General features: G+C 45.1%; 1 protein-coding gene across 1 annotated transcript; it reads left to right on the forward strand.

Moving 5' to 3' along the window:
- The first annotated feature begins 29,610 nt into the window (after positions 1-29,610).
- Positions 29,611-80,607, forward strand: EEF1E1 (eukaryotic translation elongation factor 1 epsilon 1). The gene is made up of 4 exons (XM_085607244.1): positions 29,611-29,834; positions 51,446-51,646; positions 75,108-75,203; positions 79,972-80,607. The coding sequence occupies exons 1-4, from the start codon at positions 29,748-29,750 to the stop codon at positions 80,110-80,112; spliced, it is 525 nt and encodes a 174-aa protein (XP_085463370.1). The 5' UTR covers positions 29,611-29,747; the 3' UTR covers positions 80,113-80,607.
- The last annotated feature ends 63,572 nt before the right edge of the window (positions 80,608-144,179 follow it).

The following is a 144,179-nucleotide window of genomic DNA, read 5'->3' on the forward strand; positions in this document are numbered from 1 at the left end:
GAAAGATAAACAAAATTGTTGTGTCATGCTGTCCCATTGTACCGAATCCATCTGTAATTTTTATCAGATTCCCCATGATGCAGAATGGTATACAGTGATTGATCTATGCCATGCTTTCTTTTCCATCCCCTTGCACCATGACAGTTAGCAAATTTTTGCATTTCGTTTCAGTGAGCGTATTTTGGCTTGGTGCCGAATCCCACAGGGGTATACCGAAAGCCCCTCAATATTTAATCAGCTATTGAAGAAGTCTTTGGAAAGTCTAGAAATGCTCGAAAATTCTGTACTAGTTCAATACATCGATGACCTACTTGTGGCATCGAAAACCTGTGAAGCTTGTGAGGTAGACACGGTAGTCTTGCTGAATCATTTGGCAGATGGAGGACTAAAAGTGTCACCATCGAAATTACAATTTTATAAGAAGGAAGTACAATATTTAGGATATAACATTGAAAAAGGACTGAGAAGGATAACCATAGACAGAATCAGGATCATAAAGAGAATGAGTCCACCTATGAGCCAAAGAGAAGTGAGAATGTTTCTGGCAATGGTTGGATATTGTCGTCAATGGATTAGCAATTTTTCGTTGATCGCAAAACCTTTGGTACGACTGACAAGAAGTGATGTGAAAGATCCCATTGATTTGAACAAAGAGGAACTGGCAGCATTCAAAAGATTGAGAGATGGGTTGTGTGAAGCACCTGCATTGGGTATGCCTGATTATGAAAAAGAATTTGAGTTGTATTGTAGTGAGAGAAATGGATGTGCACTCTCTGTTCTAGTACAGAAGCATGGAAAACTGAGGAGACCAATTGCATATTTTTCATCAATGTTGGACCCAGTAGCTGTAGCCCTACCTGGGTGTTTGAAAGCAGTAGCTGCTACATTTTGGAGTTTGGAACAGAGTGAGGGAATTGTGATGGGATATCCTGTGAAAGTGTTTGAACCTCATGATGTGGCGATCCTTTTGACAAGGAGTCGTACTCAGTATATGACACATAGTCGGCTGACTAAGTATGAAAAGGTCATATTAGGTGCAACAAATGTAAGTCTTGTGAGATGCTTGAATGTGAATCCTTCAACATTGTTGCCTGATGCAGAGAATGTGGAAGTAAGAGATGAAGCAGATCATGACTGTATGGATGTACTTGATTTCTGTACTAAACCACGACCTGACATAAAAGATGAACCCTTGCCAGAAAGTGATTTTGTTTTGTTTGTCGATGGATCTTGTTTGAGGACAGATGATGGAGTGTTGAGTGCAGCATATGCGGTATGTACAGTTGCAGCAGTAATGGAAGCATCCTATTTGAAAGGAGTAATATCGGCCCAAGTAGCTGAACTTGTTGCCTTGATGAGAGCATGCAAGATTGGGAAAGGTGTGAGAGTGACTGTGATAACTGATAGCCAGTATGGCTATGGAGTTGTCCACGACTTCGGCCAGATATGGCTGCAGAGAGGATTCTTAACCTCAAGTGGAACTCCCATTAAGAATGCTGAAGTAGTTGGAAAGTTGCTTGAGGCGATACAGCTGCCTAGGCAATTGGCTGTTGTAAAATGTGTTTCCCAAAGTCGCAGTGGTGATTATATCGCCACTGGAAATAAATTTGCAAATGACATGGCGCAATACTGTGCACGAAATCAGAATTAAATCAATCGGGCTAAGGAAAAAGAGGTGATTTCTTGCTTTTCGATGTTTACTAACACGGTGGGAACATGGGGAAGAAGTAAGACAATTGCAGGAAGAAGCAGGAGAGGAGGAAATAAAACAGTGGGTAAAAGCAGGATGTGCACCAAGAGAGAAAGATCATGTGTGGGTCTATCGAGATGGAAGACCAGTCATGCCTGATAGCATGATGTCTGCCATGGCACGGATGTATCATGGACAGGGACACATAGGGAGAGACGCTATGATCAGGTCCTTTAAGCAAACCTGGTATAATGCAAAGTTCAGACCTGTAGCAGAAAGTCTTTGTCAGAGATGCCTAATATGTCAGCAATACAATCCAGGAAGAAAGACAGTAGTGAGTCTAGGAACAATAGGTCGAGAAGGAGGGCCTTTTACCAGAATGTAAGTGGATTTCATTGAAATGCCTCCCTGTAACAGGTTGAGATATGTTTTGGTTATGGTCTGTTTATTTTCTAGATGGGTGGAGGCATTTCCAACAAGAAGAAATGATGGGATGACAGTGGCAAAATTACTTTAGAAGGAATTTATCCCTAGATTTGGGTTCCAAGTGACAATTGAATCAGACCGAGGAGGACATTTTCATAATGAGATCATAAAATTGATTTGTGAAGTATTGAATGTACGAAAAAAACTACATTGTGCCTACCAACCAGAGGCTTCTGGTGTGGTGGAACAGATGAATGGTACTATCAAAAACAGAATAGGGAAAATGTGTTTAGCCACCGGTATGAAATGGCCTGATGTCTTGCCTCTAGTACTCATGACTATTAGATCAATTCCAGACACAACTACAGGGTTGAGTCCACATGAAATCATCATGGGACGAGCCATGAGCCAAGTGTTCATACCAGTCAACAAGCTGATGACTATAACTGATGACATGGTATTGGAATACTGTAAAAGCCTGGCTGACGCAGTTCATTCTGTGTTTCGTCAGGTTGGAGCGGATGCCGCCACCCTTGAAAAGAAGCCAGCCCATGATCTAAGCCCAGGGGACTGGGCAAGGATAAAAGTCCACAGAAGAAGAAACTGTTTGGTTCCCAGGTGGGGAAAACCAAGACAAGTCATCTTGACCACAACAACAGCTGTGAAGTCTGCTGGATTGAAGAACTGGATCCATGCAAGTCATACTTTGAGAATTCCAAATCCAGTAGACAGCACAGAAAAGGAGTATTTTAATTAATCAGAATCCAGTACTGAGTCAGATGACGGAGAGCCAAAAGACAAAGAAAACCCTGAAAGGGGGGAAACAGAACCGAGTTTAACTTTTGTCCCCAGAAGTAATTGCCTGAGGAGAAGGTTACAGATTTCTGATACCAGTTCAGACTCAGAGACAGAACAAAGAGCACAATCTTCCAGGAAAGAACAAGGAAAGAACAAAGAAAAGGACAGTGGAGAGACGATAAAAGAGATTCATGAGAAGGAAGTGCCAGATGAAAGATTGAGAGAAATTCCACCTGAAACAACACCTTTAGATGGACAGGTGCCAGATACAGAGAGAGAGGGAAAGATTATTGCGGAAGAACCCCGAGGAGGTGTAGGGAACTCCAACATCCAGTTAGAAGCAAGGACAAGTAGTAAGCAGGAAGATTGCGTGTCGGAGATTCGAGGAGGGACAGAAGTAGGGAAAACAAAAGAAGTGGTGGAAAACGAAACTGTTGAGAGTAAAAAGCAAGTTGAAACAGAGTCAGAGGAAAGCGGAGATGAGATACCTGAAGGTCGAGTTCTAAGAAAGAGAGCTTGGAGAACTGAAAAGAACGATAAAGGGAGTCAATTGAAAAGAGCTGCAAAGGACGAAGTTTGGCCGAATAAGATAAAAAGATTGAGATATCGGCTGACATGAGTAAATTCACCAAGAGCTGAACAGGTGAATGAAGTGACGAGTCAGGAGAAATCAAAAGAGGAAGAAACAATTGTAGTTAAAGAAAGCAGAAGAACAAGGAAACCTAACCAGAAGTATAAATCACCAGAATGGACGTATGTGGCCCTGCCTGAAGTAAAAGAAGAGGCGGATAGCCAAGGAAATCCAGAGGTGGTTGTAACGGAAGCTGTTGAGGAAGACGAAGAATCGGAAATCCTGAGAGTTATCTTGTCCGATATTGGAGAAGAAGCGGATGTTCAGGACATTTTGTATACCGAAAACGAAGGAAAAGTGAAAGATGATGAAATGCCAAACTGAATGAGACAAGAAAACTATTGATGGAAAGACAATAAAATACTGAAAAAGACAAAAACTGGTAGAACCAAGTAGGTGCTTAGAGCCTTGGGTTAGAAAAACTAGTTGTGAAGTAGAAGCTGGAGCGAGGTTTTCCCTAAGAATTGTATACTTCCTCCATTTCATCATTTTGAATTAACATGAATAATTGATTAACATTAATAGTAATAATTGTTTGCTGTGTTTTATTAATCAACATTACTAATTAGAAAATACACGTGGGAATCCCATTTGCATGGCCTAATTGATACATAAACTAATTTTCTACGCATACTAATGTCAGATATTTAGAATTTGCATGTTATATGTTGCTTTTGTTATGTGATTTGTGAATCGTGCTTTAAATTGTGAGTATAAACTGCAATGCGTGTTGCTTTTGCTAGATAAATACACACACATAGAGGGGTTAGTGAGGGAATAACATTTTGATAGTCATTTCCATGTATTAATTACATTTTATGTTTCTTTGCTTAAGTTGACCTTTCTGGAGTGGCCACAAAATGGCTGCCATCCCTATTTTGACGCACAGACAAGACACAGAAGTCACTGAGTGAAGTGCGCCTGCGCTAAAAGATGAGCAACAATAACCTCGTCCTGAACCCAGGCAGACTGTACTCGTGAAGGACATCCTGTGAGGAGTGCCAAGCCTCAAACAAAGGACTTTCTTAAACTATGAACTGTTATAATTGATGACACTAAGGACACAACCCCGCATGGGAATCAACATGCCCTGAATGGACTAGAAACTGTTGCTACTTTATTAATAAATTGAGAGCTGCATCTAATGCAACATCTAATGCATGGGAATCAGGAAGAATGATCCTGGTTTAACCAATCAAATTTGTTCTAAAACATGTATTGAAACATTTGTTGTCAAAATTTCCCTATAAAAGTAGACTAGAGAGAGTAGGATATTAGCTTCCATTGCGAGCACACCTTCACTTTACCAGATTGCCCGACGTTATGCTGACGGAGAGGACGGTGACACTGCTGGACAGCTGCTTACCAGAGACTCTGATGGACTGATCAGATGCCCAATTAACTTACAAACTGATTCTTTGATTTATGGGCATAGAGACGAAAGATCTGAATTTGACATAGAGGACGCCATTTAGCCAGATTAGGTAAATATGCGAGCCAAACATATTGAATGCTATATGATTTCCTTATGCTTTAATTAGATAAACATATTATTTCATTTAAAGAACTGTGTTGGGTTATTATTTGAAGTATTTCAATGTATATTGTTTAGAAGAATTAAGTGTTGCTATTCCCAGCAACTGGCTGATCCATGGCCAATAGTATGGGAGGAACTGCTAGGTTATAATGTATTGAGATCCTGGTGAGGTAGGGAGGTATAGGTAAACTTGTTGTTACTCATCAGGTGATTGGTGCAATCTTCCTCCCATTTCCAGCGCATGGAAGAGAGAAAGGACTCCCCTCTCTCGAGGACCATTGATCTGAAAGTAGAATGAATGATTGGTGTTATGGGCCCCACCAGTGAACAAGTGAATGAAATGTGGTTGTAGAAGAAGATCTGTGGTCTGGTCTGTAGCGAGGGGATTTGTGGTATTCAGCGCTGGAGCAGTTTTCTTGGTAGCAGAGTGATGGTTAGCTATTGTTTTGGGTTTAGCGACGATTGCTTGTAAATACCTTACTGATTATTGATTGGTATTGATTTATGTACTAACACTCTATGTTGAGTCGCGTCGAGTCATATGTTGTTTGCACGGCTTCTGGCATGTAGGAAGTCGGAAGTTTAACAGTTCCGTAGTAGAGCAGAGGCAGATGCTGCTCTCGGGAAAGACGGGATTGTTGTAGCCCTGTAGGTACACAGGGGAAACGTGTGACAAGTGAAGTTGCAAGGCGCATTGTCTAGGTTCAATTTGGTGACATCGTCGTGTGTTGCCAATAGAGACATTTTCTGTATGAGAGAAGTGTGTATGATAGCGAAGGTTACCTGTGAAATTTTGGTCTTTAAGTACCAGGAAACCAGTTGGCATACCGATAACGCTTATCACTGAAAAGGTAGCAGGTGTTCTCTGAGCTTATTAGAAGGACAAAGCAGAGGTAAGCGCTGCTTTGTTAACGAGTGTGATAATTCTGTAGTAGGACAGACTGTTAGCTGTTCTCAGGAAAGACAGGATTCTGTGTGTATGTACTACATTTTCATGTATGAACGAGTGTGAATGAAAAGGCATTCGGGTTGATTGCGAAACTCTAGGTTATTTCTAAATTACCAGAAAAACAATTAGCTAATGCTTGCTAGAAGGGTGAAGTAGAGGGATGTGCTACTTTATCAACGGAAGTAACGATTCCGTAGTAGGGCAGAGGTAAGCGCTGCTCTCAGGACAGACGGAATTCTTGTGAGAAAGGTCTTTTACTGTTCATTGGTTAGTGAAGCAGACAATGGAGATGTTTTAGTGTTGTTACTAATCGAATCGTAAAAGTTACAGTAAGAGTTCACGGAGCGGTCTTGTAAAGGAGGGGTAGACGAGAGCAGAGTAGAGTGAGCTGCCGCAGCGGCTGCTGCCGTCAGAACGACCGCGCTGGGATTGGACAGTAGATTGGAGGCGTAAAACGCTCCGGATTGGTGCGCTAGTGTAAAGCCGCGCTAGGAGTGGAAGAATACAGAGTGACGTAAACGCTCCCTGATTGGTGCGTTAGTGTGAGTCGCGCTGAGACTGGAGGATTGTGATAGTGACGTAGACACTCCTGATTGGTGCGTTAGTAAGAGTCGTGCTGTGAGTGGACAGAATAGCGGTACCATTGTAAGAGGACTAAACGGTATACGGAAGACAAGAAAATGTATTACCAACCACCAGAAAAGAAGAAATCGTGGTTTGGGAAAATTAAAAGATGGTTCAAGAAAGATAAAGTAGTTGAGACTAGGTAAGGACAGTTACTTCCTCCACTGAAAACACCCGCATCTGCAATGATTGCAAAATATGGGTATCATACCTGTATTTGGTTAGATAATTGGGTAAAATACACCAAGGATGATGGAGTCCTGGCGTTTCCAGAACATGGTTCCTTTAATTTGGCTGTCTTGAGAAACCTCCGAGACAAAATGATGAACTTAGAACCAAGACCCAGACCGACGCAGTTTGAGGCATTGACGGAATGGGAAGACGAAATGCATGAACGAGAAAAACAGAGAAGTGGCAGGGGTTATCGATACATGTTTGGTAGATCATACGGACATGAGACACATGAAGACAGGATGAAAAGGTGGCAGAATGCTAGTATGACTGATGGTATGTATCCTGTGAGAATGGTAGGAGAGAATGAAGGGAGAAAATGCACTGAGAAAAGGCGGAATATGGATTCGAGTGGGTATGAAGTGAATGAATCAGAAGATGATGTTCTTGATGAAGTGTTTTACAAAAACCCACTACCGTATCGACCAGAACCAGAGGCATTGACACCAAGTGCCCCAATGAGAGAAACATTACGAATAATTAAAACAGAGACCATGTCACCAGAACTAGGGAAAAGTAACTCTGCAAGAGAGATAGAAAAACAGAAAGGAAGTAGGGTAAATGATGAGAATTCAGTAGAACTGGACAAAACTACCCTAGAATTAACTGAGAAAATAAGAGAATTGACCAAGAATCTAGAAGCTGTAACCGTTCCAGTAACGATAGGTCAAGTAATGCCCATATTTGAGAAACAAAAAGATACTGAACATTGTTTGACAGTGCCATACAGAAGCCAAAACACAATTGAAAATACTGAACGGATTCAAATTGACAATCCGTGGGGACCGACAATGAATATGTTTGAACCGAATGTTTCAAATAATCCATTTGTAAATCAGATTTATGCTGAAAAGAGCAGAATGACAATGGAAACATTATTAGAACCACAAAAGGCCCCAGAACAAAATAATGTAAACAATCCAGTGGGACCTTCCGTAGATGAGTTAAACGAATTGATCAGAGAGTTACAGAAAAAGGATCAAGAATCCCGTTCAATAGATGTGGCAAAATTACGAATGGTATTGGAAGAATTAATAGTAGGAACCATCCCTACTGAAAAATTGACAAATTACCAGGATGAGGAATTGTTGTTCCTTTGTAAGAGTGCAACCTGGAGAGCGAAAAACCTGCAGAAAGATTAGAGAAATTGCGAATGAAATGGGAATAGATTTTGACAGAGTAAAAGCACTGCAAAAATCCTATCGAGTTGATTTCACTGAGAAGGATATAGAGAACATGAATACCACAGGAAGGATAGGTGAAATTAAGGACATAATTGGTTTGTTGAGAAAATGGGTAATGTTGACAGATGGAGAAGCAAGTGGTGTAGAAGACGTGATAATATCACAGAAAAGACAGTTTCAGCATTTCCTGTTAGAGAGAAAGAAAAGGTAACAACAGAATACCCCATGAGAGAGATTCCAGGGGGAGGGTATATCCATGTTCCATGGACAAGACAGGACATTTTGTCTTTCACAAATGATTTTCCTCGACTACGTGAAAAACCCGTCGAGTGGTACCGGCAGGTAGACAGATTTGTAAAATTAGCAAAGGTATTATGGATAGATTTGAATAGTCTATTCGATATAATAGTACCAGCAGATTTGTGCACAGAGTGCAAGCTGATGATAAATTGGCCCACTCAAGAGTATCCCAGGGACCCTAAGACAGGAGCTCCTGACCCAGAGGTAATGAAGAAATATGAGCAGGTTATGGCATTTCTGAAAAATAAGGTACCCCCTAAAGAGACTGATTGGGTAAAAATTGACAGAACCCAACAAGAAAGCAAGGAGTCAGTACATGCATATTATGAAAGACTAATTCAGGCTTTTAAACAGTTCAGTGGAGATGAGAACCTGAGTGATAAAGACTTGAGCCATTTCGTATACAGGTTTGTATATGGTTTACGCCCAGAAATTGGTGATATGATAAAGCAGCATACAGTTGATTGGCAAAATAAGAAAATAGATGAAGTTTTGAGACATGCAAAATATTTCAGTGATGAGATTGAGGCAAAACAACGAAAGCTGAAAGAAAAGGCAATGTGGGCACAGGTAAAGGTAGCCGAACGACAGGAAGCTCAATTGGTAGAACAAGCGAACAATCCAGGAGTAAGACCCCGATTTGGTACAGGGAAAGGGAAAGGTAATATAGAGGAAGCCAAAAAGAAATTCCCATGTCACAATTGCGGTGAGTTAGGGCATTGGAAATCCGAGTGTAAGAACCCTCCAAATACTAATATTGAAAATCGATCGTTGAATCCACAGGTGCGGAAAGAGGTGGGTGGTCAACTGCAGCAACAGCAGCAGGTGGTTACTTCCCAGAACCAGGTGCCAAAACCACCTTTTCCACAGAACAGAAACTCACAGAAGTATAGTAAAGAATAGGGATTCTACAATGAAGAACAGGTAAATAAACCATCACGCGCTCGCACTGTTTTGCAGTACTGGCTGCAACATGATGAGAGTGATTCGGAAATGGATTATTGACGGTGCCGAAGGGAGGAAGAAGAGTGCGTACTTGGCGCAACTCTAAAAGTAGACCAGACAGGACCATTTGTAGATGGGAAGATTAATGATGATAACATTATTTTCCTAGTGGACACTGGCGCTACTCGATCTACTGTTAGATCAGCAGATGTTAAGAATCTTCCTCCTTCGGATGAAACAATCCAAGTAGTTGGTGTATCTAACCAACAGTTGAAAACGTACCTTACAGAACCCGTAAAGGTTAGTATAGGGACATTTTCTGACATGCACCGATTTGTGGTGTGTGACACCAGTCCTGTGAATTTGCTAGGTAGGGACCTGCTGTGCAAGATGAACTGCACTATATTTTGTACTCCAGATGGAATAGCTTTTGAAACACCAGATGAGGATGTATTGTACAAAATGACCATAGCTAACAGAGAATGTGAAACTATTGGAACATATGCAATATTTAATCCAGATGAACTGCCCAGAGAATTGAAACTGTCTGTAAAAGCAGAGGTTTGGGATTTTACCGGAGAAGATGTAGGGCTAATGAGAAATGTAGACCCAGTAAAAATTACTGTCAAAGATGGAGTTAGTTATCCAAACATTCCTCAGTATAGATTGACACCTGAAATAATTGAAGGAGTAACTCCAATAATTGAGAACATGATCAAGCAAGGAATTCTGAGGGAAATATTGAGCAGTCCATGTAATTCACCCATAATGGGCCTGAAAAAGCCAAATGGAAAATTCAGAATAGTGCAAGACCTGAGAAAGGTAAACAAAATAGTTGTACCATGCTGTCCCATTGTGCCAAATCCATCAGTGATTTTGTATCAGATTCCCCATGCTGCAGAATGGTACACAGTAATTGATTTGTGCCATGCGTTCTTTTCCATTCCATTGCATCACGACAGTCAGCAAATTTTTGCATTTCGGTTTGGAGACCGTATTTTGGCATGGTGCCGAATCCCACAGGGGTATACAGAAAGCCCCTCAATATTTAATCAATTGTTGAAAAAGTCATTGGAGAGTCTGCAAATGCCCGAGAGTTCAGTACTAGTGCAGTACATCGACGAACCTCCTTGTGGCGTCGAAAACTCGTGAAGCTTGTGAAGTAGACACTATAGCTTTACTAAATCACCTGGCAGATGGAGGATTGAAAGTGTCCCCAGCCAAACTGCAGTATTGTAAAAAGGAAGTACAGTATTTGGGACATAACATTGAAAAAGGATTGAGGAAAATAACAATAGACAGAATCAGAATCATAAAAGGAATGAGAGCCCCCATGACTCAAAGAGAAGTGAGAATGTTTCTGGGAATGGTAGGATACTGCCGCCAGTGGATCAGCAACTTTTCGCTGATTGCAAAACCTCTGGTGCGGCTAACAAGGAGTGATGTAAAAGATCCCCTTGAATTGAACAAGGAAGAATTGGCAGCATTCAAACGATTGAAAGATGGGTTGTGTGAAGCCCCAGCATTGGGTATGCCTGATTATGAAAAAGAATTTGAGTTATATTGCAGTGAAAGGAATGGATGCGCACTTTCTGTGTTAATCCAGAAGCATGGAAGATTAAGGAGACCGATTGCATATTACTCATCGATGCTTGACCCAGTAGCTGTAGACTTACCTGGATGTCTGAAAGCAGTGGCTGCAACATGTCGAAGTTTGGAGCAGAGTGAAGGAATCGTGATGGGATATCCTTTGAAAGTGTTTGTACCTCATGATGTGGCGATTCCTTTAACAAGGAGTCGTACTCAGTATATGACACATAGTCGGCTGACTAAGTATGAGAAAGTCATATTAGGTGCAACGAATGTGAGCCTTGCAAGATGTGTGAATGTGAATCCAGCAACGTTGTTACCTGATGGTGAGAATGTGGAAGTGAGAGATGAAGCAGATCATGATTGTTTGGATGTGCTTGAGTATTGTACGAAACCACGACCAGACATAAAAGATGTACCTTTGGCAGAAAATGATTATGTAATGTTTGTTGATGGGTCATGTTTGAGAACAGAAGAAGGAGTGTTGAGTGCAGCATATGCAGTGTGTACGGTTTCCACAGTGATGTAACATCCTATCTGAAAGGAGTAAAATCTGCCCAAGTAGCAGAGTTAGTGGCTCTGACTCGAGCATGCAAAATTGGGAAAGGTGTGAGAGTGACCGTGATAACTGACAGCCAGTATGGCTTCGGAGTTGTTCATGATTTTGGCCAGTTGTGGCTGCAAAGAGGTTTCCTGACCTCAAGTGGAACTCCTATAAAGAATGCTGAAGTGGTTGGAAAGTTGATTGAGGCGATACAGCTGCCTAAACAATTGGCTGTGGTGAAATGTGCTGCCCATAACCAAGGGGAGGATTATGTTACTGTTGGCAATCGTTATGCCAATGACATGGCACAGTACTGTGCCAGAAATCATTATTCAGTCAATTGGGCAAAGGAGAAAGAAATGACTTCATATTTCTTAATGTTCACTAACGTTGTAGGGACATGGGAAGAAGTGAGGCAATTGTAGGAGGAAGCAAGAGATGACAAAACAAGGCAGTAGGTAAAAGCAAGGGAAAAGGATCATGTGTGGGTCTATCGAGATAGAAGACCAGTCATGCCTGATAGCATGTTGTCTACCATGGCACTGATGTATCGTGGCCAGGGACACATAGGGAGAGATGCCATGATCAGGTCATTTAAGCAGACCTGGTACAACCCAAAATTCAGAATCATATCAGAGAGCCTATGTCAGAGATGTTTAATTTGTCAGCAGTACAATCCTGGGAGAAAGACAGTGGTGAGCCTGGGAACTATAGGCCGAGAAGGAGGGCCTTTTACCAAAATGCAAATAGATTTAATTGAGATGCCAACATGTAACAGATTGAGGTACGTTCTGGTCGTAGTCTGCCTATTCTCCAGGTGGGTAGAAGCATACACGACGAGGAGAAATGATGGATTGACAGTAGCAAGCTACTTTTGAGGGAATTCATCCCCAGGTTTGGGTTCCCAGTGACCCTTGAATCAGACAGAGGAGGGCATTTCTATAATGAGATTGTGAAATTGGTCAGTGAAGCATTAAATGTACAACAGAAACTGCAGTGTGCCTACCGACCAGAGGCTTCTGGTGTGGTTGAGCAAATGAATGGTACAATCAAGAACAGAATTGGGAAAATGTGTTTAGCCACAGGAATGAAATGGCCTGATGTCTTGCCTCTAGTTTTGATGACCATACGTGCAACCCCAGATAGAACTACAGGGCTAAGTCCTCATGAAATAATCATGGGACGTGCGATGAGGCATGCTTACATACCAGTCAACAAACTGATGACGATTTCTGATGACATGGTGTTGGAGTACTGTAAAGGCCTGGCTGACGCAGTTCATTCTGTGTTTCATCAGGTTGGAGTGGATGCCACCACCCTTGAAAAGAAGCAAGCCCATGATCTAAGCCCAGGAGATTGGGTGAGGATAAAGGTCCACAGAAGATGAAACTGTTTGGTTCCCAGGTGGGGAAAACCAAGACAAGTCATTCTGACCACGACGACAGCTGTGAAGTGGGCTGGACTGAAAAACTGGATCCATGCCAGCCATACCTTGAGAATACCAAATCCAGTGGATTGCAAGGAGAAAGAGTACTATGATGAATCAGAGTCAAGTACTGAATCAGATCACGAAGAACCAAAAACACGTGAAGATCCTGAAAGGGGGGAAAACGAACCAAAGCAGATTCTGGTCCCCAGAAGTGTCTCTCTGGGAAGAAGATTGCAGATTTCTGACAACTCAGATTCTGAAGACGAGCAGAGAAAAAAAGGTCCCAATAAAGAACCTAAAAAGAAAGAAGGAAAAGACAAAGAGGAAGCAGTAAAAGAAAGTCAAAGGGAACAAATCCCAGATGAAAATTTAAGAGAAATTCCACCTGAACAAATAGATCTGAGTGAAGAAGGGACAGTTACAGAGAGAGAGTGACAGATTGCGGAAGACCCCCGCGGAGGTGTAGGGAACTGCAACATCCAGCTAGGTGAAGGGACAAGTAGTCAGCAGGAAGATTGCGTGCCGGAGATCCGAGGAGGGAAAGAAGTAGGGAAACCAGAACAAGTGGTGGATAAAGAAACCGGTGAAAAGGAAAAGCAAGTTGGGACAGAATCAGAAGAGAGTGGGAACGAAATACCTGAAGGTCGAGTTCTAAGAAAGAGAGCTTGGAGAGAAGAAAAGAATGAAAAGAAGGTCAAAGAAAGTAAATTGGGAAGAACTGTAAAACCAGAAGTTTGGCCGAACAAGATAAAAAGACTAAGATATCGACTGTCTCGAGTGAAATCACCAAGAGCTGAACAGGTGAATGAAGTCACGAGTCAGGAAAAATCAAAGGAAAAAGAAAAAGTTGTAACAAAAAAATCTGGAAGAACAAGAAAACCTAACCAGAAGTATAAGTCGCCGGAATGGACGTATGTGGCCCTGCCTGAAGAATCCCAAGAGGCAGATAGTCAAGGAAATCCAGAGGAGGCTTTACTGAAAGTGGTTAAAGAAGAAGAATCAGAAATCCTGAGAGTTCTCTTGTCCGACATTGGAGAAGAAGAAGCGGAGATTCAGGAAATTTTGTATCCTGATTGGGTGAAGGAGGCAAAGGGCGATGAGATGCCAAACTGAATAATCAAAGAAGCTGATGATGTGGAGAACGATAATAAAAGAGAAAAAGTAGAAAACTAGTAGAACCAAGTAGAAGCTTAGAAGCTTTGGGGTAGAAACTGGTCACAAAGTAGAAGAGGCTAAGTCAAAAGACACAGTCTATTTTAGAAAAATGGCTAACACAGATGGTAGTAAAAGTAGATGTACATTCATGAAGAGATGGTGTAAAACATGTTGCTGTTGTACAGGATTATTAATGCTTTTATGGAGCATCCTTGCTCTTGTAATATCATTTAAAGTCACAATAGATACAATAGAAGGAAATGGTCAAAACAAAACTAACATAGGTAAAATCTCAAAGGTAATACCGACTGTAGAAACAAACATTCATTTGCATAAAGATAGGTCTATTAACGATTTCTCTAATAATGTATTTTCAAAATTATTGTATGAATATGTAAAGACTATGGATGTAAGGGACTGCTACGTCTTCATGCAGTTACCTGCTTCTGTGGCAGAGGGAGTGACTTATCATCACCTTCCAGTTACTTATGGAATAACATGTAGTGTAATAGCTAGTTTGTTTTATGAGATAGGGAAATTAGAGTATTATTTTTCAGATGTAGATAACATTTTTGCATTAGTGCCTGCTAATAATAAGTTAAATAAGGTAAGACCTGCAAAGGTTTTAGGTGAATTTTTCCTAGAGACTAGTGAACTAACATTAGAAGCTGTGTTTAAATATAATTTGACATGCAGTTTGCAGAAAGAAGAAAATACATTTTTGAATATGATTGAGGAAAGAAGGCATAAGATGCACAAAAAGGCATCAGAAGGAAAGGTTGAGAAAACAGCTTGGGACATAGAAATGGAGAAACATCTGACAAAAGGAGAGTCAACACCAACAATAGCTTTAGACAGGCCTCAGAAAGGAAAACTTTGTATAAAAAGGAATCAAACTGCATATGATAACCTGTTTGTAGGTAATAGTGAGTGCCATGATACATACCGAATCATGGGTGGATGGGGATTCAAAGGTGGAAGAGATCCAGTATTTCCTGGAATATATTTTATCTGTGGGAACAGGGCATATTATCGTTTGCCAGACCATTGGTATGGCACATGTTATGTAGGCCTGGTATTTCCAAAAATCTTTCACATGGACAGAGAAGAAGGTGTAAATAGTTTAAATAATCATTTAGTGCGAAGAAAGAGAGAATCTTGGGCAGAAATTGTGGGTGACATATTTCGTGCATTGATACCGGCAGTGGGAATAACTCTGAATGCAAATAAAATTACAAGATTATCTACAGTAGTGGAACGCTTGTCAACAAGCACTGCTCATGGATTTTTATTGGTTAATACTGAAATGGTTGCCATGCGTGCTATGGTGATGCAAAATCAACTTGCCCTTGACATTCTTTTGGCAAAAGAGGGTGGAGTCTGTGGAATGCTGAAAGTTCAACATTGTTGCACTTACATTCCAGATGAAAGTAAAGATCTAAAAGTTTACATTAAAAATATTACTGAACTGCACGATAAACTTGTACCACTGGAGGTTGAAGATGTATGGACAAGAATGGGAAAGAAAATAGCTGCTATTAAAAATTTCTTAGCTAAAATAGGTAGTACTGTTAAAGGTAAAATTCTGTTTCCATTAACATGTGTGAAAGTTGCAGTATTAGTGATAAGATTAGGGTGTATGTGTTGCAGGAAAAAGAAAACAAATAATAAAATAAAAAGAGATAAACTTAAGAGAAAAGGAAAAGATCCAGAAAAGGATTTTGAAGAGATAGCCTTAGATGAGTGGAAAGACAAAATGTATAAGAAAGTAAAAAGAGATGAATATGAAGAAACTGAATTTTGAGCTATGAGTAAAAAGTCATTTCAAGTTTCCGTAAAAGGGTACTAAAATTTGGGTGTTTGTGGTGATAAAATCACCAAAGGGGGGATTGCTGGAGCGAGGTTTTCCCTAAGAATTGTATACCTTCTCCATTTCATCATTTTGAATTAACATGAATAATTGATTAACATTAATAGTAATAATTGTTTGCTGTGTTTTATTAATCAACATTACTGATTAGAAAATACACGTGGGAATCGCATTTGCATGGCCTAATTGATACATAAACTAATTTCGTACACATACTAATGTCAGATATTTAGAATTTGCATGTTATATGTTGCTTTTGTGATGTGATTTGTGAATCGTGCTTTAAATTGTGAGTATAAACTGCAATGCATGTTGCTTTTGCTAGATAAATACACACACATAGAGGGGTTAGTGAGGGAATAAAATTTTGATAGTAATTTCCATGTATTAATTACGTTTTATGTTTCTTTGCTTAAGTTGAGCTTTCTGGAGTGGCCACAAAATGGCTGCCATCCCTATTTTGACGCACAGACAAGACACAGAAGTCACTGAGTGAAGTGCGCCTGCGCTAAAAGATGAGCAACAATAACCTCGTCCTGAACCCAGGCAGACTGTACTCGTGAAGGACATCCAGGGAGGAGTGCCAAGCCTCAAACAAAGGACTTTCTTAAACTATGAACTAGGTTGCCATGCATGCTATGGTAATGCAAAATCGACTTGCCCTTGATATATTATTGGCAAAAGAGGGTGGAGTCTGTGGAATGCTGAAAGTTCAACATTGTTGTACTTACATTCCTGACGAAAGTAAAGATTTGAAAACTTATATTAAAAATATTACAGAATTGCATGACGAAATTGCACCACTGGAGGTTGAAGGTGTTTGGGAAAAGATTGGAAAGAAAATATCAGCTATTAAAGATTTCTTAGTAAAACTAGGTAGTACATTTTTAGGTAAGATATAATTTCCATTAATATGTGTGATTTTCATAGTATTAATAATTAGATTAGGATGTATTTGTCGTAAAAAGGATAAAAATCAGACAAGGTTAAAAAGAGAAAATTTAAGGAGAAGAGATAAGAAACAAGAAAGAGAATTTGAAGAAATAGAATTGGAGGAAATCAAGGAGAGCATGTATAAGTCAGCAAAAAGAGAAGAAACAGGGGAAACTGAAATATGAATAAAAACAAGATATAACTTTGAAATTCCGTAAAAGGGATACAAAATTTTGGTTGGTGTGGTGATATAATCACCAAAGGGGGGATTGCTGGAGCGGGTAGTACAAAATGTTGTATACCCCCCCCCCATTCTGCATGTTTATATTAATCTGAATAATCAACTAATAGTAATATTATTAATTCATTTGAAGTGAAAACTCACCAATTATATTAACAAAAGAATTACACGTGGAATTTGCAATTTGCATGGCTAAACTAATTGTATACTAATATATGTACGCATACTAATGGTAGAAAATTTTAATATTGCATGATATATGTTGCTTTTGTGATGTAATTGTAAGTTGCACATCACTGGGGGAATATAAACGCTTTGAATGTTGCTATTATGCTAGATAATTACTTACACATAGGGGAATTAGTGAGGGTTTAACATTTTATTAGCCATTTCAATGTTTTAATTACGTTTTTGTGGTTGTTTTGCTTAAGTTGACCATTTGGGCCTTCTTAAAGATGGCTGACTGAAACGTACGACGTGACTGCTGCTGTCTCATGAGGTTTTGGGTGAAGTGCGCATGTGCCACCGCCAGCAACAATGGCCTCGTCCTGACCTCAGGAGAAGATGTTCCCACCAAGGACACCCTGGGAGCTTCGCCAGGACCTCAACAATAGACTGTCTTTAAAACCGGAACCAGCAAGTGCGATGACTTAATCTTTCGGACTATGTGAGAACTTTACCGGATGTATGTCGTTACAACGCACACTTTTACAACGCATGCACTTACAACGCATTTTTTACAACGCAACATCCACTACAACGCATTCCATTACAACGCAGGACACTACAACGCATTTTTAAAAACTACCTTTACAACGCTTTCCATTACAACGCATACTACCTTTACAACGCATACCATTACAACGCATAATATTACATTGGATTTAAGGTAAGTATTAGATAGTATAGGGGTAAAAATTACTATTCTTACTCCAGGGGGTGCAACAGTAGGGTAAGTGTTGGATAGTATAGGGGTAAAAATTACTATTCTAACTCCAGGGGGTGCAACAGTAGGGTAAGTGTTGGATAGCATAGGGGTAAAAATTACTATTCTAACTCCAGGGGGTGCAACAGTAGGGCAAGTGTTGGATAGTATAGGGGTAAAAATTACTATTCTAACTCCAGGGGGTGCAACAGTAGGGCAAGTGTTGGATAGTATAGGGGTAAAAATTACTATTCTAACTCCAGGGGGTGCAACAGTAGGGTAAGTGTTGGATAGTGTAGGGGTTTTAATGTAATATTATGCGTTGTAATGGTATGCGTTGTAAAGGTAGTATGCGTTGTAATGGAATGCGTTGTAAAGGTAGTTTTTAAAAATGCGTTGTAGTGTCCTGCGTTGTAATGGAATGCGTTGTAGTGGATGTTGCGTTGTAAAAAATGCGTTGTAAGTGTAGTGCGTTGTAAAAGTTGCGTTGTAAAGGTTGTATACCAACTTTACCGAATGACCCCAAATCCACCAATGAGGACTGTCTAAAACTGATTTTTGTTACATTTTGACGTTAGTTTCATTATAAAAGTAGGTTGACAAAGCGAATTAAAAAAGTCCTTCTTTTGAACGAACTTTCATTTAGTGACGTTATGCTGACGGAGAGGACGGTGACACTGCTGGACAGCTGTTATCCTGAATCCTTGTGAGACTGAATTGTGGCCTGACTTTGATGAATTTAAAGATTTTCCACGACTTGACTGACTTAGAGGACGACTATTAGCCAGATTAGGTAAATATAATGTTCTGCGGTTTGGACGATGATTTCCTAACAATTTGCAATTTAATTAGATAAACGATGTTTGATTAATTGAAAACCGTGTTGTGTCAATTATTTGAAGAAATTAGAATAAGAAACGAGTATAGATAAATGAATTGCATCACTAAATCATATATACAACTAACTGATTCATCACCAATTGAGGGGAATATCACGAGGTTAAAAGTTAATAAAGTATTCAATGTGCACTAGGGTTTTAGGTAGAAAGATATTCCTTTCATGGCAGCGTTTGGAAAATTATTCCTCTAGGGAAACAGATCAATGAAGTGAAAGTAGTTGGTGTTATGGGCCCCACCAATGATTGTATTTGAGTGAATGTGTTATTGCGATGTTTGGTCTGTGACGAAGGGGGAATTTGACTTTCCACGCTGCAACAGTTAACCTGCAGCTGGACAGACGTGGAGATTAAGAGGTACAACGCCATTAAAAGTAGCCTTGCAGGTGGTCATGTACGACAACTTGTATTTTTCTGCATCTGTCATTGCATACAGACATATAATACTGATACAGCAAGTAATATTACACCTACAGCAAGCTAGGGCTATTGGCTTTGCCAATGGTTGTTGTTTGTGTAAGATAAATCAGCAACAACTACGGCTTCCTTGTATATAACATTGAAAATGCTTCCGTTCTGAAATGATGAGACTGAAAGAACTATAACGAGTCTCCTTGAAGTTACCTCAAAAGCAGTGATGAGTGGCACTGCTGCAGAGGTAAGATTTTTTTTTTCACCCCGAGGGCAACAAATGCATCCGATTGTTATTTCAACACATTACACGAATGGGGAAAAAAGTGCCTAGCTAATAATTAAAGGGGTGTGTGTACTGCCCCCAGTAAAAGATCCAGTCCCGGTGGGCGGGGCCAAAAGTGGACAGGGCGGCAACAAGGAGGGACTAAAAAGCCTCCTTAACAATAGAATGCCAGCGTTTAGCCTAAGCTATGACACGAGCCAATGGGAAGAGGGGACGGGGCTTCAAGTCCCCTTCCTCAACCGTATTGATTTCAAGAAGCTCTCAAATGCCAAGAACAGCGCATGCGCGTTGCTATCGCCACCCGAGACCTACAAAGAGTAAGTATACTGCATAGCTTCGCTCTCTTTTTCATGCCACCCCTTGAAACCCCCCATTAAAAGATTGGGTTCCATAAATTCATACTACCAGGGCACAATCTTTCCAGTTTTTGGTTTTCATTCTATAAAATCGTTAACGTCAGATATGTTACTCTAATTGGTTTGTTGGAAGAAAACAAAGACTACAACTCCTCAATACATTAGTTTGTGTAATAGAAAGACGAGGAAGGAAAACAGAATGCCAGGTGACTACCCTCGTGCATACCAACTTCCTCAGCCTGGATAAATGCGGCTGGGAATTGGAGTTCACTCATTTCAATTTAACAGATTCAGTACCAATGGGCATACACACATCCATTTCCTGCAGGAGGCATGAACGAAAGGAAAAACGGACTAAACGAAGTGCTGGCTGTGAGCGAATAAACTTCAAAATTTAGGCGAGGATTATGCTTTCTCATTTCTTTATTAGAAATGATCAGCAGCCAATAAAAACACACAGTAAATAAAGAGAAAAACTACAGTACCCATAAACACCAGGGTATCACGTGACCAACCATAGAGACCATAGTATAAAAGGTCATGTATCACGTCCTCTTTCTTTGTTGAGTAAAACAGTTCAATTAAAACAAGAAGTCCAAGAACAACGTTGAACATCCGGAATAGGAAACCATCAGTAGCTGCAGAAAGTCCACCTTGAAGAACCCGGGACTCGACGGCAGTAGAACCTTGGAAGCAGAAGAGCATCGAAAGCAGGATAAACCAGATGGAGCAGCAACCCCGTTACTTCGGGTCAGAACCTAAAAAGATACAGACTGCCGTGATACACATCCAATATAGGTAGTATGAAATCACAATAGGGGGGGTTAGAGAAATAATTAAGCACACAAAACATAATGCATATGTAAAAACAACAGTATAAATGCATAATATGTGCAGAAAACAATAGGGTGGGATAATCCTCGCCTCCTTGTCCTTAATAGAATTGAAAATTCTTGTCACGTATGTTCGCAAATTTTGAATTCTATGTCAGGACAGGAGGCTCCGATTATGCTTGTTCAAAGCTTATCCACCACCACAGAAGCAATATGATCAATTGGTTTATAATAAAAAAGTTTTAAACACAGAATCAGACGACCAATCTGCGGCCTTCATGATATCAAACAAAGTAACACCCATCGAGAATGCCTTAGAAGCCATAGCCCCACGTGCGGAATGAGCACCAAAAATAGAGACATCAATGCCGGCCTCAGACATGAGCCATCTAAGCCAGCGAGCCAATGTAGCTGGGGTAACAGGCCGAAAAGGCTTCTGTAAAGCAATCAACAGTTGACCATGCATATCTGAACGAAAAGGAGCAGTACATACCTCATAATCCTTGACGCATTGGACAACGCAAAGGTTGGGATGATTAGGAAAGGAAGGATATGTAATCAAGGAAGTATTTGTTTTGGTACGTTTGGAAAGACGAAAAGTAACACCCTCAGGTGTAAAACTGCGACCTGCCAAGTTCAAAGCCCGAACATCAGACACCCGTTTGCAAGAAACCAGGCATAACAACATGGTCAGTTTGGCTGATAGTTGTTTACGGGAAAGCAAAGAATTGGAAGGCCAGGCTTCCAAGAACCTTAAAACAATGGATACATCCCATAAAGACACATACTTAGGACCTAGGGGAGCTGTCAGACGGAGACCCTTAAGTAATTTAGAAATCAAAGGATTTTCACCCACGGGTTTACCATCAATGGGAACGTGACCTGCCGAAATGGCGGAGCGGAAATTATTAACCGTCCGATAAGCCAAACCGGAGGAAGCAAGAGACGCTAAAAAGTTAATGATCAGAGATACATCCGCCGCAGCGGGATCTTTTTCCCGTTGAACACACCAAGCACACCATCGTTTCCAGGAGCCTGAGTAGCGTTTATGAGTGTTGGGTGCCCAAGATCCACTGATAAACTTGAAAGCGTCTCGTAAAAAGGCCTGGAACCATCCAACGGTCCCCGAAAGTCGCCATGCCAGAAGACGGAGAGAGCCTGACTGAATCAGGGGATGCGGATTGCCGAGAGGGTCCAGCAAGAGATTCCACTTCACGGGAAGAAGGTGCGGCACTGCTCAACACATTTCCAGGAGAACTGGGAACCAAGCTTGAGCCCTCCACAGAGGAGCAATCAGAATCAGTTCCGACTGATAATGCTTTGTGCAAGCCAGGACTCTGGGAATCATCATGAACAGGGGAAAGGCGTAGCACAGAAGGGGAGGCCAGGTCTGAAGAAATGCGTCCGTGGCCAGGGCTTCCGGGTCCGGCCTCCAACTGAAGAACCGGGGAAGTTGAGTGTTGAGGCGGGAAGCAAACAGGTCGATGTGACACTGGCCCCAAACCCGACGAAGAGAGCGGAAAATGCGAGGCTGAAGCCTCCAATCGCTGAAATCCCGAAGGTGACGCGCATTCCAGTCCGCAATCTGATTATTGCGGCCGGGAAGGTATTCGGCAATAACAGTGATCTTCTTTTGCAGACAAAAATGCCAAAAGTCTTTGGTGATCTCCGCTAATATCTTGGATTTCGTGCCGCCCAACTTGTTGACATAACGAACCGCGGACACATTGTCCATGCGGAGAAGAATGCAACAGTTGGATTGAAGGGGAGTGAAACAAAGGATCGCAAAGGACCCCTCCAGGAGTTCCAGGCAATTTATGTGGAGAGTCAATTCGTGAGGAGACCACCGACCCCCCGTCGATATTGAACCCCACCGGGCTCCCCAGCCCCACAGGCTGGATCGGACTCTATCATTATTTCCGGAGAAGAGCCGAAACAGGGCTCGCCCATTCCAGGCTTCCATATGGTCTAACCACCATTGCATCTCCCACCGTGCTTCCTCTGAGAGAGGAATTAGATCGGAATAGCGAAGGCCGTTCTGTAGATTACGGATCTTCAACCTTTGAAACGCCCTGTAATGCAGAGGGTCCGGGAAAATCGCCTGAATCGAAGCACCTCGAGCACGCAAACATTCCACAACGGGCTTCAGAAGCTTCGTGAAGCACCATGGAGCTGACGAGAGGCTGAACGGGAGAACCTTGTATTCGAACCAGTCCCCCTGCCATTGGAATTGAAGAAACCGACGATGGGGGCCGAAGATTGGAATCGACAAATACGCATCTTTGAGATCTAGGCGAACCATCCAATCCCCTTCCCGAAGAAGATCTTACAACAGATGTATCCCCTCCATTTTTAAATGGCGGTAAACTACCCCTCCGTTGAATTCCTTTAAATTGAGAACTAAACGGGATCCGCCCCCTCGTTTCTGAACCAGAAACACCCTGCTCACAAAACCTTGTGGATGACGGGTCGTTTGAAGGATTGCCCCTTTTTCGAGAAGGGAATCTATTTCTGCTGAAATGAACTCCTGATCCTGAAGGGAGAAAAACAACGGGGTTGGGGAGAAGATTTGAGGCTGGGGCTGGTAAAACTCTACTTTGTAACCCTGAACCGTTTCCAGCACCCAAGCATCGTTGGAGATTAGATGCCAATTGTGGAGAAAAAATTGGATCCTGCCCCCCCAAAACCACCTCGGAAGCAGGAATTAACCTCACCTGAAGTGTTGGAGTCCTGATGACCTCTTTGGTGTCCTCCGAATCGACCTTTTCTAAACTGTCCTCTCCCTTTGCGAGAGGGATAGAAGTTGGAACGGGTATTGAAACCGGAGTCCTGACCACCCCCTCTGTGGGACTGGAATCCTCTCTGGGAATTCTGTTGAGAGCCACGGCTGAACGAGCGCCCCCTATGTCATCCGGCCTTTGCAAAAACCGGCCGAAACGCTCGTCGCAGCGAGGCTTGAGCCTTGTCAAGGCCACTGAAGGTGGCCACAAAATGTGTAAGCTCCTTCAGGAACGGCTGACCAAACAACAGTCCTTGAGCCAAGGGGCCGGACTCAGACGATGAGAGCTCTGCCAGCTTCGGATCGAGTTTAAGGAGAATGGAACGGCGTCGCTCGCTAGAAATTGCGCAGTTGGCATTGCCCAACTGGCAAATAGCCCTCTGGGACCATTCAATGAGCTCATCCGGATCAACAAGGGCTGTAGACTCCTTGGCGAGAACACCAAGATCCAGGATCTTTGTAAGCGGACCCAACAAGTCCAAGACTTTGTCTTGGCAGGAACGTCAGGACCTGTCAAGACCTTTCTTGGGGTCTTTGGCGTACCTTTTTAGATAAGTGACCATTGTAGGATCCACTTCTGGGGTTTCGGCCAAATGGTCAGCCAAATCTGGGCATGGACACTCGGATTTCAGGCGAGCCCTGACATTCTTTTCAAAAGGTTGGCGAATATGAGCTTGAACATATTCTGCCACTGCAGGAGATGGCAACCAAGAAGAGGAGTTTGGATGAACAATATCCGAGGGTTCAAAAGTAAGTATAGGGGGATGTGAGGGAGCGTCCACGAAGTGGTCCTTACGAGCCTCTTTCCGTGGAGGAGGATCCAGTTCAGAGGAAGTGGAGGAATGAGTGTCATCAGCATCAGTATCAGGGTAGGCGGAAAACGAAGTCCCAGCTGTCGCCTTAGGAGACGACCTGTCTGAAGACCAACTTTTTGCCAACTTTTTAAAGTCAGATTTGTGTGGATTTTTAGGAGACTTAGAGGATGCACGACCAGGTGGTAACCAGCCTTGTTGTCGAGCATAGAGAGACAAGTGACGCTTTAAGGGGTTAATAGCACGAACAAGCACCTTATTGACCGACTGTTGTACTCCCTGGTCCAAAGCCTCAACCAAATCGTGCTCCAGAGAGCCAGAGGCATCATCGTCATAGTAATAGTCATCTTCATAATAGTCCTCCATTATGACACCGAAGTGCAGTAAAATTGTAATGCCCACAGAGATGACAAATATCAATAATGGCCAAAGGCACAATGCAGGGGGAGTAAAAAAAAACACAGCAAGCCAAAAGTGCAGGCAGAAGCCTGAACACAGTACAAGAAATTAAACGTGGAGGGAGGGCTTGCTGTCACAGAAAAAACTGTCACTCTAGGCAAAGCCTATGATAATTGTACAGCCCAAAAGATTTAAATAACAAATGGGCGTATGTGCGGCAAAAATACACAGGCTATGGGCAATGGGCGCAAAATGCGACCTTCCTCTGACGAAGAATCGTCCGATTTTGAAACAATATGGCCGCCGCGCATGCGCGGAACGGCCGCCCGGTATTCAAAACAAACGGAGTGCTCGCAGGCAAAGCGCGAGCCTCCAAGCCCCCTTTCTCCCTCTCCACAAAAATGAAAGCCGCGGGCGCAAGGCGCCCGGCTCTGGGAAGGTGGAAACCTCACGCTCCCCGCAACAAAGGAAAGCGGCGAGCGGAGCAATACGCTACGGGAGAAAATACGCTACGGGGCATAACCATGGAAACAGAAATAACAACAACGCGGCAACGCGCTGACATAAAGCGCCCGAGGGGCATATAACAGGCATTAAAAAACCCAGTCTTAGAACAAAGCAATATACACATTCATAAATAAAGAAAATACACTTAACTGGCTGCGGAGCAGCAAAGAAAGAGGACGTGATCAATGTTTCCAGATTTTTAGACCCATCCCAAGCCCAATGCAGCTCAAATACAAGCCCAAAATAAGCCCAATCAGACCAGTTCCAGCCCAAAAACCAGCCCAAATTAGCAAGTGTCCAATTAAGCGCAAATCGACATCAGAACCAATTTTAACGACAAATATACATTCTATTCAATATACAGATGGTGGGAGGGTGTTAACTGGGCACCTGCCTTAATGCTACTCATTTTTAAGACCAGTTCTCCCTGTGACTTTGTCATGTGAAATATTGAAAAATGCACTTTGCAACCAATTCTGCATAACAGATGTAGTACCATGCTTCTCCGTATTGCCACTTTCATTTCTGCTACTTTAAACTGCCTTAAATGAAATGTGTTCCAAGTGAGGAAAGGTGCACAGAAAACCTCACTCTCTTTTGCTTCTAGGAAACAAACAACCCGTACATTTAAATATGGGGATCTAAGTTGGCGGGCATGAATATAGCGCAGAACTTTCAAGCAAGTGGAGGAGACCCGTTTACACGTTCTCGCGGTGGGGGTTAAAGATTATGCACCCTATTTTGAACAAGCATTGGCATAGCCAATAGGTCTCGCTTTTGGGACCTTATAAGTGTTTAGTCATGCAACAGTTGATGTTGCACCAAGGATATTGTGCTGCATAACTAAATACTTATAATGTCCCAAAAGCGAGACCTATTGGCTATGCCAATGCTTGTTTACTTGTGGTATTCTATATCTGGATACAGTGACAGAAGCAGCAAAATACCAGTCAGGTGACACACTATGCTATGCATAGATTTTCAGTTTACGTGTTTCTGTGACACAAACAAATACATGATCAAATGTCTTTAAAGTTAAAAGAATGCATTTCTGTAACATGTAGGTGCATTTCAGAGCTTTCCGAACTCGTGCATTGTGTTCAGGCCCGGTTCTAGAGGGTGGGGCAGGCCCACCCAAACATGAGCCTGGCCCACCCAAACATGAGCCTTGGCCCTCGCATGAGGACATGAAGGGCAATATAAAATGGGTGTTATTGGGCCTGGGCTCAGGTGGTCCATGGCAAGTACAATAGGGGCATGGCGAAGGGAACAAATTCTTTATTTGACACCGAGTAACTTTTGCCTACCGTCCTGTGCTGCGTGGATATTTCCATTTCTGTTCAGCATTTGAGAACAGAAGTTTGTTTATTCTCATTCACCTTTCCTGACTACTGCAACTGCTTATCAGATCAGGCGGTCACACAAGGAGTAGGTAATCGAATGTATTACTATTTGTTTTTAATTCAAAAATCTGCACAAGCCCAGCAAGGCACATACTTTGCATATGCTTCATTTAAATTGTTTTTATCATTAACATGGCCATGGATGCAAGGCAACAATAAAAAATGTCCAGCGAACTGGTGATTAATGATCCTGCTGGAGAGCAGCCCTTTGCCTGTTTGTAGTTTTGAAATGCAGATAGGCTGTATTTTATTTGGATAGCTCATTGGGTTACTGCCTTTGTCACAGAGATTCTTGTGTAACTTGCAGTTCAGAAATTACAATCCTAACATAGGACAGTGACCTAGGAACTGTCATCAAAGAGCTGCATACAAACATGGATGGTATAGTTAGAACTTTTTTTTGTGTTACTATATAGTTAGAAATTCCCCAGTCTTTCATTGTTTTAATGTTGCTCAAATGAGTTTGGGCCGATATACATTTTTATTAGTAAAGCCAACCCCCAACCACTGGGTATGCTTTAAATCACGAGTTTGTGCTTTCCCAGCCCAAACCCTCTTAAAATATACTGCCCAACAGTATGGATGACATTTAATTCCTACACCTTGTAATCCTCATTGACTAATGTGACATTCCCTATAGACTGAATGACATACTTGTATGATTCATTGTCTCTGTATATTGTGTGTGTGATGTAAAGTACTGTGAGTGACACCCTACACTGATATGAATAGCGCTATACAACAAATGAAATGCATATGATAGGGGGCTACACACAGAGACATGAAGGCACTGTTGGAGGTTGGTAGCAATGGTATCTGCTGAAAAAGAGGTCATTGATGAGGCGCCAAAAAAGACTTTCGCACTAGCGCGCCGTTAAACACGATTGTGTCATGATGTCTCACTGTCACTTACCTGGTCGCTGGTGAGTCACGCGGTCACCGGTGGTGGGTGGCTGGCAGACTGGACTGGAAACTAATGCTGCCTGGCAGGCTGGCAGCAGGCACGGTGGCAGTGGCTGGGCCTGGGCGCTGGCGGGCCTGGGTGCTGGACTCTGAGTGACTGGGGCTGGAGTGACTGGGGGGGGGGCTGGAGTGACTGGGGCTGGAGCGAGGTGGGTCTGGGACCTGGGCCTGGGCCCGGGCGGCTGGGCCTGGGCCTGGGGGGCCTGCTGATGAGTGCAGTGGTCTCTCGTGTCGTTACTCGTTGTCGTCTCTCTCTCCTCAGTCTCACACAGACGTGACGTCACGTCTTCACTGCCTGCGCGCTGCACACTGACTGACTGCTGCCTGTGCAGTGCTGCACGCTGCACCAGCACTCACTGACTCCGCACAGTCAGTCACTCATCGTCGTCGTCATCAAGCAAGCAGACACTCTGTCAGACTGTCACTCGAGTGAGTCCTCTCGAGTCAAGTAGATCGCCGCCGCCGCCGAAAGACCGTGCTCAGCTCACGTCACGTCAGCCCCCGCATTATATGGGAACCGCGGGGGCTGACCTAAAATTAATTCCCAGGGCCGTCATTGGTAGCGTTTTCGCGCGCTACAACATGACTGCCCTGGAGACCCCCCACATTGGCTAATTATTTGCCACGGCCACCACGATGGGTACGGTAAAAGTTAGGTGGTGCCTGAAGCCTGCGTGGTCCAGGGGGCTCTTCTCGGTGTGACGTCACGTCCGTAGAGTGTGTGTGCACTGTGCTGCTATGCAGAAGACTCAGACAATCAGACTTGGTGGCACGTGACATGGTGGCAGGCGCAGGCCCGGCAGGCAGCACCAGCAACAATGTAACAACAACTAGTAGTAGTCAAGTCAACTTAGCCAATGGCAATGGCAACTGCAACATTGACCAATGACTGTTGCGTTGCCGACCGTTGCCTGGCTTGGTTCGTTGTTGCTTCTGAGTTGCTATGCTACCTGCTGTGTGTGTGTGGGTGCCCTGAAGAAGACGTGACGTCACGTGCAGTGCTGCCTCTCTCTGGGTAGGGGCCTAGGGGGGTGGGTGGGCTAATGCTTGCTGACTGCTGTGCTGCTGGCCTGGGGCTGGGCCGCTGGGCGGGGCTAAACAACTTTGATTGATGACCGCGCCGCCGGCGCGACCGCGCGGCACGCAGTTTAGGCAGAGGCAGGCCGGCCAGGCACTGGCAGGCGCAGGCCCCCAGCCCCAATGCGATCTCATGCATAGTGGACGTGGGCGCCCGCCCCAGGCCAGTATTTCCCGCACAACTACACAAATCCAGCCCAAAAAGTAGCCCCCCGCCAGGCATGGGTTTTTCCCGCACAACTGGGGAAAAAGTCGCCCAATTGTGCGGGAAATATCCCAATCTGGCAAACTTGGATGTGATACTCTCTACATGACCTTTTATACTATGGTCTCTATGGTTGGTCACGTGATACCCTGGTGTTTATGGGTACTGTAGTTTTTCTCTTTATTTACTGTGTGTTTTTATTGGCTGCTGAGCATTTCTAATAAAGAAATGAGAAAGCATAATCGGAGCCTCCTGTCCTGACATGTAGAATTGCAATGCGCCTGCGAACACGTACTGCAAGCATTTCCACTCTAGAGCTACGCCTGGATGCGAGTACTGTGTTCTAGTGGTGATAGCTGTCGTTACATTAAAAACGGCGGCCATTATGGAGTGGATAGTTTTCTCTGCAGGAGACATAAACTAGAACCCAGCTCAAGTAATTAGATGGAAAAACCTCAAAAGGTCCAGACATCATATCGGAAGTAAACGTATTTTCATTTGAAGAACATTGTCATTAACGTAAAAAATAAAATTTATGGATTATCTACTAAAAAATAAAGATTACATATTAAAGATAAATGCTTTCTAAAAAAAAAGTATGCGCTTTAGAGGAAAAAGCGACTGCAAACAATATAAATGTATGAAAGCTACGCACACGACGGCCGTTCGAAGATGGACGCCAGGCTAACGAACACTGAAGGGGAGGGACTCCCTTGCCATGCTGACGGGTTACAATGCTCTAGCACCGGTTTCTGTACAGCTGCTGCCTTGCCGACGCTGTCTGCTGTTTCTGGTTTCTTCCAGTGTAGGGGCTCAACATGGCAGTGTTAGAACTGTGCGCTCTGGAGAAATCTTTGGGGCTGAGGCAGGGGCACAAGTACAGCTCTCAAGGAGACAATGGCACGGTAAGATTGTTCATAGGCTTCTGTCTTGGGTGGTTTGGTCCAGAAGGAAGGGCTCCCAAACCACAGTCATTCATTCAGGCGTGTTCTTCTCTGGCAGGATGAGAAAACGCAACATTGAGAGCTGTAGTGTAGGCGCAGCGAGCGCACCCCCCCCCCCCCCCCCCCACACACACACACGTGTGATGTGTGTTACCTTGCTATGTTTTGATGTTTTGGAATGTTTTTCATGTGGGCCATAGCATGTTGTTTTTCTGGAGCCCCATTTGATGTGTTTCATTTCCATCGATTTGGGTATAATTTCCTGATTGTGTAAGGTTAGTAGAGCAATGCTAAACTTATAGTTCCAGGATGACTCATGTTGGTTAATTTGAATGTAAAACAAGATCGATCCTGCTAATGTGCTGTGTGTATGGATGAGTATGGTGAAAGACTACGATTTTATTTGAGGTGGATGATTGGTTCTTCGTTACCCAGCTCAGTAACTTTGCAGATTATTTTCTAGGCTCTGTTGCCAATCTATTAAAAAGCTAAAATACAAACTTGAGGGTGCGTGTTATTCTGCGAACCAAACATCTGTATTCCAAGATGGTTGTGCGGCAGGGGGAATGCTGTTGTCAAGTAATGGCTATGGTGGCATGTTATGTGCATGAGGGTGTTGGGGAGCAGGGTCTGTTGTGTTCTGTTTTAGAGATGTGATCTATGATTGTAGTTGGAAAAGTGTTGTGTAATGACTATATTTTTGGTTGGAATATGCTACCTGGAGTGCTAGTGGTAGGTTATTATCATGACATATCAGAAATGTGTTTAGAGTATGACTTTACAGGCTTTTACCCTCTCACACTGGGGAAGCTGCAAAGATATGAAAAGAAATGGGCCAAGATCTACCCCACAAACATACAAAAGGCAAACAGAACAAAATACCTCAGTCATTTACCATTCAAAAGCATCCTATAGCATTTTATTCACTCTCAGAAATGCCATTATCTATTGCTCCCAAATTTAAAAAAAACATTACTTTCTAAAACTCTGTTCTTTTCACTGTGCACATTAAGCTTGACTTAAGTATGTTAAGGAAAACATAAGACGGGCATATGTGAACAGTTCTCCATTGAGCTAGTTTGGGAATTAACAGTATTGGTCATGGCTTTGTTGCGGGGTGACAAAAACGCCCAGTAACGGAATAAACACACAGATCCTTCTTGGCAATGCAGAGACAGTATTTATTAACTGTCGCGACAGGGAGAAAAACACAACGGATTGCACCTCAGTCCTCCTCAGACTATCTCTGAAGGGTTTTCTCGAATACCTGTTTGTAGACAGGCCTTTTTATACAATTCAGTACAATACTTTATTAAACATAGTAAATAATAGTTGACTTGCAAGTTACAGATTTAAGATGGAAAAACACTCGGACATGTGACCTCATAACCCGGAATTTCGGAATGAAACCATTACACTTTCTTAATTATACTTCTGAGAATGCTTAATGACAGAGCATTCTTTGGCCTATGAATGTGTGTGTGTTTAATGGTAGATGCAATTTACTTGAAGTGTGTGCTGGTAGCATTGTGTGCCTAAGACCTTTGTGTGCTCAGAACTTAGTTTCTTCCTTGCACCCATTGTTTAATCAAGCACCTGTGAGCTTTGGGCTAATTCGATTATGAACCCATTGTCTAATAAGGCTGCAATCTATTTGAAGTTGCGGTGTGTGCCGATGTCGTAAATGCTTTCAAGTATTTTAGATATAATGGGGATCCTAAATATATGGGAACCCACCGACCTAACAGAAGTGGAGCAGCAATGGGTGGCACTGGGATACTTATTGGTGAAACTAGCTGTGGCAATGCTCTGGGGTTCCAACAAATTACCGCTGACGGTCGGTTGGGTGGCAGAAATGGATACATGTATGGTTGCAGAGAAAGAGGTCTACGAACAAAGAGGCTGACCTAAGAAGTGGGATAAAAAATGGGGAGGTTGGAATGCCTTTAGGGGGGGGGGGAAATATGTACCTCTCCCGCAGAAGATATGGCAATGAGACGGACTAGAATTGACGACCCCTTACATCCTTAACATCTGTTGTGAATAACGCCAATTCACTGTACTGTATGACTGTTGTACCTCATGATGATAATGTAACAATGATTCTGTGCTTTAACTTTAATAAAAAGTCCCCCACCCCCCCCCCCCCCAAAAAAGTATGTTCGATATGAGTTGTCCTTTAACTGAAAACCCTATCAGAAGAGGGTGTTGGACCCTGCTCAATTATAAAATCCCAAGTTCCTCTCTACATTGAAAAGAAAACCAGCACTTCAGAGGGATTTATGTCAAGTTATTTATTGCTCCATACAGTGACGCACTTTGGCAAACTACAGTTCCTAAGTCCACTTTAAACATTTGTAGAAGCAAAAACACAAAGAAAACACTGTGGGCCAGATTACGAGTCTCGTGGTCTGATGACCGCTAGATGCGTGGTGGTGGCGGATCCAGCCACCGGTGGTCTGACTAACCAATTGCAACTCGGTCAGTCATACCACACTAGGACTGCCGGCTCCGCCAGGAAACTGCCGTTCCCTGGCGTTGGTGCAGCAGTCAGAGGCTGCAATATCTTTGGTGGGACCGCCGTGGTCTTCCAAGCATATTACGAGTTTCCTCTCCACCAGGCTTTTCATGGTAGTTTCGCCCCCATGTTTAGCCGCACACAGCAGGGGTGTGCAAATTCTTTCAAATATGCCACTTGTCCAAGGGACAAACTGCAACTGAAATCTACTTGTCCAGTAGTTAAATCTAGTTGTCCATCTATTGCCTAATTCAATTACAGAATCTGGAATATACAGGGTGCTTGCTCATTTTGTTTTATTGAAAGTGCCAAACAAAATGAATGTTATACAATAAATAGGCTGAGATAAGCATCTTCCTTTTACTGAAAATATATATTGAAAGTGCCAAACAAAATGAATGTTATACAATAAATAGGCTGAGATAAGCATCTTCCTTTTACTGAAAATATATATCTGTGGTAAAGTGGGCCACTTTGTTTCATATTAGGAGTAGGTATTTTATGTTTTTACTTAGAATACCCTTTAATTCTGCTGGCACATAGTAGAGTTATTCCTATTGATGCACTAATTATAAGGATCTTTTTATTAGAATTTGATACCTGTGAAAACTAGGTTACACATAGACCATTGCAGTAGGTTCATTAACCCACTGATCTATAACTGCGATTGCAGCCTGTAACTGATAACGTACACAAATCTCTTTTGCTCGTTCTTTCTGGAAATACAGTCTGAGGGCTTGTAGGAGTACATTTTTGGTATTCATTTATTTGCAGTTTTTTATAGCGCAAACCAGACCCCAATGGGTGTTAGATCATTGATATCTGCAGTAGGTGAAGGAACCCACGTTTTCCTGACAAGAAATCCAACCTTGAGACCTGAAAGCTTAATGGGCATCTCTTGAGTGGTTCCTTAACCTCAAATATGTCAATTAGTACTGGCAAACTGCAGATTACAGGTGTAATTCTGCAACTTGCACTTTCCATGTGGCATGCCAATCACATAATACCTTATAACTTAGAGAACGTATTTACAATTCTGTACGTATTAAATATGTCAGTTATTTTTCCTTTGTCTCTGCTGTGCTAGGCCAGTAGGGTTCTCAAAAAGCACACTACCTTGTACTAGATTTCTTCATACTAGAATGTAGGGACACCTAGTCTCTCATTTTTCATAGTCGTAAACTATAGAGAACAAACATTTTTTAATAGTTTGCTAAATGTGCCTGCCTCATTTCCTAAACCGGCAGTCTCTTTTCATATCTTTCCTCCTGTTCTTTTTATTTCAGCTAATATATTTATGCTTTATTTACATTTACCGCTCTCTATTTTTATGCTCGGAGTAGGAGGAGGAATTACCATCATCCACAGGAACACTCTCTGAGTCTCGACCAACACCGACGACACCCTCAGCACTGCTGAACACCTGCACTTCCAGACCCACACCGACCCCAACACCACCCTCAAAGGTACCCTCGTCTACAGAACCCCCGGACCCCGACCACAGTTCAGCGACTCCATCGCCGACTTCGTCAGTACACACGCCCTCGCATCCACAGACTACATCCTTCTCACGGACCTGAACTTCCACCTCGAGAACAGCGACAACACCAACTCCACCACCCTGATCGCCAACCTCGGACTCAGGTAACTCGTCACAACACCCACCCACTCTGCCGGCCACACGCTTAAACCCATCATCTCCGCAAGCTCACGCGTCTCCTTCAACCACACCACCGAACTCCACTGGACCGACCATCGCTGCATCCACTTCACCTTCCGGAAACCCACCACGCACCACCGCACACAACAGATCCCCACCGCTGCTGGAGCAAAGTCACCGAAGACCAGCTAACCACCACCCTCGCCCGGAGCCCACCCACCGACACCGCCGCCCGCAACCTCAGACATTGGATCGACGACTGCGCCAACACCCTTGCCCCGATCAAGAAACCCTCCAACAGACACACCAGCAAGAAAGCCTGCTGGTTCACTGAGGACCTCCAGGCCTCCAAGCAAACCTGCCGAAAGCTAGAGAAGAAATGGCACAGTGAACAGACACTGGACAGCTACGCAGCCCACAAGAACGCCACCTGCAGACACCATCACCTCATCAGATCCGCCAAAAGGGCCTCCTTCAAAGACCGCCTAGACAGCAACGCACACAACAGCAAAGAGCTCTTCAACATCGTGAAGGAACTCTCCAACCCCAGCTCTAACACCAACGATATCCCACCTTCGCAAGACCTGTGCGACTCCCTTGCCACCTTCTTCCACCGCAAGATCGCAGACATCCACGACAGCTTCAGGATCATAACCACCCCAACAACCACTGAGACCTCCGTCCCCCCGCCCACCATCCACTCCGGATCCCCGTCAGACCCTTGCCCACAGCACATCTTCAACAAAGCCAGCACCACCATCGCACCCCATTTCCAGAAAGCCATCAACATCTCCTTCGAGACAGCGACCTTCCGGTAGAGCTGGAAGCACACAAAGAACAACGCCTTACTCAAAAAACTCAAGGCGGACCTCAGGGACCTCAAGAACTTCCGGCCCTGCTCCTGTTCCCGGCAAAGGTCATCGAGAAGACCGTCAACAGACAACTGACCCGCTACCTCGAGGAGAACAGCATCCTGGACCCATCCCAGTCCGGGTTCCACAGCAATGAAACTTCCTCATTGCCGCCACGATGACCTCAGGGCCCTGCTGGACAATGGAGAAACCGCGGCCCTCATCCTCCTGGACCGGTCAGCCGCCTTCGACACTGTCTGCCACTGCACCCTACGCACACGCCTCCACGTCGCTGGGATTCGAGACAAGGCTCTGGACCACCTCCTTCCTCTCCGGCAGAACCCACAGCGTCCGCCTCCCCCCTTTCTGCTCTGAAGCCACCGAGATCATCTGCGACGTACCCTAGGGCTCATCCCGACATTGTTCAACATCTACATGGCACCGCTCGCCCACGTTGGCCCACTGCATGACCTCAACATCATCTCCTACGCCGACGACACCCAGCTGATCCTCTCCCTCACCAAGGACCCCCTCACTGCCAAAACCAACCTCCACGAAGGAATGAAAGCCGTCGCCGAGTGGATGAAGAACAGCCGACTGAAGCTAAACTCGAACAAGATCGAAGTCCTCATCCTCGGCCCCACCCCCTCGGCCTGGGGCGACTCCTGGTGGCCGACCGCACTGGGAACAGCTCCAACACCCACCGACCACGCACGCAACCTGGGGTTCATCCTCGACTCTACCCTCTCCATGACAAGGCAGGTCAACGCTGTGTCGTCGTCCTGCTTCAACACCCTCCGCATGTTCCACAAGATCTACTGGTGGATCCACACCAAAACAAGAAGAACGGTCACCCAGGCCCTCATCAGCAGCGGGTTGGACTACGGAAACGCCCTCTATGCAGGAGCCTCGGCCAAACTCCTGAAACTACTTCGCAAGCCTGATCCTCGACATCCCTCGCCGCAGCCACATCACACCCCACCTAAGAGACCTGCACATGCTCCCGTCAACAAGAGGATCACCTTCAAGCTCCTAACACACGCTCACAAGGCACTCCACAACACCGGACCAGCATACCTCAACAGATGACTCTGCTTCTACACTCCCAACCGCCAGCTCTGCTCTGCCGACCTTGCCACCGTCCCCTCTCATCCGAAGAGCAACCTCCGGCGGCAGATCGTTCTCCCACCTTGCCGCCAAGACCTGGAACACCCTCCCCATCCCCCTACGGCAGACCCAGGACCTGCTAACCTACAGAAGACTCCTCAAGACCCCCCCCCACCCCTCCCACCCCAGCGCCTTGAGACACTAACGGGTGAGTAGTGCGCTTTACAAATGATCTGATTTGATTGATTGCTCATGTCCTGGCTTCTTTGTTTCCTTTTTGTTTTGTCCTCTTTCTATTTTCAGGTTTAGCCTTCGCAGTGCCTGTGCTGTCTCTTTGAGACATGCTGTGGGATCATTGCTTTTTCCTTTCTTCCTTCAATTGTCTTTTAAAAAATGCTTGCTTGCTATTAGTTAATCCTTGCTCTTTGTCCCTCCTTTTTAGGTCTCGCCTAGACAGCGCTTGCGCTGTCGCAAGACCTATAGTAAACACAAATATGGAGGGTAATTTCTCCTGTTGCTTACCATTGGTTGATTCTGGCATTGGTCCGGCTTATGTTTGGCTTTTGATTTGATAAGTCACTTCCGTTTTGCAGAAAGCAGCACCGACCAACTACAGTTTAGTTCCGCTGCTGGCTGTTATCTTTTCATCTAGGGCCTACTTCCTTGTTTACCAAGTGCCCTGTTGTGCGCTTTCATGTAATGGCGGACGCGCCACTTTGTTTTTTAACAAGCGCCCGTCAGCTTTTGTGTAATGCGCAACTTTGTTTACAAACGCGGGTCCTCGAAAGAAAAGTGCTGGCCGCTATTAAAATGCTGGACCCATGCATAATTCCATGGCACCCTTGGACCTCGGATCCTCATGCACCTTTGGATCTTAAATAACGCTGTGAAAGGCCTCACCCCTAGCACGGTGCCCGGTTTCATGGTATTCTTTCAATTAATGTGCTCGGGCACCACACTGCCGGTGTCCGCTTTCTTGGGTTTTCTTTTCATTAATTTGCTCCTGCGCTACCTAGCTAGCACTGTGCCCGGTTTCCTTTTTTAGGTCTCGCCTGACCCAGCGCATGCACTGGTCTGGCGAGACTTTTTGTGAGGGCTCAATAAATGCTACCATAGCCAGCCTAGAGCTACAGTGCATGTGCGCGCGCTTAGGAGCAGAGGCTGGCAAACCTCGTCATGATCATTAAGCGCCCGCGATCACTTTCACTTTCGCCCGCAATCACTTTCGCGGCGCCCCTTTGATGTTCTTGTTCAAAGAACATCAAAGAACATGTTGTTGTGTTAATGTTTTGCTGCGCCCGTTTGACTTACAATGTGCTTTCTCTTTCCACAAACTCGATGTTTCTGTTCCTTTATTGTGAGATGCTTTTAGTATTACTGTTTTGTGACTTAAAGAAAAATAAGGAAATGTTACTGTGAAACTGGACAACGTTCACAGTGTTTATTTCTGATCCCAGCGGCTGCTTCATGTCCGTTGCACCATTCAGGGAATCCTTTCGTTGGCGCTTTCATGAGGACATGAAGAGGAAGCTGGAAACTTTTGGCACATTCTCTTTAAAAGCTCAGCATGTTGGCGACTGGTTAATTTGACTTATGTAGCGCTTTAGATCTCAAAGCACTATGGTGGGTGCAGCAGTTACAACTCATGAAATATGGGGTGCAACTCACAAGGAGGGGGCAGGTTTGAGTGCACATTGGCTGCAATCGAACTCTTAAGATGATGGGCTGTGTATCCATTATCAGCACTCAGTCTTCGCCAAGTGATCTTGTTTGTTTTGTTGTTGTGTTAATGCTTTGCTGCGCCCGTTTGACTTACAACGTGCTTTCTCTTTCTACAAACTCGATGTTTGTGTTCCTTTATTTTGAGGTGCTTTTAGTATTACTGTCACACACACACAACCACACACACACACAAACAACCACTCCCCCAACCACACACAACCATACACACACCCAACCCCAACTGCACACCCCCAACTGCACACCCCCAACTGCACACCCCCAACTGCACACACACACACACACACACAACCGCACATCCACACACACACCTACAACCACAACCACACACACACACCACACACAACCATACACACCACACACACACAACCACACCCAACTGCGCGCACACAAGCACACATACAGCCACACACACACCACACCCAACCACACTCCCACAACTGCACCCGCACCCACACACAAGCACACACGCAGGCACACACAACCACACACACGCAACCACAACCATACACACAACCACACCCAACCGCACACACCCAACCACACATACAACCACACACACACAACCACACCCAACCCCACACAACCACACACAACCACACATACACACACACACACAACTACACACACACAACCACGCACACACACAACCATGCACACACACAACCATGCACACACACAACCATGCACACACACAACCATGCACACAACCACACACACAACCACACACACAACCACACACAACCACACACACACCAAGCATGGACATAGCCAATAGGTCTCGCCTTTGGGACCTTATAAGTGTTTAGCCACACAACAGTTGATGTGGTTGCATCAAGCATATTGTGCTGCATAACTAAATACTTAGAAGGTCCCAAAAGCGAGACCTATTGGCTATGCCAATGCTTGTTTTATTTGTAAATCTTTCCTGCCTTTCGCGTCCTTTTGCCACTTTGCCTTTTCCTTCTGACTCAGAAGATCTTTTCTACCTGCTGATGCTTTGTCAGCCTATTTCCTTTTCTAGCCACTTATTGCGACTTGCCTCTTCAATAACCTGCATGCCTCTCGGATTAACTGCTTCCCCTGCCAATGCCTCCTCTTCCTCACTGGTGCCATTGTATCTGCCCCACCTCTCCCCCCTGCTAGCAGGTTCTCTCTTCTCCTTCTCTCTATCCAGATCTCACCACAATCCATAATGACTCTCATCCATCCCCTATAAACACGTTCATCTCTCTCTGTTTGCTCTCCCTTTTTGCCCCTGCCACCCTCCTGCGTCCTCAATACTTTTCACGCTTGGCAGAGCCCTTTGACTCCCGCAGCGCAGCATTAGTTTTAGACACAGCTGTACATATTGAGTGCATTGCTGTCTTTAAAGGCTGCAAATCCCCAGGTTTCACATCCGCTTTCCTTTTCAGCATCACCTCACTAAAACTGTCCAGTTCACAATCATCTCCACATCTCACCAGGTTTTCCATTGCACTACATCAGTCAAATGCCACGAGGGCTTTACTTTTCACAGCATTCCTAATCTGACATCACCAGGGTTTGCCTTTTCATTATCACTCATCAGCAGAACTCACCAAGCTTTGCAGTTCACAATCAGTCATCACCACATCTCACTAAGGTTTTCAAGTTCACAATCAATCATTATCACATCTCTCCAGGTTTTCCATTTACACAATCATTCACTATCACCTCACCACGGCTTTCCTTTTCACCATTCACTCACCACGGCTTTCCAGGTTACAATCAATCATTATTACATCTCACCAGTGCTTCCTTTCCACCAAGCGCCATGCTTTATATTTAAGCATAATTTTTTAATTACTGTGCACGGGCGCCGGGCTTTGTGTTAGCACGGCACCCGTTTTTAGATCTTGCCTGCGCGCATGCGCTGCTATGCCAGGCTTCTAGTCAGGACTTCCATCTCACACATCTTTACCTCATGTTATTTTTTTTTTTCCGGCCTCGCAAATGGCCAAAGGCTCAGGTATGTCCCGCCTTATCTTTAAATGTTCCCTCCCATAGCCTATGTGTCATGGGAGCGAGCAGGGGCGCCATCTGTTTCCAATTATCGCTCTCGTGTTAATTGGAAACAGATGGCGGTCACGCTGGTTCTGGTGCACTTTTGCTCCAAACGCGACGCTTTTGCTCGGGACACACTGAGGACGGGCTACAGGCGAGACACACAAAAATAATGAACAGGAACCCAAAAAATCAAAGTCTGGGGCTGGGAAACTACAGAATATTTGATAGCGGTTAAGGAGCTCACCTTAAGCATGGTCTGTGCGCGAGGGTGTCTTACAAAACACCCTACGGTGACTCATTATATGGAAGGGGCAGGTGCGCTCACCTTGAACACATATGGACTCTGCGCGCTGTGTTTGGACACTTCTTGCATAATTAATTAATACACACTACACAATAAAACTAGGCACCCCAGGGGTTTATTGAAACTTGTGTACAAAATGAAGGCCAAATGTTGGAGGGCTGAAGGGGACAACTCAGCGATTCATCCTTCAGAACCCGATTGCATGCGTTCGAGAGCGCCATCGCCTGGGGAGTGACAGGCCTCTTTCGTGGAGACGGCGAAATGCGTGTGTTTTTACACTTTGAATAAACACCGCTTCTCGCCGGACGTAGATAATTAAGTGGCGTTTACTGGCAGTGGAGGGCAAACAATAAACGTCGCTGGGGTGCAATTACTGCCCAGTAATGGCCCGCCAGCCGTCGCCTCTCTGTGTGTTCCTCTGACGGCCCACGCTGCTTTTATTGCCCACTTCCTCTCAACGGCACCTCTTCCAGGGACCCACCTACAATCTCCTCCCTCCTCAGCCCGGAGCGGGCTCCGGGGCAGCCCTGTTGAGTGCTCAGTGGGGCTCTCCTCCGTGGCCTTCTGGACGCTCTTGATACTGAGCACCAGCAGCCTGCTTCCAGCAGTGAACTGACGAATACAACATGCGATATACATGTATGTACAGGCACGCAACACCCATTGGGCTCAAAGGGCTTTAGCCCCCCCATTATGTGTGTCATCCCAGACTGAGACAGCTTCCCGGGCACACACACAGCCGCACCGGAGTACTTCACAGGTCTTTAAAAGACCATTTACTTGCTAACAAGGCTTTGTTGTGTTTTCACTCCTTCCTAGAGCCCCTGCATCTCCACTCTGCATATTGCTGGGAGAGTCACCCCCGCCCCCACAAAATGTTTGCTAGCCCCCCCCCCTGAAATTTGGCTCTAGTTGCACCTCTGTGTATGTATGTACACGTACGTGCCGTGTGAATGCCATGGGGTGGCACGATCATACGACCATCGAGCCCATGGGTGGGGGGTTTGTGAATAGCACCAGAATCCAGAGAATGCATTACTGGGCCATAATACGCAAGCGTATGTATGTTTATTTTACAGCTGGGCCCGTGAAAGCCCTCCGCCATAGATACTGTCAACACAGCTTCTAGGCTAAGCTTCCTTATCCCCTCCAGTATGGATGCGCCCCTGTGCCTGAAACTTTAAGCGGTAACAAATAGTGAGGATTGTTAGAAATGTTCAGTGGCTTCGCCCAAGGGAGGGGTGAAGGGGTAGTTACCTCCATAAGGGTGCCACGATGCACGTAGGTGGCAAAGTTAGCAGTGTTTTGGGGAGAGGGAGGGGAGTATCCGTCAGCGTCTTTCCCCATAGCACTTTATGATATGTTTTCATGCAGCGCTTTAAATCATGATGCGGACTCCTAAGCGCTGTGGACTGCAGCGGCCATTACATGTGCGCCTGGCGTAGGGCCAAGAGATGCCGGGCTCTCTGTGCTTCCAGCACTCAGATGGCAGAGGTGGGGTACGGCTCTATCCAGTGGAGTCAACAGACCACTGTACCCCCCAGGGTTCCCTTTGACGCATGTGTGTCCCCCAGCAGCGGCGGAAAAATAACACTTCAGAAGGCACATAATGTTCGTCCTTCTCGCCCCTCAAGACCCCCAGGCTCCCGGTTCAATCATTCGTCCTATTAAATGGGGGCACCCCAGGAGGGACTGGCTGCCCCTCTCTTCTTGTGAAAACCAGCATTGGCATAGCCAATAGGTCTCGCCTTTGGGACCTTATAAGTGTTTAGCCATGCAACAGTTGATGTTGTTGCTCCAAGGATATTGTGCTGGATAACTAAACACTTATAAGGTCCCGTAGGTGAGATCTATTGGCTATGCCAATGCTTGTTTATATTTACAACGTGGGCGGAGCGCTTTATATATAATCACGGCCCCTGCTTCTATGTTTTAAAAAAGCAATAGCTTTAAGTCTCGCAAATGCAACAGGTCTCGCATTTACCTGAGCTTGAGCTATTAGCATTGGAAATGACATAGCATTTTATTTATGTTTTGATTTTTGAAACGTTAATAAAACGCATTGTCATTTACAACGCCAGTTGCTTAAACTCCCGTAATTGTGAGACCTATTGCTTTGCAAATGCTTGTTGTGTTTTGTTTCCTCCCACGGAGTCCCGCCCAATAACCGGTATGTTTACGCTTCTGTGTTGGTTTCGGGTACAATTTCTTTATCCGTTTCCTGCTCATGGTTGTTTGTGTCTGCACCCGGCCCCGCCTCACGTCAGTCCTTCTTTGTGTTTGTTAATCCCTCACAGCCAATGGGCAGGATGGAGCTTGAAAGCGTTATTTTTTACTCTATACAGAGCGAACCTTGCGCCTCTGTTATTATCGTGAGCGCTTCCCCTGTGGGCTTTACTCAACGTGATTAAACACTGTACCGCATTAATTCTGCCACCAAAATGTTTAAAATGACACTAAATGCCTGATAAATGATCAAAAGCACTGCAATAGACAAATGCACCCTGGAAAGAAAATATTCAGCAACCTGTGGCATCACAGATATCGTTCAGGAAGCATGGCTTGTATGCTTTGAGTAGGATGGTGTAGCAGATCTGTAACAGGTCAGTGGACTGATACATACATGGCCAGAGCTGCCGACTTTGGAACTGGAACCAAGTTCGAGCCTCGATGTCTGCCCAACATCATGTGATTCTGGCCATATCACTTAATCTTCCTGTGCATTAAAAAAAACATGAATGTGTAATGTAACTGGTGCTCATATAAAGCGCTCCAATACTTTTGGATCAAGTTCGCGCTATATAAAACTGCAAAATATAAATGCAGATACGGGGGCCTCTCCCCACTAGTTTCACCACCTGCCATTTGCGAATAACATCCTCCCAGACTTGCTGTAGGCTGCTTAATCCTCAGCTCTGTTTTTGATCATTTATTAGAATTGCTCCCGATATCTGCTTCAGGAATTTATGAATTTCAATTTTTTTTAATGCGACCAGTCTGACGTCCTGGTCTTCCCTAACTTGAAGCAATCTCCATCTTTGCCCACAGTTCGCTCGTCACAGTCAACCGTGCAACACGTTTTACTCATTTACACAAGGCGCCTCAGTGCAGATTGCGCAGCAGTAGCATGTTTACATTTTGTTGTTGCAGCTTGTCAGTTCCTCGGAGGGGCATAAGCATTCCACTGCATGAGAGCATGTCTTAGTTTTTTTTTTTTAAATATCTTTTTATTAGATATAAACAAAGACAATAACATTCGGCAAGCAGCATGTACGGGATGTTCATAATAACACATATGGCGATTGCATTTAGGCAACATTAAAGATTTGGTCGATATCAGTTATTCATTGAGGGGACATCAAGGAGACAATGGTTCATCATCCGAGGGTTGCACAGGGGCCACATAGATCCCTCCCCGGTAGTTGTTCCACTCACACCACACTGCTGACCACTTCCTGGGGCATCCTCGTGCCACATAGACCGTTTTCTCCCTGAACATACACCAATCCAAGTTCCTTTTCCAGTAGGCCAGAGTTGGCGGGGCATCCGCCCCTCACATTTGGGCTATGTCTCTTTTGGCCACCACTACACCCAGCTTAGCCCAAAACCTCTCCACACTCAAGTCGGTGGGTCCCCACATATTAAGGAGGCATCTTTTAGCCTCTGGACGGATGTTCTTATGCAGCACTTCCCCCATCACCTCCTGTATCTCCCGCCAATACTTCTGTATCTGTTCACATTCCCAGAGTATGTGGAGGAAGGTACCTACGTGACCACAGCGGCGACTGCAATCCTCCTCCTCCCCATGTGAACCAGTTTGGGCCCAGTGATGTATGTTCTGTGTAATATTTTGAGTTGGACCAGCCTTAGTCGTGCTGAAATCGCCACCTCTCAGGGCGAGGCGACCGCCACTCCTCATCATCAAACTCAAGTCCATATCTTCCTCAACACTCGTGCAATCGTTCAAGGGGATCCGCGGTGTTGTTGATCAATTTTTTTATACGTTAACGAGATTCCTTTCTGTGGAAGATAGCCATCGAGGAAACTATCTTCAAGCGGTGGGGACTCAGGGTGGACTGTGCCCTTCTGCAGGGTAGCGGCGTTAGCATGGCGAATCTGCAAGTAGCGGAAAAATTCGGAGTAAGAGAGCTCGAATTGCTGCTGGAGAGTGGCAAAAGTGACCATATCTCCCTTCACCCAATAAGATCCCATTTATCGAATCCTTTTGAGGTACGGAGGTTACTCAGCCGGTCCGAATCCCACAGAGGTGTTGCCAGCGTGCGCTTCCAGTCCCAACCTAAGCTTTTGTTAACAGTGTGCCAAATCAGAACAGAGTGTTTGGTTGGGCTGGTTAGGGGGAGTTTCCTGGGATTTGAATACAGGGCTCTATTGTAGTTCCCGCCAGGCAGCAGCCATCTATCCACGGTAAAACCCGGGTCCTCGGGCTGTCGGTAGGTGCCCTGGTTGATAGTCGCCAAGTGGGAAGCCCAATAATATTTCCGGATATCGTGGAGACTGATACCTCCGTCGTACCAGTTCAGGACTAATTTGTTAATTGCGATTCGGGGCCTCCCATCCCACAGCTACTCTCTCTGTAATACTTCAATTTCTTGAAAATATCTTGCTGGAAACGGATCTGGGTAATTTTGCAGGGCGTATAGCAGACGGGGCAGGGACATCATTTTAAATAGGGCAGCTCTGCCCAGCAGAGAAAGCGTTAGTGTCTTCCAACTAGCAATATCGCGTCTCAGCCTCTGCAAGGGTGGGGACAGGTTTAGCTCATACCGGAGTTTAAGATCTGTTGTAATAAAGGTCCCAAGGTAGCGGAAGCCTTCCCTCACCGTCTGCATTGGGCAATTTCTGGGCATTGCAGGAGACTCATTTCCTAGGACATATATGAGAGACTTGTTCCAATTGATCGAGTAACCCGAATATCTGCCGAATACTGTAAAGATATCCAATACGCAGCTTAGAGACATTTTGGGGGAGGCTAGGTAAAGGAGTACATCGTTGGCATAAAGCGAGATGCAGTCCTCCCAGTCTGCTGACTTCCGCAGTCCGCGAATCACCGGATCGCCGTGGATCCAGGCCGCCAATGGTTCCAGCGAGAGGGCAAATAACAGGAGCGACAGCGGACACCCTTGTCTGGTCCCCCGACTCAGTTGGAATGTGTCCAATCTCTTGTTATTGACCACCACTTGGGCCAGTGGTTCCGAGTAGAGGAGCCTAACCCATGCTATAAAAGCAGGCCTGAACCCCATTTTGGCAAGAGCAGCTAGGAGGTATGGCCATTCCATGGTATCGAATGCCATTGAGGCGTCTATGGACACAATTACGTCTGACTCGTTGATAGTTTCAACCCTCCCCAGCACTCGCATTAACCCTTCGCAGATTAAGGGTCGTGTTGCGGTAGGGCATAAAGCCCGACTGGTCCGGGTGAACCAGGGTGTTTATCACCCGAGACAACCGAGTGGCCAAGAGTTTGGCAAGGATTTTAGGTTCTGCGTTGAGCAGGAAGATGGGTCTGAGGGGGGTGCACTTGTTCCTGGGTTTCCCTTCCTTGTGGATCACGACCAGTGACGCCAGGCGCTGGTCCGGAGAGAGAGAATTCCCACACTCCTGCTCTCCTCAAAATGGCGCGGAGATATGGGGCAATTTTATCGGAACGCAGTTTGTAAAGCTCAATGGGCAACCCTTTGGGCCCAAGCGCTTTCCCCGAGCGGAGGTTCCTGATTGCCTGGGCTATTTCGTCATTGTTGATGTCGCTAACTAAGAAACATTTGTCCTCTTCCGAGTGGGTGGGAATACGGATATCTCGAAGGAGGTCTATACAGTCCTCCTCGAGGAAGGATGAGCCTGATTGGTATATCACGTTGTAGTGCTGACGAACTCATTCACGATTTCAAGAGGGTCTGTGATTACTCTGCCTGCCTCGTCCGTCAACTCTGGGTCGAGCCAATTAGCCCATTCCTTCTGTCCAGCCAGGTCAGGAGCTTGCCAGCTTTCTCACCCCATTCATCTCTCTCGCTCCTCCAAGTCCTAGCCCGGTCAGTGTCAATACTTTTATATTCGTCTCTTTTCAGTTGTAGGAGGTGAATTGTTTCTGGACACATTTCCTCAGCGGGACAGTCCTCAAGACGGAGGATCTCTCCCTCTATATTGTCAAGATCTTTTTGTTTTTCTTTTTTAACTCCTGCGATCAACGAGAGAGCCTGCCCCCTAATTACCAATTTGAATGCCTCCCACAATATTTGGGGGGTCTCGACCGAGCCCTGGTTCTCTTGAAAATAGTGATCTATGGCGAGCAGGAGCCCTTGGCGGACCAAGGGGTTGCGGTGGAACCAGGGACTGAGGGTCGCGATCGTACCCACCCGTGTGTCGCCCAGGACCAATCTGACCCATACCGGGGAGTGGTCAGAAATACCCCGCGCCAAATGTCAAATCTCGCGAATGTGCGTTGTTTGAGATGCTGGGGTTAGGAGGTAGTCAATGCGAGAGAAGCTGTTTCTAAGCACTGTAAATAAGTTGTTACTGTTGCCCATATTAATGAAGCACACGTTACCTATCTACCAGAAAAATGGGAGGCTGAACTTCCTGCAGATCATATTTCTGTGGCATACGGTTAATTCGGTTAGCCAGTCTTTCGGCATTAAGGTGTAGCCTGTATGCAGGGCTGCTTAATTATACGTCAAGAGTGGGCCAAATTATGCATCAGAGTTTAATAAATTATGCAGCAATAAAATGCACATTATGCTGCATAATTATGATCGAATCAGTTTTGTCATTTTTGCACATGGTAACACTGTCTGGACAAAGGTTTCTCTTTATTAGCACTAGTCTAAAACCAAAAATACACCAATATGCAGTTTACAGCTGAACGGTCTACATTTTACTCCTGTTCAATATGTAGATCATTCTTTATGGTAGTAGCCCCCAGACACACAAAGGTGTTTTTAGGTATTTACTACTAAACCGTGGCTAAAAGGTATTCACAAACCAATAAGTCTCAAAAGCGAGACCTATTGGCTTTGCCAATACATGTTTAATCTACATTCTTCGTACTCCTGTTGTCTTTTTGCCTCCCTCATGCATGCATGAGTGCTGGAAAGGGCCATGTGGAGTAGAATCCTCTTGACAGAGCAGCTGTCGATCGTAGACCTGTTGCAATATCAGAACAGAAGGCATCTTCCCAACCGCACCTACACCCTCACACACGCACCTTGCAGAGACACACAACCTCATGAAAATCATTGCGCACATCATGCAGACACGCTAAACCACTTTTCAGAGGCCCACACATTCCAGCAGAGGCGCACTTGCAAGCATACGCCCCTGCCTACACAGAGACACTCTGCTGACACAAACACGCAAAGACATACACTGGAGACCACGCACTCCCTCATGCACGCCCTCCTTCAGACACCTAGTTTTTCTCACGACTGGTTGCCTGTACTGTGAGGAAATAACAGGTATAGAAATGCTCCCCTCTTCTTGAAAAGTGCTTTCTCCTCTGTCCCAGCAGAGGGTCTATGAAGCTGCTGTCTCAGTGGTGGGCAGCAGAGGCTGGCTGCAGACAAGTTGGCCGTGTCACCGTTTCCTCCTGATAGAGACATCTGTAATCCATACCGAGAACAATTCTGTTTCTTGTCACCGAGGATAACATATTGGTGTATTATACAACTAATTAATCAAAGGATTGACGATTACTATTCCCACAACACACTACTCTACTAAATGAAAATCCAAGACTGGAAATGGTATCCACAAGGAACAGTTACCAACACGATACAGAACAAAACGTGCGTACTTAATTCTGAGAGCAAACAACGATAATTTAAACAAAACGCCATTGCTTTCTAGTTCCTTACCAGAAAGTACAAGTCTGTGCATGCTACCGACTGATAAGAATTTACAGATTTCAATTCAACGGGAAGCATCTCGTCCAAAAGGTAACCTTTGTGCTAATCTTTCAGATTTTGCAAGATACTACCCTGCCTGACCGTAACACCTTGCACTAAGAGAAAACAGACGGTTGTAAAAACTGATTTGTTCTCAGGACGAACATAAATGGCCATGGTGTAACTGTGGTAGCATTGAACGGGTAGTCTAATGTGTGAACACAATTGGGCAACATATGTAAGGGGAATGGTGCTGTGGTGTCGTGTAGTAATAGTTAGTCACCTGCAAAATGTCTGCGCTATGTAAAAATCTTGTCTGTGTCTGTTCTAATAAACTCTGATGTCAATAATAATGGGCTACGTTATTTGCTACAAACTAGAATGAAGCATGATCTCCTAAGTATGCTAATTAGAAGCCCTGTGCTAGCAGGGAAGAAAGAGGGTGTGTAGAGGTGGGGTGCAGTGGGCCTCAAGGGGCAGTGCACTGGCGGTTTGAAATCATTTGTGACCCTGGAGTTAATAATGTATGGCAGTGCAAGTGCAGCAGAGCATCTGAAATAGAAATTTACAAACTCAGGAGTCCTTGGGTAGAGTGTGACTGGCACCAGGAGTTAACAAGAAAGTGGTACCGCTGGCTTACTGTCATTTCATGCTTAGTTGTCCATCGGACACAATAGGCAATAACACTCCTTGTAGTTTTCAGAGATTTACAGTTTTCGGACATCAGGCGATACAAATCCAACACTCTTGCACTAGCTGGAGGGGGAATAGAGCTTCTCCAGGCAGTGGAAGTGTATTGATTGCATTCCTACGATTAACACTTTAGTGATGGAGGATGGAGACAGAGCTACCCTTAGAAATTCATTGTGGTCATTCTTAGATGCTGATTAGTTCTCCCTGAGCACTTCCAGGGGTAGTACTGCAGTTTCTGGTGTTTTAGATGGGGATGTTTCTAGGTAAAGTCTCCCTTTTATCTGTCCCTGCTTACTGCTTAAGGAAGGTTGGTGACAGCCAAATGCAGAGATCTCACACGTCCTGGTGCCCTCAATTTAGATATTCCTGCTAGGAGCCAGTGTCATTGCTACCTGCTGCGAGAGCCATCACCTTGCACAGAGGTTGTGTCTGAGAAGGAACCAGAAAATGACTTTTGAAAGAAAATCAACCCAAGCTGGTACAGAAAGCTTAGACAGTGGATCCATAACCCATGTCTGAATTAATGAGCATAAAAGTGGGATGAAAGTCTGTACTTTCAGCTAGAGGAGCTGCGGGTCTGGCTTGAAGGCTGTGTACCTGCAGATAGAATTAAGGAGAGTGCCTGTCCCAGCAGGAGCAGAGGCTGTTGAGGAAAGAAGCCCAGTGTGTTACCGTTGTGAGGGACACACACAGGAAGTTGACCAAATTCAGGAACAACCCATGTTTGGGTTGTCCCAGAGTATGTGTAAAAATGAGCCCACCATGTCACATCCCCTAACGCAAAGAGCTGTATCACACTGGCACAGATGGTGTAGTAAAGAAACAGAGTAATGGGATCTGTGCAATATCCGTAGTTGTATCCTACAGAAACAAGCCCTTATGGCTATTTTTCTGGGGCTCTGAATTGCCTCCACCCAGTCACCGTCTTCAATAAGCCCTATGTCTCCTTCCCAAGCTTTTCGCAGGGAACGCAACTGGTCAGGGGAGTAGTTCATTATTTTCTTGTATATCAGTGAGATCGCTCTCCTTGGCATTGGATCTTGTGGTAATCCGTCCTCCAAGGGAGTAATCTCTGGCAGTTGCTCTCTCTCCGGCACATGGTATTGTATCGCGTGTGCCAACTGCAGGTATTTAAACTGTTCCGTAACCCCCATTTCGGATTCTTCCTGTAGTTCTGCAAAGGCCAACAGTGTGTCCCCTCTTTTTCTGAGGCACTCAATATCTATCCGTTCCCATTTACGGAAGCCTTTCAAATTCCCAACTTCCCACAGGAGATCACTGTCCCATAACGGAGTCCTGTATCTCAACATGCCTTCCCAGCAGCAGTCTTGATAGTTTGTTAGGTCGAGCCTGGCAGCGTATGCGCTGCTCTGTGAGGCATGCTTCTGTATTTGAGTATGGTTTTGAAACCCCTGCACACTCTCAGCCCATATTTTTCATTGGCTTGTGTAATTCTTCTTTGTAAATGCTGGCTTCTGATTCCTTAATAGGCTTGTTAGTCCCTCCTTCGTACCGCCTTCTCTTCATTTGTAACCTCCAATGAGGACTGGCCCTTTTACTTCTGTTATTACACGGTATGTCTTATTTAGTCTGTCAGCACTATTTTCTTTAATGAGTTTCTCCTACTTCAGACACTACAAGCTTTCCTTCAACGCGCCATGCACGCTTTCACCCAGCATCCCGGGACAATGGCGCCCGCTTCTTTGGAATGAAATGGGTCTCGCATTTACAAGAGTTTGAGCTATAGGCGTTGTTTATTTATGTGTTAATTATCAAAACAGATACATAAAGGGCATTGTCATTTACAATGCCAATAGCTTAAACTCTCTTGCTTTGCAAATGCATGTTATTCTATAGGACTGACGGGTAACCTCTGTCCCTCATCGCACCCCGATCCACTCGGTAAGTCAGATCCTCTATGTCCACAAATACCCTCTCACTCAATGAGCTCAGTTGTGCCGCCCAATACTATATCTGAATGTCGGGGATCGCCAGCCCCCTTCATACAACCCCCGTTGAAGCTTACTGAGGGAGATCCGTGAACTTCCCCCATTCCACAATAGTTTGCGCAATTCGCTATTCACCTTACAGAATAAAACACATTGCACCCTATATGGGTTATTTTGCAGGACGTACAACATGCTGGGGAAGGTCTGTTAGCATGTCTAGATTGCTGAACTGTTGCAAAATGAAAGTAGAACTCTGATTTAATCAGTGAAGGCCCAGGAAAGATGTTGACATGTAAGAATTCATATAGTAAGAAAGGTGTCTGCATGTATCAAGATTGTACGTTTCTGTTTACTGCACAAACATACATTTGGTGTTTATTAAGGAAAGTTTCACTTTTTTGTTTTTTTTGTTTGTTTTTGTTTTCCTAATTTCAGTTGATTTAAATATGCTTGTTTTTGCAAATTCGAACCTACATAAGTAAAAAAAACTTAAACTTATTAAAACATTTTTTACCAAGCTCTTAAACATATTTTTATTCTTATCCATGAAAACCTTCACATAAATAATATTTATTAAGACCAACTTCTCGGTGTACATGTCTTTTTTTCTGTGTTTCAGGTGCAGTCTCTAGTGATGTGATGGTCTCAGTCTTCAGTTGATTTTTCGCAGAGAGAGAGTGAATCTGATAACATTTGCATTTCTCTCATTGCTTTTCGAAATCTGATAACCTATTTTGACTTATTTTTTTCAAGATTTGCTATCTGCACATGCCCACCCGTTTCCTCTAGGTTAATAAAACTATCTTCTTTATTTTGCCTTTTAGGTTCCAGTGCTTCAGTCAAACAATGGTCCAAGTTTAGTTGGACTGGCCACCATAGCAGCCCATCTAGTGAAACAAGCTAAGAAAGAACAACTTCTTGGGAGCTCAGCCGAAGAAAAAGCTATTGTACATCAATGGCTCGAATACAGAGTGACTCGGGTTGACAAACCATCCAGTAAAGAAGACATCTGTACTATGCTAAAGGTAATCAGGGAAGTCACTTAATCTTGGTAGTTTGTTATTGTTTGTTGTTAGTCATTGGCATATCCCTTTGGGCCTGACAACGAGTTTGTCGGCATGGGAGCAGACCGCTATGCCGGTGGCCTGCCCCCGCATTGACAAACCCTTCTGCCCACCTGATTATGAGCTTGCTCATGTCTGGGATTTCTTTGGGGCGGTGCCTCTGAAAATGGGCATCGCAATAGGAACGCCCCAAAAAAGTTCCTCCACAGTATGGACTGTAAAGTCCATGGTCGTGCAGGTACTAGGGTGCATGGACACATGGAGGCCCATGTTGTGCTCCATGTATGCATCACCATGCAAATGGGTAACAGGAGGCCCTGTGGGGCCCCCTAGGTTTTAGGACCGCCACCTTTTCATGGAGGAAAGACCTCCAAGACACCGCTGGCAGTCCTAAAACTCGTAATATACATGGCAGTGCCGCAGCAGCACCACCACTCTGACCGCCGCCCCACTGCCAGGGAACAGCAGATCCCTGGCAGGTGCAATGGCGGTCCGATCGCCAAAGTTGTGATATGGCAGCGGTGGCTGGACTGACCCCCCCGCCCCCCCTCCCCTCCCCCGGAGTCTGGCAGTCTGCGGATTGCCTAATGAACATCAGTCTTGGGTCCTGCTCCAAGAGGAACAGCCCCCTCCAGATGAGAACACAAGCAACCCCAGACCAAGCAGATCTAAGCAATACTTCATTGATTGGGCCTAACAAGGCCGAAACTTGTCTAGATTCGCTTGTGTTTCTTTTTGGAGGGGGCCTCTTCGGGCATTTCGAGATTGACTCTTCCCTTGAGGATTAGGCTCAGTACAGTTTTGCATAATATGGGTCTTTGACTTGAATGGCACAGTGGGTGATAAACAATGGGTTGGAATGCTCCCCGAGCGATTGGAAGTGACTAGACTATTTGCAAGCATTCCTCTTATCACATTTTGTGTGATTGATGGTATCTGTGAGTAGAACACCAAGCAGGCCCATGTAAAGGTTTAAGATGATAGGAGACAGTATGGCACCATGGAAAACTCTGCAAGTGATGGGGATCTTTTGGGACCTTCTAGTCCACAGATAAAAATTGACCGCTAACTGTGAAGGTTCTAGTAATTACTGCACCAGGAAATAAAGGCTGTGGTCTTTGTTATTCTGCATTGTAGAGTATTTTTAGTAATGCATAATTGTGAGAAACAAATCCTGGATGACAACCTGGGAGCTCACAACACTTACAGTGGAGCTCTATGAGCTTTGGTTTGACCGTTTGCAAGCCTCACCTAATACCTCAAAGTTGTTTTCCCCACACTTTAAAGTTAAAACATGCAGCTTATTAAGAGCAATGTTTAGATCACAGATGAAGTACAATTGGCTCATACAGATTGGTGCCTCCTTAAACATGACTGGGACCCTGGATCCCCCAGGGCCCATGACAATAAACTGTTATGGGAGCTGAGACTGCAATATAGAGGTTTTGGGGGTTTTGTTTTAATAGTTTCCTATTACAGCCTTGCTATTTGATGAATTTATTATATAATGCATCTGGGTTCAGTTCACTAAACTTCCACAATATTCTTCAGAACTTAGTTATGTTGCTATGACCTCGTATGGCATCAAAAATTTAGGGAGACTACTATCCCCATGGCGTACACTAAATGCAGTCCTGGGAACTGTGAGTGAACCAACAGTCTGTTTACCCTGAGACGACTTGTATGCGTTGTGGTCAAACTAACCGCTGCCTGTCTTCGAGTTCAACCAGGGCATCTTATCTCCTTCTACCCACTAAGTCTTTCTGCCTTTTGTGGACCAAACAGTTCAAGGTATGTTCCTGTCTCATGCCCCGAATCCAGCACAGATTGTAAATATGCCAAAGGAGTGGATACCTCTGAACTGCCATTATAGTAACTTGTAATTCCTTTTTTTTGCTGAAAATCAGTTTTTATTTTATTCGGTATATCAGTGTACAGCAATACATATCAAGTACAGAACAGAGTAGTCCCCCTCCAACTCTTCCCCTCATAGGCAGCCTCTGGTCCGTCCGTGGGCTATACATGACTCGAATGTGACCAGTTAGTAATCCCAGTGCCCTTTAAAGTCCGTCAGCACCTGTCCACCCCCCAACCCCGCAGTCTTTTCCCCCTTCAAAAAAAAATATTATATAACTTATGTCGGCAGCCCTCTGTATTTCACCCAGTTACCCCAGGCTTTGTCCTATTTACCAGGACATCCCCCACACTTGATAAATTACTTTCTCTGCTGCACAACACCAATCCAGGTCTTGCTCCCAGTCCTTTACTGAGGAGGCTGCGAATTTCCACACATTTTGGCAATATTACTCTTAGCCACCATGTCGGCTAATATTATCCAGTTTTATATATCTTGACCATTTCAAGTCCCCCATTACAGTTAACAGGTTCCATTGAGCCTCCATCGGGACTGTTTGTCCCGCCACTTTGGACATCACCTTCATAGACCCCCTCCAGAATCTCTGCAGCACAGGGCAACTCCACAGTGTATGAAAAAAGGTACCTTCCTCCCCACAACCTCTTACACATGCAGCTGAGTAAGATTTGCCCATTGGAAAAAGTCCCAATCTGGTTGTGTATGATTTGTGTATTATTCTAATTTGTACCAGCCTGACTCCGGTCCTAATACCAACTTCTGGTGGGCTCTGTTTGACTTCCAACCAATAGTCCTCCTCTAGGTTCCCAACATCCCCCTTCCCATTTGTCCCTCAGGTCTACTAGCGGGTCTGGGGTATTGTTCAGTATTTTTTTATATGTGGGAGGTTGCCATATCTGCTATTGGGTCCTCTAGGAGTCTGTCTTCCAGTGGTGTGTATTCTGCTATGCACTCTCCCGATTTTATATGTGCTTTTAGGGCATGTTTCAGTTGAATCTATCGAAATTTCTTGGTGACCGACATCTGATATTCTGCCTGTAGTCTCTGGAAGGCTGCAAAAATAGGGTGACATCTCTCCCCATTTCTGGGCGCACTGCGATAATGTTTGCGTACCAGTGACGCGGTAAGTTGCTCCAGATTTCATCAATATTTATATTAATTTAGCGGGAAGACATTAGTTATGCGATGAGTTCACAGGGCAAAGGGTTTGCAATATTTTTAACATGCACAAACATGGATTATCTATGAATATGCATTTTTTACAACATTGTTTTTTCCTTAAATTGTAAAGTACCCCTGACGAAGGGCCAAAAATAGGCCAAACATTCATTGGGTTATTGGAATGAACTGATGAGGATGATTTACATACACTCCCAGCTACTGAATAAGGCCTGGATTGGCATTTCTGCAGCTTTTAAGGTTACAGTGATCATATGTATAAGGCCTCTCATGTGACTAATGGACAAACCATGATTATTGTGTAAAACTTGGTGTAACTGAATAAATATTGATGAAATCTGGATCAACTTACCGCGTCATTGGTACGCATACATTATCGCAGTGCGCCCGGAAATGGGGTGATATGTCGCCCCATTTTTTTCCAGTGTTTCTCATATTTACGTGGCTTCAGGGCAGATCATGATTCTGGGCTTCAGCACGCGAATAAATTCAAAACAGGACAAACTTGGATCAAAACAACAAACACAGTGTGCCATCCCTTTTTTTGATTGCCTCTGGAAGTCTGCCATTTTTTGACCTTTCTAAATGTCTCCCAGAGATTCTATGCCCAAGAGCTCCCATGTGCGAATTCCTTTAGCTCTCACACCTCCCTCAGCAGATCGCTGTCCCACAGGGGGGGACCGCTCCGTTAGCTTGTCATCCCAGCTCAGAAATTTGGTAGCCTCTCTCCATTTTCTGACTCGTTTGTGTGTGGGTCAGTAGCCTTCCCATAGATCCTTCGCTGTATAAAGCTTCCAAGTAACCTCTCCGTCCCATTGCTCAATGATCCACTTAATTTGCTGGTTCCTCTCTACCCACAAAGACCCGGTCATTCAGCGTGACTAGCTGTGCCGCCCAGTAGTACTTACGCATGTCTGGGACTGCAATCCCGCCTTGTACGGGCCTCTCTGTAGCTTACTGAGCGCTATTTTAGGTTTCCCTCCATCCCAAAGCAGTTGTCGTAACTCAGTATCTGGTATTCTGTATAGGGTGTTTTGTAGAACATATAATAAACGTGGCAGTGCCATCATCTTAAAGATGGCCTCACGTCCCTTCAATGAGAGTGGCAGCTTTTTCCAGTGTATCACATCGCTGCGCAGTTTATGCAACTGAGGAGTCAAATTATCATTCCTAAATTTGTGTTCCGTGTGCGAGATCACTATTTCCGGGTATTTAAATTTGTTCCTGATCGGTAATGCACTCCCTGTGGTCGATAAAGTTGGTACTTCATCTGCCAGCACCAATAGCGGGGACTTGCTCCAGTTTATTTGGTAGCCAGAGTAACTACCAAAGACATGAAATATGTGTAGAATTCGATGAGCGTTGACCGAGGTCTAGTGGCATACAGGAGTATAATGTCAGCATATAACGAGATTCTTTCTTCTCACTCCTCCCCTATCGATATGCCTCTTATTATCGGATCTCTCCTGACCCACGCCACCAAAGGCTCCAATGCAATTGCGAACAGCATAGGAGAGAGCGAACATCCCTACCTCGCATACTTGTGAAGTATTACTTGTCCAGACATCGTACCATTGACCCTTACTCTGGCCATTGGGTTTGTATATAGCAGCTTTATCCAAGCCCTTCGCCTGGGTCCGAAGCTGAAGCGCTCCAAAATTGCAAACAGATACTCCCATTCTATACTGTCAAAAGCCATGTTGGCGTCTAGTGACAATAGTACGGCAATTTCTTCTGGTTTGAGCTTCATTGCATTCATCACACCATATAGGCGCTGGAGATTTAATCTAGTGCTTTGCCTAGGCATGAAGCCTGACTGGTCTGGGAGTATCAGGGCTGTTATTACTTTATTGAGTCTGGTGGCTATTACCTTGGCCAGGACCTTCGCTTCTGTATTTAGCTTATGCTTAATGCGTGGGGCGATGAAAGTTGCTTTTCTTTTGTACAATTCTATAGGTATGGCATTTGGTCCCGCTGCCTTTCCCGCTTGGAGTGCGCCTATGGCCCCGCAGACTTCCTCTCCAGTGATATTCCTGTCTAGTTCTTCCCTATCTTCTTACATTAGCGTGGGGAGCTGTACATCTTTTAGGAGTTCAACACAATCTGCCATAGTGCGGGCCGTGATATATCTGTTCATAATAGGTCGCGAATGCTTCTGCAATACTTTCTCCTGTCGCGTGAAGTTCTCCCTTCGTGTTGTTAACCTCCAGTACCCAATTTCGCTCCCTGTCCCGCTTTTCCAACCATGCCATTAGCTTTGTGGCTTTGTCCCCTACTTCATTTAGCCGCCTCGGGGTGGCTCTGATTATAGTCCCTAGCCTTTCCCTCTGCCAAGTGCCTCAACTCTTTCTGCTTAAGCCGTATTTGATGACTGATCAGTGGGTTTGGTTCTATCAAGTTGGCACTTATGGTCTCTAGTTGTACTAGTTCCTTCTCAAGCGCTTCATATTGTAGTACCCTTCCTTTCCCGCCAGTGCCTGTGCATATCCTCTTACTACCGTTTTATATGCCCCCCAAATCACCACTTGCGAGTCTACCGACCCTCGGTTATCCTGAAGATACTGTTTTGTGTGTACGTGGATCTTGTCTTGAGTCTTCTTGCTTTTATATAGCAAGGGACTATACGGGCGGTAGGTTATAGGTTCTGGTGGGTCCTTGTAGTGTATTTTCCACTGGTGAGTGGTTGGAGAGGCCTTGTTCCCTGTGTAGTGCTCAGTGGAAACTACCTGCCTCGAAAGAATGATGTTACAACAAACAAATGATGGACGGAATGCTGACAATGCAGACATACTCCCCCAGTCAAGAGATCTGGGTTAAATCCATCTTTCTTTTGCCCACTACGCCACCCCAGTTCTGACATTGCCATATGCAAATCAGTCTTGACCCTGTGCCTCATGGGAACAGTCCAGCCCGAACTGCCAAGCCATGTCTTCCCTGGACCGGAATCAAGCATCCTAGGACCGGTTTCTGGCTATCAGCCGTCATCAGCCAGGATAGCTTGACTCCAGTGGCGTAGTGAGCACGGGTCCCACGTCTGGGAATACCCATCCCACTTAGGGCGAAAAGCGTTACAACAAACAAATGATGGACGGAATGCTGACAATGCAGACATTCTCCCCCAGTCAAGAGATCTGGGTTAAATCCATCGTTCTTTTGCCCACTACGCCACCCCAGTTCAGACATGGCCATATGCAAATCATTCTTGACCCTGTGCCTCATGGGAACAGTCCAGCCCGAACTGCCAAGCCATGTCTTCCCTGGACCGGAATCAAGCATCCTAGGACCGGTTTCTGGCTATCAGCCGTCATCAGCCAGGATAGCTTGACTCGAAAGAATGAGTCCGTAAATAGTCCAGTCAAGAGTGACCTTGGTGTGAAGCTGAAAAATGTCTATTGTCTAGTCAGTGGGTTGTGTGCCCGCCAGAGATCTAGCAATCTCATTGCTTCCACAAATGACTTTAATTTGTCCCCTCCCACTTCCTTATTTGCGGTCAATATTCTATCTATACTGGGGTCCATCACCGCTTTCAGGTCTCCGCCCATTACCAAGAACCCATTTGGGAATTTTAGGGGCAATGCGCTCAACTCTGGCAGTGTACTATGGTGCATTTTGGGCAGCACGTATACCGAGCAGTTTGTTGACCCTGCTGTCCCACACCCCAGTGATTGCCACATATCTACCCAGCTGGTCATACCATATCTTTTGAGGTAATAGCAATAGTGTCGTCCTTGCTAATATTCCCACTCCCTGGACCCAGAGGTGAACCCTGCATGCACCAGCAGTTTGTAGCCAAATCTATCTAGCGCTTTGCATGTATTGCCCTTTAAGTGTGTTTCTTGGAACAAGACAACATCTTGGGCGTGTCTTCATATATATTGTAACACCATTGTGCATATGATTTTGTTGCCTCGACCGTTTACATTCCATGTCATGATTGTTAGGTCACACTCGGTAGGGGGGGGTGTCACTGGTGGGAGTTGGCTCTCTCGCTCCGTGACCTTCGATGCCATTTGTGCCTTTTGGTTTAGTTTTGTGCTGAACGTATGTTACTATCACCTTTATGTCTAGGGACTCTGTTTCCCTCCTTCATTGAACTTCTCTCATTCCCAGTGTGTGTAGTGTCTACGCATTTGATACCTTGAACAACTAACTTGTAAATTGGCAACCCCCAACTGTACAACTCCCCACTACCCTACACGGTGGGCAAACAGTCCACCCCCCCAAATTGCAGAGATCCTGTTGCCCCGTAACTCTACTTTTAGTGCATTGGGCGGTCGGTAGCCAAACCTTTGCCTGCCGCACCCTTCCCCATCCCCACCTCAAGACTGCTATATCACCAGTAGTCCTTATGGCCCTACTAAGGGCAAATTGTATTAAAATCAATTCTCTACAGATGGACACTAGTTAAAGTGTGTTCTCTTATCTGCACATCTAGTTGTTCTCCAGTGTCCCAGCCTCCATCTCTGTCCTTAGATTACCACTCGCTCAATAATTTCCTCTTTGTCGGGCTAAGATTAATTCTTCGTATCAGTCATCTGGATGAGGCTGGGTGCTGGTATGTTTCCTGGGACCTTGTGCAGCGTCTTCAGACGTCTCCGTCACGTGGTCTGTTGCATTGCCGTCGCTTCCGTTCGTGTGTCGCTGTTTTCCCACTCTCCGCCATCCATCAAGCCACTCCCATGCCTCCTCCGGGGTGGAAAACCTCCACTCCATTCTGCTGTCACTCGGACCGTGGACGGGAAGAGCATGGAGTACTGTATGTCGTTAGCCATTAGTGCTTTCTTCACTTCTAGGAATGTCCTCTGAGCTTGTTAAACTTTCACGGTAAAATCAGGATAGAAAGTTATAGTTGCATTGTCTATTTTGAGTGGTCGGGCACTCCGGGCAACCTGGAGGATAACATCTCAATCTCTGTAGTTACGGGCTATTATGGGGCATGGTGGAGCTCCCGGCCTTGGCCTGGTTCTGTGTACTCTATGGGCCCTTTTCACAGAGAAGTATTTGGATAAGCCCCTAGCCTGGAGTCCCTTAACCACCAAATCCTCCACATATATGCCCATGGAGGGTCCCTCTGTCCGTTCTGGCACTCAAATTATACGGACATTGTTTCGGCAGGAGCGACCCTCAAGATCCTCGAGTTTTGCCTCCAATGCTTTTGTTGTGTTGGAGAGTTCCTGTACTCGCCTCTGTAGTGCTTTTGTGTCCACCACTAGAGTATTTGTAACCTTTTCAGTTTCTTTCACCTTGGATCCCATATTTCGCAGGTCTTCTCTCATCAGTGATTACTCCGTGATCACTGTATCTATCTTGCCTGCTAAGTCCGTTTGTAATCCTTGCAACGTCGTGTTGGTCCTGCCGTGTCAGCGTTGGACTTTAGACTGGTACTTGGTTCTGTCTCATCGATGTTTTCAGGTGTTTGGTCTCTGGGCACTGCAGACTTGTCCAGCTTCATTTGTTGGCTCTCCCTAGGACATTTTCCGCCAGTCATGGCTCCTGGGTCTATTCTTTTGCCCCTTGGGATCGTACCCAATTCCTGTGCGCAGTGAGGCTGAGGTGGCTCAATTTAGGGGGTACCTTGAGCCCCAGCAGTACTCGCAGCTGCCTGCCCAGGTATGATAGCCACTCCTGGTGGCCTGCTGGCTTCCCTGCCCGGGGCCCTCGATTCTCTGCCCTTAAACTGCTAGCCAGAGTGTTCTGTGTCAGTTCCTGCGAGGTCTCTTGCTTATAGCAATCCAGTCCTCTCCAGGATAAGCGGCAGGTCACCCTTTTTAGGTCGAGCCTGTAACAGCGCATACGCTGTTCTGGCGAAGAGCTAGCCGGAGCGTTCCGTGTCAGTTCCTGCGAGGTCTTTTGCTTATAGCAATCCAGTCCTCTACAGGATAAGCGGCAGGTCACCCTTTTTAGGTCGAGCCTGTAACAGCGCATGCGCTGTTCTGGCAAAGACTTCATGTAGGAGATTCGGAAACTAACCTAAGAATCTCAAACGCTCTTGCGTGTGCTTTTTGTTTTGGCCCACGCTATTGGCCTTTGCGTGCGTCTTTTTAACCAAGACAGCACGCAATTGGCCAAAGGCGGGCGCATTGCTCCGCCCATGGCCTATTGGTGTTGGTTACCCGCACGCCCGACATCTGTTTGCAATTATCGTGCACAGAGGCCTGCCCAATAATAGGAAACAGAGTTGTGGCGCATGCACCACTCGTTATCACAATGGCGACAGCTTGTTTGTTTAGAGTTGATGGGTATCAATTGTGAACTTCTCTTAATCTAAACGTTTAGCAATGGATGCCTTTATTTAACAATTGTGGACATAACTAATTAATGTCCATAAATAATGTATCAGCGCGGCACCCGTTTCACGAGCGCAGCACTGGTTTCGCTTTCATTGTTGGGTTGTTTTCCCAGCTCCAGAGCAGAGCCAGCGCGCTGACGAGACAAAGGGCTGTGCTGCTTGCCTCAGAGCAGGGGACACTTCTCCTCGCAGCTGCCCCAGCCATGGATTGGCTCTTGTCTCCCTGAACAACTCGCGGTATGAGCTCTATCAGCGCGCACCGCGCTGGTTAGGGACCCATTCCCTGAAGCTTTCGAGCTTGCACTATACGTAATGTGGACAAACGCTAATGTCAAATATACTGGTTTGTGCCGCTGCTCAGCCAGGCAGGCCCCCCTCCCTCCCCCTTATAACACCACCACAGATAAATACGCCAGCACTTGGCAAGTGGCCCTGTGTCATGTGTGACATATTTACGCACTTTTGGCTTTGTAGCTAAGCACCCATTGAATGCTGGGATAGTCAGGCGGGGTTTCTAGGTTTATTAAGATCGTGAGATCAGTTCCGAGTGGGGCACATCATTGGTGGGGTCACTTTGGTCAGTCACAGTCTGTGTTATGTAGCACGCACCTATGAGACATGGCAGGTTGCTATCTGATCTTTCCGAGTGAACTCTGAGGCGCTGCGGACTCTTGTCGCTCGCTTATCTGCTTCCCTTTCCAGACCCGCTTTCCTCGGGATCTCCGAGCTCTTGCGCACGTGCCACTTGTTTACAGTTTCCATGGTTACACCTTCCAGTCCGTAAGGCCATTGTTACCGGAACAACTTGCCCTATTAGCTCATTAATTGCAAATCGAAGAACTTGCCGCTTGCATGAAGGAAGGAAAACTCCACTTCTGTTTTTTAGTTGAACACTTGCCCTTTTAATCCCTAGGATTACTATTTTAACTAAACTGCAAAATAGAGGGTTATTAGTTGGACCGAGCTGCTCAACTTCTATCATTTTCTGTATTTTTTTTCTTTTTATTTATTTAGTTTTTAAAAATGGCGATGAAGAAATCAGCACATGCCAAAATGATTGTGTGCCTACTTGTGGCGTGATCCCAGGGCAGTATGCGGCGGACCCCATAGGCCCAAGCAAGTGCTCCTCACAATGTAATGTCTCCAGATGCCCAAGCCCCAGCTGCCCCAGCAAATATGTGCCTGACAGCGGCAACTGCTGTCTCATCTGCACCGCAGGTGAAGGGAAGCCCTGTGGCCGCAATGACGACTCACTGTGTGAGGACAGTCTCGAGTGCAAGCACCCAGAAGGAAAGCGCATGGCCAAGGGGTGTGTGCCAGTGCAAGCTGACGTCCAAGGTGTATGGCAGTGATTGAAGGACCTATGACAAAGTGTGCCAGCTGAAGGTGGAGAACCGCAATTTTTGCAGCAAGAGCTGCCCGCCATCCTCTAGATGCAGAAAGAAGCCTATGAATCGGGTAAGGGTGTGCAAGCATTACTGGCTTATTTCACCAGTAAGCCTTATCTGCAATCTGCTCTTAGTATTGTTGCCAAATGTAAATAATGGGAACTTAGATCTGGGAACACGTGGGTCCAAGGTATACCACTAACAATGGTCGGAGTGGACCTTATCCTTTAGGCCACTGTTTACTAGTAAACTGGCAGATATTTGGAACAGAGAAGCGTGTGATGGACAGAAAAGAGCTTCATATGCTGACGAGGATATGGGACAAAATGAGATAAATATCTGACGTTATAACCATTTGTTTTCAGGTCGAGCCTCTGCCTCGGCAGCACATGCACTGCTCTGTGAGGCATGGCTATTCAGGTAGGGATTTCAAGCTCCGCCCATATTTGTCATTGGCTTGTGTGATTGTCCACTGTAAACTGTGGCTGTTCATTGGTTAAAAGACTTAGCAGTCCCTCCTTCGTACCGCCTTGTCTCATTTTGTAACATCCCATGGCGACACCCCCTGATACTGTGTTGTTACTCAGTAGACTTTAATTACTGCCTCCGAGCACTATTTTCTCAAATAGCTTTGTCCGCCACGCTCTCCCCTAAGGCACTGCTCCTTGCCTCCTTCAACATGCAGGAGCCTAATCTTTGTTCCCGGTCGGAAGGCCTCCACCGTTCAGTCTTTCTGGCTCTGTTTTTGCCACCGTGACCCACCTACTTCCTCGATTGTACCGCTGCTATCGGGCTCTTTCTCATCAAGCTAGATTCTTTGCCTTCCCTCGCATCCTGGCCAGCCCCACCCATTAATTTCCTTTGCTCCACAACACCTTTTGCTCTGGTGTATTCCGGGAGAGACCGCTCCCCCACTATTTGCCAATCTGCCCCAACCCCTCACCACACTTCTTTGCTTGTTTTCCCTATGTGCGTTTTTGGGAGTCCCGAGTCCTGCGCCCGTCCGCCCCGTCTCGCCACTTCATGTGCATCTGTCTGGCTGCGGTAATTTTAGCCTGGGGTTTTCTGGCCTATCCATCCTTTGCTCGTTGCTCCGCTACCGCAGGTCAGATTGGGCTATTTTCTTACGTCGCCGGGCCACTTCCTTATTAAGCGCAGCCATGTTGTGGCGGATCGTGTCAGGATATTAGAGGGGATTTCTGGATCAACCCAGTGGAGCTCTCTTAGCTTGCGGCCATTTTCTTAAGCGGCTGGCCACTCCCCCATTACTTGTAATTCTTCATTTAACTAAGTTATGAAAAGCAAATCATTTGTTTGAAACTATCGCTTCTTTAATGTTTTTGTTTGTCCAGATTTCTGTCCTCTACCTCCCATCTGAACCTAAAAAAACAGTATCCATTCTTTAGCGAGGTAAAACAAACTTAAATTGGAAAGACCAACTCACCTTTTTTCTAATTTGCAAATTAACAATCTAGTTATGGTCTGAAACGAACCAGCTATGTCAAGCCTAATTAGAGGATCGTTTCAACAGCCCCACTGTAGACTGAACAATATAAACGGCAAGCTTTAGAAAGCCTCGGGTCGGATGAAGAACTGGCACCAGGACATGCTACAACGCAGAACAAAATCAGTGATCTTCTACTTGTCAATTACCTGTGTGTATGCTTGAATGGAAGGTCAAGAGGCATTCAACTAATCTCACGCGTACAATCAAACAAGTACACCTGTTTACTACAGACCAATCAGCACTGACAAAAATCAGCAGCTATATGAAAGATCTATATATTCGGTGCTCGGCAGAAATGAAAAATACGAGAACATTTTCGCACAGCCACTTGGAATTGCCAACAAAAATCTCCAGACATGACATAATGCTATTTGTCAGCAAAGTATTTTCTAAGCGCAATTAATCTAATTTAAGAAGCTGCACCACATGTTCAAGGGTTGCACACTCTTTGAAGTTCATAAATTGTAAACGTACAGGACTAAACATAACATTTAAAATTTGAGTCACTTTGAAGATCTTTGAAATCTACACCAGTGTAACATTACACCCCTGTAAGTATTGCTAAAATGCTGGCTGAAGTAGTATAACCTACTAATGTCTTTACTGTTGTGAACTTGAAGCAGCATTTTGTTCTTTTTTTCAGCTGGCTGTGCAATTAAATATGTGACTGTTATGACTCTTCAGCAAGAAGAGCGTCCTTTCTCTAATTGTGAGGCCATGTCTTTTCTGCCCAAGTGGGAAAGTCATTTATGAAAAGAGGTGTAAGAGAAAATGAAAGCACAGTCTGTTCTACTGAGCTGGACAAAAGTCACTCTTGGGTATCCTCTGCCTCTCCTTCTTGTAACTTGGTTGAGCATGTAGGCTATATCCTACAATAAGTGCATGAAAGACACAAGACGTGTTGAAAGTAGAGGGGTGTTGGGTAGGAATATATCTCTCTATCTATCTATATTTATTTTACTTCATCCACTGGCTCAGTTGTGCTGGTTTTTCGGCGCTCTCTGACTGTGCGGAGCCCGGCCGCAATTAATTTCACATTCCTTTTAACAAAAGGAGATTGGGTTGCACTCACGAAGGGTTTAAATTAATCCTTTTATTCCTTATTTCACAGGGTGAAGGCAAAATCGGCGAGTTTCGGTCTACCCAGAGACCTTGGTCAATGATAATTGCGATGTTTAAACCAGCCAATTAAATACATTAGAACTTAAATTAGGTAATTTCCTGTTAGTAGTAAAATTGCAAAGCATTTTGGGAGTTGTCGTGATACTTTATAAAGGTTTACATTTCTCACATCATTTTTATAAATGGCTAATCAAAAAAAAAAGAAAAAATAATATTGCAAGGTGAACTTGTGCAATAATTGAAATTACATATAAAATAGACAAAGATTATTTTGTTTATCCAGATCCTTAACTATGTTTTACATTTTACTTGATTTCTTTACGATTTTATATGTTGTTAATTAGTTCATTTAATATGAATTTTTAGTTCATTTAATATGAATTTTTATCACAAATTTAGCCCTCCAGTGAGCTTTTTTTGTGTATTGAAAATTTCTTTATTTTCCTTTCGTGAATACAAGGATCAGTTTGATGTCTATCATGTAAAAAAACATAAATCGTGATTTTTGGTGTTAAAACACACACCCGGATACTGAGAAGCAAATTTCATAGCTTATAAATGTATATACAGTTCTTTACTTTGGTTCAATCCATATGGAGTGAATGTTCTTAAATTCAGAATCTGTCGTGATTCCCTTTGACGTAGTATTCTCTCCTTGTTGCCACAACGTTCACTCCGCCCTACTGTTTCCATTGCATAAAATGTCAAAAGTTTCCAGTCCCCTCCATGATGTTGTTCCATGTGTTTCGCTACTGCGTTTCCTCGATCTTTATTGATTGTTGCTTGGACATGTTCCAGAATCCGTTTTTTGAGCCCACAAATTGTGCTCCCTATGTATTTCGGGGGCAAGGACATTCGATCACGTAGACCACAAATTGACTTTTACAAGTGATTAACTCCTTGATTTGCCACATTCTGTTATTTGCCATTCTTATTTCTTTTGTTTGTTTTGCTATTTGGCACACTTTGCAAATGTGACATTTCATTAATCCTTTTAGGTTTTAGCCACTGATTAGGTTTATTTTTCTTCTTCTGGAAATGGCTGTGGATTAACTGATCTTTTAAATTTCTTGCTCCCCGGAAAATTACGTTTGGGTGTTTACCCATGATTTTACCATCGAGACCAGTTGGAGTATTTTCCAATTTTTCCTCCGTATTTCCTTGATTTTCTTTGATTCACTTGAGTAATCCTTTATCAGTCTAATTATCTCAGAGTCTTTGGTTTCCTTTGATGGTTTTATTTTTAAGGTTTCTTCTCTTGTTTTTTTATTTGATTTCAGCCAACATTTGTTTATTGTACTTTATTGTAACCTTTTTGTTTGAATCTCCTTGATGTTACTGTACTGTGTTTATTCCGTTCGTCTTCCTCCGAGTAGATTCGTTGAATTCTTAAAAATTGTATGTTTGGATAAGTGATGCTTGGTGGAAACTTTCTGCATGGAGTATAGTATTTGTTGCTGTTGATTTACGGTGTAGAGTTGTCTGAATAGGACTGTCTTTTATATAGATTTCTGTATCCAGGAAAGTCACTCTATCTTTGCTGATGGTGTGAGTAAATTTAAATTTGGCTGTTGTCGAATTCAAAATTTTAAAATATTCCTGGAATTCTGTCTCTGTCCCATCCCAAATGATTAGGAGGTCGTCGCTAAAGCCGAGCCATATCACGGTTTTGTTTACAAATTCATCATTTTGCAGATGCCAAGTAATTTGCTGTTCCCACCAACCCATCGCTAAGCACGCGTAACTGGGACTAAAAGAAAACCCCATAGCGGTTCCTTTGTTCTTTTTATACATTTCTTCTCCAAATAGAAAGATGTTTTCAGTTAGCCATATTGTGATCATTTCCAGTAACATTTGGTTATTGTTTGGTGTAGTGTATGTTCCTTTCTTTTAAAATTTATCATGAGTCTATTGTACCCCATCTGAGTGAGTTCTTTGTCAGGTTTGATAAGCATTATTCTGACCGCTCGCTCATGGTGTCCAGAAATTTCCCTAAAACGGTAGCCTCCGTGTACACTCTAGTAGTTTATCTATTAGAAGTGTACAAATGTCTGGTTAAACTTCAGAGGAAACCTATCATCATCTCTTTGAAGCTTTTGCCTATATTCTCCAAGTGTGAATTTATCTAATGTGCTGTGTGCCCCTTGGTAAATTTGGTGCAGTTAACCTGTCTTTTCTTGCCACAGCATTCAGAGGCTCCCTACTTTGTAATTCAGACACTACGTTTTTGTGTTGTAACAATTTTTTTTTAAAAGTTGTTGGTGTATTCCAACCACTTTGCCACTGGCATTCACCCCTCACCACGCACCTAAAGGCCTCTTATTTGTTGGCTCTAGTGCCTTCGTATCCCAATTGGTCTTCAAATAAGTATCAAGTACTTCTCCCATCTCATCTTGGAGCACCAGGTTTTGAAAGGCTTCTGGTCGTAGTCTCCATAATGGAAATGTGGCCTACATGGGGTACCAGAATAATCTATTACCAATAGGGAGTGGTCTGAAACCTACCTATATTGATATTGTACTGGGCCAATCTTGACCACTATTTTGCTCGTAACCAAAAAGCCGGCGAGTCCGCTATATGTTCCATGGGTTAGTGAATGACGAGTATTCATGTTTATCGGGGTGTGATTCCTGCCATATATCTACACAGGTCAATCTAACCTTAATTTCCTGCAGACTTTTATCATGGGTGACTTTGTATGTAACCAAGGAGGATGCCGATCCATGTCCCTGTTGGGGGTGCAATTAAAATTCCCAGCCCATATAATCGGTGCAGTCATATATGGCGTGATCACCTCCATAATTTCCCTGAAAAAATTACCACTGTCAACATTGGGGGCATATACATTAACAAAGCAAATCTCCTACCAGTGCAAAAGGCCATACCATACACTAATATATACATCTGCCCATGACGTCGACCTCGGTGTAGTGATTCAGAAAAGGGACTCTGTGGGCTAGCTATATCGACACTCCTCTCTCCCAGGAGCAAGAAGTGGAGGAGTAAATCTGGCCTCTCCATTTTCTACTAAACTTATCTACCTCTGTATCAATCAAGTGTGTTTCTTGCAGTAATGCCACTCTGATGGTCTGTCTTCTGAGGTATGTGATTACCCTATACATTTTAGTGTGTTCTTTAAGACCCTTTACACTCCAGGATATAAGTTTAATATTTCAATTTGTACTAGTCGAAGTTCAATCTAAGGGTAACTCATAGGAAGTAATCAGGGGTCCACCACCACCACACGGCCTCAATTCTCATCCACATTGTACAGTATAACAGTTGTTTCAGGAGTTTCCATTCACATCTTGTAAATTTAGGTTGCTTATAATTTCTCTATTATAGAAAACCTTGTGTAATTAATTAATTCTCCTACCCTCCCATCCCACACTGGTAAACACTTAATAGATTGTGTTTCCCTACCTCATTCAACCCTGTAGTGTAGATAACAAAAAAGATTACACAAAAATAAAACAATCAACGCTCGTCCAATAAATCTGTTCAGTAGTAACTAACTGACTAAAACTGCTGGCTCTATATTCCCAGTGGTTAAAGTCCTACCACTATAATGTATGAGAGGGCTCAGCCCTTCTCGAGTCACCCACCCATCAGAAAGTGAAGAGGAGCAGACATCTACACAAGAGGATTATCCCCGGAAGCCCTATATTACTTTAAGTGAATTATAGTCGCAATTATTAGCAGGTTGAAACTCTGCATAAAGGCTAATATTAACAACCACTACACCTCAATTTTTATTTGCATGTGTACAATTTCAGTCCTTTCAAGATAATACAAAATAGCACTACTGTTTCTTACTAATACTATATACTGTCCTGTTGATCATCAGTTCCATCAAGCTCCATCACACAAAGCATGGGTTAGTAAATCCATAAGTTGCAAACCATCTTTGTTATCCACTCTGGATCATCAGCCATCCAATGAATCGTTTGCAAGCAATGTCAGTGTATCAGTTGGTCCCCAAATGTGATCTGGTCACTTCCAAGTACGTCTGCAAACAGACTCTCGGTTTCTCGATCAGTTATCTCCCTTCTTAGGGTATCATCTTCCTGTACAATGATTCTTGCCTGCTGACGAGGCTCCTCCAGTCTCTCCTGCATGCTTCTTGGCAATCTGCTGGCCACAACCTCCTCCACCAAGTCCCCACATTACTATTAGAGTCAACTTGTCGTTGTGTTCTGTCTTCTAACTTGAGCCAGTCCCACACATCCGCAGGATTCTTATAAATTGTGAACATTTATTATGTATCATACGAACTTTGGTGGTAGCAATAACATGTACTGCACTCCTATTGCTCTTAGTTTTTGATTTACAGCTTCAAAAGACTTTCAAAGCGTTTGCACACATTGTATTTAATCTGGGAACATGCAGATCACATGATCATTAAACTGTTTGTCTCCCACTTTGCCTGTATTCTGCAAAATGTTGGCTCTGCTCTTATAATTTAAGATGGGTGCTATGATAGCTCAACGGGAGGCACCCAGGGAAGAAATCGGTGCCAACACTCTGCAAACTTGTTCTATAATAAACAACACAGAGAACCCCTCAGGGTGAAGGGAGATCTTAATTCATTGCTCCATGAAATATTCTGGTATAATGTCCTCTGAGAGATCTACCCTCTGCGTCTTTCAGTTTGTTATCTCAACATTGTGTCTGTTCTGAGAGAGTGAACAGTGGATTTCAACTCTGTCATTTCTGTTTGGAGAACAGATATAGACTTTTCAGTAGATAGCGATCTGTCAGGCACCTTGCATAGATCCATGTGCAGCATATTTACCTCTGTGAATACAGCCTCTATTTTATATCGAGCAGGAGTCTCAATTGTTCGATGACTGATAGAATCTGGACTACGAAAGTCTCAGGAGCTACCTGTGATGCAATACTCTGGCCTAAATCATTGGAAGCACTTTTAGTCCGTACACCTCCAGTGTATTGGTCAATTTTGGACTGCTGAGAGGATCTCTGTGCTCTCTTCACAACTTTATTTCAAGTGACAGGTTGCAACCAGCAGTCATTCTCTCAGCCACACTGCTCCACACCAATAGTGAACAGACCAGTCTCTCGCATTCATCCCAGGGATCCGTCGTGTCCCTTAAGGCCCATATTTAGAAGGGTAGTTGCTCCACCAGGAGCCATGAGTTACCCTAAACCCCTGTAGCAAGGCCTCACTGCAACACCGGGTAGGGGCAGGGTTACCAGAAGATAAAGCAAGCATGAAGGCACTTTCCCATACAGATAGCCCCAAATATGCAGGCTACCAAAGCCTCCATGTCATCCCATCAAAGCAGAAACAAGATCACCTCGAGGGGAAAATCTTGATTAGTGGCAGGGTGTGTCCACGCAAAGTGCGACAGGCGAGATGTCCAGCAGGAAGGGCGTTCAGCCTCCTCCCTTGGACTCTGCCAACGCGCCAATGAAAAACCAGTGGAGCCCCTGCTACTCCTCTCCTGGTTAGAAACCCCTGCTCCTCCTGAGCAGCCACAGACCAGCTTAGAGTGCACCATCAAGAGAACCCCCCCCCCCTCCAAACAGTGTCAGTCACCTCCGCAGAGCAATCGCCTCCGCAGCTTGATGGATGGGCATCAGCAGTCAATCAATTTAGAGTCTGAAGGGGGAGAGGAGTATATAATTGTCTCCCAGCAACCTGTCCCTGGGCCCGTCCCTTTACACCTGAATCATGAGTAAGGTTGCTGGAGGTTCAAAATAGAGGGAAAGTCAAACTTTGATGTGAGTTGATGAAGGTAACACAAACTATAACCTTAACCAGCAGTCCATGGCAGATTGACAGTCCTAGGACCCAGACTCTCAATTTAGTCACTGAAACATAAAAAGTAAAAGTAAGTGATGGAAGTATAAAAGTACTTTCCTATGGCCTTCATGATACAAAAGACGTGTCCATCAATAATTCAGAGTCCTACACGCCGCCCTTCAAAAGAATCTCTTCTACGCAAGAGGGCACTAAATGGGACTGCTCCAGTCTTTATTCCACTAACTACTGCTTCACTGCATCTCCTGTACAAATTTCTGTTCTGTCCCTGGTGGAGGATTGTATCGCCAATACAACTGAGCAGTCTAAAAGCATCTTTCCTGCCTATTTCCCCCTCATCCGTAATGGATCTGATCTAGTCGAGAGCATCAACAGAGAGGAATCGGTTCCCCTTTACGGACAGAGCCCCATTTGCCTGGAGATTGAGAATTTCATCCTCTACCAAAATTTGATTGGTTTATTGCCACAACCTGTGAGACCTGGCATCCTTGGCGTGGTTTCCCCTGGCTTTTTGCCTCTGATTCCTGTATTTTTGCCTGTGTGCTGGATGTCGTTTTTGCGGGTTTAGGTGCTCTGGGCACTTTGCCACTGCTGATCAGTGCCAAAGTGCAAGTGCTTCCTGTATAAATTGTAATTCTGATTGGTTCTCCATGATTGTATTGAATTACTGGGAAGTCCCTAGTAAAGTGCACTATATGTGCCTAGGGCCTGTAAATCAAATGCTATAAGTGGGCCTGCAGCACTGATTGTGCCACCCACTTTCCAGGACCTAACCTTCCCTTTTCTTACATGTAAGTCGCCTCAAAGGTAGGCTCAAGGTACTCTCATGGGCAGAGGGCAGTGTATGTGAAAGGTAGGAGATGTGCTGGAGTGTTTTATATGTCCGCATAGTAAAATATTTTGTGTTTTTGTATTTCACTATTACATGGACTAGCTCTGCCATTGGAGCTACCTTGTAACATTTTACAAGTGTAACTTTCAATTGGGAACAGCTAGAGATTTGGAGGTTAGGCTCTCTGAGCTCAGAATTTAATAACACACCTTTTAGTTAAGGTGGTTTTTAAATTGTGTGTTCCATTTTTAGAAAGTGGGCGTTTTCCTGTTTAGCCATCCTGTGTGCCTCTGCCTGTTTGTGTGTTCACGGTCTGGTTTTGGAGTGACAGGAGCTGGGGATGTGCATTCACTCTAGATGGTCACAAGGAGGGTTGAGGTATGTGCTGCCTTTCCTGGATGACTCATAGCCATGCTAAATAGACCTTTCTGCGTTTAGAGTGGTGGGAGTAGCTTACACTCACACCTGAAAAGGCTATGTCTGCTCTGCACAATGCTGTCTCCACCTCCTGTAGTGAAGATGGACCAGGGAGGACAAAACTGGTTTTACTGAGCAAGAGAGACTTTCTGAACAAAAGGCTTCAAAGGGAAAAGGTATAAGTAGTAGACCTAAAACACCCAGAACTTGAGATTACTTCTGGATCAAGAGGACCCTCTGCCAAGGGGAAGGGCTGAAGAGCTGTAAGGAGGAGTATGCTCCCTTTGTTGTGTGTGCTTTGATGGGTTAGCCTACAGTTGCCTGCTTCTACCTGAACTTTGCTGGGAATCCTGCTTGTGAAGATCTCCAAGGGCTTGAAGTAGTGCTTGCCTCCTGTTCTGAAGTCTTGAGGATACAAAGACTTCACTTGCAGCATCCCTAAACTCCACTACTGGGAGTTCTGTCATGCCTAGTGTTGCCACTTCTAGTTCTGGACCACTGGAGGTGTTTGCGTGGCTGCAAAACCCCAAGAAGAAGATTTCCAGCGCCAGCTTCAACGCTTCTGCCTGCACCGACCAGGTGGTTACATCTCTCTGGATGAGCGCAGCCCGACTGCAACGACACCGCAGCCCTGATGCCTGCTGTCGCTGATTCGACTCTGATGCCGTCATCGAGGCTGCTGCCTGCACGTAGGCCAAAGGCACCGCTCGTGGAGTGCACAAAGCCCCGCTCGACGCCAGCGCCTCCCGTCCACCCTCACGTTGTCAATAACCGACATGGGTGATTGCCTTACGCTGGACCATCGTAAGGAACCACCACACCGCCGCGTCACCTCCCCTGCACAGTAAAGAACTGGCGCCTCCTCTTCCCTGCGCAGCAGTAAGGAACTGCCACCTCGCCTCCCCTGCGTAGCAGTAAGAAACTGCCGCCTCTGCTCCCTTGCGTATCAGAAAGGAACAGACACCTCACTTCCCCTGTGACAGTAAGAACTGACTCCGCCCAGCACAGGCACCCCATCACCACCCCAACCCTGTGCGACGCCGTTGTTTGGATCATAACAAAAGGTACTGTTCCTCTGGGAGTCTGTGTGACTCCGTGGCTGGCCATCGCAACTCATGGTAGGCGCCGTTCTTTGGATTTGTACCTGTCACAAAGTCGATATAGCCACAGTTGGAGCTATTGTCGTCTAAGAGCTATATTTTTGCAAGAAGCCTTCTACAAGTGATATTTTGATGTTTGTATGTTGGATTTTTGTCGTTGTGGTCTTGTTTGGTTTAGATAAAGATACTTTATTTTTCTAAACTGATGTGGTGTCTATTAGGGGTGTTTTCACTGTGATACTGTGGGTTATATAGGGGTGAGCCTAGGCAGAATTAGGTGTGTACTTTACTTATATTGACTAGAAGGAAGGGTTCCTACTTGGACAGGGTGATATCACTGCCAACTAGAGACCCCCAGTTCGAACACAACCCTTTATGGCAAATTTGCTAGAGCAGTATGTAGGTTAATTGGCCATATACATGATAATAAGCTTGGTTTCTCTAGGATCGGCAAGCCAGTACTGATTTTCTATTTGTTAGGAATTGTCTCTGAGCTAAAGATTGCATTGTCCATCTTAGTTACTCTTCTACAGATTAAAGGATATGATTGTCCCAACAATGGTCCCCAACAGCAGGGCTCTAACATCTGTTTCTTGGTTTGACGGGAATTGATTTCAAAAGAAATGTGCCCTTCTTTCATCCTGAGGGTACAATGTAGGTTCATCCAGGGACATGTAACCGCTAAAGGAGGGGTAGATACTTTCTACCTTTTCCTGAAATATCAAGATCACTACAGAATGCCGAAGATCTGTGGACGATACTTGCCAAATAGGCCGGTGTAAGGAAGGAGTGAAGAGCTGAAAATTGAACCCCCTTCCTGTGCGGAGTCCAGATTCTGGAGGAGGATGCTGTTGCCCTCTGGGATGGAAACCATGCTGGTGATGGTGGCGTCCTAGTGCCTAATAAGACTAGGAAACTACTGTTCAATATAACTCGAGTACCAGCAAGTAGGAGTGGGGGAAACATAGCCATCTAGTAACTGCTTACATGTGTTATAACTGTGCCCTAAAAATAGTAGTTGGGCCTCACCTTAACAGGACTTCAGCTATTCTTTCACTGAGAAAGGTTGGTATGGTATTGTTAATTGCTTCATGTGGTAGTGTAACAATTTAAAAGGGTGCAACGCTTTGTATTCTATCAGATGCATTATCCCGTGAAGAAGGTAGTAATGTTAAATAATGAGAACCACCACTTTTATAATGGGTGTCTCGGGAAGGATCATCGACCCAAATTATGGCATGCTGGCTGTTGTTAAATGGCCGGTTACTGATTTTCATTGACATTAGCAAAGATCCTGGGAGCAAGTGCATCTGGAACTGGTAGCAATGATGCCATGAACCACATCCTGAAGTCTATGCAAATGTAAGATGGATGCGTACTGTGCAGCATCCGTGTCACAATAATGATATGGCTGAACTGAAAACAATGTACAAGCTGTGATCCCCTATCCTTGGCCATCTTTTCTCCCCCTCTCACCTTCAAGGTAGCAAAAAAGATGGTATCCGCTGGGATGCTCTTAAAGGTTAGGCCTAGATGTGGTGCCACATCATCCAGTTTTTGGTACTTTCGATGCCCTGGATCATGGGACTTTATTATTCAGCTTTGAAGTAATTGGAGGAGAGATGGTCATATGGTCGGTATCCAGTTCTCTGATCTTTTCTCCCTATACTCCGCTGTTACTTTCAGACTTTAGTTATATGATATGACGCATGCTAGAAGTAATGAAAGAAACAATTGTAGAACATGCCGGATGTGTTGTGGATTCACCTAGTCGATTGTTGCACCCCAACCCCTTAACTAAAATATCCCTCAGAGAATGTTTATTCGAGGCGAAATTTGATTGACATAAGTTTCAGTAATGGAGGTTGTTTTCCAGTTGTTACTTGTCGGTTTAATAAGTGAGAACTCACTCGTTTTTGCTTTCTTTTAGGAACTTAACTTGTATCTTGAAGATAAGGTCTATTTCGTTGGAATGAGATTCACATTGGCTGATATTCTTATGTATTACGGACTGCATCCAGTAATGGTGAGTTATATTATTATACCGGATGACCTTGTAAAACACGATTTTCTTAATTGTTTATATTGCATTGATCAAAGGGGCACTTGGATTGATGTACCACATGTTTGGTTTTCTTTTCTGCTTAGGAGATCTTTTATCCTAGGCTGAATTAATTATTGTTAGCAAATCTATCATTGGAGTCCATTTTTCACAGATTGCCAAAAACTTAATAACCCTTTTCATGCTGTGGTGTTTTGTGCCACACACCTTCCCCAAGCCATTTTTCGTAGTTTAGCTGCAAGGCAATTTGTTTATAGGCATTCCTAGCTATTTATTGACGCATGCCCTACACAGATTTGCCAAACCGACTAACAAAAATTCAGTTTTGCTTACTAAAGAAAGTCCCTAATCTCCTGAGTTTAGCAAAACCACATTTCTTTGGGGTTGGAAATGGACTGTGGCCTGCGTATGTAGTTCTGTAATCGTGGCAGAATCTCAGATTATATAGCACTGTCCATTTCTTGACTGATTCCATTAGCAGGCACCTAAAGAAACGATGAGACTATATACTTTTTAATTGTTCACATCCTAAGTGGCACACACCCTTCATCGTGATTGGCTGGCCAAAAGAAATTACAGAACCTGGGTATTTTTCTTGCTGTTCTAAGAGATTGTATTCCCTTTCTACCACCCTCACAGAGAAGCTGGTCAGTCAGGAAGGTGACACTTTTACTTTGATTTGCAGTGGTCGGAGGATTGCGTTTATAACAGACGTGTATATTTATTTTGAGTTTGGTCTTAAGACCAGAACAATTTAAACAACACAGTATACAGTACAGTAAGAGTAGTGTATACTGTGTGTAGTGGGTGGGGATGGACCGTATTGAAGGGAAGCAGGCCCTCCTCCTCATTGGAGGGCAGCTTGGAGACCTTGTACTATGTGGCATTTGTGAGATTCTTACTTCGCAAAGGAATATGAACTTGGGAAGAGAGACACCCTTGTATCTCTATCAGCTGAGTCCAGCTATTGCTGCTTTCTTATCTCGAATGGTCAGGGTAACCAGCTTAGTGCCACTAATGACTAGCAGATAATGTGCGATGGAAAACTGGTGACACTCTCTTAACAAGTGACCTGAAACTCTTCTAACAGGCCCCTGCCCCCACACCTGCCTGAACATCTGTGGGGTTTGAGGATTTCAACTGTAGGCCCTGCTCCTCACTTTGACCTGTCAGTGCCGGAGCTATGTATCTTCTTTCAGTAAAGTGATCTTACATTGCTGCTGCACGTGTTTTGCTGCCTGTGTACTAAGTGCTACGCGCCTGGACTGCGCCCAGCACCAGGGACCCTGCTTCTCAGACATTCCACCCCTATGACGCCAGCACCCTCCTCAACCCGGAATGCAACGCGGCCTGCCATGTAGCATCACTGAAGAAGACCCTTCGCCTGCTGGAACTGCAACCGCACCATCAGCCACTCCAACAAGCCAGCTCCTCTCGCCGTCCAGCTGACCAACAACGCAACTGTCCGACTCGGCTGCATCCTCAACGTGCAGTCCCTCCACAGACACGCCACAGAAATCTGGGACCTCCTCGACACCACCTCTCCTAACATCACTTTCTTCATGGAAACCTGGACCAACCCCTGCTCTGGACTGGACATCGCCATCGCCATTCCGACGGCTACAAAATCACCCGCAAGGACCACCCAGGAGGAGGCATCGCTATCTTCCACAAAAGCACACTCCGACTGACCGCACACTCTAACGACCCAACAACAACCATGGAACACCTCCACTTCCAGATCCGGACCAACACCACCCTCTACGACACCCTCGTCTACAGGCCCCCCGTCCCGACCATCCCCCCCCCACCCTCTTTCACCGACACCATTGTTGACCTCTGCGTACCCCAGGCTTTCTCATCCAGCGCCTACATCCTACTCGTAGACCTCAACTTCCGCATGGACAACCCCAGTGACCAGAACACTGCCTCCCTTCTGGAGAATCTCACCAACATCGGACTCGAGTGTCTAGTCACCGCACCAACCCACACAGCCTGACACACCCTTGACTCTGCCTTCTCCGCCAGCAGGAACATCAGCTACAGCCACACCACGGAACTCTCCTGCATCGACCATCACTGCGTGCATCTTGCCTTCACCACGTTCACAGTACGCCACCGTCATTATCGCCCCCCCTCCCTGTCGCAGCTGGATCAAGTGCACTGAACTACTTCTTGTCTACTCCCTCAGCACAACCATTCCGCCAAAGGACACCAACACCGCAATACAGAACCTCCACCTATGGATCTCCAGCTGCGCTGGCACCCCTCCTGAAACGACCAGGCAAGCAACACTCCAAGAAGGCCTGCTGGTTCACTCCCGCCCTTCGCTAGTCCAGACTCAGCAGCCGACCACTCAAGAAGAGATGGAGGAACAACAAAACCCCAGAAACTCACGCAACCTTCAAATCCGCTGTCTGTGCACACCACCTCCTCCTGAAAACCACAAAGAAAACACCCCTCCAAGACTGAATCCATGCCAACACACATCAGCAAAGAACTCTTCGCCATTGTCCAGGAGTGTGCCAGGCCCAACAACGAGACCACAGACTCTCTTCTCCCCCCCCCCCCTTTCTCCCAAGACCTCTGCAACAAACTCTGCACCTTCTTCCACCACAAGATCTACGACCGCTTCGACACCCCAGACCTGACCACCACGCCCACCACCATCGCACACAACCAAGCCGCACCCCAACAGACAGTGTTCTGCTGGACTCCCGCTCACAACAGAGGACACGCTCAAGACCATGAAGAGCATCCACTCAGGAGCCCCAATGGGTCCTTACCTGTACCACACCTTCCACAGAGCAGCCGCCACCATCGCCCCCAGCTTTGCTGCGCCATCAACTGCTCCATTGAAACCGCCACCTTCCACGATGACTGGAAACATGCAGAGATCAACCCCCTACTGAAGAAGCCGTCCTCGGACCCGACAGACCTCAAGAACCTCAGACACATCTCCCTCCTTCCCTTCCCAGCCAAGGCCATCGAGAAAGCCATCAGCGCCCAACTCTCCCAGTTTATTGAAGTGAACCACATCCTGGACACCTCCCAATCCGGCTTCCGAAGCAACCACAGCACGGAGACCGCACTCCTCGCCTCCACTGACAACATACTCTCCCTCCTCGGCCAGGACGAGACCGCAGACCTCATCCTACAACACCTATTGGCCCCCTTTGGCACAGTCTCCTACCGCATCCTAATCATGAGACGCCACGACGCCGACATTCGGGACAAGGCTCTGGACTGGATCCACTCCTTCCTCACCAGCCAGACCCAGTGATTTAGACTACCACTGTTCCTCTCAGAACCCACAGAGATCAGCTGTGAAGTTCCCCAGGGCTCCTTCCTGAGCCCCACCCTCTTCAACATTTACATGGCCCCCCTCGCAGCCATCGTCTGAAGCCACGGACTCAACTTCATCTCTTACGACGACGACACCCAGCTGATCCTCTCCCTCACCAACGAACCCACAACCGCCAGAACCAACTTACACAGGAGAATCAAAGCTTGTTGCTACCTGCATGAAAGACAGCTGCCTCAAGCTCAACTCGGACAAGACCGAAGTACTCATCCTGGGACCCACCCCTTCAGCTTGGGACAACTCCTGTTGGCCACCCGCTCTGGGATCCCCCCCCCCCCCCCCACTGTGACGGATCACACAAGCAACCTTGGCATCATACTGGCCTCATTGCTCACTATTAACTGCCATTTCAACAGTTTCCTCAGCCTGCTTCTACACGCTCTGCCTACTTTGAAAGACATTCAAATGGATCCCCACAGAATCCTAAAAGTCGGTCACTCACGCACTCGCCACCAGCATACTCGACTATGGCAATGCACTCTACGCCGGCATCACCCGGAAACAGCTCAAGAAACTACAGAACGTTCAAAACGCCAAAGCCAGACTGGTCCTCGATATCCCCTGTGCAGCCACGTCACGCCACACCTCCGACAACTCCACTGGCTCCCACTCAACAAGGGGATCACTTTCAAGCTCCTCACTCACACCTACAGAGCTCTACACAATGAAGGACCAACATACCTAAACCTCCGCTTCACATCCCACGTACCCGCCAGACAACTCTGATCCTCCCAAATTGCCCTTGCCTCTGTCCCCAGGATCCACAAGAATGGAGTGGAGGAAGGTTGTTCTCCTACCTCGCAGCCAGGACCTGGAAAACCCTTCCCCTTCCCCTCCACCTCCGGCAATCTGCGTCGCTGACCCAATTCAGGAAGGACCTCAAAACCTGGCTCTTTGAATGATCCTCCAGCCAGTCCTACCAGCAGCCCCCCATCCCCCACCACCTTGAGACCCTCACGGGTGATTGATTGAGTGCAAGGGAATCTCTCATTGTTGATAACTGTGCTTTACCTATTCTATGTTTGAGGGAAGTTGGAACTGCTGTAACCACTCTGCTCTAGAGGGAAAGCTTGTACTGCTACCTTGTGTGTTGCCGAAGCCTGCATTGCTTCTGGCAGTCAGACTCCTTATCTGAGGTTTCTTAATAGGAGATAGAAATATTTTCATTATGTTTGTGTCTGTATTTTGATAAGCTTTATACGAATGATGTTTACTGAGCATGCTGTTAGCCTACTGGGTAAAAATCTAATTTTTTATGTGAAATGTAAGATTAATCAAAGTATAGTAGCAATTGATTTGAGTCTCTAAAAATTTAAATATTACTGAGTGTTTTCCAATCACACAGTATTTATTCTTCTCCCCTTTTAGGCTGGCCTTTCTATTCAAGAGAAGGAGAAATATGAAAATGTCTCTCGATGGTTTTGTCATATTCAGAATTATCCTGGCATCCGGCAGCACCTGCCCAATATTGTCTTCATCAAGAACAGACTCTACACCAATGTGCACTAGACACTTAGTCCTGGCACTCTACACTGAAAAATATGGAATTCAGATGATGGAAGTGCAGATTGTTGCTCTTCACCATAAATGTCAACCCACTGCACTTCCAACCAATTTGTTTTAAACTCTGCAGAAACTAGTGATCTCACACATTATTGGCATTTGTGGAGCAGTGTCTCATAACATCCTAATATTTGACTAGTGTTTACTTCCGATGCACTGGTTGCAATCGAGGTTAACAACCCAGTAGCCTTTTTTATTTATATTACTGAAATGTGAGCAACACCCTAAATGTTTGTACTGCTTACCCTTTACGACGTGCAGGTCGATTATTATATTTTTTCTTCTTCCCCTTTTTAGTTAGCTAGACTGCATAATGGGTACATAGTATTTTTATTTTCCCCTGGTGCCAAGTTTGAGGGAAAAAGGGAAGTTTTAAGTTTATTGTCTTTGCTAATATTTATGTGAAGTAAAAATAGCAGAATAAATCTTGACTACATTTAATTTCTTTGTGTACCTAAGACTCTGTATTGGTACTGTACCCCGAAGCATATTACATGACGAGAATGTCGGCCCTCTCAAGCTCCTTTAGCTTAGGTTTGGCTGTACTGGAAAGTAATGCAAATGTTTGCAAGTAGAAAAATATTTGCATGCGCAATAGCCCTTTACTGGACCCCATCAAGTCCTTTAGCCTCTGCTACTACAGCTATGCTAACAGCAGACTTAAAAGTGGAATCTAAATTAGCTAGCACTTGTGAGTGACAACCCTTATCTAAACCCTTGCAAATCCGAAATCCTAACCTGTGGTTAAAATGACTGAATGGCCACATTCCAGTCATGAGGCGCCAGACCCTCTGCCACTTATATCAATTTAAGTGTGTAATGTGGAAGTGATCATGGGTTCCAGCCTTTCCCTTTTTCCTCAAGTGAACTAAGTCATGCACAGTGCTTTACACAATGCAAATTTTGTAAAAGTTTTTACTAATCTAGGTTCCCTCAAACGCTGGAGGCCAATTTCACCCTTGTCATATCTTGGCTATACAACACAAATGGCCCTTGTCTATGGACCCTGCTCTTCCTGTTGCAACAAATCAGCTCTTACCTTTAACCCTTTTTAACACATTATACCAGTGCCGCAAGCACTTTACTGTTGGCTGTACTTTCACAACTCTTTATCGCCCACGGACACATTCAGAAAAAGGATTTATACTTGATCCAACTAATACACCAAAGCAGTGTTTGAAATGGAAAAACAGAAGTGCAGGTACTCTGTAACAGAGCACCTGCTTGTTTCTAAGAAGTGCCGGTACTCTCCAGTTAAAAGTATTACATTTCTCTTGAGAAGTGGTAGTACTATCCGTCTAAACAAAATGTGCCGGTACTCGGTACCTGATAGTACCGGCCCATTTAAAGCACTGCACCAAAGATATTCACAGTATATACCCTCCCTTCTCATCTAACATCTCGGCTATTCAGCCTCCCCCTCCCTGCCCCCTCACCACTAGAAGGAATCGAGGAACCTCATTATCTATTAAAGCTGTAAAACAGTGAAATTCTCTTCTGGCAAAGACGAGAAGTATCTTGGGTCACTTAGACTTTATGAAAGAAATAAAGATCTGGTTCTTCCCAAACAGATGATTTTGGATTAAAATGACTCACCCACACAAAGCATAACAGGTACAAATACTTCCACAAGGATGGTAGGCATGGCCAGATGTGCAGCTATCTATAAGGGAGCCTCGTTCCGCTCCAGATATAATCGCAGAAGTTCAACCCACTACTCATTCTGCATGTCACCAAAACACTTTCTACATACTCCGCACACTACCAACCAGACAGAACAATGATGTAAATCTCAAGTTTTCTATCCCTCACCACTCCTTGCTCCACATGCTGTGATAAATTGTGGGATAAGAGCACCATTCTTGCCTCATACACATCACAAACACTCATCACGTTGGCTACACCGAAATTCTGTGTACAGTGTACAAAGCAAAAATAGGCTGACACCGCTCCAGGGTTGCATGTGTTTTGGTTCAGAGAGGATCTGACCTGGCAATTCGGGCTGGACTGTTCCTTTTGGAGCAAGGCCAAGGCTGATTTGCATATGGTTGTTTCGTGCTGGCACAAAAAGACGGACTAAAAGGACCGAGACAATTTTCTGTTTACCAAAGTAATTTACTATGCGTTTCACTTCACTGCTTCCTTCATTCATTCATTTCTTCATCCAATGGAACAAGAAGATGAAAGGAGACTCTCTTCCTGGGGCTCCACTCATCGTACCAGATGTTCATATGGTACTGTCCTTCGTGACAAACTTTGCGAACTCTGGTACCAGTTATTTTTTCATACTGACATCACAAACAGTTTGTTTTGTTGATGCCTTGAGTATTTTCTAAGTTAGAGGCATTTCTTAAAGTCCGGTCCATTATCAGGACTTCTCGTTCTCTTATAGGATTCATTGTGCCTCATTTTTCTAATCTTCTGGAAAAAAAAATTCTAGGTCTTTTCTCCGAGTGTTTTGCTGCCCTTCTATTCCGCTAGAGTCCAGATTGTCCTCTTCATGATTGAAGTCTTCTTAAAACTATAGAGTTTCAGCTGGAATCAAGGCACATTCATCCATCTGAAGCACATGCTGGAACAGTCTTCCATCACCCTTCCACTACATATTCTCCAGTGGTTGTAGTTTTCTTTTCATTTTCATTACTTACTCAAAAATACGTTTAAGACACATAACAATGCATCCTTGGTCCTAATATTTCACTCCTCCCTTGTCAGGCCTGTTACGGTGTTACAATTTTTTAATTATTTTTTTAAAGATGGTGCGAATTGAGATGTTTCGACTAGTGCTGGCTAAAATAACCATCAGACCGCAGCTGCTTCAAATACAATTCTTATTTGTTGGGAAATTGCTCTGACATCTTAGCAAACTTGTCGGTTTCTCCGCCTCTCCCCTCCACTCTACCAAACCGCTCCTGAATTCATCACTGTCCAGAATACTTTGACGCTGATTAGAAGGAGGCTTTTCTTTCAAAGATTATATATTCAAATGGTGGGAACCCAAGCATGCAGTGACGAGCTAGAAACATACAACTTTTCAAACCCATTTGTGCTATCATTCAATTAATCCTCACAAGCGGGTACTCCATGTTATGCTCACCATCTACGTCTTGCCTTTTTTCTTTTGAAATGTATAGCCATACACTGGCACCGTCATATGCACTACCAACTGAATTTTCTCATTGTGCCTCGTGCACATATAGTACAAGTATAAGGCTGGGTTTTCCAGAATGGGTAATTACTGAAGCCACTGGGCTCCCTAAATGAAAGAAGGCTCTGGTTTCATAATAATCCATGATCATATTCCTTGAAAGTGGAGATCACTTAATGTTTTGTGGAACTTCAGTTATCGCAAAGCTTGGAATACACGTGAACGGAAATAACAAAGCACAAATGCAGTGCATTATGGATACGGAAATAGCCTGAAACAGGCACTGGTTGAAAAGGAGGATCACATTTTTTCTGCAATAGGCAAGAGCATGTGGGGTCCAGAAAGATCACAGATAGTGCCTAGCCACCTGGGTGCTGGACTGTTGCGCTCGGCAAGGTCAAGGAAACAACAAAGCCCTTGATAATATTAGAAATTGGTCCTGACATGGTTGTACGTGGTATGCTGAATGACCAATATCTCACCTGCATTTGCAATAGGGTAGGCCATTTCCATGGGTATGGGTAGACTGAGTTTAGAGAGCGTTTGAGAGTTTGAATTGTCAAGAGTTTGCCTCCATCTTATGGTGAAGGATAGAGGGAGCATTGGCTCTCTCCAGTGATGCAGGACTCATTGTAGGAATTCCATGCGGGCAAGGCCAGTAGGAAGAGCACAGGCTTAGTCCTAGTCAGTAGGAAGTGAGTAGTGCACCTGCTCAACTAGCTGTGGAATGCTTTGTCAGCTGTGGCCAACACCAGTCCTCTTTCGAAATGTGGTTCAGTAAGCTGGTGGGTAGCTCCTGCGTAAATGCCCAATGTGGAGCACCATCATTGCCAGCCCTAGTCCAGCATATGCTTACAATTACAAAATTTCTGTCAATCAGGTGAGTTAAAGTGTTTCCTCTTCAGAGAAAATTCTGGGATAGCAAAAGTTGCTGCCTTCATGCCATGGTACAGTGATCCCTCAAGGGGTGTTCGAGGTGCACCAATCTGAAGTTTGGGAGGTCCCTCTGGACTAAGGGACCCTACTGCAAAAAAAGGGCATTATGGAGACCCTGAGGACGAAGTATAACATTGTGAGGTTGCCAGAGGTCAGGGGTTTTCATTCTTACAACAACGAACAGAGGGGATAGTATCTTGAGCTCTACCAGCAAGTTAATTAAAATGTAGCCTAGAAAAGAAAAATGGAGGCCGCATCAAAGGACTTGTAAGCAAAGAGGAGCAGGACATTTTGTATTACGAAAGAGTGGAAAGATGGCCAGTGTGAAAGGGGACTCCTCTCGTGTGCTTATAGTGTAGTAATTAATAGAAGTAAGAAAAAGACCGGGCACATGAAGGGTAGTCAAAGAGAAGAAAATCCAGAGAGACTATGGATGACTTATAAAGTGATACAAAGAAATGGAAAAGAATACAGGCGTAAAATGGGAGCAAGCAGAGGGAAGAAAGAGATCAAAGTAGTTGAAGAGACGTGAAACTGAAGAGTTTAAAATAGATTGAGTGCAAGGGAAAAGACAGGTAGTGTGTAAAGTGAGTAGGAGTAATAAGGTGAGAGAACAGTGGATGCCTATCATAGCAGAAAGAAAACGTGGGGATGTTTTTCTAAACTGAAAACGAGTGTACAATTGCACACAAAATAGTAGAAAAGGACAGCGAAGTGTCCCAAATTTACATCTGAATTATGGGCCGCAGAAGATAATGGAACAGAAAATACAGAGGGAAGTGTGAATGGTGGAGGATGCAAGGCAGAATTGAATTTCAGTTTTGGGCAGACTGATATAGAGAGAGTGAGATGCCCTTCATGATTGGGCCGAATCTAGAAGATGCTGCCATATTGTGAAGAATCCTAAGAATAGAAGGAAGTGACTGTTTAGGCCGAGTGGCATAGAAGTGACGAGAGCCCAAAAGGAGAAATGAGTGATAAGAGGGGCGTGTAAAACGATGAAAGGAAAAGACCTATATCAGAGCTCTGGGAACGCTGTAATGAGAGACCTGATATCCAGATAGCAATTTAGCTGGTTAAAAACATCTCACTGAAGAAGTTTAGAACAAAAGGGGAAGAGAGAGATTGAGGCGTTAGAAAGGGACGATGTGTAATTTTAAAGATGGGAATAGTGGAAGCTCACTTGACAGAATGAGAGAAAATGCTAGTAGGTAGACTGGCTGAAGAAGGAAAGGGGGTCTGAGAGAACATCAGTGTGCTGGGATTCCTGAGGTGAAGCCTGGAAGCTAGGAGTCCGAATTAGGGAAGGATTGGGTTGAGAAAGATGTGTGAAAGAACAATCGATATTATCCAAGTCTAAGACAGTGAAGGTGGAAAAATATGTAGTGTGAGGAGCACAAGCTTGTAGATGAGTAAGGAGAGAAAAGACCACGTGGATGAGGAAGAAGAACGGTAGTTATGTGTTAACAGTACTGTTCAACACAGACTTATGCTTTATCATTGGGAAGTGGAGACGTGCCACAGTATCAAGATGACTGGGAAGGCAGGATATCTTCCACCTATTACAAGCCTGAATAGTATTTAGGACAGGGTGAGTCACAATTGAGTTGGTTTACAGGAAGGGGTGATCGAGGTAAGTGGCTGGGAAAGATTCAATGTGGAATATTTAGCACTGTAGAGAAATGAAGACCACCGCTTGATAGTGAAGCTATTAATGCTCTTCAGATATTGGAATGCCAGCTTTTCTTCTTTATTAATGCTGTAAGTTTGATTTTTTTCAGTGATTCAATTGTGTATAAATGTGTTCATCCACTTCTGTACTCCCATCCACTTGCTAAATTCTGTTTACAACTTCTGTTGGTTTCTGTGCTTCGCCATTCACCCTCATGGCCCTTGCAATTGTTCGCTCTAAAGCCACCAGAATTCTGGAACCGCTCATGTTTTCCATTTGCCTATCCCTCTCCCCACTCTTACCCATCTTTGAAATAATTCTCCTTATACGCTGCTGCAGATTCAAAGGGTTTTATTAACAACTGAAAAATGAAGAGTCTTTGAGTCACAGAGTCAGTTGAACATGGTTTCCCTCTGAAATCCTCAATGGAGACAAACCCCAAATGTATACTCTTCTACACACAAGTTTCTAGTATTAGTCGCATGTTACGATTTCACACAAAGAACACGAGCCATTGCCTCTCTGAGATCACAATAGAGTAGAAAGACCTTCTGTAATAATAAAAATGTAAACTGTTCTCGCCTGTGTAAGCTATTCAGTTCTTTCGTGCCTTTGAGCATTTCAATGCGTTCCAAGTTCAGAAACAGGCACTGCCTCTGTGCAGTGTTAGCCTGCGCCAAACAACATGGCTAAAGCAGGTTATAATTACACTAATACTGGCAAAATGCAGTCAAAGTTTTTCATGCATCTCTCCACTAACCAGAATGCCTGAAATGTGACCATTTTGCATCCCACTCATTTAGTGGCATATACATTTGCTATAAAAAAAGGATTTTGATTAAAGCTTTATATACACAAGTAAGGAAATAGTTTCTTAAAATGTATTTATGTTTTGGATTCGCATTGGCGCATAGCCACAAGCAAGCAGGGCAAATGTGTGCACTATCCACATACATGCAAAAAAAAAAAAGTCTGAGAAAATGTGGTAAATAGTTTGTCAAAAGGGTGTGATTCTCAAAAATAAACTAGTACAATTCTGGAGTAATTATGGGGAGGCACATTAAAATTAGAGTTAAAATGTCTATGTGCTCGCAGTCAAAATGCACCAGCAACTGCTCCAATGCCTAAGAGGCATTGGGAACCTGTCTTATAGCAGTGTTTTGCAAGAGTGAGTGAGTTCAAGCGCTCAGCTGCCCGAAGGCGTCCTGAGTTTTTCAAAAGAAGATGCTTTGAGAGACACCAAATATCTAAAGGAAGAGTTCTTAGTGAACCTCATGGTAAAAGAAGAGTCTCCCATCCGTTCTACAGAGGTGGAGATTAGGTACACTCAGAAGAGTGAGGGATGATTATTATCAGATCATCTGATGTGGCAACCCAAGTCATATGGAATAAAACTATTACTGAGCTAAGTTGGCCCTATGCAGCCAGAGCCTTGTGAACAATGAATAGGTATTTACAGATATTCTGCTTTCGATATGGAGCCAATATCTTTTTTCCAGCTAAGCACTCTCTGAAGTGACGAATGAGGTATTAAGGAGAGGGTGGGTGTTAGAAAAAGTGGTTGTTGGTTGACTGGGGTGAGCCCTGTTAACCAACCGCCACAATACCTTGCACGGTGAACCACAAAAAGTCACTAAATTAAACTGTGCTTAACCCTGGGTAGCTTGGCACAACAAGCAGTCAGGCTTAACTTGGAGGCAAGGTGTAAATTAAACTATGCAGCTCACAAACAGTAATTTATTTTATTTATTTAGAAAGTTTTATATAGCGCGAACATGACCACTGAGGGTATCAGAGCGCTTTACAGATTATGCATCACAAGGTAAGAAGCATACAAAACAGAATAACAAAACGACAAAATAAAAATTGTCCAGCATTCTTGTGAAGGCGCAGCAAAACACATAAACAGAGGGAGAAAAAAGAGCACAGTCTAGAATTGTCCGACAGACTCATGATAAAGTGAAAACACAATACCAGAAAATCCAAAGCAATTTAGAAAAATAGAGTACATTTAAAAAAATATATTTAAATGCATTATTTGACACCAAAACAACAAAAAATCAATCAGTAAATTGGAGTTATGCAGCTTTAAAGAATCGTGCAGTATAGAACTTGAAAGCAGAAAGTGCCAACCAAGGCTATCTGGTCGCTGTGGACTGGGTCAAAGTAAAAAATTCAGGCAGAATGAAATGGATTATGTGTTGGATACAGTCGCAGATTAGTCCTGATGGAGTTTTATCTTCTCAAGTTTTGTGCTTCGTTCAGTCTTGTTCATGTTGGAGAGGGTAGCGAGAAGCAAGGAGAGATTTGTAAGTGGCAGTTGGCATGGTAGAAAGAGCACGCCATGCTTTGTTGACTTGTGGGCTGGTGCAGTTGTGAAGAGCCCAAACAGCTTGATTTACAAGAGACACACCAAGGGTGTAGAAACTAAGATGCAAGCTTTGGGGGTCAGGAACTCAAAGAAGACAGGCCCAGAAGCTGTGGGGGGAGCCCGTTATGTCCCTTAGGCTCATATCGGGTAGCCAGCAGGCCAGTCCTCTGAGTCACTCTGTGGTCCTGGGTTCAAGATGAAGTTGCAGGTCCAGTTTTCTTCCACAGTCCAGAAGGCAGCAGTTCAGCACAGCAGTTCTTCCAGAGCAGCAGTCCAGCAGAGTGGCAGTCTTTGTACCAGTACAGCAGTCCTTCTTCCTGGCAAAGTACCTACAGGTCCAGAATTGTACTGAAGACGTGAGGGGAAGGTCCTATTTCTATACCCTAGTGCCCTTGTCCTGAAAGGTGGGAGAAGCTTCTGGAAAGGTTCTTTGAAGGGTATGGAATTTCCTGACTCCCTTGCCCTGGCTCCAAGTGACAATACAGGGTTGTTAGGCCCTTGTGTTTAGGTAGAGCACTGGCTATTCAGGTGTAAGTGGGCTGTACGCGGCTCCCCCCTTCAATCCCTCCATTATGCCAGCATGAGGCACATCTAATCCCTCTATTGTGTGACTGTCTGGGAGGAATTCACAAAGTCTGTCCGCCACACCCAGTTATGTGACCCAAGGAAGAGCTGCAGGCACTAAGCGCTAAGGGCAGGAAAATGCCAACTTTCTAAAAGTGGCATTTTCTAGATTGTAATGAAAGATTTCCTACTAAGCATGACGGAAAGTTTCAATTCTATTAAGGACATGGAGGCGAGGATTATGCTCAAACTTTCTTTATTCCTCCTTCCAGCAGCTTCAACTTTAACTTTATAAACAAAAAACTAGCACTCCCATGGTGCCTTAGTAAGGTCATGTACAGTCCACCAATAGACAGTCTATATCTTCCACAAAGGTGTGTGCTTCCTGTGTCAACTCCTCTTTCTTGATCCGATCACTCAATCCTCGCGTCTTGTCAGTCAGTTTTGGAACCTTCAGAACCCGAAAGAGGGCAAACGATAAACATTCATTCTCAACATATCCTTCAAACATACTGCGAGAACACCTCAATGTGAACAGTGATGGATTCTGTCCTCCTTTGCATTTCTGACTACATTAGCCACTACATTGAAAACAATCTTAAAGCATATACTTCTACCATACGGCAGACTTCTACCCTGATCGGTGCACTCCTTTAACAGTATCGGGTGGGAAACCGGACCTTCGGAGCCCTGGGCGGGAATAATCCTCGCCTCTGTGTCCTTAATAGATTTGAAACTTTCCATCATGCTTACTAGGAAATGTTTCATTCTGTCAGGACTGGAGGCGAGGATTATGCTCGTTCAAAGCTTATCCATCACCAGTGACGCCATGTCTACGACTAGTTTCAAGTAGAATCTCTTGAACATATTGTCTGACGACCAGTCTGCGGCGTTCAAAATATCTTCCAACCTGGCCCCCAGTTAGAAAGCTTTTGAAGCATGGCTTCTCGCACCAAATGGGCGCCAAACTGTGAGATGTTTATGCCCGATTCCTGCATTACCCATCGGATCCAACAGGCTATAGTTGGTAGTGTAATTGCTTTGAAGGGCTTCCTTCAGGAAATCAACAATAGGCGCTCCCCTGGGGGCGAGTTTCCTCTGTCATACTCTCATATTCTTTGAGACATCGGACCACACACAGCTTAGGTGAGCTATCAAAAGCCGGATAAGATACCACCCTGGAATCTGACTTAGTCTTGGGAACAATATGGAACGTAACTACCTGCGGAGTGAAAACCCATCCTGAAATGTCCAGTGCCCTAACGTCCGATACTCTTTGACATGAAATCAGACACAAAAGCATCGCCAGCTTAGCCAATAGTTCTTTACGGGACAAGTACTTATTGGGTTGCCAAGATTGGAACAGATGCAACACCTTATTAATGTCCCATAGCAACGAATACCTGGGCTCTGGAGGAAGTGTGAGGCAGATTCCCCTCATCAACTTACAGACCATCTGGTGTTCTCTGACTGGTCGACCCTGGATCGGCGCATGGCCTGCTGAGACCGCCGACCTGTAGGAGTTAACCGTGTGGTATGCCAGCCCTGGGCTGCTAATGATGCCAAGAAGTTCATAATGGCTACCAGTTCTCACCCCATGGGATCCTGGTGGTTCCGAATACACCAAATAACCCATCTGGACCAAGCTGATCTATATCGTTTATTTGTGCTGTCTGCCCAAGCTGCTCCCAGTAGCTTTTGAGCCCCATTCGAAAGGCTAGAGACTCTCCAGCGATGCCTGAAATCTGCCAGGTCACTAAGGGGATTCTCCCTTATCAGACTAGAGGATGGGGATTGCCCCGGGGATCCATCCGAAGGAAAGGATCATGGGGTAGAAGGATTGGAGAGTCCCAGGAAAGTTCCAGAAGAACTGGAAACCACACTTGAGACCTCCAATACTGTGTGATCAACACCACCTTCGCTTGTTGCCTGTGGATATGCGTGGTGAGCCTCATTATCATCGCGAACGGGGGAAGGCATATCCCGCCTCCATGGACCAGTTCTGGAGAAAAGCATCCGTCGTGGCCGCTAGAGGATCTGGTTTCAAACTGAAGAATTTCGGTAGCTGATGGTCTAAACTGGACACAAAGAAGTCTACTGAAAACAGGCCTCACTCGTTGTGAAGTCTCTGAAATGACTGTGGGTGCAGTTGCCACAGTCTCATGTCCGACCAGCTACTGGAGCACCTGTCTGCTACCACATTGGAGGCTCCCGGAAGGTTTTCCACCTTTACCGGGATGTTGTTGGGGAGGCAAAACGTCCAAAGGTCTTTGGCCAGATCCACTAGCACCTTGGACTTCGTACCCCTGAGGTGGTTGATCTAACTGACTGCCGAGACATTGTCCATTTTCAAGAGTACACTGCAGGACACTTTGTCCTTCATCCAGCACTGGATTGCGAAGGAGCCCACCATCTACTCTAGGCAATTGATGTGGAGCTGACCTTCTTTGGCGAACCACTTTCCTCCTATAAAGGGGTCCCTACAACGGGCCCCCCAGCCCAATTTGCTGGCGTCCGACTCTATTACCAAGACTGGATCGCAGCCGAAGATGGCTCTGCCATTCCAGGCTTCCATATGATCCAGCCACCATCTCATTTCCATGCGGACCTCCTCTGTAATGAGAACCTGATTGGAGTACTGCAGGCCCTTGCGGAGGTAAGAGGCCTTTAAACGTTGTAATGGAGTGGCCCGGGAAGATCACTTGAATTGAAGAGGCGAGAAGACCTAGCAACCGAGCTATCTGTCTCAGTGAAGTGGAGGAGAGTGCTGGCATTCTCCTCAGTTACCTGCGGATCTTGGTGATCTTCCTCGCTGGAAGACTCAGAGTACGAGCCACCGAATCTATGATAAATGCTAAGAAGGTCTCCTGTCTGGATGGGGTCAGAAGAGATTTTTTGCCGTTTATCACGAACCCCAGATTCTGGAGGAGCTCCCCTGTTTCTTGCAGTCGGTGCCAGAGGCGCAACTGGCATTGTTCTAGGAGTAGGATGTCATCAAAATAGATGAGCCGAGAGCCCCTGGCTCTTAGTGTTTCCACTACCGGTTTGAGAACCTTCGTGAAGGACCACGGGACCTACGAGAGGCCAAAAGGAAGAGATGCAAACCCGTAAACCTGCATTTTCCACTGAAACTGCAGGAAGCGCCTGTGCAGGGGGAAATGGGGGCAGCTAAGTACGCGTACCTCAAGTCCAGATGGAGCATCCAATCAGTGGGTTGTAGGAGGTCCCGCAAAAGATGGATTCCCTCCATCAAGAAGTGACGCTAGACTAGCCACTGGTTGAACTCTTTTAGGTTTATTACCAGCCATTGGCCTCCGTCCATTTTGTCTACAAGAAATATGTTGCTGAGGAAACCTCTTGGATGTAGACGGGATGGTACAGTCGCTCCTTTTCGCAGCAGGTCAGCTACCGCCTTGTCTATTTGTGTTGCTTGGTCCTGCGCGAAAACGAGAGGCTGGGGTTGAGCAACCTTAACGGGCGTGCTGTAAAATTCTACCTGGAACTTCTGATGGTCTGAAGTACCCAAACATAATGGACCTCCAATTGTGCTAGAAAACCGCCAACCTACCTTTAGATGCTAAAAAGGAGAAAGGCTCACCTGATGTGGCTAAGGGCTAGCCTCTCACTTCTCCTCTGCCCCCGCGGCCTCTGTAGCATCTTCGGGATTGGAAGAACTCTTGCTTGCCTGATTCTGTGGCTTTCTTGCCACCTCTTGGAGGGCCTTGGGTGTAAAAGCGGCCGGTCGAGTGCCCTCTTCCACGACCGGCCTGACAAAAACTCTAGGATGGAAAACCTTTTTAATGGATGACTTTGCCTTATCTAAGGACGTTAAAGTCGAGACTAACTTTGTCAATTCTTTGAACGGGTCTCCAAAGAGACCGCCCTGCGCCACTGTGCCCGCCTCCGAAGAGGCTAAGTCCCCAAGCTTGGGGTCCACCTTCAGGAGAAAAGAGTGACGCCTACCTATAGAGAGGGCGCAAATATTATTGCCCAAAAAAACTATTGCACGTTGTGCCCAATTTAAAATTCTCTCTGGGGAAAGAGGGGTGCCTACCAGCTTGGCTTCCTCTGCCAACTCCAATATTTTTGTAATGGGGCCTGTTATGTCTAAAGGTTTATTCAGCCAGGATTTCCAGGATCTATCTGTCCCCTTTTCTGGGTCTCGTACATACTTTTGTAGGAAGTGGGCCATTTTTGGGTCGACTTCTGGTGTGGTTGCCACTTTGCCTGGAAGGGCGGGGCGAGGGCATTCTGCTCAGAGGCAAGCCCACACCTCCTTCTCCAGAGGTTTGCACAGGCTTCCTGCGACAAACGCCGAGACCTTGGGGGAGGTTGTCCACACTGAGGACCGTGGGTGTATTAGGTCCTCCGGATCCAACATATCTGAGAGCTCCTCCGCTTCTTTGTGGGTGTCCGAGGGGGGCACTATTGGGAGCCACGGTCTAGAGGTGCCTGCCTCATCTGCCGAATGTCTGAAGGATTCCTCCTCGTCTTCCTGCATAAAACCGGGGGTCTCTGGGGTGTCTGGGATGGTATCCTGCCCTCCTGCCGCTGGCCTTGCTAAGAAGGCCCTCTTCAGATGTTCAAAGGCACCCACATCCATGCCTGTGGTGCTTTTGGCACTGTGGCGCATTGGGGGTGCTCAAATGTTCCTGCCACTGCTTGGTGAATGGATGCGTCTATCACATCACAAAACTCATAATCGGGTGGGGGGGAGAACCTGCAGGGGCTCTTCCTCTGCATATTCATCCTCTATGATGAGAGAACGGACACGACTAGCTGGGACAAAATTACAGGCAAAACTCACTTAGAAGTGCTCTATGCACTGTAGGCAAACCTACTGAACTATATTTCCAGTTTATTTTGATTTAACCACTAATCTTTTGTGCCGCCAAGTGACTAGCCGGAAAGTACGTCTGGAAAAGGGGCGACTCACCCTAAATCTAGCATGGGTGTCCTACTAGTCTGGGCCCGCCCCCCACACCGCCTCTTTGCACCTACAGTGCCTCTGTGCACCTCACTGCATAAATACAGACCTGTGATTTGGGCTTCTGGCTGTGACCCATTTATTACAGACCCACACTCTGGTGGGCGTCAGGGCTTCTAGACTCTTCAGGCTTTTCCTGCGTGTCGGGTAAGCACGGGCTCCATGACTGAAACTCACCAATTCTGCCGTCCAGAGCGGTTACGATCAATGAGTCAGACACGCGCCCCCGGCAACCCTGACGTGCACTGCACCGCTTGCCTGGCTTTGTGAGGGGGCCGCGAGCTGTAAAACAATACGCGCTACACATGAAAGAAGCGCAAAGAACGCATTAGGAAGCAGCAGTAATTAACAATAAAAAATGTACAGTCTCCCCACAACCCTGACGAGCGAGAGGGAAAGATGACTTAACTGTTGGCAGCAGGAAAGAAAGAGGCATTGACACAGGAAGCACACACCCACGTGGATGATATAGACTCTCTATTGGTGGACTGTACATGACCTTACGAAGGCACCATGGAAGTGCTAGTTTTTTGTTTATAAAGTTAAAGTTGAAGCTGCTGGAATGAGGAATAAAGAAAGTTTGAGCATTATCCTCGCCTCCGGTCCTGACAGAATGAAAAATCAGACTTTGCCATTAAAGAAGGTTTGTGATTAGTTTCATAGGTTCTAAACCTGATATATCCACCTGCTCCCACTTAGGAATAACAGCTTATTAAATTTAATGAGGAATCCCCAATGTTATCCTATGCAAGGGGTGGCCTCACAATAGTGAAAAACACTTAAAAAAAAAATAATAATAATTTAAGACATGTAAAACTATAAAGTCAATCTTTAATTTTTTTTCTCAAACTCTTTTTATTGAATTTTGTCTCAATACAAGAAAGTACATGACGGATACATCCAGTACATTATACGGGTTAAGTGCTACAGATTGCTACCTGGTGAACACAGCTTGTTAACGAGGACTCGGCCCAAAGGGTACCCATGCTTCTACATCCCTTACTAAACTGTCGGCTCCGCATAGTGTTTCCTTAGTTCCACAACCCTGATGTAGGGATATTGTTAAAGTATACAGATTTGATCTTTTTGAACTGTGTACCCCAAGCGAGGCCTAGAGAAAAGATCAGAAAACAAAGACATAAAGAAAAAAGAAAGATGAAAAACGGGAGAGAGAAAGAGAGGAAACCGAAAAAAAGGTGAACTGGTGTATCATGGTGAGAGGGTTTCTAAGTGGCGACCTTTATGGGGTGATCTGGCGGGTGCGTGTCAGGGGGCACTCAAACTAGAAAAACTCTGGGGGTCTCTCAGCTTGCTTAGATGTGAAAGAGATGGAGGGCTCTCAGTCTGGGGCTGCAAGCAAATAAGGGTAGACCCACTGATGGATATTCCACCAGCAGAGACCAGATATATTCAAATCCCTTCCTGGTGCCTTCTGTTATATCCTTCAGGTATTCTAGTGCCAATGCTCGCCATAGTCTAGCGTACCACTGGGTAATGGACGTGGCCTCAGCCTTTTTCCAGGCCGCTGCGACCGCCATCTTAGCTGCGCCGAGACAGCCACATAATGTCTCGGTCACTAGTTGTTTGCCTTTTCAATATGGGGTCTCAAAGCCCCAAGAGGGTATGTTCAATGGTCTCCGGAACAGGGTAACCTAAAATCAGTTTGATTTGTGAGAGGATTTCTCTCCAGAATGGCTTAATGGACCAGATATGTTGAAAGTCACCCAGCAGACCACAGCCTCGCCAGCATCTGTCTGAAGTGTTAGGGAATATTTATGCAGTTCTGGGGGTGCAAGTACCAATCATACATAATTTTGTCGTGTGCCTCTCAGAGATGCATAGAACGATTATATTTGGTTATGTCCTTGTATAGACTGCACTATTGCTTCTCCTCCACTGGTCTAGTTAGAATAGATTCCCAGAAGGCCCTGTGTCTCGGCCGCGCCTGAGGACTCAGTGCTCGAATCAGGGAATGATGGAAGGAGACAGTTCCCTTGGTGGATGTCCCTGATTGTGAAAATTTCTCAATAGGGAGCAGGTCCCTGGTAGCGGCCAGCCACTCCTGGGGTTGCTGCACCCAATGTTTGAGTTGTGTGTAGAGGAAGTCCTCGGAAGGCGCTAGCTGAAATTCTTTAACGCACTCTGCAAAAGTCATTGGTTTCCCTTTTCTATATAGGTAGGAGATCGTTAGGCACTGCCCTTCTTTCCACTGCGTGAATGGCCCTTCCCTCAGTGCCGGGGGATAAATCAGGGTTAAAGTGTATGGGGGTGTAGGGCGAGGGGAAGGTTGTCGGGGATAGTGTTTTAGTTAGCAGGTCCCAAGCTCGCAGAGTAGTCCCATATGGTCCTACCCATAATTTGTCGATCCATATGGAGCCAATGTTTTTCAGACTCTCTAAGAGACCATTCCGTTATGCCTCGAAGCTGTGCTGCTCGGCAGTAGCTTCTGAAGTCTAGGAGAGCCAGCCCTCCTTCTGTTTGGGGCCTGGTTAGAACCCGATACGAGAGTGGCGCTCTTTGTCCCTGCCATATGACTTTGGTGACCGCCTGTATTAGCTCTGTGAATAAATCCCTTTCCACTGGGATCGGGAGTCCCTGGAATAGGTAAAGGAGTCTAGGGAGGATATTCATCTTCACTGCATTGATTCTCCCTATCCAAGAGGTGGAGGCTGTTTTCCACCGATTCAGGTCTGCCTTAATCTGTCTTACTAAAGGTGGAAAATTGGCCTTGTTGAGACCTGCGATTTTTGGTGTGAGTTTGACCCCTAGATAAGTTATGTCTTTGCCAGTACAAGAGAAGGGGGAAACTCTTTGATGCATTCCCACTCCTCTCCCGAAAGCGTCAGATTAAACAGAAATGACTTGGCGCTATTCACCTTGAACCCTGCTACTCGTTCGAAGCTCTCCAGCCCCTCCAGGATTGCAGGTAGCGAGTTCTGCTGGTCGGTTTTAGGAAGGAGCACGTAATCCGCAAAGAGGTATATCTTCTGGGCGGCGGTGCCGAAGGTAACCCCCCCCCCCCTAATGTAAGGATTTGCCCTGATCTTCTCTGCTAGGGTCTCAATACTACGCACAAATAGCATGGGGGACGGTGGACATCCCTGCCTTATCCCCCGAGTGAGCGTAAAGGCCTCGGAAGCCGCCCCGTTCACAAGGGCTCTTGAGCAGGGAAAGTGGTAGTTGGCCTGCACCATACCAATGAAAGTGTTGTTAAAACCAAACCTTTTCAGAGTTCTTGCTAGAAAGGCCCAGTCCACCCAATCAAAGGCCTTCTCCCCGTCCAATGAAAGGAGGGCCACGGGATGCCTTTCCTCTGAACTTTTTCCATTATGTGTACTATTCTACGTAAATTGTCATGGGTCTGCTGTCCTTCAATAAACCCTGACTGGTCGGGGTCGGAGTAGGTTTTCTAGACGCGTGGCCAGGATTTTAGAGTATAATTTGGCATCCAGGTTAAGTGCGATAGGCCTATAAGAGGCGCATGCTTTGGGACCTTTTCCCAGTATGGGAAGAACTGTGACCTGAGCTTCCCTCATTGTGTCTTTTACCCTGTAGGCCCTCGCTATTTCGTTAAACAGGGTCACCAGATGGGGTTAAGTCCGTCTGGTCCTGGTGCCTTCTGTAGTTTTAGAGCATCTATCGCTTTTTGAACCTCCTCCCTGGTAAAGGGCCTGCTCAATTCCTCATTGGTGTGTGCCGGTACCTGAGGTAAAGTTATGTCACTTAAGTAGCCTTCATGCACTTGGACATCATCTGGGTCCGCTGAGTATAGATGTCTATAGAATTGGCCAAAGGCTTTCGCTTTACTCTCCTCGTTGAAGTGGGCGACTCCCGCGTCGTCCGCTATCTGCTTAATGTATTCTTTTTCTTGTTTTGCCACTATCATATCCTCGGGCCTGTAGCCTCAATATGGTGTGCTCTGCCCTATTAGTATATATGGCTTTCAATTTACCCTTCAGGGAGTTGACTGTGCGAAATGTTTGGGTCCAAGGGGACTCCTGGTGGTGTTTTTCTGCTCCTTGTAGTTCCTCTTCCAGTAGAACCCTCTCCCTCTTCTGTTGGTTTCTAAGTGTGGTGGCCAATTCTATGCATTTCCCCCTAATTGCCGCCTTGAAGGCGTCCCAGTTAGTGGCAAAGGAGGTGAGGACTGGGTCATTGTTCTTAAAATACTCTGTGATTGCTACTCGTAGGTCGTCCCTGAGGAGTCTATCCCTGCTGAAAATGTTGGGGAAAGCCATCTCCTATGTTTTGGGCGTAGTGCCGGCCACTTTAATTCCAACTCCAGAGGGGCATTGTCGGAGAGACAGATCGGGTGAAACCGTGTGTCCACCACTGTGGATAGTAAGGATTGACTGAGAAAAACATAGTCTATTCTGGAATGAGTTCTATGGGAGTGGGGGAAAAAAAGGAATAATCCCTCTCTGTAGGGTGGGTTTCCCTCCAGGCGTCCAGTAGGTCCATACGCTGAAGGGCCATTTTGAGGGCCCTACTGAATATCCCGCCCGCTGAGGGTATGTCGTGTCTAATGTTGGGTCCCAGATAAGCTGCTAAAAAAGATTCTAGAAAGTCCAGTTTCTCCGTGTTAAGTGCATAAATGGTGGCAATGGTGTAAGCTCGCCCCCTGATTTCTCCTCGAACCATTAAAAAGCGTCCTGATGTGTCGGATTTAGTAGCTTGGTGATTAAAGGGGAATCGAAGAGTGGAAAAGGAGAGTCACCCCTTTCTGCTTCGTGGAGGCCGATGACCGAAAGATCTGGGGATATCGCCTATGTTGCAGCCGACCCTCTTCGCTCTTCTTCAGATGGGTTTCCTGAAGCGCAGCTACCCGAATCTGGTCGTCCGTTAGGTATTTCCATAGGGAGTGTCTCTTGTTGGGGGAGTTAAGCCCCCTCACGTTCCAGGAAATGCAACTAACTACCATGTTTCAAGGTATTGGGCCCCCCTCTATAAGACTTGTCTTTGACCGCTCACCCCCCGCTCCGCTCCCCCCCCTCCCCACACCAAATCATAATTTAAGAACACCATGATACACAGAAAAGATAACAAAGAAGAATTCAAACTGTGAGTTTTGGGGACCTCCATCCCAGAGGAGGGCCTCCGCGTGTTCAACTTTAGGAGCGAGCCCACTTCTGCTCCCAAAAACCCCTTCTACCTTGTTGCTATGGTACTAATGCTATATTTTCTATGCCAAAAACATATACCCCCACATCGTCTCCTTGTCGGGGCCCCCGGGAACAAGGTGATCGCTCGCCTGATGATCTCAGTTCGTGTTGTGTCTTTAGGCGAGCACCATCCCATCGTTCCCCCGCAATAACCTCCCATTACCCTGCGCCCTGGGCCGGACATTCTTTGGGTAGACTGTCCACGTTGAATTGAGCCTAAAATATCCTGGTCCCCCACCCTCAGTCTGCTGATTGCTTGCTCCCCCATCCAGCCACCCTCCATGAGGCTGCGCTTCGCTGTTCTTTTGACTACCCTCCTTCACTGTTCTTAGACATGGACCCTCTTGATGTAGGGGGGTCTAAGACCCAAATGTTCCACTGCTTCCTCCATCTCTGCGAAGTGGAATTGCTTATTCTCCATGTGGAAGACAATACCAAAGGGGTAGGTCCAGCGATACTTTTTTGTCTTTCTGGAAGGGCTTCTGTGATCGGGCGGAACTGCTGCCGTCTAGCCAGAGTGGCTTGCGCCACATCTTGAAACATAGAGCAGGTGTCATTTTGGAATGAGACTTTATCGGAGCCTCTCGCCTTTTGGAGCACCATTTCTTCAGTTTTGAAGGAGCTAAATTAGGCAAGTATGTCTCGTGGCCTCTTGTTTGCTCCGGGTACCTTCGGCCCCACTCTGTGGACGTGCTCAAGCTTTACCTCTGGGCCTCCCTCCCCGATGACTATGGAGAAGAGGCCCACGAGGAAAGCCTCCAGGTCAGGGCCTCTGCAACCTTCTTCCAGGTCTCTGACCCTTATGTTGTCTCGCCGTGAGCGATCCTCCAAATCCTCATACTTTAGGTCGGATGCCTTTAGGTGACCGCGAAGTTCCATTGTGCATTCCTCCAGTGGCCCCAAACGACCTTCCAATGCTTGACATTTCGCTTCCAAATCCAGTGTGCGCGAGCCCACCGAATCCACGTCCGCTTGTAGGTCCACCAACTCTCCTCTCATCTCGGCTCTGAAGGTTTCAAAGGAGGTGCCCATGTCTGCTTTGATGTCCTCTCTCAGTTCCTTTTTGAAATCCCTAAGCAAACAGATCCTCGCGGGTGAGCGCCATGCTGCCCCCCTGCTGCGTATCCCCTTCCTTGGCTGGAATTGTGCCCTGCTGGGCAAAATAGCTAGAGGCCTTGTTTGCAGCCACTTTTTTGGGTGGCATATAGGGACATGCAGATCGGCCGCACTGCCCCCCCCCCCCCCTGCTTGTAGGTGTTGCTAAGACACAGATTCTTCTACCCGTGAGTCGCCTCGACCGGACCCTCGTGCCCCCTTGGCTCTGTAAACGTGTCTGGCCTCTGGGTTCTTTTCCATATCACTGGCCCCTTTACATTTCACCTACTCTCTAGCATCATTCAAGTGTCGGGGGCACCAGTAGAGAGACATCACACGTGCTGTTACTGGGAGTCATCTAAGATGTGGGCCGTGTTAGTGAGCCGTTGCTCTCCTCCGTGCTCAAATGGCTGAGCGCTCCTGCAAAAAGGCGCCAAGAGCCCTCCTCCCGTGGGGCGCCTCTACTGGGCCTACGTGCTTGCCGGGCTCTGTGACCCTACCGGGACTCTTTTTTTTTTGTATTGCAGGTTTCTTTTGGGACTCTGCACCTCTCTGGTTTCTCTCAGTTTTCGGGGTCAACTTATGCTGCTTCTGGGGGACGCCTTAGGCATGTGCTGTGTTTTCGCGCATCACGAGTGGTAGCACGCTGCTGGGATATGGCACCATGTTGGGGTCTGGCAGTCACCTCTGGGAGGTCAGGTGTCACGCTGGGTGCCTTGCACAGCTTACATCCTTCGTGCAGGGCCCCCCCTTTAGAACGGGGGGCGACCGGCAAACTCCATGCCTCTGCCTCGGACCGTGCTCCCTCTCTCCCTTGACTTGATGGGTACGCGTTCCAGGTTCGGTGCAGGCCTCCGGTCCATGGGAGTGACACCTCACCTGGAGGGGAGCCCCTGTTGTATGCCCCCAACATGGTCCGCTGGACTCCGCTTTGCCTCTTCTGGTGTGTAACGCCCAGTCCGCTTCAGCCGTTAACCTCTTCCAGTCGCAGCCGCCATTTTGCGAGACACTGCGCCACTGTTGGAATCGCTTTTCTCCCTGCTCGCTGTTAGGCAGGCTGCTCGTCGCTTAGTTCATGCCGCGGCTTCCCTCTCTTCTTGCACTGCCTCGACTGGGATCGGCGAAGCAGTTAGTACCCTGCAAACGCTGATTTAACCAGGGTCTGGGATGGAGCCGTTCGGATTTACGCCCGAGCGGCCATGATTGCTGCTCACACCCCCCTAAAGTCAAACTTTTAATCACACAGCACCCTGCCCTGTGGGTTCCCTCGGGCCTACCTTAGAGGCGACCTAGTCATGAGTGATGTAATATGTGACATCATCAGCAGTGCATTGCGGCCGCGCAAATTATAGTTAGCTCAACTATCTATAACAGGTGAATTTCTCTGGTTTTATACGGGTCAAATGTTCAACTAACCATAACGTCCCTGAAACCTATGTTTTTTAGTGAATTTCTAAGTTTTTTAAAATGCTAATTCCTAACTATAACGTCTGTAAAACCTATGGTTTTTTCAGTGAATTTCTAAGGTTTTTTTAATCTTAATTTCATATTTTAATGTTTATAAAACCTATACTTTTTCTATTATATTTTTAATTATTTTGGAACTCTATTATACTTCTTGTTTTTAACTTTAAAAATCATGTAATGTTTTATATCTTCCCCAAAAAATATGTATATTTTTTTTGGGGCGGGGGATAAAACTGCACTCCCATACTGGTAGCGTACCAAGCTCCATCACCACACGAATCCTATCCGCCATATTGCTAAACTCGTAAATGATGCGCATTTCGTATCCGACGAGTTTGTGGCACCGCATCTCGCGTAACATCATATACGCATGAAGTCACCCCAGGTACTACTTTGGTATCTAACGGGTACGCAGTACCAAGCCATGCATTACGTCATGTACGTATGGGGTAGCGCCTGCTGCGCGTTGTATATTCGACGAGTACACGCTGCCATGCCCTGTGTTACGTCCCAGATGTATAGTATCGCGCCGGGTACACCATTCCCTTTTTGGTTTTTTTTTGTCTCAAAAGTATATCTAAATAACTTTAAACAGTATGAGAGCACGCGAAAATCTAAATTATTTTAAACATTTCTTACTGTAATAAACGTATATTATGATAAACATATTTTGTCAAAATCGCGTCGGGTGGGGCCTCCTTGCGTGCTCGGTGCGCGATTGCCATGTGACCTTAAATGCATTTGATTGGTTCATAACATTTCCCATTGTAACAGTTGTACGACCCCACCCATTTTACTCATTCTCTCTACAGCGTTTGATGAGAGACACCTCTTCTGCTTAGAAAGCTTTTTTGAAAAGTGTTTTCCTGTATACACATATCTTATACTACACACAACATGCAACAATCATCTTGATCAATATTCATGCTCTTTACATTAGCCTTCCACGTGTGATTGCCATGCATCTCAAATGTTCCATCAAAAAACAAATGTGTTACACGATGCCGCTGGTGTGTGTGTGTCTGCACATTATTGTGCTGCCTGTCGGCCTGGGTATTGCTGGCTCTAAGGAGCATCATCAGCCACGGGCAGACTGCACATCCTAGATCACATGCCATCTCATTAACGATAGTTTCTGCCCTCCCGACACATGCTACACTAATCTAAATTGCACACTCTTGAGAGGTCAAAACTACAAAAGAAACACACATAAGTACACTTCCTGGCCAAGCAGGAACTGAACAACGCCCAAGTCCCCGGAATAATTATTCACACCCCTACGCTGGCCTGACGTACGCAAGCCCAGCCCACTTTGCGCACGTATAAATAGGATAACCACGACACAACACGTCCCTCTTCTTCCGCACTACCTCAAATGATCTGCCGCATTCACCTCGCATATCACAATGCGCAATAAAAAAAAGAAATGGATCCATGAGGTGTACTCCATTCTGGCAATCAACACGCGCTCTAAATTGTGAGCCCTACTGCCTGTCGTTTACGAAAGGGATCCATGAGGTGTACTCTCTCCTGCAATCAACACTCCATCTGAATTGTGAGCACTGCTGCCCGTAGTGTTTGCTCACACAACAATGACAGCAGGTAAGCAGAGCAGCTTGGGTACACAGGGCCTCAAATTGAGCGCGCTGCCGCGAGAGGGGTGGGGTGCTTCAGCCTAGCTGCGCAGGTCCGAACAAACGATATTGCCATGTGTTATGATGTGATCTTTGACCTCATTCAGTCACATGTCTGTCTCATTTTAAAGACCTGCTGGACTGTACTGTAGGCCTGAGCCAGCAGGCAGTGCTGCCCAACAGACACCTCTTCAGAGCGGTGCTGCGGGAGGGATGGGATGCATCAGCCAGACTGCGCACGTGTGAATAAGCGATATTGCCATGTGTTATGATGTGATCTTTGACCTCATTCAGTCACATCTCTGTCTCATTTTAAAGACCTGCTATACCATAAGGTAAGCCTGAACCTACGGGCAGCGCTGCCCCACAGACACCTGTTGAGGGCGGTTCTGCAGGAGGGGTGGGGTGCATCACCCTGAGTGCGCACGTGCGAAAAAGCGATATTGTCGTGCGTAATGATGTGATCTCTGATCTCATTCAGTCACATCGGTCTAATATTAAGGACCTGCAGGACCGTACTGTAGGCCTGAGCCAGTGAGCAGCGCTGCCCTACAGACATGTGGTGTTGGCTTTTAGGACACTGTAGTGAGCTCCTTACTAAGTGTACATGCACACAGGCTCCCGCCACTGCATTACACTCGCACATTATGCTTCTAGCATGCGCTCTGTTCCTTTGTATGTGAAAGTTGGCATAACATATTATTATTTAACCTTGTGTATTCTCGTGCACTCCAACTCCTCTTTGAACCACGATTACCACTAACAGTTGGTAGATCGTACTTCAAAAACGAAGGATGCACTCAACTCCTATTTTCTATCAAGCTTGAAATAAACATTCATTTACCTCCAGACGTTTCCACCATTAAATTATTTCTCCCTTTTCAGACATTCCATTGATTGCCACAAGAAGGGCGGAGCGGGAGCTGACCCCGCAATGATGCCCTGGCATTCTGACACCTTCCATCGTGGTATCAAGACACTGTCCCCGACCGGAGACCTGGTCTATCGTACAAACATACCCCGGACTAGGAGCTTGCACCAACACGTCGTGGGACACACCAGGTGAGAAGTGAAGCCTCATGTGCAAGACCTACAATTGAGCACAGTGCGGGGGAAGGGGTCGGGGTGCAGCACCCTGGGTGCACAGGTGCATGCAAGCGATTTTCCTGTAGCTAATAATGTAGGACTATATTATCAAACAGCGGCGATAACATTATCACCACTTTAGCGACAGGAAACTGCCGCTAAAGTGACGATAAGGGGTTGATAATATGCCCTTGTAAATTCCCGTAGAAGCCCAGGTTCACACCAGAACCTGGGCTGCTAAAGGAATTCACAAGGGCATATTATCAACCCCTTATCGCCGTTTTAGCGGCCGTTTCCTGCCGCTAAAGCGGCGATAATGTTATCGCCCTTCCTTCATAATATGGCCCATAATCTCTGGCCTCGTGTATTTTATTTTAATGACTTGCTGAACCACTCTCTTTCTCGCAGACCCCAGCGTCCTAGACAAACTGGTGACGGAGGGTAAACACTTAGGGCTGGGTGCAATAGGCCGACACTCTGTCTCCTCCTCCCTCTCTTCTTTTGACTCTCCCTCCCCTTCTCCCTTCCACCCACTCCCCCTCCCTTCCATTCTCACTATGGTCCTTTAATTCGGACTACCTTTCTTTACCTCTTTCACATAGCACACATACTTATGTTTCATTTTTGTCTTGCAGGTTTCCTACGCTGCTTCCACTGGAGTCCAACCCACTTTTTTTTTATTATACTGTTCTATTAAAGTTACATTTCTATTTATTTCTGTTTTAATAAAGGTTACTTATTTTTTCAAATAAATAACTGAGTGTATAGGTCTTCTTTTTCTGACGACACTTGTCTATTGTTTATTGTGAAAATCATCTGTTTATAGGAGATTTTAAGGACAACATTATTTAATATTAGAGTGCACCTACCAAACATAATCTAACTGACTATTAGACAAATGAAGCCTGGGTAATTGTACAACTGCAAGAGTTCTATGAGTGTATCACTTTATAACACCATAAGTACTGCCCGTGTGATTACAGAACAAATAAGGCACTGCCTAGGACCACCGAGGCTTCAGGGACTGCCGAGGCCCACCCTGCATATTTAAATAAAGACCCGGAGTGTGGCGATCCTCGGACTTCAGTTGGCCTCGAACCCCCCGAACAATTAGTAAACAATACCCGGGAAGCTGACGCTCCCCTAGGCTGCAAAATGTCTGTGCCCTTCCGTGCCTAATTTACATGTGACATTAACATCCCCAGTCCTACAGAGACCCCGCAATATAATAATTGGATTGGCCACGGACCATTACCCACCCACCAGGGGCCTCTTTTAAAAGAACGGGTGAGACCCCATTTTTTGTTGTTCTTTTCTCTCCATTTTTACCATCCGCATCCCCGCTATTACAGCGATACGAGGTTTTCCTCCTCTCGCTTCAAGTAGTCGAACAAGTATTTGCTATCACAGGGTCGAAGTCATGCACCACCCTCTAATAGCAAACACAAATGTCCAGCGAATGCACACCCTGAGACATTGTAAGAGCTGCGCCTGAGAGGTCGCCTTCCCTACTACCATGATGCATTTGTTGGTATAAACGCATACTAACACTACTTACACACGTGTCGTACAGCGACCAGAATGTAGTGACGAAGCAGAGGAAGCGCAAAATCTAAAAATATAAATCCTACCAGAAGTCGGATGACATAGTTCAATGAGCCGACGACCCTGGCATGAGTAGAAACAGCTGCGTGAACAAAACGGGTCTTCAACGCAAGCAATTTTGAAATATTGCTGAGTGGTGCCTTCTTTTTGCCTTCTCCCACTCGTCGCCAAATTTATGTAGTGAAGAGGCAGACAGCAGTGAATCCAATAAGTAGATTTATTACAAGAAAACAAGACCCCTGAAACAACCACCAACAGGAGCAGACAGCAAAGCAACCGTCTAATCCAGCACCATGTACAAACTCTGCAAGGTTCCCCTCATGACAGCCCTACATTCTAACATTATATACTGAGGGCCATATTATCAAGGAACAGCGTTAAAATTACCGCCGCTTTAGCGGCAGGAAACTGCCGCTAAAACGGCGATAATGAGCTCGATAATATGCCGTAGAGAATTCCAATAGAAGCCCATGTTCTCGTGTTAACATGGGCTTCTATTGGAATTCTCTACTGCATATTATCAAGCCCATTATCGCAGTTTTAGCAGCAGTTTCCTGCCGCTAAAGGGGCGGTAATTTTAATGCCGTTCCTTGATAATATGCCCCTTAGATTCTAGTATAATTACATACTAACATTCTACTATGACTTACAATGGAATACTACACAGAGCACATGACTTTACAGCAATGAGCTCATAGTTTCATCCACAAGTCTTGACACCGGTAGGGGTAAGACTTTTGCTTCCCACTCCCTATATTGTATAAACGTAAACTAACACTTCTTCCACAAGTATGCTACAGCGCCCAGAGCATATAACTTTACAGCAATGAGCTCACAATTTAGGCTCACGTTTAATCCCCGAGTCTTCACACCAGTAGGGATGAGTAGTTCGCTTCCCACTCCCTATATACTATAAACGCATTCTAACACTACTTACACACTTATACTACAGCGGCTAGTATCCTACACAGCCCAGAGCCCATCACTTTACAGCAATCAGCTCGGTTTCATACCCAAGTCTTCACACAGGCAGGCGTAACTACTTCGCTTCCCGCTTCTGGTATACTATCAACACACAGTAGCGGTCAGTAGTTTGCTTCCCACTCCCTGTATGGTATAAACGCCTACTAACACTACTTGCACACGTATGCTACAAACACCAGACCACATCACTTTACAGCAATGACCTCACGGTTTAGACTCTCTGTTTCATAACCGAGTGTAGCACCATATCATATCACCACCATGCCACTCTGAGCAACACCGCTCTTTCAGACCGTTAACAGTGATAACTACCTACTGGCGACCACCAGTAGGTAATCAAGAACAAATTACAATAGTTCCTTGATTCTTTTAGCTTTCAAAAATTGTCTCTATTACTGTATTTCTACTTTTCCATATAAATAGTTTTAAAAATATTTCAGTACACATCGAAGTCAGAAATGCAACGTATTCTATCAACACACTTTCTAGAACATTCTACAACACATGGAGGTTAAAAGTTCATCAATTTTTTTAAACCGAACGATATTTTTTTGCAACATTTTCTCGAACATTTAACGGCACGTGCAGGTTAAAAGTTTACGATTGTTTTAAGTTTGAATAGTGCCTTCCAAATGCAAGTAGCAGGTGTGGTTGAGTTGAGCAAATTTTATCCTATAATATGTACGTGCAAACTGCTTTTTCTTAACCAATCACAAACATACTTTTCCACAAAACGAATGTGCACCCTACTTTTAAAAACAATGCTTTTCATCTCCCAATCAGGTACCGTTTTGTATGCGAAAAGAAACTAGTTCCCCATCTTTAAACATATCTCTTATTCTACGAAGAAACTGCATGAGCTACAGACATCTTTCCATACCTTCCAGTCATACCTTCAGAATGCTAGTGTGGATCGTAGGACATAGCTATGTTTTCTGGTGCAGGAGGTATGCAGAACAGAGACCTATTGACTTAGACCTAGGTTTACAAATTGTGGACATTAAATGGTTTGGACCAAGAGGATTGAAGTGGCACCAATTGTTGCCTTTGGTTTAAACCGGTTTGCATCTCCAACACCCTGACCTCATGATTGTGCACTGTGGTGGAAACGACCTAGGCACATTGACTGGGGTAGATTTGGAAATGCTTATGAAGAACACCTTTGGACAATTGATGTTACTTTTGCCTCAAACTGTCTTTGTATATTCCAATATATGCCAAAGACAGAAGTGGAAATGGTCCAAACAATTTTGTCCTCCGAAATCTCGGAAAAAAGTCAACAAAGCTGTCTCTGCATACCTCAGAGAACACAAAATGGGGTCCATATACAACAACAACCTATGTTTTGATATGGCGAATATATACAGAAGTGATGGAGTACACTTCACAGTTCAGGGAAACCGGGTTTTCCTTAATAACGTGAAGCTGTGCATCCGCACTTATATGTAGCTCCAACTAATGAACACAAGGGCTCTTTTTAGAGCCACCCTGTAACTTACAACTTAAGCCCCCTATTTTAGGGCAATATATCGCCAACTCCTGCACCCTCGCCAAAATGTATTCTCCACACAGCTGTGGCGCAGCACAGACCTCTCGCTTTGATCCCCAGCTCTACTCACCCATAGGGGTGAGTAGTTTGCGCTCTACAAATACCATATTGATTTACCTTCTCACTCCCGATACAACACTACCTAAGCACCATACACAAGCTACAATGTTGTAAACAAAAGTTCATCCAAGTACCTATAGCTACATGCTGACACTACTTGCACATATGTGGCACAGCGGCCAGAGCACATGACTTCACAGCATGTGACACACAGTTTGGGCTCAAGCTTTAATCCCCAACTCCGGCAGCAGCTCAGCTTAGCAACATGAGACTCTAGACAATACCTCACATGTATTCCGTACCCCAGGACTTTCATACCAGTATGGGTCAGTAGTTCATCCTAGTAGTTATAAACCCATCCGGACACTACTTCCACAACTGTAGTGCAGCAGCCACGGCACATTACTTCACAGCATAAGACACACAATTTGGGCTCATGCTTTAATCCCCGAGTCCCGCACCAGCTCACCTTACCCGCATCAGACTCTACCCAATACATCACATAATTTCCATAGCCCACCACTTACACACTGGTAGGGGTAAATACTTCATTTCGCACCCCCTCTATTGCACACCCTAAACACCCCACAGAGGTTACAGTGCACCTACCCTCCTATTTCACACTTTTTCCCCCTTTTTCACCTTACTCGCTTCAACGGAATCACAAAATTGTGGCCAACACTTCCTAGTTGCAACTGCTCGCAGCGAATCAGCAGCAAGCTCGTAACGCCTCAGCCAATCAGATGGCAGAATTCCCAAATATTGATATCTGTAAATTTCGATATTTCTCAAAAACTACCGAACGAATTTACACCAAATAAACAAAAGTGTGCTTTCTAGACCAAGACCCTTCTCCCTGCCAAATTTGGGGTAATTCCGTTCACCTTTTCGACCTGTAGCCTTGTCTAAAGTTTCCTATGGAAATTAACATGGAGAAAACACGTTTTGGGACCCTCCTTTTTTTCTAGGGCCCATATTGACGAATCACCCCCAAACTTTCAACATAGGAGCTGATCTCAACAAAGAATTAGTTTTGAAAATTTCATGAAGATTCATCAGAGGACGCCAAAGTTAATGCGAATAGAATGTTGCCATTTTCCTATGGTAACTAGGTCCTAACTATAACTACCTTCGGGCAACCGCCAGTAGGTAATATATATATATATATATATATATATATAGAGAGAGAGCGCGCGATATATATATATATATATATATATATATATATCTATGAATGTGTGTAAATATATATATATAGTATATAATTAATTTAAATATTGACTGTAAAATAAAGTAAAAATTTGCAAATATATATACAGCCAACAAAAAAAATGTAACCTCATTTAAATATTAAAATAAACATTTCATTCAATACTGAATACTAACTATAAAAATAATCCACACATTTGTAACAATTAAAACAATTACAAAAATATTAACTGAAACAATTTAAATTCCCTCCCTACACCACAAAAAAAATAAAATAAATGTGTAGAAAATATTGCTTAAATTAACCAAATAAAATAAAAATAAATGAAAAAATTAATTTTACAAACGTGAATGTTAAAAACGTAACAATAAATTAATAAATCAATGAAAACAAATTGTTGAAATAAACAATGAAAGAAATACAATTAACACATAGGTATCGTTAAAGGTGAGATTAACAATTAATTAAAACAAATACAATTTCAATACCATCCCACCCTATTCCCCTACAAACCCAACACCCTGCTACTAAAATATAAATTGCTAACAAACGTATAAAAGTAAAACAAACATTATCATTTGGAAATTAAACTTCAATAAAATAACAATTGAATAATTAATCAATTTAAAAAGTAATGCATATTTAATGTACAATACAAAATTAAATATAATTAAATTAATTATAATTTAATTACCTTTCCACCCTGTCCTCCTACAAACCCACAACCCACTACTAAACAGTAACTTAGGCTCTCAGTTTTTACTGAATTTTGCAGATAAATGCAGACAAAAAAATGTTTTCCTATCTGTATTTATTTTTAAAAGCGGAAGAATACTGAAAATGGTGCTTCTTGTGAGAGACTCTCAATGCTGTCTTTCATGAATTCCAGGCAACAGCATACAGACCGCATGATGAGTTAAAAAAACAAGATCAGTTTTCCTTAAATACGGGCATATGTTAACATATATTTGTAGCATTACACTAATATGTACCTGTGGGTGTAGTTTTTTTAAAAACATTTTTTATATGTGTCTGCTTAATTTGCTACAGGCATTCATGTATGATTCCCTATCCAGGAGTTAAATAACTGTGGAACTATACCATTTCACGACTCCATTTATTCTCAAGGATGAGGGAACCCAAAGTTATACAAGGGACCATGGGTATGGAATGTTTGTCGAGATACCGGTGGTTCCTTAGTATGGATTTTCACAAACCAGTGAGCATAGAAATGAAATAAGTTCTGTGTCAAAAGGAAGGAGAGAAGGGGCCTCGGGGCTGAACGGGATACAACCCAGCTCTTTTTAAACAAGATCTTGAGTACTAGTCAGAAATACTGCCCCCCCTCTTTCATACCGTCAGACAGTCCGGGCACCTACCTGCTTCATGGACAGGCTCTATAATTACCCCGATTTATAAGGCCGGTGACAAAACCTCACCATAAAAGTATCGTCTGATTGAACTACTAGACATAGAGGCAAAATACTTTGCTGGTACCTTATTGACAGAGCTCCAGGACTGCGTAAAAGAGAAGGAAATAATCCCCCCCTCATCAAACAGGGGTTTGTAAAGACACAGGAACATCAACCAACCTACTAACCATGTCATTGCTTATTGACAAGGAAAAATGAACCAAACGGGCGATTCACTTTTGTTGCATCGACTTTAAGGCAGCCTTTGACAATGCTAACCGAGCAAGACTGGAGAAAACTGGCGCTCTGGGGAATCCCGTCATCTCTCTCGAACCTCCTAATACGCCTCCACACCAACATATGGATACAGGTAAAATTAACAAACGGCACTCATCTCTTGGGGCGCATACCAACTACCAAAGGGCTTAAACAGGGATATGTGCTTGCACCAACACCGTTCAACCTGTACACAGAAGACATGACAAAAGTACTCGGCACCTGCAATGTGTATGCACCTCGACTTGGTGGCAAAGCCATCTCCAGTATCTCGTATGCCGACGGTGATGTCCTGGTAAGCCACACCTAAGTCGGTTTACTCAACAAAATGCATGAGTACGCAGTGGAAAATCACCTAGAAGTGAACATCAATAAAACAAAACCCTTGACAATCAACTGCAAACAATGGTTCCACTCTTGGTAATTGGAAAAAACTCCAGTTGTGAACACCCTTGCCTACAAATACTTTAGGGTAACCATCGACAAGGGTAGCCAATTCGCCAACCAACTTGAGGCTATCAGGAGGAAGAGGATGGCAATAGCAACAACACTTAGGCAGTTAGAAACAAAACTTACAGGGCCTATCCCTTCACCTCTCCTCTGGGTAGTGGTACACAACAATTACAACAAATCTTTTACCCCACATACCATGACAACGCAAATACCATTACTCCGCAATGCCATTACAATGCATGGCATTACATTTTATATGCTTATACCATGCATGCTTTTACAACGAAATTCGTTCTAAATGCATGAATGGTAAAAGCATGTCTTTTAAATGTAAGTATAAGGTAAGTATAGGGGTTGGGGTGTAGGGGTATATGTTATGGGGGTTCAGGGGTAATTTTAGGGTTGTGTTGTGTATGTTTGGGTTTTGGGGTGCTGGGGTATTTTTTGGGTTTAGGGTGGGTTTAGGTTTTGGGTTACTGGGGTATTTTTAGGGTTTCGGTTTAGGTTTTAGGGTTCAGGGGTAATTTTAGGGTTGTATATGTTTGGGTTTTGGGGTGCTGGGGTATTTTAGGGTATTGGATGGGTTTGGGTTTTGTGGTACTAGGGTATTTTTAGGGTTCAGGGTGGGTTTATGTTTTGGGGTGCTGGGGTATATTTAGGGGTCAGGGTGGGTTAGGGTTTGGGGTACTGAGGTATTTTTAGGGGTTAGGGTGGATTTAGGTTTTCGGGTACTGGGGTATTTTTAGGGTTTAGGGTGGGTTTAGGTTTTGGGGTACTGAGTTATTTGTAGGGTTCAGGGTGGGTTTAGGTTTTGGGGTTCAGGGGTAATTTTAGGGTTAAGTGTATGTTTGGGTTTTGGGATGCTGGAGTCTTTTTAGGGTTTTCGGTGGGTTTAGGTTTTGGGGTACTGGGGTATTTTTAGGGTTCAGGGTGGGTTTAGGTTTTGGGGTGCTGGGGTATTTTTAGAGGTCAGGGTGGGTAAGGGTTTTGGGGTGCTGGGGTATTTTTAGGGTTCAGGTTTTGGGGTGCAGGGGTACTTTTGGGGTTCAGGGTGCCTTTAGGTTTTGGGGTGCTGGGGTATTTTTAGGGGTCAGGGTGGGTTAGGGTTTTGGGGTGCATAGGGTATTTTTGGGGTTCAGGGTGGGTTTAGGTTTTGGGGTGCTGGGGTATTTTTGGCGTTCAGGGTGCGTTTAAGTTTTGAGGTGCTGGGGTAATTTTAGGGGTCAGGGTGGGTTAGGGTTTTGGGGTGTAGGGGGTAATTTTAGGGTTCAGGGTGTGTTTAGGTTTTGGGGTATTGGGGTATTTTTAGGGGTCAGGATGGGTTGGGTTTTGGGATGTAGGGGGTATTTTTAGGTTTCAGTGTGTTTAAGGTTTTGGGGTGCAGGGGTATTTTTGGGGGTTCAGGGTGGGGTTAGGGTTTCATATATATATATATATATATATATATATATATATATATTTATAGATTTTCACTGAAAAAACCATAGGTTTTACAGACGTTATAGTTAGGAATTAGTGTTTAAAAAACCTTTCAAATTCACTGAAAAAAACCATAGGTTTCAGGGACATTATAGTTAGTTGGACATTTGACTGATAAAACCAGAGAAATTCGCCTGTTAGAGTTAGTTGAGCTAACTATAATTTACGCGCCCACAATGCACTGGTGATGACATCACATATTACATCACTCATGACATGGTCAGTGACATCACTGATGACATCACTGACAACATCTCAAATGACATCACTGATGACATCATCCAGTGAATGTGTGTTTCTGTAAAGTTTAAATATTTTTCATATATATCTTTGCCAAGGTGTATTGAAGAATGAGTGGATTTACAAGTGCCTGAATGGATTATTTAATAGGTGCGTGACTCTCTGTATAAGTGAGTGATTGAACATGTGTTACTGAATGTATGGGTTAGTGACTAAACTGTGTAAAAGTCTGTATTTGTGTCTCAGTTGGTGTATAAGCGGCTGCATGGGTTGGTGAGTAGCTACATGAGTGTCTACATGGGTTGTTAATTTGTTGTCTGAGTATCTGTATGAGTGCCTGGGTGTCTGTGTGGGTGGGTGGGGGGGGGTGTGACTCTGTGCATACATGTCTGAGTGGATGATTCACTGGTTGTATGAATTCAAAAGTACATCTGGGAAAGGCTGTATAGGTGAGATAGTGTGTATATGGATGTGTTGGTGAGTGAACGAATGTCTCACTGGTATATGTTTTAAGTCAGTATATGTGAGTGTTGGAGTATATAAATGACTATACGTGAGAGTAAGTTATTTGAAGAGTGGGTGTATAAAAGAGTGTCTGCTTGCATCAGTGATTGTATAAGACAGTAAGTATGTGTTAGTATCTGCATAAATAAGTGATGTGGTGTGTGTATAAATAACGCAGTTGGTGTGTATAACTGTATACATGAGTAAATGGGTATGTGATTGATTCTTTGCATGACTGACTAGGTGTGTGAGTAACTCTATGGATGAGTGGCGGACTGTGACTGTATGTATAGGTGCATGAGTGCATATTATAGTACTGTATTGATGAGTAACTGCATGTATAAGTGCGTGGATGTGAGTGTAGACCTAGGAAATAGTGGGTGGCACGTAGTATCTGACATTGTTGTGTGTATGGTTTCAAAAATAGTAGTCTGTATTTTAGAGTGCGTGTATCAAAGTTTATATTAGGCCATCAGTATATGCATCAGATAATCACGTGGATGATGTCATCAGTTATATCATCAGTGATGTAATTTGAGATGTCATCAGTGATGTCACTGACCATGTCATGAGTGATGTAATATGTGATGTCATCACCAGTGCATTGCGGGCGCGTGAGTTATAGTTAGCTCAACTAACTATAACGGGCGAATTTCTCTGGTTTTATATGAGCCAAATGTCCAACTAACTATAACGTCCCTGAAACCTATGGTTTTTTCAGTGAATTTCAAAGGTTTTTTTAAATGCTAATTCCTAACTATAACGTCTGTAAAACCTATGGTTTTTTCAGTGAATTTTGAAAGTTTTTTCAATGTTAAGTTCATATTTTAATATTTATAAAACCTATATTGTTTCTGTTGTTGTAATATTTTGGAACTCTATTATCCTTTTTTTTCATTAATTAAAAAAAATATGTAATGTTTTATATCTTCAAAAAACAAGTATCTATATCTTTTTTTTGGAGAAAACTGAAGTCCCGTACCAGTAGTGTACCAAGCTCCATCAGGACGCAAATCCTATCTGCCATATTGCTAAACTCGTAAAGGATGCGCATTTCGTATCCGACGGGTTTGTGGCACCGCATTTGAGGTTCTGGACTTTTAAGAGTCCAGAGGTGTCAGGGAAACAACACCCAAAGACCCCTGAGTTCCTTCCTGCCTTGGTGCACAAATAAACAGAGACGCGGGCTTTTCGATGGTGGCGTCAAGGGCCAAGGTATATTTACTGCAGGGACACAGAAGTCATAGGAACCACACAAAGGCAGAATCTACGAGACTGTTCGATTTGCAAAAAGTGGGTTGCACCTTAAATACATAAAATATGCCTTCAGGCAACATTACACGAATATCTTTCATGCCCAACCCGGTATCCCAAACAGACAATAAACATACACCAAACAATAATTAGTCGTAGGTTTTCAGTATTCGATCAAGTCCATTTGTCAGTTTCCCATTCTTTGACCGATCCTCCCCATCATAAAAATCGTATCCTCCCCATTGTAAAAGCCCAGAAGGAGAGGAGCAGAGCCAGGTGTAGGAGATAGAAAAGTAGGATAGAGATGTTTATGGATCATAAACGGGCATGGCTACCGTCTTCGGCCTCTCAATCAGGACAATGGACACGAGAACCAGTATAGCAGGGCTGGCCTCAGGCAGGGGAGGCAGCTTGATTCTGCCTAGTCACGCAGCGTCAGCTTCCTCGGGCTCGGGCTTACGTGTCCTTAACAAGGTGATTCTGCCGGGGTCATTGCTCGTCCATTGACTATGTGAGGGCAAGAAACAAAATGGGTGCCATATCTAAAATGGATGCCATGGCTTTACAACAGAATGCCCTATTTCTCAGTGAATTCATGCTCGTAGCGCAGCGAAAACACTGTCATATATTAAATGGATCATTTACGGTTCATTGATACCAAAATCGTGTCAGTACTACGATACCGAATACACGGGTTCGGATCGCTGCAGAACCTCACGTCCTGCGTAACATCATATACATATGTGGTCATGCCAGCTTCTATTTTGGTATGCGACGGGAACGCAGTACCAAGTTGCGCCTTACGTCATGTACGTATGGGGTCACGCCCGCTGCGCATTGCGTATGCGACGAGTGTACGCTGCCAGGCCCTGTGTTACTTCATAGACGTATGGTGTCGTGCCAGGTACGCCATTCCCACATTTTGTTTTTGTCTCAAAACTATATCTAAATAAGTTTAAAGTGTATATGAGAACAAGCGATAATCTAAAATATTTTAAACATTTATATATTTCTAACTGTACTAAACTTATATTATGGTAAATATATTTTCTCAAAATCGCGTCGGGTGCGACCTCCTTGCGCGCTCGGTGCGCGATTGCCATGTGACATCAAAGAAAAGCATTTGATTGGTTCATAACCTGTCCCATTGTAACAGTTGGAGGACCCCACACATTTTAGTCATTCTCTCTACAGCGTTTGATGAGACTCCTCTTCTGCTTAGAGAGCTTTTTGAAAACCTTTTGCTATGTACACATATCTGACACTACACACAACATGCAACCATCATCTTCATCAATATTCATGCTCTGTAAAGTAGCCTTCCACCTGTGATAGCCATGCTTCTAAAAGCTACATAACAGAAGTTTTCCCCACTGCCAGAGGTAAAATGGTTGCATACGCTGTCCACAGCACAATGTAATGTGGTACGGCCCAGGGACAGTATCATGCATAGATAATGAACACACGGACACAGATAGATAGTGGAAGTGGGTATGGGCACGTGCGCTTGACTCCTTTTTATTACCAGGGTCACATATCCAGGGACGTCTGTACTGAATGCGTGTGGGGTGAGTGTAAACCAGCCCTCAGGGAATGGTTGCTGCTAGCATCAACTACAACAGTAATCATTGCATCAGACACAGAAATTCAATAATAAAAGGGTCAATAGTTTGTGCTGCAGTAAGGTAGGGACACTAGATGTGAAATAATACAGACAAGATTATATCGTAAAAGAACCATAACTTGTGGTATACTGAGATACAGGCAGTAGATCTGAAATAATACACAAAAAGATTGTATCATAAAGGGTCCATCAGATCTAGTGCACTCAGATAGCCACATCAAAAGTATTCAGCATGTGCACTGACAGCGATGATGCGTGCTGCGGGCGGGCTGTACTAGGAACAATGTCTATTGCCTACAGGACTGCCTCATCTGCAATAGCGACTCGATCTGAATTGTAAACACTGCTGTCTGCAGTGTAGGCCAGAGGCAGTGGTCATTAACGGCTCACAGCCACGTGTATATTTCAATAGACGTAGTAGTTAGTTGCCTACTGGAGTCTGTAATTAAACAATCACCACTCGATCTGAATTGTGAGCCCTGCTGACCGCAGTGTAGGTCAGAGGCAGTGGTCATTAACGGCTCACAGCCACGTGCCATTGGATTCGAAAGCACGGAGTTAGTTGCACCTGATCGGAGGGGGTACACACAAATCATCACAGACTTTAACTTCTGATATCCTCAATCACAGAATCAAGACCCCGTTTCACTGTTCCGACCTGCTGTACCGCGGTGAACTCCACCGACTGCAGTCAGCCAAGCCCAATAATCATGTGCAGCAGTTAGCTACGGAAGCCCAAAGTCTGATGCACCTCAACGGAGGGAGTTCTGTGAAAACCAAGCAGCAGGTAATATCGGACATCGTCCATTTTGGGATCAAGACACCGTTCCACTGTTGGGACCTAGAGTTGGTTGCACCTGTTTGAATGGAGTACCTTCCTCTCCACTCTCAGATGCAGTTCTAACATCGTACATTGTGGCATCAAGACCCCGTTTCACTGTTCACACCTGCTGTACCGCAGTGTATCCAGCCACTGCACTCAGCCAAGCCCAAGAATCATGTGCAGCAATTAGCTACGGAAGCACAGAGTCTTATGCACCTCAACGGAGGGAGTTCTGTGAAAACCAACAAGCAGCTGGTAATATCGGACATCAATCAATCAATCAATCAATCATGGAATTTATATCGCGCACTACTCACCCGGAAGGGTCTCAAGGCGCCTGGGGGAGGGGGTCTGCTACTGCTCGAACAGCCAGGTCTTGAGCTGTTTCCTGAAGGCGAGGTGGTCCTGGGTCAGCCGCAGGTGGACGGGCAGGGAGTTCCATGTCTTAGCCGCCAGGTAGGAGAAGGATCTTCCTCCGGCGGTGGCTCTCTGGATGCGAGGGACGACGGCGAGGGCGAGGTTCGCGGATCGTAGCTGGGGGGTGGGCGTGTAGAAGGTCAGGCGGTCGTTGAGGTACCTTGGGCCCAGGTCGTGGAGGGATTTGTGTGCGTGGGTGAGGAGTCTGAACGTGATCCTCTTGTTGACAGGGAGCCAGTGTAGGTCTCTCAGGTGGCTCGAGATGTGGCTGCGTCGGGGGACGTCCAGGATGAGTCGGGCGGAGGCGTTCTGGATGCGCTGAAGTCTTTTCTGAAGCTTGGCTGTTGTACCGGCGTAGAGGGTGTTTCCGTAGTCTAGTCTGCTGGTGACGAGGGCCTGGGTGACCGTCTTCCTGATCTCGGTCGGGATCCAACGGAAGATCTTGCGGAGCATGCGGAGGTTGTGGAAGCAAGATGAGGAGACGGCGTTGACTTGTCTGGTCATCGATAGGGAGGAGTCCAGGATGACGCCCAAGTTGCGTGCGTGGTCCGTTGGCTTGGGTGCGGTGCCTAGGGCCGGGGGCCACCAGGAGTCGTCCCATGCGGAGGGCGACGGTCCCAGGTTGAGGACTTCTGTCTTGTCCGTGTTCAATTTCAGGCGGCTGGTGTTCATCCATTCGGCGACGTCTTTCATCCCTTCGTGTAGGCTGGCTTTGGCGGTGTCGGGGTCTCTGGTGAGGGAGAGAATCAACTGGGTGTCATCGGCGTAGGAAATGATGTTGAGGTTGTGTTGGCGTGCGATGGCAGCGAGGGGTTTCATGTAGATGTTGAAGAGAGTGGGGCTGAGCGGCGATCCTTGCGGGACGCCGCAGATGACTTCGGTGGCCTCAGAGCGGAACGGAGGGAGGTGTACTCTCTGTGTTCTGCCGGAGAGGTATGAGATGATCCATTCCAGAGCCTTCCCTTGGATGCCGGTGTCGTTGAGGCGTTGGACTAGGGTGCGGTGGCAGACCGTGTCAAATGCTGCGGAGAGGTCTAGGAGGATGAGTGCCGTTGTTTCACCGTTGTCGAGCAGGGCTCGGATATCGTCGGTGGCTGCGATGAGGGCGGTCTCGGTGCTGTAGTTGGCTCTGAACCCGGACTGCGATGGGTCGAGGGATCCGTTTGTCTCGAGGAAGGCGGCCAGTAGCTTGTTGACGACCTTCTCGATGACTTTGGCAGGGAAGGGAAGGAGCGAGATGGGGCGGAAGTTCTTGAGGTCGGTCGGGTCTGCTGTTGGTTTCTTCAGCAGAGCGCTGAGCTCGGCGTGCTTCCAGCTCTCCGGGAAGGTGGCTGTGTCGAAGGAGGTGTTGATGATGTCTCGGAGGTGGGGTGCGATGGTAGCGGCGGCCTTGTTGAAGACATGGTGGGGGCACGGGTCGGTCGGAGATCCGGAGTGGATGGTGTTCATCATGCGTGTTGTGTCTTCGGGGGTCACCTCGGTCCATGTCTGGAGGATGGCGGCGGGGTGCGTAGGTTCGACCGATGGGTGCGGGGGTGGGACGCCGAAGCTGTTGTGGATGTCGGCGAACTTGCGGTGGAAGTACGAGGCGAGGGAGTCGCAGAGGTCCTGCGAGGGGGTGATGTCATTGTTGCCGGTGCTGGGGTTGGAGAACTCCTTGACGATGTTGAAGAGCTCCTTGCTGTCATGGGTGTTTTTGTCCAGTCGTTCCTTCAGAGCTTTCTTCTTGTCCATTCTGGGATCAAGACACCGTTCCACTGTTGGACTACTGTGTTAGTAGTATACAGAGCTCTCCACGGTGCTGGGCCTCAGGTAGGGCGCTGTCTGCCTGTGTCGCGGTAGCCAGTGTTGGTCTCGACCCAAAAGCTTCCGCCGGCACGTGGTGGGCCCTCTTTCACATACGGCGGTGTCGAAAGGTGACCTGTGGGGCATATGTGCATCGCAGCGGCCATGACGGTTTCTGGGTAACAGCAGGCTGAGAGCATTATTCCCGCAGCCACCTTCACTCACGGCGTCAGCCTTGTGGCGGTGTAAGCTGTGCAGACCTGACAGACATGTTTACCATTCCGGAAGAGAACCACACCCAGAGAAACGTGCCTTTTAGTCATACACCTATGCTAGCCTTGCGTACGCCGATCCAGCCCACTACGCTAAAGATATTTGGGGGGAGGGGGCACGTACGCGCTATATTTTCCTAATATTCCCTACTGACTGTACTATCATGGTTGTGTCCACTTCACTCAATAGACCATCAGTGTATGTTCACATGTACATGTCTGTGCTCTGCATACTCAAGTCTGTCCGGCACATCTCCTCAACACTTTGCATTGTATACTTTTATAATCGAGAATCACTTGCCACCTTCGCTCATACTTTGCTCCCATCTCTCCCCGCATTCTGCATTGTGTGGCAGAGGTGCTATGTTTGGTTTGTGTACATGGCTAGCCACGGTTCCCACAGTACGTAGGGTCATTGTATCTGCTAGGTGTACATGTTATTTGTGATTATATAAGTTAGCGCGTTTATTTACGAGCAGTGGTTTCTCCCATATACATATCGCTGTGTTAAAGAGGATACAGAACTTTCTCACAGGTGAAAAGTGGGACCACAATGGCAGTCATTCATTACTATGCAAGAATGTCCAACTGCATGACGCTTCTAACCTTACAGCCCCCGTTCGTGCGTGCTTTCTTAAAAGCACGCCAACTCCCACAATCAGACCAACATTCACACAGCTTTCTAACGGCAGTTATCTGCTTCTTAATAACATGGACTGCTACGCAATGTGAGCTGGCATACCGTATGTCCTTACTGTTTCAAACTGGATAACTTCCTCTGGCAATCTCTATTCCCACCCACACAAAGTAACTGCCAAAGTTCAACTTGGCCTTCAATACCTACTTTGAAAACAGATTTTATTAAACGGAGCAAACTGAAAGCGCTTTTGTTTCAAACAGAAGTGTCCCTAACTTCTCCAAAAGTAATTTATCAACTGCAGATAGCACGAACTTCAAGTAAAATACACTCCCTTTTAAATATGAACCTCCCAACTTTTTTGAGTTTTTCCTATAAATTTTTTTAATACACTTCAATTGAACTATTATCATATAATAACTTTCTAAGTATGCTTAGGCATTTGAACTCTGTTTTCATTATTGGCCCTTACGTCTCCAGACTAACCAGGGATGGATGATGTATGGCCTATGCAAATACGCCATTTACTTGCTAAATTAGCCTAAACCCGACATCCATTTTGAAATCATGTCTATTCTTTGTACACACGTCTCCCTGCCTGCCTGTTATCCATGAAGCCCTTCCACACAAATTAGCTCATCCTCAGCCTCTGCTCACGAGCTGGTGATCAAGATCCAAAAACACGGCATTGTTTAGGAACTGGTTGGCACAGTGTGGTAATCGTACCCTATCTTTATTTTCATTCTACAATTTACAGTCATTCATGTCTAATAGGTATTGTTTATGTCACATGGAACTGTAACATGTAATGTGGAATTGACTGATGCAGGAGCTTAGGTTTGAATACAGCAGAAGTGTTGGAGTTTGCCTCAGCTGGATGCCTTAGCTCTTGCACCAGTAGGTCCATTTATGGCACTTAAATAAAGACACTTTTTATATAACTTGCAGACTCCATCGCTTTATCCCACACTGCCACTTTCTTAAACACACCTGATTTCACCATTTGTCTTCTGTGACATTGCAACATTCTGCATTATATTCTTCACAATTATTTCTTTATTCCTGCTTACTAAAACACTCCATTCGAGTCTTCAGACTGGTAGGGGTGAGTGGTTTGCTTCCCACTCCCGCTATAGTCTAAACCCATACTAACACCACTTGCACAGCTATGCTACAGCGCCCAGAGCACATCAGTTTACAGCAATCAGCTCACAGTTTCATCCCCGAGTGTACCGGCACCTCACCTCAACACCATCTCACTCTGGCCAAAACAGCACTTTCACACCGCTAGGGGTGAATACTTCGCTTCACACTCCCTGTATAGCACACCCTAACTACCCCACAGAGCTCACAGCGCTATAGTTTAAACCCATACTAACACCACTTGCACAGCTATGCTACAGCGGCCAGTATGCTACAGCACCCAGAGCCCATCAGTTTACAGCAATCAGCTCACTGTTTCATCCCCGACTGTCCCGGCACCTCACCTCAGCACCATCTCACTCTGGGCAAAACAGCACTTTCACACCGGTAGGGATGAATACATTGCTTCACACTCCCTGTGTAGCACACCCAAACCACCCCACAGAGCTCACAGCGCTCCTACCCTCCTCTTTCCTACTCTTTTTGCCCTTTTTTCCCCTTACTCGCTTCAACGGAATCACAAAATGGCTGCCAACACTTCCTAGTTGCAACTGCTCGCACCGCTCGCAGCCAATAAGCAGCAAGCTCGTGCTCGTAACGCCTCAGCCAATCAGATGGCACAATTCCCAAATATCAATATCTGTGAATTTCGATATTTCTCAAAAACTACTGAACGGATGGATTTACACCAAATAAACAAAAGCGTGCTTTCTAGACCAAGACCCTTCTCCCTGCCAAATTTGGGGTAATTCCGTTCACCCGTTCGACCTGTAGCCTTGTCTAAAGTTTCCTATGGAAATTGCATGGAGAAAACCTGTTTTGGAACCCCCCCTTTTCTCTCTGCCCCCCCTTGACGAATCACCCCCAAACTTTCAACATAGGAGCTGATATGAACAAAGAATTAGTTTTTCAAAATTTCATGAGGATTCATTAAACGACGCCAAAGTTATAAGCAAAACAAAAAAATTTCTTCCTATGGAAACTTGGTCCTAACTATAACTACCTACTTGCGACCGCCAGTAGGTAATAAATGAAATGTAAAAAATGTTGTTTTATAAATATATAATATATTAATATATATATATATATATATATATAGGTAAAGCACTTTTACACAGTTTATGCCTTTGCCACGCATGCATTTGGTTGTAAAGGCATGCGTGGTAAAATCATATCCAGAGTGAAAGTTTGTGGGGTAATGGTATCGCGGAGTAATTGCATTTGCGTTGTAAAAAATGCGGAGAGTGATGGTATGCCGGGTCAAATTATGCGGGATAACCTCATATATTCCTGGGTAGCGCAAGCTAAAATTCTACCCTCCATCACCTATGGCAGCGAAGCACTAAGGGGCAGGGATGCAAAACTGCTGAACACCACCTGGGCCTATAGAGTTATGTTTAACCTCCCAACTTACGCCTCACCTGCACATATTCGACAGGAGTTCGGCCTAACCAAACAACTTTTGGCAAGGCAAGGTTTCTATATAATGTGTTTGCACAAAATTAAGAACTCTCCCCAGAATACACTGAACCATCAGCTCTGGCAAGAACTTTGTAATATATCCAACTCGCCGGCCAAAAGTACTTGGAGGCTTCACTTGCCACTACCGAGCTAGCCCTCCTATGGGAAACTCAAACTACCCATTCGCTCTTTAAGCAAGTAGTAAAAAAGGTAATCAAGAAAATCTCCCTTGCCGAAGACAAAGCTGCCTTTGCCCGCAGGGGCCATGCCTGGATGACACTGAGTGGCTACAAATCACTTGGGTCACAGGCATACTTCAATTTGGGGTATTCCAGGAAAACCAAAGAACATTTCTTAAAATACAGGCTAGGAATCCTGCCAGCCATTCCGCATCCCCCACCTTGGCAGAGGGATAAATGTGGTAACACATGCAGACTATGTGGGAACGGTACTGACGATATGGAACACCTAATCTGCTCCTACACTAAATTAAAGGAGGAAAGGGTAGGATTACTCAAAGCGCACTTTAATGAAGAAGGGATTTGAACTGTCACCTGGGCGTTACCTCTCCTGAGGCTTGAGCCGGGAGATAGAAGTGGTCCTTGAGATACGGTATACTTTTAATAATTTCATAGCTCTTTTGCACTGATTTATTCTTCGTTTTTGCAGTGATTATCTTGTGACATTTTAGGGAAGTGTTTTAAAATTTTATTTACCTGAAGGTCGTATTGGTCTTTTTAAATCTTTTTAGCCACTAAAATCCCTGGAAATTGGAGGCTTACCTGACTGGGGACATGAACTTTGCGCGACCGCCATCTTGGTAGTAGCGTTGGGAGCGGTCTAGTGACTGGCTTCCCCACGCTATATTTAGATCGAATGGCGCGAGTGCGCAGCGTTACCTCTCCTGAGGCTTGATCCGGGAGATAGAAGTGGTCCTTGAGATACGGTATACTTTTAATAATTTCATAGCTCTTTTGCACTGATTTATTCTTCGTTTTTGCACTGATTATCTTGTGACATTTTAGGGAAGTGTTTTAAAAGTTTTATTTACCTGAAGGTCGTATTGGTCTTTTTAAATCTTTTTAGCCACTAAAATCCCTGGTAATTGGAGGCTTACCTGACTGGGGACACGAACTTAGCGTGACCGCCATCTTGGTAGTAGCGTGGGGAGCGGTCTAGTGACTGGCTTCCCCACTCTATACTTAGATCGAATGGCGCGAGCGCGCAGCGTTACCTCTCCTGAGGCTTGAGCCGGGATACAGAAGTGGTCCTTGAGATACGGTATACTTTTAATAATTTCATAGCTCTTTTGCACTGATTTATTCTTCGTTTTTGCACTGATTATCTTGTGACATTTTAGGGAAGTGTTTTAAAAGTTTTATTTACCTGAAGGTCGTATTGGTCTTTTTAAATCTTTTTAGCCACTAAAATCCCTGGAAATTGGAGGCTTACCTGACTGGGGACACGAACTTAGCGCGACCGCCATCTTGGTAGTAGCGTGGGGAGCGGTCTAGTGACTGGCTTCCCCACGCTATATTTAGATCGAATGGCGCGAGCGCGCAGTGGGCGCGCCGGTGGCGCGCCAATGGCAAGCCCGTCTGTGCCCGTCCGCGCCTGGCCCGTGCCAAGTGCCACGACTCCTGCACCACCAATTGTAGGTATTCCTTCCCGGATTGCTTATTCAAGATCAGTATTACTGGGACTAAATGGGAGGGGAAGAGACTGTGACTGGCTGTCTTTTAACTCAGGACAACCTCTCCAGACGGTGTAATGTTCTTTTTGTAAAATTTTACTACCGGAAATATTATACCTAGCACCCTACAAAGGGAGTTTGGACCCGGGGGCCATAATGCCTCGGCCTGTAAATGCATGCTGATAAGCGCTAGATCTTTGGTCAAACATAGCACCGAATGTGCACAACTAATTGAGGATAATGACATTCAATTGACTTTTATTACAGAGTCATGGACTGATGATTCCTCGGGGCCCGATTTGCTAAAAGCAACTCCGCCAGGCTTTGTCTGCCGGTCTTTGAACATGGGTGGCGAAAAAAAAGGGGGAGGGCTGGCATTAATATATCCTAGCTCATTTAAGGCACTATTCCACCCTATATCTAATGTAGGCTGCGAGGCGCTGGCCTTCAATTTTAATATATCCAGTCATCATACCTTTAATGGTATCTGAATATATAGACCTCCAAAACAGGCTTTTATCACCACTATTGGACATTTGCTGGAAGACAGCATTTGTCAAAAGTTTTATACTATTTTGGGAGATTTTAATTATCATCTGGAGGCGCTTTTGAATCCAGACACAGCCACTCTTATAGATATCATGAACAGTGTTGACCTCACTCAACAGGTCACTGGTCCAACTCACTTGGCAGGACATATGCTAGATGGCATTTTTTCAAATCATCCTGGCCTCCAGGTCATGGGAGTTATGCCCATGGCCTGGACAGATCATTCGGCCATCCTGTTTGATTAAACCAGTAAGGGACATCTCCCAGGTGGGGCAAAGGTCAAGAAACGGATTGAGATCCGATCCTGGAATAGAATGGATAATGGAGCGTTTCAGGAACTCGTTACGGCCTCATCTGCTCACTTAAGTCTAGGAGCAGAGGAGGGGGCGATCACGTATACTAAGTGGGTAGAAAATGCTTGTAATAAGTTAGCCCCAGTTAGGAGCATTGTACCCAAGAGATTGACTTCGTCTGCCCCCTGGTTTTCAGAGGAACTGAAACAGGGTAAACTTATCTGTAAACGTCTAGAACGTTTATGGAGGAGAGAATACAAGGAAGTAGATAAGCGGGCTTATAGAAAGGGATTAGCAAACTATAAACAACTTTTGTTTGCTACTAAACAAAACTTTTTTGTGAATAAAATCGAGCTCGCAAAAGATTGAGCGAAAGTTTTATTTAAAACTGTTCTTGATCTCTCCTCCCTGCGTCCGGTTCCATTACAGCCCAGCCAGGAACTCTGTGAAAAGATCGCCACTTTCTTTCTGAATAAAGTTGAAGTGATCTTTTCGGCTTTAAATGGACCGATGGCATTAAGAAGTGACCGGGATAAGGATGATCTGGGGCGGAGTAACACCTCTATTGTAGTTCTCGAGAAATTTGAGTACCTGCTTTTATCTCAAGTACGCTGTCTGCTGGAAACAGCTAGATCAGGATCTCCTTATGACCCCTGTCCGGTGCCCATTGCTAAACTTGCAGCAGAACCACTTAGTATGGCACTTACCCCAGTTTTTAATTCCATGATTGATACCGGGTGCTTTCCTAGGCTCTGGAAAAAGGCGTCAGTTTTAACCCTTCTAAAAAAGCCCAATTTAGACCCGGCTGACCCCTCAAATTTTCGCCCAATATCTAGGCTCCCTCTACCAGCTAAAATGATTGAAAAGGCATTAAATATACAATTGGGGGCTTTTCTTCATAGAACCCAGGCGTTGGATGCAACACAATATGGCTTCAGGAGTGGTCATAGCACGGAGTCAGCCCTTTTGAAGACCACGGATGAGATCAGAAAGGTGGTTGATTTGGGTGGAAGGGCCGCCCTGATATTATTAGATCTGTCCGCTGCCTTTGACACGGTCCACCATGAGCTTTTGTTGGACCGGTTAAGGGCATGCGGACTTCAGGGCAAGGCCTGGAGTCTTATAAAATCCTTCCTTGCTGATAGATCCCAAGTAGTCGCCATGGGTGAGCACTGTTCAAGGCCGTTTGTGTTGCCCTGTGGGGTTCCTCAGGGATCTTCTTTGAGCCCGACCCTGTTTAATGTCTATGTTTCATCCCTGGCCCCTATTATTAAGACCATGGGTTTTGATCTGACATCCTATGCCGACGATACCCAAATTGTGGTATCTCTGCGGCCAGGATTGGAGGGGGGGCATGGAAAATTGCTTTCATGAATGCATGATGGCAGTGAGTCGTTGGATGGCAGAAAACTGCTTGAAGCTAAATTCTGATAAAACAGAGGTGATAATTTTCGGAAATATCCCCAATTTTTGGAATGCAAATTGGTGGCCTGTTACTATGGGGAAACTCCCGGCCCCGGTCCAAAAAGTAAAAACTTTGGGAGTAATTGTGGACGATAAGTTGAATCTGGGGGCCCAAATTAATTCAGTGGCTTCCTCTACAGCTTTTGTCTTGAGGACGGTGAAAAAAATTCTGCCTTTCCTGCCAGCAGGGAGTCAGAAAACAGTGGTCACTCCCCTGGTGCTGTCAAAGCTTGACTACTGTAACAGCCTCTACCTAAATATTCAGGAACGTTTCCTGAATAAATTACCAAGGATTCAAAATGCTGCCGCCAGATTACTTACCAGGGTCCCTAAGTGTGCGGCTATTTCCAAGGAAATTCAGAAGTTGCACTGGCTCCCTGTCAGGAAGAGGATACTTTTTAAAGCATTGAGCACCGTTTTTAAAGCACTTCATGGGATTGGTCCAGAATATCTACAGAATCAATTTAAGTGGTACACACCCACAAGAATTCTACGCTCCTCAGGTGCTAAATTGGTGACTGTCTTGAAGATAAAAAAGGTCTCCTGGGGAGGCCGAAGATTTGTATTCGGCGCAGCTAAGGCGTGGAATGATCTTCCGGCTCAGCTTAGAAATGCACCGGATCTGTTGTCTTTTAGAAGGGCACTTAAGACTTGGTTGTTTATCCATTAGAATTTCTCCACTGCCACTAAATAGTCTGACTCTTCTTGGTATCGCCCAGTAGGAAAGGTAAGTAGTGTCAGGACACCCCAGGGTAACCGTTGCGCTTTTCAAATTAATTAACATAACATAACTAGTAGAATCCAAGCAAGGAAAAGCTGCACCCCGTGCACATACAAAAACTGCAGAAGGAAGTTTTAACTTACACAACTGAAAAGTTTTAGCACAGACATTTGAACCTCTTCAGGAGAAGCCGTTTAAGGTGCTTTTACAATAGAGACTTTTAAGATTTTAGAAACATATTTCTCTTGTCTTGCGAAGTATGAATTTTTTTTAACGTGCATTTTTGTAATGGTTTAAATGAATCTAATTCAATAAATAACTTACTTAAAAGAGCTTTGGAATAAGACCATTTTCAAGTATTTATTCGATCACATAACAGAAAAACTAAAAGTGGGAGCAATAAGACAAAAAACAACAAGAAGCAAGATACTTTACAACTCAGACATTTTTAAAGTGACTTGTAACAACGCTACGGAGATTCTGTCACAATTTGTTTTAGTACCAATGCTATTGAACTTGTAATCAATGATATCTGCAAAAATCATGGTACTATATGTAATATATGTAGACGACGTTTGGATCCCACTTATTAATATGGGGATTATCATCAGGACTTAAATTATGCCTGAGATTTAAGAATGTCTGTAAGTAAGAAAGGGAGGTAAAAGAAGGGAAGAAAATTAGGGGAGGGTTGAGATAATTGCGGAACACAGTGCGCTTTCAATCCACGCACGTACGTGAGTAAGTGTTGTGCATCCTACTGAGGACAAGAAGGTGTCATGAAAAGCATGCTAAAATTTAAAGTGCTCAACTGGTTTGCCAATTTAAATGGGCTTAAGACAATACTAAAATAAAGTGGGAGTGTGGACTAACCGATTGAAACTTTTGACATAGAATTTATTTAATTTCTATGCTCATTGGTCCAATTATTCTCAAAACACAAAATAAATACGGTTGAATACCAATAAGATGGCCCAAAAATAAATATGGATAATGCAGATGGAAATGTTAAAAAAATGAATACCATAAAAAAGGAAGCCCTAACTATCAATTATTAATATAAATCAAAAAATGTAAAAAATTAAAATTAAGAAATTAAACTTAGATAAAATAACTAAACAAATTACATAATTAATAACCAATTAAATATTTAATTGGCAATGAGAAAATCGTTAACATTAAAATATAATTACCTTCTCACATATTCCCCTAAAAACTCAACCCACTACTACATTATAAATTACTCATTAAAAGAATTACACATTTAAAATTACAAACTGTAGTTAAAAAATAATTACATTTCAGCTACACCTAAAATAATGTACTAACTATATTAAAGTTACAACAAAAGTTTTAAAAAACATATACGAAACAAACTTTAGTCTTACCATAGATATTTTGCTCCATGATATTTGGTTGCTGTAGGAAGCTGGCTCTGTATATACTATACCAGAATGAGGTATTGTGTGCACAGAGTCCAGTGGTACCCCAAAGGTAGGCAGAGGTAAAAGTAGATAGCACCTTACTCTCGATTTGTGGTAGTGTGGGCGAGCAGGAAGGCTTTATCAGAGGGTAGTGTTAAGCATTTGTTGTACGCACTTAATCAGCAAATGATGTCACTCACTCAAAGACTGAACTCAGACCAATTGGTTTGTATCAAAAATATTATTTAGTTATTTTATTTCTAGAACCAAGCCAGGCCTGGTGCTGGTAAGTGAAATAAATGCTTTGCAAAATCGTATACAATGTTTTACAATTGAATGCAGTTGATTGAAATACAGGTATGTCAATATGTTGAAATTACTTTTCAGATTACTTTGTATGTTTCTTTTTAAGTTACTTTTTCTACTCAGTGTGAGAAACCTAGATATCACACTGGGACATTTCCTAGAGAAAAGGTATATCCGTTTTTGTATAGTTGCAGATGTGCAGAGGTGTCTTTAGGTGTCGGGTTTTCTTACCAGCTCCGGTCACGGCCCGGGGGATCCTCCAGAAAGAGGCTGCAGGCTTCGCTTGGAGATTCGAGTCAGGTCAGAGTTCACCAGATCTTAGGTCAGGAGAGCCGGGGAGACCTCCTCATCTCCTCATGGTGTTGGGCCACTCGAACTCGGACCATGGGCGCTGGTGCAGACTCACGGATTTGGCCGGAGCCTGAGTCTGTGGGTGAATAAATCTGGTGTTCATGGGGCTGCTGGCTGCAGGACACACTGGGATTTCGCTGGAGAAGGTTCGAGCTGGGGACAGGCCAGTAGGGCTGGGGTCAAGTCAGTGGGCGTCCTCCTCTTCTTAGTTTCAGATGGCTCTTCGGTCCTTCTTTTTCTTGGTCGGTCTTGTCTGAGGAGGCAAGGTTCAGGGGTGCCCCTAAATAATAGATTTAGGGGCGGTACAGGTAAGTAAAGGTTGGGACCAATGGTCCCCTTCCTTGGGGTGGGTACACCCCCTATTATGCCACCCTCCAGTGGGAGGGGGGCATATGCCTCACTCTGGTTGGCTGGGTCCCCCATCTGCAAGATGGCGGGGACTGAGAGTTGTGCTTCACCTCGCCTCCCCCACCTGAGGGGTGGGGTTGGCAAAGGTGGGCACACCGCCCTTTCTCACTTGGTTTTCCCGCCGATTCTCCCAGCCAAAGTGGGGGTCAGAACCGGTGGGGGTCAGTTGCTGGAAACTGCAAAGGCCTGGGGAAGCTTGCAAAGGTGGCAAGTCTTTGAAGCTTCCTCTTCGTCAACCCTGCCCATCCTGGGGAGGAGGCTTTGCACCTCGCCCCAGGATATGCATTGTTTCAGACCCCCGAGAGCAGCAGTCTCTCGACCCAGGGGTCCAGAAACATGTCTGATTCAGCAGCTAGCGAGCAGTCTCTCAGCCTGGATGCTAGTGTTAGATCGTTTTTCAGGGGGCATCTCCAAGATGCCCTCTGTGTGCATTTTTCATTAAATCCCACACTGGCATCAGTGTGGGTTTAATGTGCTGAGAAGTTTGATACCAAACTGCCAGTTTTCAGTAAAGCCATTATGGTACTGTGGAGTTCATAATGACAAACTCCCAGCACCATATACTCTTAATAGCATTGCTGCACTTACAATGTCTCAAAATTGGGTTAGACACTGTAGGGATACTGGGCTCATTCAACTGTACCCTCACCACTGGTATAGTGCCCCCAGCTAGAGGGGTGGCTGATCTATGCCAGGGCAGTGGGTTGTAGGCATGGCAGACACGGATGTGTGCCATGTCGACTCTTCGCTTTGTTCTGCACCAAACATAAAGTGTGTGTGTAAATGTACAGGGCCTCTAAGGGTGGCAAAATAAGTGCTGCAGCCCTTAGAGGGTTTCCCTGGCCACAGTGCCTTTGGTACCTGTGGTACCACTTACAAAGGACTGACCTGTGGCCAATGAGTGCCAATTGGGTTTTGTCTTAATGCTGTTTTAGGGTAACAACATTGGCCCTGGGTACCTTTTTGGCAGGAACACAGGGCACACTCAGTCAAAGTACATCAGCGGTTTAGCAAAAAGTGGGGACACTTTCTTACAGTTGTCATAATATTTTTGATATAATATTCAAAGGAAAGATTATGAACTTGGAGCTTATAGGAGAACAAATGAGCCAAATGGATTCTTTTGGTCTTGGTGCAGCTCTTAACACCTATTAGGTAATTGACTGACAAAAGAATACAAATGTACTAAGTTAGAACTGGTAAGAGGATCATCACACAGGGTTGAAGTTGATTGAGTGGGAGCAGCTTTGAATGTAAAGACTTTGAGTGTAGAGCAGGATTTGAACAGGTGACACAGTTGAGATACTGTAGAGGGTTTAGGGGCCTGCATATTATATTCTATGACAGTGGTCTGACCATGGAATATGGAAAGTGAGAAAAAATGTAGTAGGGTTGTAATAAGAAGTGCTTATGTGTGTTGCCAGGGAGATGACTATAGCCCTTATCCATTTGCAAGCATTTAAGCAAAGTGGGGAACTCAGTGAGATAAGTTACTTCAGGTTTAGAGTTGCAATCAACCAACTAAGAGCAGGGTTTTAGCCGCTTTCGTGCAAGCGGGACACAATGATTTTTGTCAGAGTTTCTACATAGGAAGTAGGCAGGTCCAGGGGTTTTCTGAAGATGAAGCAGAGCAAGGTGAAGTTCTGCGTAGGAGAAATAGTTGATTATATGGTCATAATGTCTGGACAGGGCGTCAGTTTCTTCATTGAATTGACAATGGTGTCACAAACAATAATCACAACATTTAGATGAACTTTCTAGGCAATAGATTTTATATTCGGTGGGAAAGGCCACAGAAAGGTCAGGATCAGAAGAGTTCTTTATATCTAAGTATGTAAATATGAATGATTTCCTATTTGTAAAACTCGATCCTAGTTTTCTAGCAATAGAGCTCTGTACCGGGGATAAGCCCCACTGGGGATATATCTGTGGAGGGGACCAAGAGAGAGCAAGGTTAGTAGAAGGCAGTAAAAGGTTTTGTTTGGTCATGTGAGGTAGTGTTCCTTGAAGAGGCGAGTCTTCACTTTCTTCCTGAATTGAAGATAGGTTGGTGCTGTTCTGATTTTGAAGAGTGTTGTTTGAGATGCTGGGTGTGTAGGCTGAGAAGGATGATTTTGTTTTCTTCTACCTGCGGTGTTTAGTCTCTAATCTGGTGATGTCAGAGCTCATCATCTGGCATTAACCTTGTTCGTTTACTAGCTGGTAAACCAGGGTCTTGGAGTACAGGGCCTCTTAAATGGTGGATATGATCTTGAAGATGATCTTCACTTGCAAGGGGAGGCGGTGTAGATATTTAGTGCCAGGGGGATGTGATCAGTTTTCCTCAGGCCCTTGATAAGCCATGCAATTGACTGAAGGATTCCTTTCAGGGAAGCAGGTTTGGTCTTTGGGATGCCATTTAGAAGGGCCTTGTCTCCTCCCTAGTTGAAGATGGCATTTTGATGTCTCCTGGGAGAAAACATTTAAAAATAATTCAGGGTACAGAGTTGGAATCAGGGAGTTGTGGTCTTTTTTGTGATATTGTTCTTTGAGTGAGAGGTCCAAGCCGTGAATCTAAGAGACTTGACCGGTTCTATGATTTGGGTTGTGAAGCCCATTAGGTTTAATTTGGAAGGCCATGACTGAATTAGAGAATGTTTGTTATTGTTGGAACAGGAGGATGGATGCATTTGAGGCATGCTTCGAGAGTCAGCATATCGTTAGTTGAGGAGTTTGTGGGATACAACTGAGTGTTGTCAGCATACTGGTGAATCTTGGCGTTGTTGTCTGCAAGCTTGGCTCCCAAGGACTCCATATAAAGGGTGGCCATGTCCCCAAAGTATCACATACTCTCTGCACTGTGAGCATGAACACTGCTGACAGCTCTGGCCCCAGCCTGAGGGTGAGAGCTCAGTGTGGAGACAAAGTGGGGCAGAGAAACACAGAGCTCATCCCCTTGGTGTGTCACAGAAGTACAGGGAGTATAACATCAAATTATAATACCACATTTAAATCAATAAGTGTTGAAAGGTAAAAATACCAAAGCATAACTATGCTTTAGCTAAAACAACAGAGACAAAGTAAAACATGGGGAAATGGCTGAGGGACACACACTGTACAAAGAAAGTAAAAAAGGCAAAGTGAAATGGAGATCTTTTAAAACAGACAGTTGCCTTCTGTTGGCGTGTTTCTGCATCTCAATCACTTCAGTACATAATGTACTTTCGGTGTTTGATGGTACTACGTTTCTCAGTTTGTTCCACAGGAAAGGTAATGGAAGATGACTGAGGAAAAAGAATGGAAGAAGGGTTAGTAACTGGAGAGCTCATTAGGGTTAATGACTAATGTCTTAGAAAGGGTTTGAAAAAGGTCTGTTTTTAAAGAAGCTAGAAGGATGCCTGTTATGTATGAACCATTGATGATGTTAAGAAACTCCTCAGTGAATTGGGGGAGAGAGGGCTTTGATGGCTGAAGTTGGTAGAAAGTTACTATTGTAGATGGTTGCCTTTACGGAGCTGGTGATACTTGCTATAAATTAGATGATGAAGGGATGGAAGGCGTGGACATCTGTGTTCTGTTTTCAGTTCTATGCTTTGCTTGATTGTCCAATCTGGTGTCTTGGAGGCAGTGGGTGCAGTGATGTTTAAAGTGAGTTTAGAAGAGCTGATGTTGTTTGTGAAGTTTTTTAGATGCTCCTCTGCTAGTATTTTTGGCCTATATGTAGTGAGAGTGTGCAGCCCAACCATTTGCTTGAACTCTAAAACCTGGCAACCGATTGGCAAATATCAATTGTCAAGTTTTACTTTTTGGTATGCCTATGGCATAAATGTGCAGCAATTGTGCAAGGGACTTAGACATGTTATTCCCAGTGTAGGATGCAGTATGGTCTTATGCCACTCATACGTTGGATTAATCACTAATCAGTGTAAATCTTATTTAGTGGCAAGCTTAAAAAATATGTGCCACAAAATTGGTTTCAAGAAATGTTAAAATCTGCCTTTCCAGGACTAGTGTCAAAATCTGTTTGCTTATGTAGGAGCCTTCTGTTGTGACATGTAGTTAGGCTTCTTTGGGTTTAGAGTGCAGCCAGAAGATGCGTCCTCTTTTCATAATTAAGGCTTTGCCAGTAGAAAAATGAGCATTTGGCTCAATGGCCCCGGTGTGGACACCATCAGCAGGATAAGGAAACTTAATTACAAGAGATGTCACTAAAAGGAACCATCTCACCTGGGAAGACTAGAACAGACTGCTGCCTACATATTCCTGTCACTTGAGGAAATACGGAGTTAAAACTACTTCCTCTTGAAAACAGCTAAAGAAACACATTCTCCGAGTCAAAGAAGTTGATCTAATGTAAGTTCATAAGAAGAAAACAACTAGTGTCATCTTGGAAAAAGAAACTCTAGGCCAGCGGACTTAGACCCTTGCGGAAGGACGTGATTGAGAACCCCATCTACCATTCAACTCCAGCCTGGGACCTCACATCCTAGAATCTATTTCTGATATTTTGGCAACTTTAGGAGTGGCCAGGGAGATGATATACTGATGCTTGGTAACTTGAGACTTTGACTTGTTTACAGTCCACTAGCGCCAGGACAACGGACTGAAGCTACCTAATAAAGGCACATTTTTGGTGGGTAAGATGTCTTGTTATTGTCCAGTCAGAGCATTATCCTGCAATGCTCAAGACTCCTAAATTAAAATGGAAACCAGGAATCGAATTTCATGGAGCATTGCATAGTCGTAGCTACCAGCCTTCCTCACTGAAAACTGGCAACTCCCCTTAAGTCACAACATACAGTAGGAAAGGTAGAAAAAGCATTACTTGCCCCCAACCGTGAGGCTACCTCAGGTGCCTGAAGTGTTTCCCTTCCTAAACTTTTGACGCCGAAATAGTCAGACCTCAAAATCCACAGACAACCTTGTAAATCAGGTCAGAACCACACTATCCTGCCTTGCCTCGCTGAAAGATGTTGACTTCCATCTGACACACGAAGTCAGACAGCAAAACTGTTGAACAGGGCAGCTGATGGGTTTTACCTGATCCTTGCTTCATCACGGTCTGCCCGAATAGGTGCCTAGGACCCAGTCACTGGCACTCTGTGAACTTACACAGGCATTTCAGTTCCCCCTTTTTTCCCTATGGCCTACTTTTACAATTTCTTTAAAAAGGTAATATCATCTGATCACTTCTAGCAGTTTTATTTTTTATTTAGGTATTTAACTTTGAAGTTTACTCTTTTTTAATTAAATTGGCTTGGAATTTTTATCTGTTTAATTTCTTGAGATTAATGCTTTGGTGGCTACACAGGCCCTTTCTCTGAGAAAAGACTGCTGCTGGTGCCAAGCTACAAAATGTAAGCGCAGGATTCTTCACAGGAACCTGTTTATATTTTCTAGGCAGCAGAATGTTTAACTTAGTGGAAGGTCAGCCACAGCTCATATCTGAACTGAGGCCTGTCTCCCCAGCTATCTATCTAGTTATCTGGAAATCCATGAACGTGTTTATCTTAGCTTTCATGGCTGGGTCCTCAGGGAATCTCCCAGATAGTAACATATTTACAGGTAGGATTATTAGCTGCAGGTTATCACTTAAATCTTTACTAAATGGTCTGCCCTGCCCCCAGTTCTTCAGAGTAGACATAGGCCTCTTGTAAATTGGAGTTAATGGAAAGCAAGTATTTGGACAGCAGCTATCCTAAAGAAATACGTTTTTCCCAAAGAAAAGCCCCAAACCTCTTTTTATATTAAGTTAGTTTAGAACAATACATTTTCTATTTCCCAAGGCAGTCTGCTATCCATCACATTTGACACCTATCCAACCACCTTATTAAAACCACCTCAAAACACTGGTCAATTTTGAAAAACCTGCTCGTATTGACACCCTCATAATAATTACTAACAGTGTGAAGTAAAACTAATATACACCCACACAAACACATGAGCAGGCCTGCTTTGCATATGCATAGGTTGGACTAATGCATGAACTGACTAGGCCGCATTCACTGAAAGAAACGCTTTGCACATGCGTGCACAAAAAGTAATGCATGAAAATGCTGCATTTCACATCTTGCATTTCGCTTTAAAAATAATAAATAATTCTGCTTTTGCCCAAAGCTTTTGCTAGAAAAAATAATTAAAGTGAGATAGTGCACTGGTGGGTGGTAAACAGTGAAAAGTGTACTTTCGTGTAATTAATGCTTGTGTTTTGTTTGTCATAGTGAAACAAACAGGGCAGGCCCGTGCCTGTTAAGTTGACACAATAGATGAGGCCTAAAAGGGAAGCCTGAAATAATAAAGAGAATAGATGGCAAAGCTGAGCGCTGCAAGACCAGTAAAAAGGACAAGGTCAATCGGCTGAGAGAATTATTGTAAGCCTGCCAAGAGATGAGACTGGCCGTGGGACCCAAACCTTCTTCCGCGGACATAGCTGAGAGATGCATAAGAAATGACCATTTTTGCAACAAATGAATTACACAATGTAATAAGTATTCATGATTCGAAAAACACGTAATGAGAAGAAAATTAACTAAAAGATCTTTGGGCCCGATTCACAGAATTAACTTAAGACAAAATCCTAAACTTACTACTTTTGGAATTCACAGAATGCACTTACTACTTTTGGTATTCACAGAATGGATTTACGACTACTAACTTTACGTCCACACTCGGGCCGGAGATTCCGGCCCGGAGGTGGGACTTCCGGCCTGGAGGTGGGACTTCCGGCCCGCATAAAGTGCCAGCGCTATCTTCAGGGGGGTGCTCCCTCATTTGCATTGGGGTGTGCCCCATGCAAATGTGGGAATCTCTTTGCCTCTGCGCCCGCACCCTATTACAGACATGGGCGCAGAGGCAAAGAAGCTCTCAGGAGGTGCGCTGACAGTGTGCCACCTAGAAGGAGGCACGCTGTCAATGTGCCCCGTGACTGCAGCCCTCTGGAGGGGGAAAAAGGGGTCATGTGGACCTCTCAGACATCCCCTTGCAGGTGGGGGCAGTCGCTGAAAGCAACAGCCTGCAAGAGGATCTCCAATCTCGCTTCAAAGTGCAGGTGGGTTGCCGCCTGCACTGTGAAAATACAGAGCGGCTTTAAAGCATCCGCTACGTTTTGCACATTTATCCTAATACGGCGCATTTTCCTTCATTGCGCTCGGCACACCTTTTTAAAGGTACACTGAGAACAATGAAGGAAAATGTGCTGCATGTATTATGCAGCCCCAGGAAGAGTTCCATAGAGATGTATTCTTGCTGAAAAGTACCACTTCTGTTTTGTTAGTGTTGAGTTTCAGATAGTTGATCTTCATCCAGCTGGTGACAATAAACATGCAGGTGTTTTAGTTGGTCAAAGTTCTGGATGTATCGAAGGATGTGGAAAAGTAGAGTTGGGTGTCGTTGGCATAGGAGATTATGCTGATTCCGTGGGATTGGATGATGCAAGCGAGCAGTGCCAGGTAAGAATTGAACAGCGTGGGGCTGAGCGAGGAACCCTGGAGTACTGACCAACTTGGTGTGTCCAGTGAGGAAGAAGCAGATCCAGGAGAGAGCAGGCTCTCATAAGCGGGCTACGTGGAGTTGGCGATTAAGCTTGGGGTGGGAGACGGTGTTGAAAGCAGCATGTAACAAGAGATGAATGTCGGATAGCATAGGTGGGGTACATCACTCACTGGGTGAGTCCGGGTGTTGTCAGGTACTCAAGGAGGTTGTTGTTAGGTCCTCCAGATATTAATTGAGGTCACCGAGAAGGAAGAAGCAGCTGAAGTTGAGCACCAGCAGGGAAATTTAGTCTGAGATGGTGCTTTCAAAATTGGTCTGTGATTCATGAGGCCAGTAGATGAAGGCACCACCAAGGGTAAAGTTGTTGGAGATGTGCAGTTAAAAGGCAAGGTTTTCCGGGCTGTCGCTACTGTTTGCGGATGTAATGGATCAGTGGCTGTTCTCTTTCAAGATGTTGGCTAGTCCTCTAACAGGTCTGTAGGCTTGGTCCTTTGTCATGATCTTGTATCCAGAATAGATGTTGGGGTGAGTCATGTTTCAGTCAAGATTAGCAGGTCTGGTGAGATGTTGTACAGGAAGTCCCAGACTTCAGTGGCATGTCTGACAAACAAGTGAATTTTGAGAAGGCAGGTAGGTTAGGGTGAGCTAAGAACTGTATGGGGCAGTGATGTGGGGTATATGGTTGTGTGGCGGATGATGAGGGGTTGCAGGACGCTGGAGGGGGTGCAGGAGGGTTGTGCACAGGAGAAGTTGCTTGTAACATAGGAGAATGCATCTTCTGTGTTGGCTGGGGAGACCCGGCTGCAGCACTGGGAGGAGCATCCTAGGAGGTTCAGGGGTTGGAGGGCTTCATCAGGGTAGCATCTAAGGGTATGGTGGGTGGATGGAAGACAAGGGATCCCAGCGCTGGGTGCCTATTGGGCAGAGAAGGGTGGAGACCAGCTTGCCTTTGTTGTACCTCTGATGGACCAGTGGCATGGCCGAGCAGTGGCTGCCTTTAAGTAGGAGCAGGAGGTAGGAGGAGTTCCAGGGGTGGTGAACAGGGCTAGAATTAGTGGTGGAAAAGGAGGCAACGGTGCGGGTAAAAGGTAGGAAGGCCACAGAGGGTGGAAAGGGTGCAAAAGAAGGCGAGCATAGCAGGTAAAAAAGAAGAGTGAGAGGAAAAATGGGCAAAATGGCAAAAAAGCTGTACAACAGGGAGAGGGAGAGGAAAAAGAGAGCTAAAAGCAAAACACAAAAGACCTTAGCAAGTAAAAGTACCAGACTGAGAAGAGAAAAAGGATATGCTAAGTTTTTTATTTTGATGTGTTTTACAGGGATTTTAAAGATGGTATGTTTGATTGGTGAAAGATTTGTTGATGCCCAATTTATGTGCATATGCTTGCGTTAGAGGTAGCTATGCTTGATGAGAGTTACAATTTAAATTATTTTAAGTTAGTTTGTAGAATTCGTATTCATTGATTTATACGGTGTACTAATGGGCGTTTGGTTTATTATATATTTAAAATATGAGTTTATAATTGTTTGAATGTAAAAGGAAACGCGGTCGGTGGAGCGTTTTTTAAACATGAGACTGTTAATGATATAGTGCAAGCACAAGTGTTTGCAGATGGAACGTTAGTTCAGTGGTTACCATCATGCGATATACCTGAAGACTCGCGCTGAAAAGTTGAGGTGCGTGTGACCGATTTGAGCACTTGAAAAGGACGGACGTTCGAGGAGGGTGAGTCGAGTGACATATATTGCTCAGCTTGCTTTCTGATTAGCTGACCTTTGGGTTGACTTTAAGGGACATAGACCTTGTTTTAGAGCAATTGGAATTCTATGTCAGGACCGGAGGCTCCGATTATGCTTCTCATTTTCTTTACTGCAAATCTCAGCAGCCAATCAGAAAGTAGAAAAAACACAACAAGTACTACAATACCCATAAACCCAGTGAGTATCACGACATAACCATAGAGTAGCCCAGTATAAATGCAGTCCAAGAGAATACCACTTCCTCTTTCTTTGCTGCTCCGCAGCCAGTTAAGTACATTCTCCTTTTTTCTCTTACGAGTGTTTTTTACTGTTGCTTGCTTACTTGGCTTTGTATTGTGATGCGCGTTGCTCGCATTGTTTATTGCTGCCTTTGTGCTCTTCGGCGGTCCCCGCCTCCTTCCCCGTGCACCTTCGCATTTCATGCGACGTCGGTCTCTCTTTCATTGGCTTTGTTGCCGGTTGCCTTGGGAGCGCGTCTCTCGCCTCCCGCTTACGGGCGTACTTCGCCCGTTGAGCTTCACAGTGGAGTGGGAGACGGGGGAGTGTGGACACGTGCGCGTTGCAGCGCAGTCCTTCTTCTGGCTTGTTTGGTCATCCGCGCATGCGCGGCGGCCATATTTGCATAAATATATTACCGGCGACTTTTTTCTCCTCATACAGCACCGGTGTTGAACGCAGGGGCAGCGTTAAGTGCCCTATACCCACGAACTTGCCAGTTTTTCTCCCCATTGACGTCCAAGTCCACCAGAGGGCTTGGGCTGGATAATTTGCATAAGGCTTTGCCTAGAGTGGCATTATTTGGCAAGCCCTCCCTCCACATTTTACCTATTTGCATATATTTTCACATTGGAATTTCCTCATTCCTCTGTGTTTGGCTTGCCTAGGGTTTGGCCACTCCCCTTATTTATCACTGTCTTCATTGATTTACCAGCTTGATACCTCTGACAGTGCATATTACTCCTGTTAATTCCTCCTGTGGGTAGATTTGGTCACTTTTAGTGATTATAATGTCCGAATATTATTATGATGAGGCGGACTATTTTGAGGAGGAACCCTCTGGGTCTTTGGAGTATGAGCTCGTCGAACCTCTTGATGTGGGAGTCCAGCACTCCGTTAATAAAGCAATGGTCAAGGCAATTGCACCCTTGAAGCGCCATTTATGCAACTATGCCTTACAGCAGGGATGGCTTCCAGCTTCTTCGTCCCGCACTTCTGCTGGGGTAAAACGCAAGAACCCACATTCATCAGATTTTGCAAAACTTGCTAAAACCATGGCTTCAGACCATTCCTATGGCTCCACTTCCAAAATGTCTCCTTCTAGCTCCCCCCCGTAGATGATGGTAATACCTCCTCTGGTACTTCGTCGGAGTCCGAGTCTTCTCCTCCTCCAGCAAAGAAATCACGCAAAGAGAGATTTGTGGACGCCCCCTCGCATCCCTCTTTATTGACCTTCGAGCCTTCTTCAATTGTTCATCCGAACTCTTCTTCATGGCTCCCCTCGGACGAAGTTGCGACTTACGTCCATTCCCATTTACGTCAACCCTTTGACAAAGATGTTAGAGCGCGTTTGCGTTCTGAATGTCCCCGCCCAGACCTAGCAGACAAGATAGCGGATACTCCAGATGTGAATCCTTCCATGCTTACTTATCTTAAGAAATATACAAAGGATCCCAAGAGAGGTCTTGATCGGGCATGGAGATCCTGCCAAGATAAGTTACTGGATTTGTCCGGCCCCCTCACAAAGATTTTGGATTTAGGTTATATTGCCAAAGCCTCGGGGCAGATTATCAACCCTGATGATTTAATTGGTTGGGCCCAACGGGTAATATGTTTCTTAGGCAATGCAAATTGTGCCATGTCTAGTGAGCGTCGCCGCTCTATCCTTTTAAAGCTTGATCCCAAACTCGCTGAGTTGTCCTCCTCGGAGTCCGGCCCTTTGGCTCAGGGTCTCCTTTTTGGTCAGCCCTTTTTAAAAGAATTGACTACGTTTGTCGCAACCTTCAGTGGTCTGGATAAAGCTCAAGGCTTCTTGAAGCGAGCTTTCCGCCCGGTTTTTGGAACGGCCGGACGATATAGGGGGCGGTCGTTCGGCCGAGGTTTCCAAAGAGGCACCCAGCGAGGCTACGGTACTCACCGTGGGAAGTTCCAGGAGTCCACTTCATCCGCCAATTTCTACCCCACTCGGGGATCCCGTAACTCCAGCAAAAAAGGACGTTTTGGAGGCAACCAAGGAGGTCACCGCGATGCCACTCCTTCAGGTGAGCTTAATCCCCTTTTCAGAGGTTCTCTTGGGGGGCCGTCTCCAGTTTTTTCTCCACAAATGGCAAGAGATCTCGCAGGATGCGTGGATCCTGGATACGGTGCAGGGTTACAGAATAGAATTTCTTCATTCCCCCTCTCAGAGTCTTGCCCCCCATCCGATGGGTTTTTCCCATTTAGATCGGAATTTAATTTCCAGCGAGATAGATTCGCTTCTTCAAAAAGGGGCCATAGAGCAGACGGTTCGTCATCCTCAGGGCTTTGTCAGCAACGTATTCCTAGAAAAAAGGGGGTGGATCCAGGCTTGTTTTAAATCTCAAGGACTTCAATGGTTGGGTCGTATATCGTCATTTCAAGATGGAGGGGATCCATCTTCTTCGCGATCTTCTTCAGGAAGGGGACTGGATGGTCCGTCTGGATCTGAAGGATGCTTATCTGTCAGTATCCATCTTCGGACCTCATCGTCGTTTTCTTCAATTCCAGTGGCTGGGTCTATGGTACGAGTACAAAGTCCTTCCTTTCGGCCTCTCGTCGGCACCTTGGTGCTTCCCGAAACTTCTGAGGCCTGTGGTCGAGTTTCTTCGGGTCAGGGGCGTTCGCCTCATTATTTATCTGGATGACATCCTCATCATGGGTCAATGTCCTCGTCTTGTTTTGCAACATCTTGCCTGGACCACGGATCTCTTACAGAATCTAGGTTTCCTGATCAACCCTCAAAAGTCAATGTTGACTCCTTCTCAGTCGGTGGAGTTTCTGGGCTTTCTTGTCAACTCCCTATCTTGTCAGCTCCTCTTACCCCAACAGAAGATCAGATCGATCAAGAGAGAGTTGAGTTTGATTTTGAACAAGCAGACTGTGTCCTTGAGGTCTGTAGCCCGGGTCGTAGGGTTGTTGGCTTCGTCTATACAAGCGATTTTTCCGGGTCCTCTTCATTACCGAGCGCTTCAACGTCTCAAAATCCGCCATCTCCAGAAAGGCCTCAAGTATTCCGATCAGATTCCTCTTTCAGAGGAGGCGAGGTGGGAGATGTTATGGTGGCTGGAACATATGGAATCCTGGAACGGTCGAGCCCTTTTCGGCACCACTCCGGAGGTAGTGATCGAATCCGACGCCAGTCGGTGGGGTTGGGGAGCCCGATGCGGTCAGGTGTCGACGGGCGGCCGTTGGTCTCCGGACGAATTGAACCTTCACATCAACTGTCTGGAGCTATTGGCGGGCTCCTTTGCGATTCGTTGTCTCTCTCCCCGCCAGACAAATTGTTGCATCCTGCTTCGCATGGACAATGTGTCGGCGGTTCGCTATGTCAACAAGCTGGGAGGGACTCGGTCCCGTCTTCTGGCAGAGATTGCCAAGGACTTTTGGCACTTTTGCCTTCAGAACAGTCTTTTTGTGGTGGCGGAATATCTTCCAGGGTGCAGCAACCAAGTTGCGGATTGGAATTCCAGACATCTCCGAGATTTCAGCGATTGGCGGCTTCACCCTCGAATGTTTCGATTATTGGACAGGTTATGGGGCCCGTGTCAGATCGATCTGTTTGCCTCCCGTCTCAACAAACAAATTCCGGACTTTTTCAGCTGGTGTCCGGATCCGGAGGCTCTAGCCACGGATGCTTTTCTGCAAGTATGGCCTCCTGTGATGTGTTATGCGTTCCCACCGTTTCTAATGATTCCCAGGGTATTGGCCAGAACCAAATGTTATCGCTCAGAATTGATTCTGATCACTCCTCTTTGGAGGGCACAAGCATGGTTCCCGGTTCTTCTAGAAATGTCATGTGCAGTTCCGGTTCTTCTTCCCCTTCGTTGGAATCTGTTGTTAGACCCTCTCCAATCTCCGCATCCGTTGATAACATCAGGTCAACTACGGCTGGTCGCTTGGCGAATTTCGGGGATCGTTGGAAAGTCCCTGGCCTTTCGGGAGACGCTACCAGATTTATCAATGAGGCTTGGTCGCCCAACACACACAAACGTTATGCTACAGCATGGAAACGATGGTGTGATTGGTGCTCTT

This window comes from Triturus cristatus, chromosome 5_2 (assembly GCF_964204655.1).
Source record: "Triturus cristatus chromosome 5_2, aTriCri1.1, whole genome shotgun sequence".
Lineage (NCBI taxonomy): Eukaryota > Metazoa > Chordata > Amphibia > Caudata > Salamandridae > Triturus > Triturus cristatus.

What these genes read in the sequence shown, in the direction of transcription:
- EEF1E1 (XM_085607244.1), top strand. Translation starts at nt 29,748, where the DNA reads ATGGCAGTGTTAGAACTGTGCGCTCTGGAGAAATCTTTGGGGCTGAGG. An exon ending in ACATCTGTACTATGCTAAAG is followed by an intron (nt 51,647 to 75,107) that starts GTAATCAGGGAA and finishes GCTTTCTTTTAG; the next exon opens with GAACTTAACTTGTATCTTGA. An exon ending in ACGGACTGCATCCAGTAATG is followed by an intron (nt 75,204 to 79,971) that starts GTGAGTTATATT and finishes CTCCCCTTTTAG; the next exon opens with GCTGGCCTTTCTATTCAAGA.